Below are 112,720 nucleotides of genomic sequence, written 5' to 3'. Positions count from 1 at the left end.
GCTTCCCGAAAGCCAGGCCTCCTTGTCACCTGTTCTTACCTCTAGAGGCGACAGGGGCAAGGGAGGGATTCCCCAGCAGCAGCACCAGAGACAGCGGCAGAAGTGGCGAGGGCAGCTGGGAGCCCGCCATTCCAGGGCAGGGAGGGCGAAAGGCGGGCTCGGCACAGGTGTGTGGCACGCGCACGCGCACGCGCACGCGCACGCGCCCCCTGCCTGCGGCGCGTGGGGCTGGGCACAGGTGGGGCAGAGGTGGGGCCTCAGGACACAGGGCCTCTGGGGGCCCGCTACTGTTCCCCGGGGGTGCCATTCCTGCCACCCTCTCCACCTGGACCCCCCCCCCCCCCGCCTCTCCTACAAACCCCACCTGGACCATGACCCTGAAGCCGTCCAACTCTCCCTATCCCCTCAACTCTGTGGCCCCCTCCGTAGCTGCCCTAAATCCATGCTGTCCCCGCCCCGCCCCTCCTCTGTCCAGGCCGCCCCCCTCTGGGGCAGCCCCCTCACTCTCTCTCTCTGCCCGGTTCCTGCCCCAACAGGCTGGTTGGGTCTGTCTGGCTCGCTCTCTCACCAAGACTGGGGGTGAGAGAGAAAGGCAGGCTACACTTCCCCAATCGGGAAGTGGCTGGAAACTCCTAGCATTTCCTGAAGGGGGCACCCATGCATACGCCCGTAGGATTTTCTAGGGGCAGGGAACTCATGGTGGCCATTCTGGACCAGGTCCCCGGACACTGGCTTCTGGAATGTGCTGGGGACCGCTTCCATCTGGAACTGACTGGACTCCCCTCCATTAGCCACGGATAGACACGGTGACGTATGTGAGGCCACCCTGTCGGCCCTGACCTCTAGAGAAGATTGAGGGTCCCTCTCCCGGCTGCAGAACCCAGGTGCCGACTGCACGGTTGGAAGCTTTGGGGCCCCTCCCATCCAAGATGTTCCAGAGCCTCTCAATTCCCTCCCACACCCCCAACCACACCCAAGACACCCCCACGAGCACAGCTGGACCAAGACTCAGGCGGTGGAGGGCTTTATTCACTAGACCCTAAGAGCCACATTGCCCCTCTCCTGGTGTCCCCCCACCAGTCAGCCAATGTCCTAGACACCCGGCCACTGCATATACTGCGGATCGCCCCATGCTGCTGGTCCCAAGAGCGCATCCGTGGTGAGGGTGGCCCGAGTGTGATGGCCGCGCCAGGTGGCTTGAAGCGTCTTGGCTGCCACCTGCTTCTGCCTCAGCTGGCGGCGTGCGCTGAAGCCCCTCCACGCCGACTGGATGGTCGCGGCTGCCTCATTCTGGCGACGGGACTGCCGGGGGCTCCCGGGGGTTGTCTGGGTGCCAGAGCCCCATGGGACGCCTGCCTGGACTCTGGCGCCCCGGCCCGTGCCGTGCACCACCCGAGTAGGCAGGGTGTGGCCACACATGTGGCACGTGCGGGGGCTGGAACCCACGAGCATCACCACACTGGGCGGGCTCCCCGCCCCGGGACTCAGGGACTGGCAGAGGGGGCAGACGTGCGGCTGGCAGGACTGGAAGCAGCGGTGGTCAGAGGTCCACCCGGTCCTGCTGCCCATCTCGGCCCACATGCCCTGGAGCAACGCTGGCAGGGTTTGGTCCCGGCGGATACAGAAGCCCCGCCACACGGCTTGGATGACGGTGGCAGCTCTGGAGAGCCGGGCCAGGTCCCGCCGCACACGGTAGCTACGCCAGGCGGCCTGGATGATGACGGCCCACTGGTGCCACGCTTTGATGGCGCGGCGTGCCAGGTAGCCACGTGTGCGCGCCTGGATAACGACCACAGCGCGGATGATTATCTTCTCCACGGCCTGCATCGATGCCATCAGCTTCCCCGGCTGCCTGGGATTCACCGCCGCCTCTCTGCCCACAGCGTCCCCCGGCACAGAAGCCCTGGCCGGCTCCCACGGGCCACCAGGGGTCACTGCGCCGTCCACGGGCCCGACGGCTCCACCGGGGGCGGCCGAGTTCCGCGCTTGGCCACCAGCTCTGACGGCGTCCGCGGGGCCCTGGAGTACAGCGGGAGTCAGGAGTGCCCCAGGACTATCTGTAGGAGCCACAGCGCTCTGGAAATCCCGAGACCCCCATGTTGGCTCCTGGGTTAAAAGGGGCCTCCGGGAACCGCCAGGTGAAGACTCATAGCCCAGAGACACCCTCCGAAACTCTGGGTGCAGCCCAGGGATGCCCATGTCGTGTGTCGCCTCAGTACGCGTGATTGGTGTTATGGCTGGTGGCGTAGCCGGGAGGTGTCCGGGACTTTGCCGTGAGGACCTGTGGGCCTGCTCTCGCGCGTCACGTGAGGGCACGATCCTGGCTACCTTATCATCTAGCATTTCCGACACAAGACTACCAGGCATGGACCTATAGGATTTTCTAGAGCCAAGAAATTTGTGGCTGGTCTGAGCCGGATCCCCAGACGCTGGCTTCTCGGGTGTTCTGGGGACAGCTTCTGTCTGGAACCCACCAGATGCCACCCCACTCACCCTGGGCGGATAAAGCGGCACATGTGAGGCCACCCTGGCGGCCCCTGACCTCTGGGAAGTCCTGGGGGTCCCCATCCCAGCTACCGACCCTGGGTGCAAACTGAATGTTATAGTGCTGCCATGGGCCAGCTTGGGTGACCCTGCGACTATGGTAGAAGCCTCCGCCTCGTGGGCGTGGCTCTGGGGCACGTGATCCACCAAGGGGTTCTGAGGTACAATGAGAGCCACCGAGGGGCTCTGGGACCCATGAGCCGCTGTTGCCCGTTGATGAGCCAAAGGGGCCCCGGTAGCTCTGACAGACTCCATGTGCACACTGGGGACCCTACTAGTTGTCACAAAGTGGGAATTGGGGGCCCCCCAAGTGGTTGCTGACCCCTGCTGCAGAGCTGCAGTGACGCCACCTGCCCTCCAGTGCTTGGCAATACTCAGGGCCTGGGGAGGGACAGGGGCCATGCCACTGGTCAGCGACTTGGTTTCACTGGGAACCACCTCCTCCAACAATGGCTTTTGACCGTTGGGAAGGAACCGTAGGCTGTGGTTGATGTCAGTTGACGGGAGGCTATGGGGCATCCACGGGGTTTCCTCGAGGACTATGGACTCCCCACTGGATTCGGACGCCAGGGACAGAGCCTTCTCCAGGTCCTCTGGCTTCATCATGACCTGGTCATCTGTGGTCTCAAATGGCATCATCCCAGGAGTGTGGCTCAACTGTGAGGCTCTTTGTAGAACCGTGGGCCTTTGGTGCACCCTCCAGGTTGTGCCACTAGCTTCCCCAGCCCGGGGATGAAGTTGAGCCAGGCCAATGGCACGGGATGCTTGGAAGGGGGCTATAGACCCTTCCCCAGCCAGGGATCCGTAGTAAGGACGGGGAGTGATCCCGATCAGCATGGACCCCTGGGGAAGGCTCTGGGCCACATTTCCGACTGTGGGGGGCAGGCCAGCTGCGCTAGCCCTGGACCCCAGAACCAGGCCCCCATTCAGCCCCCCAGCCATAGATGCTGGAACCATAATAGAGGCCACAGACTCAGGGGAGACATTTGGGGCCACCTCACTCGCCACTGAACCTGGGACAAGGCTCGGAGCAGTGAAACTAACTGCGCATCTTACAGGGAGGCTTTGCCTCATCCCACCAGCCCCAGACGCTGCAATCAGACTGGGGGCCACAGAACCTGGACACAGGGTCCTGGTCATGCCACTGGCCACAGAACCCAGAGGAAAGCTCTGGGCCACAGCACTGGCCATGGGATCTGGAGGAAGACCCTGGCCCATGCCCCTGATCATGGATCCTGGGGGAAGGCTATGGCTGATACCATAGATCACAGATCCTGGGGGAAGGGTTTGAGCTACACCACTGACCACATAACCTGGTGGAAGGTGGGGAGGCACGTCACTGATCACGGGCCCCGGAGGCAGGCTTTGGCCCACACCTCTGATCACAGACCCAGGAGGAAGGCTGGGGGCCACACCACTGGCCACAGCACCTGGGGCCATAGCTGTGGCCATCCTATTGGCTACAGAACCTGGCACCAGGCCACTGTCTGTGCCCATCACAGGCTCCTGGCTGACAGCGTTTGCTTGTTGGTAACCTGGTGCCACAACTGTGGACACAGAAGGATGCTGGTGGTTCAAAGGTGTTGGGAGATCGACATTGACCGGAGACATATTGGGGGCCACGCTGGCCTGGGAAAACTTGAATGGACTCCTACCCCGTCTGTTGGGCACTGAAGCCTGGGAGAAACCAGGACCCGCCTCTGAGGCTTGTTCACGAACCAAAGGGACACCTGCCACAGAGCCCGGGGATGCAGTGGGGGTCGTCCCACTGGCCACCTGAAACTGGTCTGGGCCCACACCAGTTACCGCACTTCTCTGGCACACACTCCCTGCGATGCCTGGACACACAGGTCCCGGACACACACTTAGGAACATACCAGCAGCCAGGGTCCCCCGAGACATATTTGGGAACATGCCAGCAGCCATGGCACCTGGGGACATGCTCGTAGCCATGCCCCTGAACAGAGCCCCCGGAGATATACCAGTTCCCTGGTCTAGACAAGAGTCCTCTCCACTAGCCACAGGCACCTGGTAGAGGTTTGGGGCTGAAACAGCAACAGCAGAATGTGCAGTCCTACTTGGGCACCTCCCCCTGACACTGAATGGCTGATGACATTCAAGGGACACCTCACTGAACTCAGGGGCCTGGGGGTGTGAGGCCACCCCACTAACCATTACAGGATCTTGACATGGGCCCACCCCAGGGGTCACAGATGGCTGGCTCAGACCTTGACCCATGCTGCTGGTCCCAGATGGATATGATGCACTCGGGGGGACTTCAGTCACAACCGATGGATGACGCCGACTCGGGGCCACGGCATTCACCCTTGATGATGGTAGATTTGAACCCACTTTAGGGGGCCGACTTGACTGACCAACTGCACAGCTCGTACCACTCATTGCAGATGGTTGGAATAGGCTGAGGGGCTCCCTACTGGCCACAGGTGCCTGGGCTAGGCTGGGGGCCACCCCACTGGTCACAGATGGCCAGGCTAGGCTGGGGGCCATCCCACCAGTCACAGGTAGCTGTGTTAGGCTGGGGACCACCCTACTGGTCACAGATGCCTGCATTAGGTTGGGGGCCATCCCACTGGTCACAGATGGCTGGGCTAGGCTGGAGGTCACCACACTGGTCACAGGTGGCTGGGCTAGGTTGGGGGCCACTCCACTGGTCACAGATGGCTGGGCTAAGCTGGGGGTCATCACACTAGTCATAGATGGCTGGGCTAGGTTGGGGGCCACCCTACCAGTCACAGATGGCTGGGCTAGGCTGGAGGTCACCACACTGGTCACAGGTGGCTGGGCTAGGCTGGGGGCCACCCTACCAGTCACAGATGGCTGGGCTAGGCTGCAGGTCACCACACTGGTCACAGGTGGCTGGGCTAGGCTGGGGGCTACCCCACTGGTCATGGATGGCCGGGCTAGGCTGGGGGCCACCCCACTGGTCAAAGATGCCTGGGCTAGGTTGGGGACCACCATACTAGTCACAGATGACCAGGCTAGGTTGGGGGCCATGGCACTAATCATAGATGGCTGGGCTAGGTTGGGGGACACCCCACTGGTCACAGATGGCTTGGCTAGGCTGGTGGCCACCCCACTGATCACTGATGCCTGGGCTAGATTTGGGGCCACTCCACTGGTCACAGATGGCTGGGCTACTCTGGGCACCACCCTACCAGTCATAGATGGCTGGGCTAGGTTGGGGGCCATGGCACCAGTCACAGATGGTTGGGCTAGATTGGGAGCCACCCCACTAGTCATAGATGGCTGGGCTAGGTTGGGGGCCACCCCACTGGTCACAGGTGGCTGGGCTAGGCTGGGGACTACCCCACCAGTCACGGATGGCCGGGCTAGGCTGGGGGCCACCACACTAGTCACAGATGGCCGGGCTAGGTTGGGGGCCACCCCACTGGTCACAGATGGCTGGGCTGGGCTGGGGGCCACCCCACCGGTCATGGATGCCTGGGCTAGGTTGGGGGCCACCACACTAGTCAAAGATGGCCAGGCTAGGTTGGGGGCCACCACACTAGTCACAGATGACTGGGCCAGGCTGGGGGCCACGACACTGATCACTGATGCCTGGGCTAAGTTGGGAACTGTCCCACTAGTCACAGAGAGCTGGGCTCGTATGGGGGCCACCCTACCAGTCACAGATGGTTGGGCTAGGTTGAGGGCCACCCCACTAGTAATAGATGGCTGGGCTAGGCTGGGGGCCACGTTACCGGTCACAGATGCCTGGGCTAAGTTGGGAGCTGTCCCACCAGTCACAGATGGCTGGGCTAGGCTGGGGGCCACCCCAGCAGTCATAGATGGCTGGGCTAGGCTGGGGGCCACCCCACCGGTCATAGATGGCTGGGCTAGGCTGGGGGCCACCCTACCGGTTATAGATGGCTGGGCTAAGTTGGGGGCCACCCCACCGGTCACAGACGGCTGAGCTAGGCTGGGGGCCACGCTACTGGTCACAGACGCCTGGGCTAAATTGGGAGCCACCCCACTGGTCCCAGATGGCTGGGCTAGGCTGAGAGCCACCTTACCGGTCACAGATGCCTGGTCTATGTTGGGGGCCACCCCACCTGTCACAGATGGCTGGGCTAGGCTGGGGGTGACCTTAGTAGTCATAGACGATTCAGATAGGCTGGGGGTGACCCTACTGACTATAAATGGGTGTTGCGGGTTTGGAGCCATGTTATCTGCTACTGATGGCAGGGAGAGGCTTGAGGTTAATCTACTGGCCCCAGAGGGCTGCTGATACACGGTAGGGGCCACATTACCCAAAGACACACTTCTGGTCAGTCCTGTTCTATAGGATTTCTGGGACAAGCTCTTCTTCAGATCCATGGAGCTTTGGCCTGAAGACACATCCCTCTCATCCGGATCATCTGAGCCCCAGTGGACACTCAAGGTCACATGACCGGACACTGAGCTGTGGTGCAGAATGGGCATCGGCTCTGAACTCGCAGAGGGAGGGTGGTGGAGGTTTGGAGTCGTGTGTGGCCAGCTCACCTCCCTAGTTTCTTCCCTGTCTCCAGGCCCCTGAGGCCCCCCCTCGGCCTCTCCAGAGAGGAGGGCATCTACCCCGATGTCCCTATCCAAGCTGGCCTCCAAGGACTCCTCCTCCGCCAGGTCGATAGCAGTCAGACTGGTCACAGACATGGTGGAAAGGCTGAGTGAACTACAGCTGGGCAATGAGCTCTGGGAATTACTCACATTCGGGCCACAGTCTGTGGAGTCTGGGGACAGGCTTCCGGACAGGTCATTGTCCAGACCCTGTGGCAAACTGGCCACCAGTTCATTGAGTATACGGCCAGTCACTTGCTCCCGTGGGCAGTGCCCACTGGAAATGGTACCCTTGGTCCGCTTCCTCTCCTGCCGAGGGATGGCTGTACCGGGCAGGGGGTGTGCCAACCTACTGCCTGGGGACGCTTGGAACACACTGGGATCTACCTGAGTCTTGAGTGCCCAGCGATGACCGGGAGCCGCGGAGCCAGGCAAGAGACCTAGGCTTATGTCACAGGCCTTGGGAGTCTGTGGTTGGGCTAGGGGTGCTTTGCTCACAGCGGCAGCCCTCCGTGGACCTGAGGTCGCCTTGCCGATTCTCTCCCTGGGGTCCGGGGAGGCCCGTTTGTGATTTGAGGACTGAGTTTTCTGCACGGCGTCCTCACGGACCACAGATGGCTGTCGTGGAACTTTGGTAGCCGATGACCGGTATACGCCGGGGGGCACCTTGTTGACCCCGGAGGGCCGACACCAACAAACGGATCCCCCATAGGCAGCGACACACCGGTGGGAGTGGGAGGCCTTCCCGCCACCCACAGTGCGGGGAGGCATAGCCGGGGCCACCCTGCCCTCCCTCGACGAGGCCCACGGATGTGGGGCCACCCTGCTGACATGTGGCTTATGGGAGCTCTGGGCTGTGCCACCGGCCACTGACGGCTGGCTGGTGCTTGGGCCCACACCGTTGGCAATGAGCGGCTGCCACAGACTGGGGGGCAGCTGCAGGAGGGGTGGCCTGGGCAAATCGGGGCCCGTGTCGCTCTCCACGGGGTTGAGATCCGATGCCAATTCACCGGCCGCTGGGGGGAGGCACACAGTTTCCTCACTGACCTCAGGATTCAGATACAGGTTTGAGGAGGAGTCCCTGCTAGGCCCCATCTCCCGTGATGGAGTGGGGTCCAGGGCAGCAATTAGGGGGTATTGATGAACAGTGGTGATCACTCTACTAGTTAGGGAGGCACCCATGGAGACCACCGACGAGCAGGGTGACCCCCCGAGCATGGCCCCATCCCCCATCTCTGCTAAGAACCCGGCAGGCCTGCCTGTGAAGAAGCCCTCCCAGGCCCCATCCTGGGGAACCCTGACCTTGCTGGGCTGTGGTCTCACGGGGCCTAGGGTGGGCCCCCACGCAGCTGATGGGCTCCCCACCTCCACTGGGGTCGGCATCACAGTCATCCTGCTTCCTGCTGTTTGAGAGGTGGCCTTGGGGAGGACGACTCCGGTCCTCAGGGCTGCCTGAGACAAAGACTGGCTCAGGACCGCGCCTAGCTCCCCCTGACACAGGGCCTGGCTCAGGGCTGCCCACTCCTCCTCCGTCAGTGCCTTGCTGAGCACGCCCGCCAGTTTGCCCTGCTTGGCCTTAGCGAGTTTTGCCCGGAGCTCGGTGGGGGTCAGGGTGCGGGACAGGGCAATGCCCAGCTCACCCCAGGACAGCACTTTCATCAGCGCTGTGCCCAGCATGCCCTGGGGCAGGGCCTTGGTCATCGTGGCACCCAGGACTTTCTTTGTCAGGGCCTGGTTCAGGGCGGCCCTCACTTGCCCCTGGGAGAGGGCTTTCGCCAGCAGGGCGCGGAGGTCCTCCTGGGAGCCCAGCTCGGCGGCCAGCTCGGCACACAGGGAGGCGAGCTGGGAGGCTGCCAGCTCTTCCTGGCAGGGTGTGGCTGGGCCGGCCATCGACGGCTGGGCCCGGGTGGCTCCACTGTCACCCCAGGATTCAATGTTGCACGTGGGGTGTCCGGCAGATGCCGACAGGGGCATCAGCATGCTCTGGGTCTCAGAGGACCCCTGGCATGGGCCCTGGGTGGCTTTGCCCTGTGCATGGCTGTGGGGCTGGATCTGGGTCAGTCTGTCCTCTGGCTTGGCTCGGGGCAGAGTGCCAAGGGCACCAACGTGATGACAAGGCTGGGAGGAGGCCCTGAACCCAGCCAAGAGCGGCTGCGACTGGGTCTTGCTGCTGAGCTCAGCAGGTTGGTGGGTTCCATAGAGGCACTTGGCTGCTTCTGTGACCCACTGGGCCTGGGAGTGCACCTTGGTCAGCCCGGTAGGCAGATGTGCTTGAGATTGGACCTTTACTGCTCCTGTGGCCAGATGTGCCTGGGACTGTGCTTTGGTCAGACATGTGCCCAGATGTGCAAAGGATGGGGTCTTGGTCAGCTTGGCAGATGGACGTGCCTGGGACAGGGCCTTGGACGGACATGGGCCCACATGTGACTGAGCCTCAGCTGCGGTCAGCTCAGCAGGTGGATGTCCCTGGGACAGGGCCTTGGTCAGCTTGGTGGATGGATGTGCCTGGGGTAGGGTCTTGGACAGACATGTGCCCAGATGTGCCTGGGGCAGAGTCGCGGTCAATTCAGCAAGCAGCTGTCCCTGGGACGAGGCTGTGGTTGAACACGTGGCCAGCCGTTCCTGGGGCAGAGCTTTGGCCAGACATGTTCCCGCGGCCTTGGCCGGACATGTGGCCGGCTCGCCCCGGGGTAGGACCACAGCTGTTTCTACAGGCACATACACCTGGGATTGAACCTTCATGACATCGGTCCTCAGGTGTGTCTGTAATGAGGACTTGTTCCTGTCCTTGGTCACTTTTGCCCATGGCGAAGCCCTGGGCGTTTCAACGGCCACACTAGTGTTGGATACTGTTTCTGTTTTCACCTGTTTCTGGGAGAAGGTCTTGATTTTTTCAGCTTCTAAAGGAGGCCTGGCTGGAGCCTTGGGAGTCCCAGCCCCCAGATGTGGTGGGGGAAAGTATTTGACCTTTCCCTCAGGCAAGGATGAGCGGGATGAGATCTTGACCATCCCTGTTGTCTGCTTTGCATCCACCACAGCCTTGGCCTTTGGTCCGTTCAGATACGTGTGGGATGAGGTGTTGGGAACTCCGGCTGCCGCTGCTGCTGGAGGTGAAGACTTCAGATTTCCAGCTGTTGGAGGTGGCAGGCACAGGGTCCTGATGATGGCAGCCACCGAGCAGAATTGGGCTGGGGTTTTGGTGACCATGGCCGCCAGACGGCTCTGGGGAGGTGTCTTGGCCATCACCGGCACTGGGCATGTCTGGGGCGGAGTCTTGGTCATTGCGGCCACAGGGCGTGTCTGGGTTGGGGGCTTGATCATTGAGGCTAACAGGCATATCTGTGGTGAGATCTTGGCCATCATGGCTGCCGGTCGTGTCTGGGGTGAAGGGTTGGTTATCGAGGCTGTTGCTCGCATCTGGGTTGGGGTCTTGGATACCGGGGCTGCTGGGGATGGCTGGGGTGGGGTCTTGTTCACCATGGCTGCCAAGCAAGACTGTAATGGGGTCTTGGTCACTGTGGCTGGCTGGGATGTCTGGGGTGAAGTCTTAGCCACTGCAGCCACCGGGCATGTCTGGGGTGAGGCCTTGGCCACCGGGCCTACCTGGTACATCTGGGGTGGGGTCTTGGTTATTGTTGCCGTGGGCGTCGAGCATGGCTGGGGTGGGGTCTTGTTCATCATGGCTGCCAGGCAAGACTGGAGTGGGGTCTTGGTCATCGTGGCTGCTGGGTACATCGGGGTTGGGGTCTTGGTCATCCGGGCCGCTGGGTACATCTGGGGTGGGGCCTTGGCTACTGTTCCCGTGGGCACTACACACGGCTGGGGCGGGGTCTTGGTTATCACAGGTGCTGGGCCTGTCTGGGGTGGGGCTTTGAAGACCTCTGCTTCCATGTGGTCCTGGGTCTGGGTCTTGAGTGATCGGTGAACTGCCGGGGCATACCTGACGGGTGGTGGTGGCCCGGAAGCTCCTGACTTGCTGGCTCTGGCAGTTCCTTGCTTGGTCTTCACTGTGTCCCCTTCTACATGGACAAGGCAGGAATTTCTGATGGTTCTTGTCAGCAGGCATGGGCGGCACTTTGCATCTAAACTCACTGGACATGGAAGTCTGATGGCAACGGTCTGGTGTGGTAGGAAGGTGACGTTGGGGCCTCCAATGGTACAAGGGACCCGTATGCCCGGCTGTGGAGTACTCTGGGTCTGCAGGAGGACCAGCTGGTGGGTGCAGGCAGCCAGGCTGTCGGAGGAAGGGAACTGGGTCTCTTTGCTCACCATGATGGGCTGAGCCAGAGGGGACTTGCTCTCTCCCGGATGCTGGAACCGCACCTGCTGGGGGGGGTGGTAAGGGATGTCCCCCTCCTCCACGCTCACTTTTTTCTCCACCGACTTGCCAGACCGGAGGAGACGCCTGGTGTTGAAGTGTCGCCAGGCCTCCTGGATGGCCTTGGCTGCCATCATCTGGGAGATCAGCTTTTGCCGGAGCCGGTAGCCTTTCCAGTTGGCTTGGATGAGGGTGGCTGCACGGGACAGCATCATGTCCATCTCATCTACCAGGATGTTCTTGAAGGCCTGGCTCTCAACCACAGCCCGGAGGCGTGGGATGTGACGAGTTGCCTTCTTGTCCTTGTCCAGATCTTGCGGAAGGCTCTCCTTGGAACCAAGTGGCTCATGCTGAGGTTTTGGACGCAGTGTCCGTGCTTTGTCTTGGAGATTGGGGTCGGACTGGGGCTGGTACAAGCTCTGCCCATTGGGTGATAACTGGGGCTGCGCTGCTTGCTGCATTGTCTTTCTTCTTGAGCAGGTCAGCTCTGCCTGTGAAGGGTGGCAAGGAGGTAGGTGGTCAGGGAGTGGGGTCATGCAGGCAAGAGGTCTCCTTGCTGCAGCAAGCACTCCAGGACCTACCTCTTCCTGTTCTTGGCACCTCACAATCTTCCTCCTCTCCTTTGCAAGCCCTCTTTCTCCTGGCCACCTACCGCGGTGGCCTTTGGTACCTATGTCTCCCCCATCATCCTGTGGCCACTTCAATGCTGGCACAGGGCACCCGCTCGGTTAAATGTCCAACCACCTTCTTGCTTTTTGAACTTCCTTTATATCTGGAACATAGTGTGAATATAGCACTGATCACACTATTTTGGAAAATTTCTGGGGTGTGTGTGTGTGTGTTATTTTTTGCCTCTCCCCATTTACTATGAATTCCTAGAAGGCTAGAACCAAGTCTGAGTCATTTCTGAGTCCCCATCTCGGTCACGGGGCCTGGTTTCAGGCTGCGAGCAGGTGAGTGTTGGGTGGGTGGCTATATTAATAAATGAGTGGTTGAGTGGATTGGAAGTTGGGCAGATAGGTGGACGAATGACTAGATACGGAAGGGATAAATCTGGATAAATGAATGGTGAGTGGGTTGGAAAGATGGATAAAGGGTTGTGTGGAAGAATAAATCGGTAAATGAAATTGATGAATGAATTGATCAACAGATCAACAAATAAGGAAATGGACACATGGATGGATGGATGGATAAACAAATGGATGGATGGATGGATGGATGGATGGGGAGAGAGAAGGAGGGAGGAATAGACAGATGGGTAGACGAATGAGTAGTGGATGGAGGAAATCTGAGTAGATAAATGGGCGTATGAATGAAGAGAACTGAAGGAATTGAAGAGATCAATGAACAGGAGGTAGACTGATGGCTGGATGGATCAGAGAATAAATGGTGGATGACTCGTAGATGATGGGTAGATCAACGACAGATGGAAGGATGAGTAGAAGGACGAGGGGGTGACTGCGGTTTTCAGAAGTACCTTGGTGCAGAGGGAGTTGGGATATTGCCAAGCAGCCCTGATGCGTAACCTGGAGCATAATACACTTGTCTGGCAGAAGCCCCCCCACATCCCTGCCATCTGGTGGGAGCAGCCAGATTTCTTTTCCCAGCCATCTGCATACCTTGAAGGGCCACAGAGTTGGCGAAGGAGCAGGAGGAGAAGGTGCAATCTCAGAAGCCAACTTGTAAGAGGAAGCAGCCTTCATTCAGCCCTTCATCTCATGCAACGTGCAGCAACACTGCCCTGGGCTGGCTCTGACCTCAAGACCAACATGAGAAGAAATGTTAAAAAGCAGACAAACAAAATCCCCAAACCCTAGCATCTCAAAACAAAAATCAAAGACTTTTAATTCCACAAAGATGAATGTACAGAGAAGTTCATTCTAGTGTTATTCGGGGTTTTTTAATGTTTGTTTATTTTGAGAGACAGAGAGAGAAAGAGTGCGTGCGAGCAGGGGAGGGGCAGAGGGGGACAGAGAGAATCCCAAGCAGGCTCCATGCTATCAGCACAGAGAGTGACGCAGGGCTCAATCTAATGACTGTGAGATCGTGACCTGAGCTGAAATCAAGAGTTGGACACTTAACTGACTGAGCCACCCAGGAGCCCCTAATGTTATTTTGTACATATAAGCAAAACAGTTAGAGATAGCCAAAAAGGTGATTCCTAGGGGGTCAGTTACAAGTGCATAAAGAAGGATGTTCAAGGATGTTCATCACTGTATTGTTGAAGAAGAGTAAAAACTGAAAACCACCCAAATGCTTATCAACAGGAGGCGGCTTAAATTACACAGAACAAGAGGGCCTGGGTGGCTCAGGTGATTAAGCGTCCGACTTCAGCTCAGGTCATGATCTCGCGGTTTGTTAGTTCAGGCCCCGTGTTGGGCTCTGTGCTGACAGCTCGGAGCCTGGAGCCCGCTTCGGATGCTGTGTCTCCCTCTCTCTCTGCCCCTCTCCTGCTCGCTCGCTTTCTCTCAAAAATAAACATTAAAAAAATTGTTTTAATTTACTCAGCACATTCATACAGCGGTATGCAATCCAGCCATCAGAAAGGTGTCCAGATCCACAAAAAAGGGCTAAAATTTAAAAGATGGACACAGCATGACCACTTGGGGAAACTGTCGGTATCTTGAAGGCGATTCATCAATTCCACCCTGACATTTACACTCAAGAGGTCCACGTGTTCATTACACTCACCCCAAACCAGAAACCGTCCAAATGCCCATCAACAGAAGACTTAAATTCAACCATATCAGTAACTGATATAATAGACCAAACACCTTAAGACAGAGATGATTGAAATAGATTTGTTTTCAAAGACCCACGCGCTGCCTCCTTTCACAATGAATGTGGTAGCGTCACCTATGTAATGGCTTGAATGTCCTGCCCCAGCCCGGTGTTCACCCCAGCCCCAGGACAGGCTGGGCCCATTTCAGGACAAGCATCAGTGTGAACTGAATCATAACGGCAAATGGGCCCGAGGCTGGTTCTCCTGGAGGTGGGCACAGTCATTGTCCCCATTTCACAGAGGAGAAACCTGAGGCCCGGAGAAGCCAATATACCACATTTCTTATTTCTTTGTTATTTCTGATTTGCCTCCCCGCCAATTAACTATGAGCTGCCCATGGGTAGGGATGTCTGCCTATTTTCTTTGCTGTTGAACCCCCAGTGCCTAGAATAGTACATACAATAGGTGCTCAATAGATGTTTATGGATAGATGCATGGATGGATGGATGGACGGCTGGATGCAGCCCAAGCTTCAGAACTTGGAGAGAGCAGCTTCAGGATCTGAAACGGCCTATCCCAGAGTCTGGGGTTTCATCAGCCATATGGGTCAGCCCTTTCAATGGCTTGGAAATTTTGAGTAAACCCCTCTGAGCCTCACTTTCCCTGTCACGCAAGCTAAGACCACTTTCCCGGCCTCCCAAGAAACATGATAGGCTCTCCAGGCTGGGACCCCAGGCAGACAAACCCACCATCAGGTTTTTGGGGGCGCCGAGCGCCCCTGGTCTGAGGGACTGAAAAGCTGACCCACTTCTTGGAGTGGCCTGGAGAGTCCAAGGGGACTCTGAGGATGCTGGAGGCCAGGGGAGAACAGCCCAGTCTCCGTGTACCACCCCCCCCACCCCCGCAAACCCTCCACCAGCCCCACTCACCTGCCCCTGAAGCTGAACCGACCGGCCCGAATGGCCAGCCTTGGGGCCCTGGTGCCACAATGGCTTTGTGACTCACAGCCAAGTTCCAGCCAATCCCCACCAGCTCCTCCTGGGGAAAGGGGGTTCTAGAAGGCAGACCCAGTGTGGGGGCAGTACCTAGATCAGGGCTGAGGGTTACGGTGGTTGCTACATATTTCCTGCCTGTTCTGAACAGAAAATTAATGCCCTGAGCACAGAGGGGGGCCCGAATTCTTCCCCTACACGTGTCTCAAGGCAGACTCAGTCTCACATACCTTGGGCATTTGTTGAGCACCTAAGTTTGTAGTGGGACCTCATCTGGGTCTGGGGACACAAACAACTCAAATAACTTGGGGGTGTGAGACTGCTAGGAAGGAATCAAAGAGGGGGTGGATGGGCTGAGTCCCAGAGGAGAAGGGGTTAGTCACAGGAGAGCTGGGGGAAGGGCATCCCAGGTGGAGAACACAGCTTGGGCAAAGGCCCTGAGGCAGAAGAAGTTAGGCATGGTTAGGGAACATGGAGGCTGATGTGGTTGGAGGCGAGGGAGAAGAGGGCCGGAGGTGGAGGACAACTGAATAGGGAGGAGTCAGAGAGGAGTACGGAGTTTGGGTTTTATCAAGAAGGTTCTGGGGAGCCATAAGGGGTCCAGAGCAAAGAAGACACTGCTGTTGTAAAAGGCCAGGGATTGTCTGTGTCTGGCTCTGAGGACAGGGGCTCCTTAGAGTGAAGCTAGGCCCAAGGTCCCTTGGGGTCCCCATACGGGCCTGGCAAAACCGGGTATTGACTCTGAGCCACAGTCCTGAAGGGGAAAGTGAGGCCACCGTCCCCATTCACCTCCTGGGGCTGGGCTGATGCCCGGTGTGAATCACACTGCTGGCCGGGCCTGGGGCTGACACACACCTTGGCCTCGGCTCAGCAGGGTCCTGCCAAAGCCACACAGCCCGGCCCGCAGCCTCTGCCTCGCTTCCCTGGGGGTTGCTGGGGAACAGCTTCCAAGGCCAGCTGGGTAGCTGAGGGAAGAAGTGTTATCAGGCTCCCAGCTGTGCAAAGGCCCTGAGGCCAGAAAAGAAAGAAGTAGTTTGGGGGGGGGGGGTGCCTGGAGAGACACTGACCTCTCCAGGGCCAGATGCACTCAAGGACTTTTTTTCCAGAAAGGTTTCAAGTATGGGGTCAGATCTGTGGTTTCCAACAAAGCCCTCGTGTCACATGCTGGTGAAAACATAGGGCCTCCTCTTAGACCCAAGGCTCCTGGGAGCCAGGCAAGAGTCTAGGGTTCTAGCCCCTGCTCTGCCATCTAGCAGGGGTGGGATACAGTAAGATATACTTGGCCTTCGTCCCTGGTCCCTGGCACTCTTCTCCTGAAACTCTCGGAATCTCTGAGGGTGATAAGTGTCTTTTGTAAACTAAAAGATGAGTGATGGCTGGGGACTAACAGATAGCTTCAGGATGGGGGCTGGTCCCCAGAAAGACCAAGGCATTAGAGGGTTGGAACTTTCAGCCCCACCTGCCAGACCTCCTGGGAGGGAGGAGGGGCTGGAGATTGAACTAATCACCAAAGGTCAATGATCTAACCATCATGCCTATGGAAAAAGACCACTGGGGTTCAGAGAGCTTTTTAGTTGGTGACCACGCGGAGGTACCAGGAGGGCGGCACACACAGAGGGCGTGGAAACTCCACCCCCCCTCCCCTTGTATCTTGCCCTATATATCTCCACCTGGCTCTTCCCGAGTTGTATCCTCTAAAATAGTCCAGTAATAGTAAATAAAGCACTTTTCTAGGCTCTTTGAGCTGTTCTGGCAAGTTATAAAAACTGGGGTGGGGGTCATGGAAACCCTTGGTTTCTAGCTGGTTGCTCAGATGTCCCAGGTGACAACTTGGGGCTTGCACCTGGCATCTTTTTTTTTTTATGTTTATTCATTTTTGAGAGACAGGGCATGAGCAGGGGAGGGGCAAGGAGGGAGGGAGACACAGGATCCGAAGCAGGCTCCAGGCTCTGAGCTGTCAGCACAGAGCCCGATGCGGGGCTTGAACCCACAAACCATGAGATCCAGACCCGAGCCCGAGCGACTAAGCCACCCAGGTGCCCCGTAACTGGCATCTTAAACGGGGATGGTCTTGTGGGACTAGGACCTTCACCTGTGGAGTCTGTGCTAACTCCAGGTAATGTCAGAACCGAATTGCAGGGCACCTGGTGTCTAGAAAACCGAATTGGTTGGTGTGGGGAAAACCCCCCAACACATTTGACGTCAGGATTAGGAATAAAACAGTTCAGGGGGGTGTCGGGCACATCTCTCAACCTCCTGGGCCTCCCCTTCTCTGTAGATTGGGGGCTGCACGGGAAACACTTGAGTATCGTTATTATTCTTCCCCAAAAGTGATATGGGAGATGTTACCTGGGCATGAACATACCCATTTCACAGCACGGAAGGTAGAGGGGAGGAGGGGAGAGGACTTGGTTGAGGTCACGCAGTGGCAAATTGGCAAGTGAGGGTTCCGTCTCCTGAAGAGTGAAGCTCTGCCCCTAAAACATGGCTCTTGGCCCCCTCTGTGTCAAGACACCCCCAACTCAGCTTCAGCCTCTTTCTCGCTCCCGGGCCCCCTCCTGAAACCTCTGCCTGAAGGTAGGTGGTGCTCAAGAGGAGGTCACATGGTTAAAAACCAACCCCCAAAGCAGCTCCCGAAGCCTTGAAAAGTGGGCGGCCAGGGTGATCAGAAGGAAGAGTCCCACCCTTTCAATGGCAGAGGGACTGTGGGCATGTGCCGTTCCTTCTTTGCACCTGTTTCCCCATTTATAAAACAGGGACAATTCATCCGCCTTCCTTAGCAGGGCTGGGTATACAGCTGGCGCTCAACACACGACCACCAGCTTGACTTGCCCTGTGCCTAGGTCCCTCCAGGCCCCAAGTGAAGCAGAAGCCCCAAACCCAGGGTCTTTTGCCCACACAACAGCACGGGCCAGAGCAGGCAGGGGAAGAAGGCGGCCTGGCAGTCAAGGCTCTGGAGGTGAGGTCCGCATGTCCCTGCAGTCTCCCGAAAACTTCAGGCTGTGTGACCTCAAGTTACTCAATCTCTCTTAACATTAGTTTCCTCAAAATGGGAGAGTAGGATGTTGGGAAGGGAGAGGTCTTCAGGGAGTACTTGGAAAATCCTGACTCCAAGTCAATGCCCTTAAAGGACGATGGCACAGAATGTAGCTCTAACTCCAGTCCTGGAGGCAGACTGCCCGTCAGACCCCACCTGGGCCACTTTTCTTCTGGTCCTGAGATAGCATCTCCATCCACGGGACAACGATGAGGTTACACTGAGCACCACCTGTAGCCAAGCACCACTCTGTGAACAAACTGTTCATCCTCCAACTTTGTGGGACAATGTTACAACTGTTCTGCCCATTTTACAGACACGGTTAACAGAGGCCCAGAGGTCCAAGTTTCTGCCTTTTCCTGCCTGCCGGTACTGGGCTGTCCTCTTTCCATCTTGGTGTCTCTTCCCCCAAGGAGACAACCGTGGGCCCATTAGTTCCAAAAGCTTGTTGGAGATCCCAGTGTCCCCCACCTAACCTGGACATGAGTCGACCCCAAGCCTAGGCGCGCCTAGATGGCGCTCGCTGCGCGCCAGATGTGCAAGGCCCCTCCCGGACGCCGGCTCTCCTCCGAAGTAGGGGCGGAGGGAGGAGGGGAAGGAGGCAAGGAGGGGGAAGGGGAACGTGCGGGCCAGGCCCAGCCCAGCCCGACAGGCCCCGGCGGGGGAAGAAGGAGGCAGAGAGCCGAGCTGGCGTAACGAGACTTTACTGAAAACAGAAAACCGGGCGAACCAAGGATTACAAACCGGAATGTGGACTCGTAGCAAAACAAAACAACAGAACAAAAAGGGAGGGCGGGAGGAGGGGTGTCGGAAAGACGGAAGGGGGGGGAGCAAGAGCGAGGAAAGGGAAGGGAGTTTTTTTTTTTCTTCTTCCCATTTCTTTAAAAAACCAACACAAGAAAAAACACACACACACAACCAACGTTTGTTCCCGAGTAGAAACATAAATAGGGCAGAATCGAACACTCTGTTCTTCTCTCTTCCAAAGGCAAAAAAAAAAAAAAAAAAAAAGTAAAAGGAAAGGCAGGGCTTGAGGCTGCGCCCCCTCGGAGCCCCCTTCGGCAGCGGTGTGTACAACGGGGCGGCCGGGGCGCGCGGGTTTGTGCAACACTGGGTGGCCGCGCTCGGGGAACAGAGGCAGCGCGAGGGCGGGGGGGGGTCATGCGCTTGCCCCCCGGGAGTAGGGGGTCCAGCTTGTCGAGTCTGAGGCGCCCTCTCCGAGTCCTGGGCACCCTCGGGGGGTCCTCGGGGACCGCGCCCTCTCGGAATCCTGGCACCCTCGGGGTGGGGGGGGTGTCCCCGGGGCCGCGCCCTCTCGGAGTCCGGGGCGCCCACGCCCCCCCCCCCCGCAAGCCCGCCTCCCGGGGAGGGGGGCCGCGCATGCGCCCCGCGCGCGGGCTCAGTACGCGGACACCTGGTGCTGGGGCAGCAGCTGGCAGCCGCTGTTGACGTGGCTGAGGACCTTCTGCTTGAGCTGCGCCACCTGCTCGCGCAGCAGGCTCGCCGTGGACGCCAGCTCCGTGTTCTGGCTCTTGAGCGTCTTGACTTTCTCCTCGAGGCGCGAGATGCGCTCCAGCTTGCGCTTGCGGCACTTAGAGGCAGCGATGCGGTTGCGCAGCCGCTTGCGCTCCGCCTTAATGCGCTCCTGCGTGTCCATGTCGATGGGCGACAACGGCGGGCTCTCGCCGAAGCTTGGCACGTCGGGCACCGTCTGCGGCTCATCCTTGAGCGCCGTCAGGCGGGGCGGCCCCAGCGCGCCTGGGGGCGGCGGCGGAGGGAAGGGCACAGGCTCGGCGGCGAAGGCGACTGTCGCAGCACCCCCTGAACCTCCGGTGCCGCCCGCATAGCTGCTCAGGTTCGCGTAGACGGGCGCCTCGGGCGTGGCTGCCGCCGGGGCCAGTTCGCCAGGAGGCGCGGCGCCCGCAGCCGTGCCCGAGGGTCCTCCCGCGGCCGCGGCAGCGGAGGCCGCGCCCGCTCCCAGCTGGTTCTGCTTGTGCAAGTCCTCCAGGGCCTTGACGAAGCCCTCAGCAAACTCCTGCTCCTCGCTGGCCGCCACCTTGGGGTAGAGGAACTGAGTGCTCGTCGGTGTGGTGGTGACCAGCCCGTTGGACTGGATGATTAGGCGCTCGAGCTCCGGCGAGGCGAGCTTGAGCAGCCCCAGGTCGGGCGAGGCAAGCAGGCCGTCGGGGGGCGCCGCGCCTGGGGCGCCGTCGGTGCGCAGGGGGGCCGGGGGCGGCGCGGCGGCAGGCTTGAGCGCCGCCGCCACCTGCTCGCTCAGGCTCAGCGTCAGCGCGTCTTTCTTCATCATGCTGCCAGTCGCCGCCGTCGGGGGCGCCCCGGGGAACAGGCGACCCGGGGACGCGAAGCTACCACCGCCACCACTGCTACTGACGCCGCCGCCCAGGCCGCTCAGCGCCTCATCGCCGTAGAAGGGTGTTTCCATCCTCCGCCTCCCCCGCCGCGCCGGCCCGGGGGGGGGGAGTGGCCGCGGCCGCCCGGGGGGCCTGCGCCCCCCCGTCCGCTCGGCCCTACGCCCGCCCCGGCCGAGGCCGCTGCGCCCGGCCCTCCGCTGGCGGCGGCTCCTACGCCGCGCAGTTCGCGCGCCCTCTTATAGCCTCGGCCCAGCGCGATGAGCTCACTGCCCCCGCTCGCCATTGGGCGTGGGTGACGTCGCTCATTTGCATGGTGGGGTGGGGCCAAGTCATTGACGCCCCCCTAGCTGCCGTTGCCCCGGTGACGCGCGGTAAACCGCACAACAGCGCGCTGCCTTGTGGGTTGACGTCATGGGGGCGGACCCCGAGCCCGGACCCGGTTACCCCGCCCCGGGAGCGCAGTGTACAACCAATGCCCCCAGCGCTGCCTCCCGCCAAGGCACGTCCCGGGTGGCGTGATGAGCCCGGCCACCAGCCGCCTGCCCGCCCCGAGGCCCCGCCCCGCATCCGCGCGTGGGGCCCCGGCGGGGAGGGGGAGGGGGCGGGGGCAGGAGCGGGGGCGGTGCCGGCCTCCGGGGACCGGTGGGGGGATGGGGCCCGGATGGATAAATAACTCCCTGGCGCCCTCCGCTCCACTACGCCTACAAGTGCCTTCCTTACCGCTCCTCTATTCTGGCTCTGTACGGGCTGGGGGCAGAAGGCCTTAGGGAGCTGTACCCGGTGGCTTCCTGGGTGTGTTGGCCAGATCTGCCTGTTTCACCCCCACCCCAAATCTCCAGTGATGTGTTTGCCCCAGAAAGACGAGGGAAGGGAGAAGAGAACTGTTGGAAGCTGCTGAAAGCGCTTTCTTTGATCTTGATACTTTTCACTGAGGAGTCTAAAAGTACGGAGTCCAACTTCCTGACTTTACAGACTGAGAAACTGGGGCTTACCAAATTGTGACCAGGCCTGATCTCTTATTCACCTGGTAGAACCCGGGCCTCCTGGGCCTCCTGCTCCTGGGCAGCCGCCTACAATTTTACCCTGCATCTGCCAGGGCCTGCTGTGGGTCCCGAGGTGAGGGTGATGGACTATAGCCCCTCCCCCCTCGCCCCGTTTCCTCAGCGGCTCTCCCTTCCGGAATGTTAAGGCAGGAGCCCATCTGGTCATTGTTACCTGCTTATTATTATTTTGTTATTGTCAGTGCTCAACGGGCCTCTTAAAAGACTGGCTGGGGATGGGATATGAGGGTGTGGGGAGAGGGCAACCTCTCCAACACTCCCTAGGGATTGTTGGGACATCTAGGTCTGGCTGACAGCTCCTGCACACAACCCCTCAGGTAGACTGTGAAGGCTCCAAGGACCCTTCTTCCACGGACTCCCTCTGACCTTTCACTTTCACCTTCTCTGAGCCTTGGCCTCTCAGTTCGTAGCTGCCTCAGGGCCTTTGCATGTACTATGCCCTTTGCCCGTGCTCCCTTCCCCACTGCAAATCCTAATGTCCTCAGAGAGGCCACTCCCACTCACTGTGTTTCCATTATATCCTTGGAAACATTCAGAATGACAGGATGGACCATAAATTTCCAGAGGGCAAGGACCTTTATCTATCCCGAACCTGTTGGTCACCAACATCCAATACAGCACCTGGCTCAGTGTTGAAGGAGAATGCTGCCTGGCCTAGTTGCTGTGGCAGTGTCTGGCCTCAGTTTGTCTGACTCACCTGTGGGCATGAACATTTCCAGTCCCCAACCCTCGTCTCCTACCTCCCTACCTCATCTGACCCTGCCCCTGATTGGGCTCTGGAGCAAGAAGGCCATGAAGTAAACTGTCACCAGGAGCAGGAGGCCTGCCCTGGTGGGCAGTGGCCCAGGGGTGTGAGTGTGTCTATATCCACACAAATGTCAGTTTGTGCCTGTGTTGTGTTCATGTATGGGTCAGTGTACTCAGGTGTGTTCACACACAAGGGCAGGTGTCTATGTGCCAGTGTGGGTTCATGCACGTAGATCTGTGTGCCTGTATGTATACACATATATGTATACTTGCGTATACGTATGTGTCCATTTGTGTGTTTCTAGGCAAGTAGGTCTCTGTGCCCTCCAGACCTGTCCTCTCAGGTCCCAGCCTGGGCAAAGGGACCCTTGATGAGAGGGGATCCTGTCCCCAGCCTGTTGCTAGCCTTGCCCTGGGACCCTGCTCTGGGCCTGTGCAATGGGGCTAGATTGGAGGAGATGGGGCCATGCTTCTCTCCAAGGCAGGACATGAGTGGGTGGCCTAGATAGCCTCCACCCTGACCTTGGGCCTTGACCTTAATAAGTGGGTGAATGGTCTGGTGAAATATGGGCAGAACCTACCTGAGCTGAAAAACTGACCAGCAAACAGGCCTTGGGAAATGGAGGCACAGGGAACCCAAGGCAATTCACCTCTCTGAGTCTCAGTTTCCTCCTCATGAAAATGGAGTGAAAAATCTCACCTCCCTCGTGGAGTATGGTGATTTTTGTTTCTTTTCTTTTTTCTTTTCTTTTTTTCATTCAGTAAACTCTACCCCCTTCATGGGGCTAGAACTCACGACCCTGAGATCAAGAGTCCACATGCTCTACTGACTGAGCCAACCAGGTGCCTCAAAAAATACTGTGGTTTTTATTGGATTTAAAGGAATAGAGCTCATAAGTGCTTTCTATAATTGTTTTATGTTATTATTATAAGGCTAGCCTTAGCTGTGTATGGTTGTTTGGTCTGGAGCTCCTTCAGCCGGAAGTGCCCTTCTATCCAACAGGCAAATTGCTACTCTTGTTTCAAAACCCACTGTCTCCTCCTCCAAGAAGTCTTCCCTATCCACACCCTCAAGGAGTCCCCTAAGCCACCCCCCACCCCCCACCGTCTGGCTGAGCCCGTCCACCATCTGTATTGGGCTCTGTCTGCCCCAGATGGGGCAGGGGAGAGTCCTGTAAGCTGGGTAGGCAGGACCTGTCTTGGCCTCTAAGTATGGGGAGCTGCCCTGGGCAGACTCTGCCAGCCCCACTTTTCAAGGAGTTGAAAAACTGGCTCCTTCAGTCTCCTCTGCTGTGCACCTGCTGTTCCCTCTGACCCAACACCTTTCCTACCCTCTCCTTTCTCCTAGCCAGAAAGCCCTCTGGGACACCCTAATACTGCTCTTCCATTGGGACCAATCCTATCCCCACCTCATCAGGCAGTTCAATAGGAGGCCTGAATCCATCAACCAGCCGTATGCAGTGAACTAGGGGTAACTCCTATTCTTGCATTCATTCGACAGATACTGACTGAGCACCTACTGTGAGCCAAGCGATGGGACACACACGAATGACACAAACACCCTCACCCCGCACCCGGTCTGAAAGAGGAACCTGTCAAACGCGGCTTCAAGGAGGCTGAAGGGTGCCCCCTCCATGGACGGGGGTATGTTTTAGAGTTGGGTGATCTGGGAGGGGCACCCTGGGAGGTGATGCTGAACGAAGGAGAAGCTGGAGCAAATCTTGAGCTAATTTGAAGGCCCAACATCCCAGACTGTGGGAACAGCAAAAGCAAACGCCCTGGGGCAGAAACCAGCTGGCCACATTGATGGAGAGAGGCAGGTGGCGCTGGATTGGGTGAGCCAGGGGAAGCCAGAGGGAGAGAAGGAAAGCAAGGGTGCAGGACTTCTACAGAACCCGGTGGTGTTTGTCCCAAGAGTAGTGGAAGTGTCTGTAGAAGATGGGACTGAGGGAGAAGTCGGTAAGAGGGCTCAGCCTGGACTCTGCATTTTCGCCTTTCCTCTCCCAGCCCCTCCAGGAGTCTCAGGACATTATCTCACTTCCCAGATCAGCGTCCAGGGAGGGTGCGGGACCCACCCGGTCGAAAGAATCCCCAACCCCTACCCCCACCCACCCATCCCCGTTTGGAACGGAAGCTGAAACTAACCCCCACCCCTCTCCCAGCCACGGCTCTAATCTCTGCCGCTCTGGCGCCTCTTTCTCGAGAGCGAAGAGTTTACCCTTCTTGTTTAAAGCGACCTGCAACTCGGTTTAATGTTTAGTCTTTATTTGAAGACCCAGAGAACTAAAATCTACTCGATGAAACGGAAAGCCCCAAAGAAAGAGAAAGAAGGAGTTAATCAGGAAGCAGAAAGGGGTGAGGCGGAGGGGACCTCTCCATGGGGAGGTACGCGGGGAATGTCCCGCGGCGCTCGGGACACCGCGGGGCCGGGTAGAGTTTATGGGGAACGTCCTCCGACACTTAGGACCCACCGGCTGGTGGGGGCGGGGCTTGCGATCGCAGTCCCCGGGTGACGGGACCCCGCTAGGGGGCCGGGGGAGGGGCGCCGGCCTTGGGCCGGGGGCGCGTCGGCCCCGGCGCATTCCTGAGGATCATGTTACCGGCCAAGGCGGCGGCCCCTCCCCTCCCTTCCAGCCTGGCTTCCGCCCTCGCCAGGGGCAGGAACCACAGTCACCTCCCCCGTCCTGTGCAGGTGCTTGGCCAGCCGCAGGGAGGGGATCCACACCCTGTCCTCTGGGCCGGCACTGGCGCTCTCCAGTCTCACAAGACCATTTTACCGACGAGGAAACCGACGCGTCCTCAGCGCCTTTTCGGCACTGGTGGAACCAGACTGATAGAGCTTGCTTTACGACCCGTGGCCCAGTTGACTCCACCGAGGGTGCAGTGTCGACAGCCTCTCGTAGGCAGGCCGGGAAGAGCGGCTCAGTCTAAGTCCAGTGTTCATTGATTGTCCTGGGTGAGCCCAGAAGGGCGCCGGCTCAAGGAGAGAACCACGCCTCACAACACCTTCCCTACCAGATTCCTGCGCTCATCCAGGGAACTCTGCTGTATACCCAGGCCCAGGTTAGGCCCTTTCACAGGCAGACTTTAAGAAACCAGAAGGTTTGGGGGTCAGAGGGTGGTGAGTCGGACTTCACTAAAGCAACTTCAGAAGCTGATTTGTTTGATTTGGTTTTTCTTTTGGCCAGCCTCAAGCACCATCAGCTTCAATCACCCCTTCCGCCACCCACTCTTGAGCACCTACTGTGTGTCCGGGCTCTGTGTGCTGGGGGAGGGTTTTCCATCATCCCTCATCACCTCCTAAGCTGATCCGCGAATAGAAGACAGGACAGAACCACCATAATGAAGAAGTATGCTTTAGGCTGATGTCACTCTTTCTCCTTCAGGTCGACCCCTTTTTCTGTTTTTACTTGGGTAAATATATTTCAAAAGGGAAACTTCATGTCACCACCAAGAATGGAAAACCAGTTTCTCTTCCATAAATAGAAGGAAAGTGAAAAACGATGAAATGAGAGCAAAACCCAGGCATTCCCTCCTCAAGGACACTCTGGGCCAGGCCCAGAGTGGGAATGTCCAAATATCCAGAAAGCACTAAAGGCAGAGAATCCCCAAGCCAAGCCAAGAAGAGTACAGGAGGGGCCACAAGGGTAGTTTTGTCCCCTAGGGGCCCAGCACACAGTAGATAGGCAGTGATGTGCTAAGCCTTGGCAGTGAGCACCTACTACGTGTGGGGGTTGCCTGCATCCACCAGCAGCCTTCCAGTGCCTGTGAGTTACTGACCCGTTTCCAGGTACAAGTGAAGGTGATGGCAGGTAGCAGCCCTTTGGGGGTGGGACCCCACTGGGGCCTCTCTGGGGAGACTTCAGGTTGGTTCAGTTAAGTGGAAGCTTCCGCCTAAAGACTTTGGGGCTGTCCCCACCCACAGTCCTGTGGCCCCTGACGTCCTTCTGTGCTGAGTTATGGGCCCCTTCCCAGGCTGCCCAGGGACTGGGGAGGGAAGCAATGTGTGAATCAATGAATGAGTGCGAATAAGTAAATGAGTGAGCGAGTGGATGATGTAACGGATGGTTTGGTGAAGTAATGAATGGAGGAATGAATTAACGAATGACCGGATGCGCCCATGCTGCCAAGATGAGATACCCACTCCCCACGTTTTTCCGTGATACCTTCCCACCAGCACTGCAAGGAGGGCCACCTGTCCACATTTTTCAGATGGATAAACTGAGGCTCGGAGCAAACCATGGCTCCACATGTTGGAGGGCAGATTGGAATACAGGTGGCCTCGTTCACCGCGAGCTGCAGGCAGAGGGGCTGGAGCTCAGGGGGCCTGGCTGGGGCAGACGAAAGCTGGAACTGGACCTCAAGCCTGCGGGGCCTAGAGGGCCGGCACCTGATCGTCGCGCAGTAAAGGAGCGGGGCCCCAGCGGAGGAGTACATTGAATGGGGGCCAGGCCAGACGAAGGGAGAGAGCGGGGAAGCGGTGGGGGCGGGGCCGCCGGAGTGGGGAGGAGCAGGCAGTCTCAGTCGCTTAGGAAGGGGCCCCAAGGAAGGAGCAGGATTGGGGGGCGCCCCGACACGCGAGACACACAAACGCCAGCCCTGCGTCTCCCGAGGGTGGGGGGCACAACCCCCCCCCATCGGAACCTGAGGCCGCCACCGTAAACTCCCTCGCCTGCCCGCCTCCCCCTTTCCTTCGCCACCGCCTCTCCTCTGGAGGAAGTGGTGAGGGTGCGGGGGAGGGCCCCCCATTCTCACTTCCCCTGAGGCAGGGCGGGGACTGCAGGTCAGGGTCCCCTCCCCCGCTGCGAGGATGGATGGGGGGGGTGCCCACAGGGGTGGGGGCGGGGAGCCGCAAGAGCTGGGGCTCGGCCAGCGCGGGGCGGCCCCTCGCTGGGTGACCGGAGCTCTCTGGGTTTGAATGGTTCTCATCTGAAAAATGGGGGGAAGAAACTCAACCTTGGAACAATGGATTGCCGGGTGAGAGGCCCCGCCCCAGGCCCGGGGAGACCGAGCCGGACAAGGACACGCCCAGGCCCGGAGGGGTCAGGGCCGGGCCGGAGGGAGAGATGTCGCCGTAAACACGGACTTGGACCCGGGCGGGAGGCGCATTCCAGGCGGAGGGAAGGGCGCAAAGGCCTGGAGGCTGCTGGTGGGGACCTCCCGCCTCGCCGGGCGGCTGGGCCTGCCCAGGACCTGCCCCTCGTCGGTCCCCCCAGCCCGGCCCCTCCTCTGGCGGGGGCGGAGGAGGGATCTGGACGGCCTCCGCGCGGCCAGCCGACGCCGCACAGTTCACCCCGCGCCGCGGCCGGACCCAGGGGCGAGGGGGGCGGGTGGCGTCAGCGCCGACGTCAAGGCGAGGCGGAGCCGCGTAGACTCGGGCCCGGCGCCCGCGCCCCACGCAGAGCTGGAAGTCGTGGGTGTGGTGGTAGGCAGGGTTCGCCTTCCAGCTGTCCCGACGTTGGGGACCGGAGGGGGAAACTGAGGCCCGGCGAGGCGCGTGGCCTAGCTGAGACTGAAGCTGGGCCCCAGGGCTCCAGGGCCCCGTCTCGCAGCCCCAGCCCTTCCTGTGTCCCACACCGTCACCCTCTCCCAGTCGTTCGCTCGCGCTGGCCCGCACCGCGACAGCCCCCAGGGTCACTCGGCTGCGGCGACCAACTGGGGTTTTGTGTGTTGTTTGCTTTCCGGCAGGTAGACAGGTCCCTACGAAACCGCCCAATGAAGCGTCACCGCAGACACGTGGGCCTCAGTTTCCTCAACCGGACAAAGGAGGAAAGCTGACATTTAACCGCGGGCTCACAGCTCCTGCCTTCGGGAAGGGCGGGGGAGACAATCCAGAGGCGAGAGATACAAGTGGGGGGACACCAGCGAGGCCGAATTCGAATCCACGGCTGGCTCCCGGTCCCCCTTTTGTCCTCTACACCTCCGCCCACTCTCGTCCCACTCCCTCGGTTTCTAACCCTCTCCCCTCTCCTCCCATCTCCCTCCCCTCCCCCCACAGGCCCCGCTCCGCTCCGAGCCCCGCCGGGCCGCTAATTAAATGCAGAACTGGGGGGAGGGGGCGGCTCGCTGTTAACCCCTTCCCGCCGGGCCCAGGAGGGCTTCCCTTGGCTGAGGAGGGGAAGCGGGAACGCTGCTCAGCCCCCCTCCGCTCCTGGCTTAAGGCCCCAGGACAAGCCCATTTGACAGACGGGTAAATCGAGGCTAAGGGGCCAGGCCCGAAGCTCTAGGCAAGAGCCGATTATTAATCAGGGCCTCCAGATAGGAGGGCCAGGGCCTAGAAGTAGCCGAGAGAAAAGGGAGATAGGGGGAGAAAGGCAGAAGGAGATGGAAGGAGAGAGAGCCGGGAGGGAGGGAGGAAAAGTCTGTTGGAGCCAGACAGAAACAGCCAGAGACCCAGAGAGAGTGAGACAAATGAGTTAAGAAGAGACACCAGCTGGAGAAGGCTAGAGACAGCAGGAAGAGGAAGAGAGAAACACTCAAGTATTTTCTATGGGATTCTCCGTCCTTGGCTGGGGACTAGAACTAACTAGTGAGGAAGGAAAGGTGGCCCTCTAAATATCTACAAGGAAAACAGAGTAACTATCCCAGGCTGGCACAGTTGGGACTGGGGGGGACGCAGTGGCCCTGAGAACCATCAGTATGTGTGGTGATAGGGGACTCCTAGGCCACCTCAGGAGCTGGAGGCCCACAGGGCAAGCCCCGCCCTCACTGGCTCCTGGCCCTGGGCTGGCTTGCCCACTATTCGCTGACCTCTGACAGGGCCTTGTTGCCTGAACTGAGGGTCAACCCTGACCAGAGAGCTGTAGGTCACTTCACATTCCCACCCTGTCCTTAGAGCTCTGGGTCAGGTAGACAGGACCCAGACACAGCCATTCCACTGCCTGGGACCCCTGTCCCTCCTCACGATGACTACTGCCACTGTGGAGCTGGGTAAACGAGAGATTTGAGAGGGGCCCAACATTCTTGGGGTGCGAGCAACTGAAAAAATGGGTAATACGTCCAGCAGTGACAGGAGCTATGACGAGATCTCAGGGGGATGTGCAGAGGATCAGTGACATCTGTGGACCAAAGGGGCACAGGGGAAGGGGGGGACCAGGGAAGGCCGGACTCCTGAAAGCTGGAATAGCACAGGCAAAGGTCCTGAGGTAGGAATGCATGATGTGCTGGAGGAGAATCTAGAAGCAGGCCTAGAGTAGGGTGAGGAGAGGGGAGACAGGGTAGGAGGATCACAGGGACACCCAGGTCACCATTGGAGTTTTTGCCAGCCCAGGGGGAGCCTGTGACAACCCTCCCTGCCTCAGTCTCCCCACCAGTGCCCATGTTTCAGAGGATGCAGAGGAGTCTCGGGGGGAATAGGCGCTGCCCAGAGCCACAGGGACCTGTCTTCTGTCCTCCGCAGGTGCCACCCTGGCCTCCTCTCACCCTCTGTGGCTCCCTGCTCCGGCTTGTCTTCCTGTTACCACCTAGCTCTGCCCCTCCTGTGGTCCAGCCTCCCAACACATGCCCATAACGTTCCTTCACCTGCAGTACCCGCCTCAGGAGACATTCCCTGGCCCCCTCCCAGGCAGAGAGCTAAGAGACCCTTCCTCGGCTGGGGCTGGCTCTCCAACCGCACTCAGCCCTCTCACCCTTTGGCTACAAGCTCTGCAAGAAAGGAGGAGGCTCAGGAGACCGGGTTAAGGGAAACAGGGGAAGGTGAACAGTGTGGTCCTTGAGCCTGCGTGAAAATAGCTGCCCCCTCTGCGCCTGCCCCCTTCAAGGAGGCATGACAGTGGCTGCAGTGATGGGGGATGTGCCAGGAGGAGCATCCGGCAGGGCCCACGTTGCCATGGCGACGCTGACTCAGAGGCAGAGGCAGGTAGCGGCATCTAGTACCCACCAGCCTGCCCCTGTGCTCATGGCACCCTGCCCAACCCCCACCCTCCAGCCTCCACTCTGGGGGACCTCTTTTGAAGCTGAAGAAGGGTGGGTGAGACCCCAGCGTTCTCCACTCACCCCTACCCAATCACCTGCTGGAAGGTAGGAGACGCTATTTTATCACACTAACCTGGGTACCACATCTTCCTCCTTCAAGACACTCATCTCCCCATCCATCTGTTTATATGTCCGTCCAGCCAGCCAGCCAGCCAGCCAGCCATCTATTCATCCACCCACCCACCCACCCACCCACTCATCTGTCCATCCCTCTATTTACCCATCCACCCAATATTTATGGAGCCCCTACTGTGCGCCCACATTGTTCTCAGCACAGGGCAGTCATCCTCTGCTCCAGCATTCAAGGTATCAGAGAAGGATCTGGGCTGGGGCGATGCAGGTGACGATGATGAGGCCTCTGTGGCTTCTTGGGCCAAGGCCTTGGGAAGTTGAGGCCCCTTCTCTCCCTCCTGCTCCCAGTCTGTCTCCTCTACCACTATCTGTTTCAGACTCTATCTCCCCATCCCAGAGTACAGCCCAGACCCTTCCCCAATCCCACCGCCTCCAGGCCCCCACCCCCAGACCATGTATCCCCTTTCCTCTCTTCCCCTCATTTATTCACTCCAGCCACATGAGCCTCTGTGTTTTTCCTCCAACACACCAGCTTATTCCCACCTCAGGGCCTTTGCACATGTTTTTCTCCCTGCCTGGAAAACCCTTAAGGTCTTTACCTGGCATTTATCTTGTTTATTTCTTGGCTTCCTTATTATCTGTGTCTACGCCCATCTCCAGAGTATAAAGACTTAAGAGAGAGTCTGGTTCCTTTGGTGTCCTGTCTGCCTATCTCTGCCTTCATTTTGCCCGCTGTGAAATGGACAGATGGGAATGGTGTTCACAAGTAAGACTTTATAGAGGGGGTTGGGAGTAGGAATTAAGTCCTTAGAACTGCGCCTGGCACAGAGTAAGTGCTCAACTAACATTTCCTTAAAAATAGTCCGGGGAGGGGGGGGGTGCGCCCTGGGTGGCTCAGTTGGTTAAGTTCCCTACTTCAGCTCAGGTCATGATCTCACACTCCGTGAGTTTGAGCCCTGCATCGGGCTCTGTGCTGACAGCTCAGAGCCTGGAGCGTGCTTCGGATTCTGTGTCTCCCTCTCTGTCTGCCCCTCCCCCACTCACGCTCTGTCTCTCTCTCTCTCTCTCTCTCTCTCAAAAATAAACATTAAAAATTTTTTAAAACATAGTCCAAATGTCCATGAGCTGCTGAAGGATAAACAATATATGATCCGGCTATACAAAGGAATACGACTCAGCCATAAAAAGGAATGAAGCCCTGACACAGTTACATCGCGGATGAACTTTGAAAACGTCGTGCTCAGTGAAAGAAGTCAGACACAAAGGCCACCTGTTGTATGATTTCATTTATATGAAATGTCCAGAGCAGGCAAATCCATAGACCCAGACAGCAGATTAGTGGTTGTTCAGGGTCTAGGGGAGAGGGAGTGGGAGGTGACTGGTAACCGGACAGGGTTTCTTTTTCTGGGTAATGAAAATGTTCGGAACTAGAGAGAGGTGACGGTTTCACAACACCATTTTAAATGCCAGTGAATCGTTCGCTTTATTTTATTTTATTTTTTATTTTTCTTTACTTTTATTTTTAAGGGATTTTTACGCTCAGTGTGGGCCATGAAGTTCGTGGGCCATGAACTTACAACCCTGAGATCATGAGTCGCATGCTCCTCCAACCGAGCCAGCCAGGCGCCCCGAATCGTCCACTTTAAGATGGTTAATTTCAGGGTGCCTGGGTGGCTCCGTCGGTTGAGCGTCCAACTTTGGCTCAGGTCATGATCTCGCGGTCTGTGGGTTCAAGCCCCGCGTCGGGCTCTGTGCTGACAGCTCAGAGCCTGGAGCCTTGTTCAGTTTCCATGTCTCCCTCTCTTTGCCCCTCCCCCGCTTGGTCTCTGTCTCGCTCTCTCAAAAACAAATAAGCATTCAATATAAAATAAAATGGTTAATTTTGTGTGAGTGAATCTTACATCGGTAATAATTTTTAAAAGAACATTGGGCGATAACTAAGGAAATCTGAATAAAGTGTGTACTTCAGTTAATAATGATCAGCTTACTGCAACTTCAAGATGCCCAGCATGCACTTGCCCTTGAGCCTTCACACCTGCTGTTCCATCTAGCTGGAGGCTCCGGGGAACCTAGGAGCTGGATCAGACTCTGGGGTCTGAGCTGCAGTCTAACCATTTGCCGTCCCTCTGCCCCCTCCCCCCCCCCACTCCAATCACTGGAAAGGTCAGAGTGGTGGATAGGGATGATGTTGAGGACATTCCCCTGCCTTTGGAGGGTCAGTCTGCACTCTCCGGGGTGGGGGGGGAGGGAGAAGGACCTCCAAGCTAGTGGGGTCCCGCAGCAAGTGGGCAGGAGAGGCAATGGATTCCATCCAGCTGGGGAGCCCTCTCCTGTTTCCAGCTGTCTCATGAACACAAACAGCAAGAACCATTTTTTGAATTTTTAAGGAAAGTTGCTGAGTAATGAAGATCTCCCTGGACAGCACTGCTGTGCCCCCAGGCTCCCTCTCCAGGAACTGAGTCTTCTGGGGTTTGTGGAAAAGACAGCCTTTCCAGAAGCTTCTGAGGAAACCATGTCGAGGCTCTCCATGGCGACAGGGAGAGTGGGAGGGAGGGAGGGAGGCCACCTCACCATCATCCACACGCACTTGGGCATTTAGGGACATCCCCGAGCCCTGCTTGCCAGGGATACTCAACATGCCAGAGGGGCACAGTGTGGAGGGACAGGCCCTGGGCGGGGGGGGGGCCCTACAGGGAGGGTTTTCAAAGGAACAGAGAAGGGAATGAGGGAGGGGAAGACGCAGGAGGACGCACTGAGTATTTTTAGGCACTGAATGCAGCCCTGAAATATTTCCACGGCCACTCCCCGAGGGTGAGCAGGGTGACTATTTCGGTGCCTGGTTCCAGTGGAGGCGGGACGGACAAGGGTGAGTCACCGCTGGGTGGCTGGACCCAGACTGGGAGGGGGCTCTTAGGGCAGGACCGGGGGCCTTCCAGGTGACCACTCACCAGCCTGGGCCAGGCAATCAGTGCTGGCCTCCGGGGCGAGGAGGACGGTGGCCTAGCCAAGCCAAGCATGTGGCACCATCGCCAGGGTCCCCCCAGTGAGCTGCTCGGGCTGAGCCCAAGGCTTATAGAGACGGAGAGGGTCCCAGGAGGAGTTTCCGACACTCTACAGGTGATCGGTGAAGAGTGAAGCTCCCCTCTGAGCCGCATGCAAGTCTGTATGGAGCGCTTGCTGTATACCAAGCCTCCTTCCCCTTGTAATCGTCCCGACAACCCCTGTGAGGTAGAGGCCACTGTGATCCCTTGTGACCAGCAAGGAGGTGGAGGCGCAGTGGGGTAACCCTTGCCAAACATTTGGTATATCTCGAACCCAGTCCATCAGTGGAGGCTACAGTCAGGGGAATAAGTTTTAAAGCAGGTGCCAACCTCACCCGCCCCCACCCCAAACGACTCCTGTCTCCTGATTCCATACCTGACACAGCTAAACTAGGAGAAGGTAAACGGATCCTCCAAGTTCCAGGAGGCAACAGAAGGAGGAGCTTGGAGGAGCCTCTGGAGCTGTGTGACCTGGGGGCAGGTGGCTCACCCTCTCTGTGCCTGAGTGTGGGAGCTACCTGGCACACACTGGATTGTTTTTAGGATCACGGCTTGGGTCTGATGACTCCTTTTTTTTTTTTTTTAATGCTTTTTCAAAAAAAAATTTTTTCATTTAGAGAGAGAGAGAGAGAGCACACGCATAAGCACATGCGCTGGGGGTGGGGGTGGGGGCGGGTAGGGAGGGACAGAGAATCCCAAGCAGGCTCTACACTGTCAGCACAGAGCCTGACGAGGGGCTCGAACTCAAAAACCATGAGACATCATGACCTGAGCTGAAATCAAGAGTTGGGCATTTAACCAGCCGAGCCACCCAGGCGCCCGGGGTCTGATAACTCCTGACCTCATCTCTGCCCGGCCGTGACAAGCCACATAAGCTTGGGGGGCTTTTCACTTGCAGTTCCCTCCACCTGTTCCCTCCTCTCTTCCCGTGGACAGTGGCTTCTTGACCTTCGGGAGTGGATTTGAACATGCCTCCCTCGGTGAGGCCACCCCTTCCTCTCTGGAAATCTTCAATCCCAGCATCCTGGTGTTCCTAAGAAAAGACGAACCCTTCTGCCTGGGCCCTCATGGCATGCCTGCCCCCTCTTTTTTTTTTTTTTTTTAACATTTTATTTATTTTTGAGACAGGGAGACACAGAGCATGAACGGGGGAGGGTCAGAGAGAGAGGGAGACACAGACCAAAACAGGCTCCAGGCTCTGAGCGGTCAGCACAGAGCCCGACGCGGGGCTCGAACTCACGGACCATGAGATCATGACCTGAGCTGAAGTCGGACGCTTAACCGACTGAGCCACCCAGGCGCCCCCCCGCCCCCTCTTTTACCACGTCTGTGACCTCTACTGTGGGCCGAGCCCCCAGCACCAACCTCCTCTTAGTCTCCTGGCTTCCGCTCTTGTCTCGGTCTGTTCCAGAACCCTCTGTGCCTCCCATCTGGCTCAGGGCCTGCACCTGCCCCACTTCCTACCCACTCACTTTGTTCTTGTCACCACTCTGTGCAGGGTCTTTGCACTGGCACAGGCCTTTCCCCTTGTCTGAAATGCTCTTCCCCTCGATGGCTCGCTCCCTTGGCTTCCTCCTTTTCTTGAATGTCACCCTCTGGCCTGCCCTGACCACCTTTCTCCCACTCTTGCTTGCTTTTTCTCCACGCTGATGCATTCGGCTTGTTTGTTGCTCGCTCACTCTGTGGAAGGTAAGGGCCACCGGGCCAGGGCTCTTTGCCTCATTCATGCTGAGTGTCCAGCAACCGGGACGGGGTGGTGGCCCCAGTTCCTCCACCTCCAGGCCAGCCCCTGCTCCACTGAGGCGGGCAGCTTCTCCCAGAAGTCCTGTGAGCGGACATCAGCCCCACTCCTATACCCCTTACTGGCCGGGTGTCCTCAGAGGGACAGTGGAAGACACCAGGGCACTCACTGAGCCACTGGAGACACACTGCTGATACCAGGACAGGCTGGGGGCCCTAGGGTCCAGATGGATGGGTGGGGAGGACACTTGTCATCATGCTCCCGTGGACTCAGCGGGCACAGGGAAGGGCTTCCCCGCGGAGCTGCTCTTGAAGCAGCAGGTGAGGCCCTGCCGAGAAGGTGTTGGGGGGGGTGTGTGCAGACAGGGGTGGCGCAGGAAGCAAGAGAGATGCCCCCCCTTCCCCCCGCCCGCTGCCGCCTTGTGGGACGGATGCTTCGGGTTGCTGGCCGCATCCGTGTCCCCCAGATGGACTCTTGGCCCCAAGTCAGGCAAGCAGGGGCCAGGGCCGTCAAGGCTGGCCCTGCAGGGCTTGGGCTCCAGGCTGAGTCACACCTCCGCTCAGATGGGAACTGGAGCAAACGCCAGGGGTAGGAGGTCCTTGGTTCTTGGGAACCGGGAACAACCTACGTTGAAGGCGTCCTACTTGCCCCGAGTCACGCACCGGTCAGCTGATGAGGGCTCAGGTCCCAGCCGACAACCATCAGAGGGGTGGAAAAATCGAGGCCCACTGCTTAGGATCTAGACGGGCTCTTTTGGTTTCTCTTCTTGTTGAGGGGGCCGAGGCTGGTTTCTCGAAACCAACCGGGAAGCTTTGAAAAACGGGGCCGTCCCGACAGCCAGCTCAAAAAGACAGAACCTTCCGGAAACCCACTGCACCTAAGCGGACTGGGCTGATGAGGCGGCTCACGTCACGGGAGGGCGAGGAGGGGACTGGGCTGCAAGCCCGGGCTGCCTGGCTGGAAAGGTCAGGGCCGGCTGGCATGTCTGGCGACACACGCGGGAAGCCGCGATTACGCAGGCTGGCTCCGGTGCAGGCGCTGAGCCCCAGTGCAGAGCCGTGGTGGGGGTGGGGGGAAGGGAGAGCCTGGGCCCAAGACCCTGAACTGTGAAAGGCGTTCCCGTTCTCGTTGTTCTCGGGGGCAGGGCTAGGTTAGGGGAGGAAAAACCAAACTGCAAGAAGCAGGAAGGGGCGGGGACTCCAAAGGGCTTCCCATTCGCAGCCTTGCTGGACACCTGACCCCAGCTTTCATCAAAGCCTCTCCAGACGGGGCCCCACAGGCTTTTATGGGCCTGTGAGTCCGGGGCCATGGGGGAGGGGAGCTGAGAACCCGGCCATCTCCCTTCCCACCGGTCCTTCTGGCTCCTGCCCCCACCCCCCACCCCCAGCCCGCAGCCCACGTCTCTGAGGGATGTGATCTCTTTGGGCCTGGGGCTTTGCCAGGCGCCCCCGGGTTCCACTCTGCCTCCATGCCCTGTCCCCCGTCCGCGCCAGAGTGCTGCTTTGACACTCGACACATACTCGGGGCTGCAGCAGGTCCCACGAGGGGCGCCCGAGGGAAAAGCAACGGTGGTGGCCTGGGGCAGGGCAAGAGCACATCTTGAGAGGGGCTGAGGAGTCTCAGATGTGGCTACCTGCGAGACTGCCTGGCTAGCCCTCAGCAGCTCCAACCAGTGGAGTTCTGTCTCAGGCAGCACCTTGGATGCTGATCACCCCTGAGAACGGGTCTCGACACCGTGACGATGAGAACCCGCTCTGGTGGGAAGCGGCTGGTGCCCCGTCTTGCCTCCCAGCACCAGGCTGTCCCGCGGTTCCCCTCACTTGTAACAACAAGGAAAATCAGTCCGCTGACAATGGCACAGAAGCATTTTACAAAAGTGCTGGCTCAACATCCCAGGCAGATCACGTCTGTGCCCCAACTTGGGAGAGGAGATAAGAGCCTCATGACAAGGTTCCTCGCACGTTGCTGGAGGCAGCTGCTCGTCACAGCTTCTCTCAGTGAACCTGGTGTGAATGGTGCTTACAAAGCAGGGGCGGAGGGCAGGACACTGGTGGCAAGGATGGGCTGCGTGGGCATCACGCTGGCTCCTCCCTGGGACTTCCCTCCCCCCCCCTTCCCCGCATCACCTCTCTCTGCAAAGGGGCCCAGGGATGACAGGCAGACCTGGTACTGGAGGGCCACTCCCACCGCCCAGACAACAGCCACCTCTTTCTTAAAAGGACATCATGGGACACGGAACCAGTGTCCTGTTGAAATACTTCCCCTTGGCGAGACAGGCAGCAACCCTCGAAAGGAAACTTCTTTTATGGGGCTGTGATTTCCTGAGGATACCACACTCTAGATGTGCCCAATGGCTCAAAAGGAATTAGGAATTTGCAGTTGGTAGTTGTATTTGTTTTTTATTTTTGTAACACAAACAGGGAGAGAGGAGGCAAAGGGGCAGGGCGCAGCAACGTCGCAGGAACAGCTTCTGTGGCGGCATACGTTCCTACGTATTTGTTTTCAAAAGGCAGTTCTGAGGTCCGTGTTTCAGGAAACTCCCAAGGCTGTCAATCTCAGTGCAAACAGCTTAAAATAAAAACCTCCGGTCTGTTCACCACAGGAGGATCCAACTCAAAATGCAAAATAAGCCTGTTTGGAAAGCGCCCGCCCTCAAAACAAGAGCGAGGGCTTTAAAGACATATTAAACACAGAATCTTCCAGGAATCGAGTCAGCTGCGGCATCACAGAACCAAAAACACCAAATAACATATCCAACTGTAGAACTGCTGGCTTTAAAAAATAAAGGGGTGGGGGGGGGGGGACTTACGTAAAAAGGATCACAAAATGACAGACGGGGAGGGACGGGGGCTCTTCCCCAACACCTGCCTCTTCTTTTTGCTCTGAACACACTCCCGAATCGGAGAGCAGGACCGCAGCATCAGGGAGCGGCAAGAGATGCTCAGGGGCAGCTCAGTCTCGGGGGGACGAGGGGCGGCTCACTGTTTGCCCGCCTGTCTGCCCGGCTTCTTTTCCGGCTGACCTCTGCCTGTGCCTGGGATCCCACCTCGGCCCCGGCCACCAAACACACCTGTGAAAACAGAGGAGGGGGCTGCAGCAGACCCAGGTCTGGAAGTCCAGCTGAGATGTGGGGTGGTGCTCCAGAAAGTTCTCAGTGTTGACAAGGGACAAGACCAGCTCCCCAGGGGTACGAGGGATGGCAGGGAGGACAGAGGTCAGCTCCCAGTCACACTGGGGCTTGGGGCGGGCTTCCTGGGAGAGGGCCTGGGGCCAGGGTAGGGGGGAGTCATCAAAAGGACAGAGCCAGATGGCTTCCAGGAGGAGGGGAGCGAGAGCCCGAACAGGGACAGCACTCAGCCCAGGGGGAGGGGCACAGGCCCCCAGCTCTGAGGACCCAGGCTTCTCTTTCCCGGCACCGCCCACACCCATTGGCCCAGGAGAGAAACCGTTGGGAGATTCTGTGTGTCCAGCCTGGGGGCGGGGATAAGGGAGTTCTCTGCCCTCTAACCCCCGCTGGCCAGTGATGAGGCTGTGTTTCTAAGACATTTTATGTGGAGCCCGAGGTAGGAGCTGTGTAGGAGGCTGAGTAGTCAGGGATAGAACACAACCCCACCCAGGGAGGACCCGGAAGGACCAGGGCAGCATGGGGACACAGAAAGGTGCCCACAGTCCCCCTTCCGCCACAAACCCGCAGCGGGCCCTACAGGGACTGACGCCAATGCCCGCAGAAGCTGCCTCTCCTCACCTCTCACGGGCAAGACCAGCTCTGTCACACACCGTGAGATTTCCAGCTGCCGCCGAGGGTCCCATGGCCTCTCTCTTCAGAGTGGCCCAAGGAATTACTCCTCCCTCTGTCTCTGCTCCCCTGGGCAGCTCACTCACCAGTGGTGGCCCCCAGCACGAAGAGCCAGCCCCCAGGTATGGAAAAGGCCCAGTTCACCCCCAGGCCTTGGTAACCCTCCACCTGGAGTGCCCTCTCCGCCTCCTCCCTCTGGCTCACTCCTGATGATCACGGGAGCCTCGAGGCTCCGGGCTGACTCTGTCCGTCCTGGCCCTGCCTGTGAGCCCCCGGGGTGTGTGTGGGGGGACCTAGGCCTGGCACACAGAAGGCCCCTACAGATGGAAGAGACAAAGCCAGGGCCCTTCAACAAGAGGAGTGAGTGGGGGGCTGGGGGGTCTGCAGATGGCCTCTGGGCTCAGGCCCCAGCTGACTGCACAACAAATTGAATTTTAAGCCAGATTTATAATCCCGGGGTTGGGGGTAGGGTGAGGGGAGTCGATCAAAAAGGCATGAACTTTTCCTTGTATAAAGGAGAGACAGCAGGGAAGGGTCTCACGCCAGGCCCTGAGCTGGGATTCTCACCAGCAGCCTGGTGAGGCAGGGGCCCCCAGACTCTCTGCAGAGGGGAACCTGAAGCTGGGGAGGTGCCTCGCCATGCCCAGAGCACCTGCCAGGACCCGCAGGTGGGAATCAGACGAGGGCTCCTCAAGTCCCAGGTCAGCACAGGCACCGCATCAGTCGGCTGAGCTGGACCCAGAGTTAAGGGAGCACCGAGGACTGCTGCCGGGCAGAAGGGCCCAGGTCGGGGAGGAGGGGGGTCAGCACCACCCACCAGGACTACATGATGCTCCTTGGGTTGGGCCTGTGGGGCTGGGGCAGGCAGCAAACAGCAGCACCAGGAGAGCCCTGTGAGTCATGACCCCCAGCTCTACGTAGGGGGCTCAGAGCCAGGCCTGTGGCACCGTGACGGCACCACCCAAGAATGTCAACACTGGGACGGGATGGCTGACACGTGCTGCTGCAGCCACCCTTCAGCGGCAAGGCCCGGGCAGACCCCGTGGCCTAGCCAGATGGAGGGGTCGGGGGGAATGAGGGAAGAGAAAGGCCTACCTCGCCCAGCACCCCCCATGCCTCGACCCTTCTGCTGCTTCTGCTGCTGCAGGCCACCGCGGCCACGGCCCTTGGCCACCACCTCCTCCTTGACCATGTCGATGATCTCATCAGGTATGCGCAGGTACTTGATCGTGCTGCCACGGATGTAGCACTCGGGCATCCGCCAAAACTTGTCCCCATCCTGTGTGAGAGAAGGGGGAGTCTCAGATCTGGGGAGCATGGGGGGAGTCCCTGCAGAGGGGGTACAGATGGCCAGGGCACATCTGTCCCTCATGTCCCCATTCCTACCTGGGCCACAGTCCTAGCCTCCCTGCACCTGCAATCACCCCTGCGTAGTTCTCAGTCCTGGACTTGACGTGGGGGTGGGGGAGCTGCCTTCCAGTGGAATCTCTCCAGACCCTTGGTATCCCTTTATACAGGAAGAGTCAGGGGATCACATGAGATAGCTTCCTCATTCTCGACCTGTCCTCCAGTGTGGGACAGGGTTTGTTACCTGCGGCCCACAGCCCAGAGAAGGCTGTGGCCCTACGTACCAGGCACTGCCACAGCCTGGCCATGGCCCAGCCCCTCCACTCTCCTGCCCAGCCTTCTAGAACCCACCTTCTGGAACCCTCTCCTCCTGCCCTGATTCATTCATTCATCCACATGTCTCCTGACAGGCTCTGAGCTGGGTGTGGGACACAAGTAAGTGGGATAGAGACTCTGTGTGACCGGTGAAGAGGGCGGGAGGGGGTGGCAAGGCTGGCCAGAGGCGGCAACCAATGATGCCAGTTTTCAGAGGAGCTAATTAAGGCTGGAGAGATTAGGAGGCTTGCAAAGTCACAGACTCCGGAGCAATGCCAACGCTGCAGGTCCTAGGATGTCAACTGCCTCCCCCGCCCCCCCCCCCCCCCCCCCCCCCCGCCCTGTACCCTGTGACCAGCACAAGGCCTTGCTCCACCCCCTCCTGTTGCCCTTGGGCAGGAGCCCAGGGCCTCTTCCTTCAGATTAGTTCTCCAGCCCCACCCCTGGTACCCTGAGCCAGAAGTCTTGGCAGCCCTCTCCTCCCTGCACATCCCTAGAAATCAGACCAAGACACTTCCCTTCTCAGAACCCAATCAGGGCCCCCTTGGCCCAAGGACAAGGTCCAAACTCCTCAGTGTGGCTCCCAAGGGCCTGAGATCTAGCCCCACCCTGGCTGCCCTCTCTCAGCTCTCGATGACGTGCCTTCCAGATGGAAACTTCTGGAACACACAGTGGGCTTCTTGCCTCTAGCACTTTGCAAATGCTGTTCCCACTTTTCCATGTCTGGCTAACTCTGACCCCCGACAGGCCTTGCTTCCCAGCCTCCTTGAAACCCCCAGTCCTCATGCATAACACTTCCCAGCAGTGCCTGGGTCAGGCCGGTCTGGCCCAGTGGAAGTACTCAACATGACAAATGGAAAACTAAGGGCCAAAAGGAATGTCTGGGGGCCAACTCTTCCCAGGAGTGTGCACAAGCCCCCAACCCGCACAGGAATCCCATGAGGTCTCGGGGCACTCCTCTCCCAGGAAAGGTAGGCCAGGGGCCAAGTCCGCAGGGATGCAAAGTACAGCCTGACAGAAACAGAATGATTCCATGGAAGCTCAGGGCTGGGACTGGCTGCTCAGGGCTCAGCTTTCCCTTAGCCAAGGACGGGCTGGGCCCAGCACACTCCCTGCAGGAACCAGAGGTTACTCTGCATTCCCTGGCAAGAGCTGAGCAGCCTGAGCTGAAACCACCCTCCAAGCAACCTTAGCTTTCCAGTGCTTTCTTGGCCCCTGGGGTGTCTGTATCCTGCCCATGCTGCCTGCTGCCCAAGGGAGGTGCTGCTACCACATGTTTACAGATGAGGATGCTGGAGAGCCCAAGGGACACTGAACCTCACACCGGCCTCTCTTTCCAACCAGTAGATACAAAAGGAGGACGACCCAGGAGGACCCACAGGTCCAGTCTCTGCTGGCGGTGGAGGTCAAGGCTGACCTTGCCCTGAGAACTGGCGGTTGCTTCCAGGCCCCGGCCGTGGACACAGACCTACTGGCCACGTGCTAGGCTATGCACTGTGACAGCGTCTGCTATAGCCGCACTGGAACTGCCCAGACACCTGCTGCCAGAAGAGCGGCATGGAAACCCGGAGAAAGTTCCTAGCGGGACACCTCCCACAATGTACCATCACAAGAAGCAGGGCACAGAGCCACACCGGTGAGGGGAGATGGTCACACTTGCCACTCTGCCTGCTGGGGTGTGAACCATCCAGGAGGACGGCCCAGGGGCAAGACGGGCTGCCTAGTGCTCTGCTGTACTCTGGGATGGCAAGCCTCAGGGCACCTGCCCACGGGCTCAAGACAGCCCCATTCTGGATGGTCCCCCTGCACCTTCCTCCCCTGTAACATAGGGGGCTGTTGCCAAAAGGGGGATGGAGACTGGAATCGAGGCAGAAGGAAAGCCCTGGCAAACCCCAACACAGGTTAGCAGTAGAGAGCCCTGCCTTCACCACTATCATCATTCTCATTGCTCTGTGGGTCATCCTGAGGGCTGGGGAGGCCTGTGACCCTAGACCTCCAGTCCTGGCCCATCCAGGGGTCCTCCTGGCCCTGTACTTCCTGGTTTGAGGCCTTGGGAGGTAAACAAGTTTCCTAGTCCACGGGGCCACAGGGCTGCCCTCGCCCCCTGGTGGCCTGGATATCCCATGGCCACATCGCCCTGGCCTGCTTGGCGAGAGATATACACAACCAGGACCAAAGGCAGCAGAGGCTGACAAGGAAGGTCAGGTTTGCCTTGGAGGCCACCGCCCTACCTGGACACTAGGGATCTGTAACCAGAAGTGCCCCCTAGGCCTAAGTCCTTCTTGTTTAGGATGGGCACCAGAGGTGGGGGGATGGGGCAGCGTCCCCATAGGTGCAAAGTCCGGGGCACCAGGTGGAGTTGGAGGCCCGCACATCTGCCCCCACCACGCCTGGACCAGTCACTCGGGCCCCGCCCTTCCTAAGCCCGACTTCTTCCATAGCCTTACCCTGGCGGGATGACCTGGCAGATGTCATCCCACAAGGGCAGGGAGGGGCCTTCACTCCCCTGAGGGCGCCGAGGCTCTATAAGCCCCAGATTTTATACGAGCCTGGCCCTGCCTGACCAGCTGTGCCAGAAGGCCCCCAGGCAGTGGGCGCAGACTCAGGGCACTTGGGCACTCACCCTAGATGTGCAGATCACCTCTCGAAGGTTAATGTTCATCCAGTTATCACAGCTCACCAGGTGCCCATTGTATGTCTCTCCATTTTTGAGTTCCACCAGCTGAAAAGAAACGGCCCCAAGTCAGCCATGGGCCCCAAGGGAAGCGCAGCCCTACTTCTAAGAGCTACGGGACTATGGCCCGGGCCTCATTCTGACACATCCTAGCACCTCTTGGGACCCAGCAGCCACAGCACATGGTGCCTAACATGGTCCACACACACACATCCCCACCCCCTGACCCCCGGCCTCAGTGGCCCATCTTACAGGCGACATGTTTTACATCCTCTGTATGTTTTGCTGGGCATTGTAGACTTCTATGATGAAACCAAAAAAAATTTTTTTTTAAAGTTTATTTATTTTTGACAGAGACAGAGTGCAAGCATGAGCTGGGGAGGTGCAGAGAGAGAGAGAGAGGGAGACACAGAATCCGAAGCAGGCTCCAGGCTCCGAGCCGTCAGCACAGAGCCCGATGCGGGGCTCGAACCCGCGAACCGTGAGATCATGACCTGGGCCGAAGTCCGACGCTTAACTGGCTGAGCCACACAGGTGCCCCAAAACCAATTTTTTTGTGCAAAGCAAACAAACAAAAAAACAGAAAACAAAAACCAAACAAGCCCACAAAAAATCCTCTACAAATCTTTCTTTAAAGGAACCAGCGAGGTTTGGGTAACAGTGGCCACTGATTCATGACAGCTGGGAAGGCACACCTCAGCTGGTCCGGGCAGGTGTGCCAGGGGCAGGTGTTCTTTGATGGCACATGTGTGAGCTTTGGGGGTCTGGAAAGTCTTTTTCCATCCAACGCTTACTTACTCGCCTGTTTTTTTTATTTATTTATTTATTTATTTATTTATTTATTTATTTATTTATTTATAAAGCCTTCTTTTTTTAAATTTTATTTATTTTGTGTTTTTTATTTTATTTTTTTTAACATTTATTTATTATTGAGAGACAGAGAGAGACAGAGCATGAGCAGGGGAGGGGCAGAGAGAGAGAGAGAGAGAGGAAGACACAGAATCCGAAGCAGGCTCCAGGCTCCGAGCTGTCAGCACAGGGCCCGACGCGGGGCTCGAACTCACGAACCGTGAGATCACAACCTGAGCTGAAGTAGGACGCTTAACTGACTGAGCCACCCGGTCGCCCCCTTACTCGTCTATTTTAATGTGTTTTGGGAAAACACAAGTAGTAGCACATCATTCTGAAAATATGCTGACATTTAAAAAAGAATCAACTCAGGGGGAAAAAAAAAAAAGAATCAACTCAGGTACCTGCCCAGGAGAAATAAAAACAAACATCCAGGCAAGAACGAGTGTACAAATGTCACTGTGGCCAAAACAATCCCAAAAAGACAAAAAATAGAAACCACCCACATGTCCATCATTAGCAGACAAATGGATAAACAAACTGTGGTATGTCCACACAAAGGAGTATCACATGGCCATAAGGAGCGAAGCCCTGATACACATTAAAATGTGGAGGAACCTCGAAAAATATCATGCAGAGTAAAAGAAAACAAACACAAAAGGCCACACAGTGTATGATCCCATTTCTAGGAAACGTCCAGAAGAGGCAGATCCATAGAGACAGAAGGCAGGTTAGTGGTTGCCAGGGGCTGGGGGAAGGGGAGTCACTGTTAACAGGGATGGGGTTTCCTTCCAGGGTGATGAAATTGTTCTGAAACTACACAGAGGTGGTTGTTTATAACACTGTGAATGTACTAAATACCCCTGAGTTGTATGTGTTAAAAGGCTGAATGGTAGGGGCACCTGGCTGGCTCAGTCAGAAGAGCATGTGACTCTTAATCTCGGGGTTGTGAGTTTGAGCCCCTTGTTGGGTGTAGAGATTGCATAAATAAATGAATTAAGTAAAAACTTCAAAGAAAAAAGAAAAGGTTCCGGGGCGCCTGGGTGGCTCAGTCAGTTAAGCTGCCGGTTTCGGCTCGAGTCATGATCTCACAGTTCATGGGTTCCAGCCTCACATCAGGCTCTCTGCTGTCAGTGCAGAATCTGTTTTGGATCTTCTGTCTCCCTCTCTCTGACCCTTACTTGCTTGCTTGTGCATGCACACAGACACTCTCTCTCTCAAAAGTAAATAAACATAAAAAAAAAAAAAAGATTGAACTGTCTATGAATTATATTTCAGTAAAAAAGAGAACAGAATATATTGACGTATATCACACACTGTATGATTATAGGCAAAAGTCATTTAGGGAAAAAACACGTGTTATGTGATCCCATGTATATTTTTAAAAAGTACATTCATGTTTATACACGTATGTTAAAAGTCTGGATGTGCAGGGCACCTGGCTGGTTCAGTAGGTGTAGCATGTGACTCTTGACCTTGGGTTTGTGAGTTTGAGCCCCAGTTGGGCCAGGAGTCTACTTAAAAAAAAAAAAAAAAGTGTAGATGTGCATATATCAAAGATATAGTTAATTTGCTGGGAAGGTTAATGAAGAGAAGCTTCTAGGTTTTTTTTTAATGTTCACTTGGTTTTGAAGGAGAGAGAGACAGAGCATGAGCAGGGGAGGGGCCAAGAGAGAGAGAGACACAAGAATCTGAAGCAGGCTCCAGGCTCTGAGCTGTCAGCATGGAGCCCAATGTGGGCTCAAACTCAAGGGCCATGAGATCATGACCTGAGCTGAAGCCGAATGCTTAACTGATTGAGTTACCCAGGTGCCCCTGGAGCTTCTAGTTTCTATGTATCTCTAGTGTTTGACATTTTTAAAAAAAGTTTATTTATTTTGAGAGAGAGAGAGAGAGCATGTGTGTGTGTAAGTGTAGGGGGCAGAAGAGGGGCAGAAAGAGAGGGACAGAATCCAAGCAGGGTCCGTACTCAGCGCAGAACCTGACCTGGGGCCTGATTCCACAAAACTTGAGATCGTGACTTGAGCCGAAATCAAGAGTCGGACACTTAACCCACTGAACCACTCAGGTGCCCCATGGTGTTTGACATTTTTTCCCCCTAAGTTTTTAAACGTTTATTTATCTTTGAGAGCAAGAGAGAGAGAGAATCCCACGCAGGCTCTGCATCGTCAGCACAGAGCCCAACACAGGGCTCGATCCCATGAACTACGAGATCATGACCTGAGTCAAAATCAACAGTTGGATGCTGAACTGCCTGAGCCACACAAGTGGCCCAGTGTTCGACATTTTAATAAGCATGTATTACTTTTATAAGCAGCAGAACTAACCCAGGTCCTGACACAGGCAGAAGAGGGTTAGGAGGGCAGGTCTGCCTCACCCTTTGCCCAGTATCCCCACCCCCATTCTGAGGCTGGCCCCCGCTGAAACTCCTTGCCCCCGACCCACATGGACTCACCATGGGATGATTCTGAGCAGTCTTCAGCAGTGACAAGGGAAGCTGTAAGGCAAACAAAGGCACGTGACTTGTCTGTCTGATCAGCACCAAGGAGCCTTGGCCTCTGGGCACGGCTGGGACTCCAGTCCCACAAATCTGCCAGCTCATCACAGCACTGGGGGTGCGGGAGCATGCATCCCTCACCCCCCGATAGAAGACACGTGCTCCCAACTCTGCCCAACCCCAGGACACACGCTGCCTCCCGGTGTGGTAAAATCTCGAACACTTCCCTCCTGCCCAAGATCAGAGGCAGCAGTCACCTGGTCTTGGGGCTGACCAAGGGCATTTCTTTACAACTCACGTTGCATATATTTACACCCTCGACAGGAAAGGGCTTAGCCCTCCGTGCTTATCAGTAGCATCACAGCACACAGTTCCTACCGCTGGTTGCGTTTTTTACTCAACTACTGTCTCTGAGATGCATCCATGTGAATACATGCAGCTCCTTCAACTTCATCCTCAGTGAGGTTATTGTCACACCCACTCTACAGATGGGGATACTGAGGCTTAGAGACTGAGGACCTTGCTGGGCACTATAGAGCTAGTAAGAGATACAGCCTGGCTTGACCCCATTTGCTGGAAGGCAGTTCATGCCAAGCCCACGCCTCAAAGGGCAGCCAAGCAGCCTTGATCGAAGGTGGCTACGTCTGAGCTAGGTTTTCAGAGAGCACTCCATCAGGTAGGAGGAAGAAACATTCCAGAAAAAAAATCTGTCATTACTACAAGTGACGGCAAATAAAAGATGCACTCTTTGAAATATCACCCACACAAAGTTTTCAAGATATTAAAAAAAAAATCTGCTCTTCTCATTTTGGGTGCACAAATCACGACCCACATACTAAGGGCCTGCCTCTCGGTCTCCAGGAGGGTGACCTCAGGTGGCAGTGCTTGGGTCCAGGATTCAATGACAGGCCAGCTGGCAAGACCAGATGAAGGTTCCGGACCGAGGGTCCCACGGATGAGACACTGCCTCAGCGCGGGGGACGGGAGCTTCACTGTACCCTGCCCTGGCAGTTCTGGAATCCGAAGTCACCCTGCCCCCCAGAAGCTCTCTGCAGGGGAGTCTCAGCCTGCCCTCACCCTCCCAACGCAGGGCAGCTGCTTCTCCAGGTGGTGGCGACAGGAGGCCAGAAATGGCCCTCAACCCCCACAGGGGGGCCCCAGTGGAAAGACTTGAGCGGGGATTCCCACATCCCATAGACCTTCTCTATGAAGGGCTGCCCAGGGGAGGTCCAGCGCCAGCAGGAAGCCGGGCCCAAGCCCACTTCCTGTATTGGCTTCCTGGAAGGGCAAGAGAAGAAGGGGCCACGTGGAGAAGAGGTGGCTGCTGAGAGGAGGGGGGGCAAGCAGGCTGGGGCCCCAAAGAGACAACCTATACAGCTCCTGTGCCCTCATCTGTGCGATGGTGCCCAGGTGCAGAGAGCCATGGAAAAACAGGAGGCTCCGACTCCCACGTGGGGGCCGCGAGCCTCGGTCGCCTTTTACAGTGGAGAAGCCCCAGGCTTTCCTGGGCAAGCCTGTTATCTTGTGTCCAAAATGGGAACGTGGACCAGGGTGGCCCTGGAAGGCATAGAAGATGGCGTCAGCACTGAAAGGCAGACAGAAGTGCAGCCAAGGCCCCTCTAGATGAGGGACCAGCGGCCAGAGCAGGAGGGACCTTCCAGGGACACACAGCAAGATCCTGGTAAAGCCCATGAAAGCAAGCTGATGTCCGTCAGCAGGGGACCCACAGGGGTCCTCCTACGGCATACGCAGCTTCTTTTTAATTTGTTTTATTTTGGGGAAAGCACAAGCCAGGGAGGGTCAGAGGGAGGGGGACAGAGGGTCTGAAGCAGCCTCTGCACTGACAGGCTGACAGCAGCGAGCCAGATGTGGGGCTGGAACTCACGAACCGTGAGATCCTGACCTGAGCTGAGCTCAACTGACTGAGCCACCCAGGTGCCCCGCTTTTTTTTTTTTTTTTAAGTTTATTTATTTATTTTTGAGAGAGAGGGAGTGGGAGGGAGAGCGTGAGCGGGGGAGGGGCAGACAGAAAGGAGAGAGAATCCCAATCAGCACAGCGCTCAAACTCATGGAACTGTGAGATCAGGACCTGAGCCGAAATCAAGAGCCTGACACTTAACTGAGCTACCCAGGCATAGGCTTCTCTGCCGGCGCTGGCCTTTCCCCTGTCCCGGCTACTGGCACCACAGCCCTAGAGAAGCCACGGCTTCCTCGGCTGTCACTGGCAGTGCCCTATTCACAAAGCAGCTGAGAAGGCGTCTGAGACACAGAAGGCACCCAAACCTGCTCCCAACACTCCCCTGCACATCCAGGCCCCAGGCAGGTCACAAGGCCAAGCCAGCTCCAGCCAAACTGGACCATTCGGTTTCTCACAAGCCACACCCATTTGTGCTGAACGACTTTTGTTCCCCAGGTTCCCTCTGCCTGAGCTGTCCTTCCCCAGGCTGGTAGCTGCTCCCATATCACTTCTTAAGGCTCTTGGCCAAGCCCTCATAATAACCTCGTCTAGGGATTGAGATTTCCACCTGGGCCACCCACTGCTGCTTCCATTATAGGACAGAGCCAGTCTCTAATTATCTTGTTTATTATGTCTCCCCGGCTAGACGGGAAAACTCAGAGGGTGTGGACTTTGTCCAGTGCCGAGCTTGGAGCCAGGCACTTGAGAGGGACTCAGTAAATATTTGCTGAACAAATACACAAGAAAATGCACACATCATCCAGGGAGGCAAGCGGTGTGGGTGGAATAACTGCCCCACCCCACAGATAAGAAAAGGCGAGGCTCAGATGGGGAGGGGTGGCATCGGAACAGTCCCCCCAAGGCTGCAATGGCCGGGAGCAGGGTCCACATCTTGCCATCTTCCAGATCTTTATCCCTAAACTGAGCCGGAGACAGAGGCTAGAGGAAGGGGAAGATCCCTGAGAACTTAAAAGACTCGGTGGGGAAGAAGTTCTTGAAGGTGACCAGGCAGATGGCACAGGGCAGGACACCATTGGGGGAGACAAGGCCATCTGGAGTTGGGAAAGTCAAAAGTTCAGAAAAGAGCCTCCCTTCTTCTAGGCTTTTTCAGAATGTCTGGGATCTGGTTCTCAGGTCTAAACCAATCTAAAGCTAGACCTGACAGCTTCCTGAGGCTCCCAATTCAGGAAGCTGTCATGGATCCACCCTCCAGACCTCCTGCTTTCGGCCCCACCATGACCACAGGGAACTGGCAGTGTGTCATGCCTTGTCCCTTCGTGAACATTCTTCAGGCTGAAAAAATAAGTCTTTCCACAAGCACTGTTCTAGGCTCAGGCAACAACTTATCAGGGATAAAAGTCAAAGATCCTGCCTCCAGGGAGCTTAACGAGGAAGGAAACTTCCGGTTCCGCCCATGCCCTCAGGTCAATTCTGCTCTCCGGCAGAGAGGAACACACTCCCTTCTCTCAATTCCTGCAACAGCCAGCAGTATTTAGTGCAAGCCTCCCCTAACCCTCAGGGTGACTGGTGCTGATGGGCTAGGCACTCTCCTTAGGAGGCCTGGCTCTGAATTTCTGTGTGGTCCTGCTTCCCTGTCCGCACATTTTAATTTTTTATTTTTTTGAGAAGGAGAGAGAGAGCACGCAAAAAGAGGGGCAGAGGGAGCGAATCCAAAGCAGGCTCCATCCTCAGCTACGGGGCTCCATCCCATGACCCTGGGGTCATGACCTGAGCCAAAATCAAAAGCTGGACGCTCAACAGACTGAGCCACTCAAGTACCCCTACCATTTTTTTTTTTTTTTAAAGTAAGCTTTATGCCCAACGCGGGGCCTGAACTCACACCCAGTATCAAGAGTCGCATGCTCTACCAACTGAGCCAGCCAGGCGCACCTCCCTGTCTATACACTGAAGGCACAGGCACTCTCTGGCCTAAGTCCAGAACTTCCAGACGCGAGAGCAGCATGGTTCTGGAGAGGTTTCCGGTCAGGGCCTCAGTTTCTCCTTCAGTGAACTGGGAGGGTGCAGTGATTCCACTCGTGGTTCAAAATGCCCTTTCTCCAGAAACGACACCCTGTGTGATCCAGGGAGAAGGCAAATCTCCTCTATGGGCGTTTTTTTCAGCCTGAAAACGAGTGGCACAGAAGACTTGTGCTAACATTCTAAGAACCTTGCAGGTCTTGAAAGTCTCAGAACTGGCTTAATTTGAGAACTCAGATCGGCCCCCTGTCGCTCCACCTTTCCAATGTATGAAGTTAGATTAGGTCGGATGCACTTGGAGCCACTCCCTGCCCGAACTCACTCTAAGGCGTTCACCGGACCCTTTGCCGGGTCCCCTCTCTCAGGCCTCGGTTTCCCCATCTGCAAGGTGGGAAGACTGCAGCTAGGCAGACGTATTATGAGTACACGTTCGTCCAATTCTAAATTCCCTGAGAGCGACGCGCTGGGTGCCCTGGGAGACCTCCCTGCCCTCGTCTGCGGCCGGGGGGCAGAATCGAGGCCCTGGCTGCACGCTAGCTCCGCGTCGCCCCTGCCTCAGCGCCCGCCCCGAAGGCGCTCGGCGGCCGCGTCCCCCGCCTCCCGGGGAGACCTCGCAGCCGCGCAGCCCTCACCATGGTGTCGGCGGGGAGCCGGCGAGCCGACCACTTCCGCCGCCGCCGCTCACGCTCCTGCCGGTAGCCGCCCTGCCGCGCGCCACTAAGCTGAAATGAAGTGGCAGCGACGTGAGCCAGTCAGCGCGGGGCTCGAGGGAAGAGCAACCAATCAACGTGGAGTAGGGAGGGGTCGGCTAGACAAGAGGGACAAGGTTGGCTGTGTTCTCGCTGGAGGAATACGAGAAAGGGCCGTAAAGTGTCGACGTGAGTGCTGAAAAAGGGGCGGAGCCACGCGCGCCAGCGCCAGTGGCCTTGTGGGTAAAGGCGCATGCGCAGGTGAAACTCTCGTTGCTCTCCTGGGCTCCGCGCTGTGGGCAAAGCCGGATATTGCCACAATTTGCAAAGGAAGAAATTGAGGCTTCGTGGTTATTGGGTTGTGTCTAATGCCTCCCTTAGGGCTCCTACACTTCAGATTTTAGTTATTTTAGTTGAGCCTCGCCCCAGGCACGTCTTTTGGTAGGTTGGAATCCCGACTGTGCCTCTCTGAGCCTCAGTTGGGTGACCATCAAGGGTTCCTTCCTCTGCTTTGACCTTCAAGCTTCTAAGTGAGCAGTAGGTGCCTTCCTCCAGTGACTACTCTTTTCCAGGTGTCCTGAGTGTCAGCATTGGCATGAGAGCCTTTTTTATCAAGACCAGGGCCAAGTTCTTCCAGCTCAGAAGGCCCTATATTTCCTGGAGCCTGCTTGAGGAGGCCTTGATGATCACGTTCTCAATAAAAATTCCCCTGCATCAGGCCTCAGAGACCTGAGCAGAAAAAGATGGGAACACATAGGCCTAGCCACCTCCCACTAAAATCTCCCCTCTAGGACCTGGTGAGGGAGGGAGATCTGGGTGCCCAGCACTGCTATAAATGAGCTGAGTCAGGCATGTTATTCCCTTTCCCCTCCTCCTTAAAAACCGAAATAATCCTCTCTACCAACCAGGGTTACTGTGTGGCTTGAAAAAATATGGAAGCCACATAAAGTGCCAGGCACCTGGGAGCGCTGAATCAACAGTTGTCCTTCAAGCCTTAGCTTGGGGTCCTTCCACCCCCGGAAACCAACCTTGAAGACTCCAGGGCACATAGCCTATCAACAGGGTGACCCCAGGAAACCCCTATTGGAGGTGGAGGCTGAGAAAGGGAGGGTAGGATCCTTGCAGGGGGCACCAATGAGTAGTCAATGCAGTAGTCTAGCAACTGGGGGTCAGTCCAGCTGGAGACCTCACGGAGACAGCATAAAAGCTGGTGTCTTAATAGTGATTCCACCTAGGGTCAGGGCAGCTGGGGTATATATTCAAGCCTTATCTAGCATTGGCTTAGGCCTGGGTGCTGGTGGGGTCTGGGTTGTGTGCAGGACACTGGTAGGTGACTAATAGTGATACGCCACTGGGTTAGAGGGATTAGAATGACAAGCCAAGCCTTGTTTGCCAATGTTAAAAAGGCCGATTAAGGTAAACAACAGAAACTGCGGTACCATGAACTGTCTCGGCATCAGCATGGTGGTGGAAATAGGAAGAAAATCACAGGCTGGTACACTCCTTTCTGATTTTCCTCGACTTCTGTACTTGGCAGTTTCTTCTTTGGCCCAACTGGCAAACGCCTGTTCATCCTTGAAAACTCTGCTTGGGTGACCCCGTGTGGCAGACTGCAGTCACTGCAGTTGTTGTCGGCCCTTTTAACATAGGGATGGCCAGTCAGAATAGAAGGCTCCATCCCCCTGGCCCATCATGATTGGTTAAAGGAGGAGCATGTGACCAGCCAAGGTTCATTAGGATCTCCCTTGGGAGGGACGCTGAGGCTGGCCAAGAGAGCTTTCCATGGAGGTTGTTGAAAGTGACATAGTTTAAGACTAGGATTGGTTTTCTGGACGATGCTTTCTCTGCATGGTGAATCCAACCTCCACAAGAGCTACTATGTGGGGAAGGAGGCATGGTGTGAGCCCCTGGATCCAGCTGTACCTGAAGCCATGAAGTGTGACTTTCCACTGAGCCCAGAATGTTGTCCTTTATTGCTTAATTCTCTTGGAGTTTGGACTCGGTCCCCTGCAGTTGACATAAGGTACACTAATGTATAGGTGCTCTGCGAACATTTCCGTGATAGCCCCCCAAATCTAATCGTCCCTTCTCTTACACTTTGAACTTCAGTAGCTGGCACTGAATCACTACCTGGTCTGTGTCACATTGTCATTGCTTGCTTGCCCACTTAAGCCTTCTCAACTCTGACTTGTAGGCCCCTGTTTACCGCTGTCAGCCAAATTCCTGCTGTTCATCAAGGACACGTGACCCAGGCTCAACGAATCAGAAGGCACCCCTGGGATGGTTCTGAACCGGCAGAACTGGAGCGGGAGTCAAGTACAGACCTCCCCATCTCGACTTCAGAATCTTGGCCGTATTTAATCCTGGATCCAGCTGTACCTGATGCTTCATAAATCCTCCTCTTTCCTTATCCCTTGAACCAATAATGCTATTTTTTTTTCCAGTCTACTTTAAATTGTGTTTCTGGGGGCGCCTGGGTGTCTTTGTTGAGTGGTGGACTCTTGATTTCAGCTCAGGTCATGATCCCAGGGTGGGGATCTAGCCCCAAGTTGGGCTCTGTGCTGAGTGTGGAGCCTGCTTGGGATCGTCTCTCTCTCTCTCTCTCTCTCTCTCTCTCTCTCTCTCTCCCCCTCTGCACCCCACCCCGCAAATAAAAATAAAATAAATATAAGTTGTGTTTCTGACAGCAGAAACCTAAAGAGTAAAGGTCAAGGTACCTGTCAAATTAACAAAAACACTCTACCCTACACTAAAAAAGGGGATGCTGTCAAAGTGGTGGTGAAACTTGTACACATATATTTCCTTTCGAGTGGGGAAAACATTGGCATTGTTGGCCAATTAGGTCTCAAAATCCACAGACGTGTCGCGTCCTTCAGTAAGCCATTTCCGAAATTTTATACCAAGGAGATCTTGCAAAGGAAGGGAACCACTCTATGCCAAGGCCTTGCAGCAACGTTGCCAATTGTAAAATAACACAAAGAACATCAAGGTCTAACAGCAGTGGACTGGTTGCATAAACTACGGTTCACCCACTAGACGGAATATTTTCCATTCATTACAAATTATATGTAACCTCACCATCATCACCAAGGGTGGGCTGAGCTCCGTGACTCACTTTCAAAGAACAGAGCAGAGAAAGGGGAAAATAGTGACTTGACGGTGGAGACATGTGACAGTTGCCACACACAGTGGGGTGAATGGCAGGCCCCTAAAGACACGTCCAAGTCCTGACTCCAGAACCTGGGAATGTGACCTTATTTGGAAAAAGACGCTTCCCACATTTAATCAAGTTAAGGGTATTGAGATGAGATTGTCAGGGGTTTAGGGTGGAGCCAACACCCAATGACTGATGTCCTTCTAAGAGAAAGGCAGAGGGAGATTTGAGACACAGAGAAAACAGAGGCAGAGTTTGGGGTGATGCAACCATAAGTCGAGGAATCCCCAGGAGCTGGAAGATCCAATGAAGGATCTTCCCTTAGAGTCTCCAGAGGGAAGATGGCCCTAGGGACACCTTGATTTTGTGCTTCTGGCCTCCTGAACCTTGAGGGAAGAGATTTGCGTTGTTTTAAGCCACCAAATTTGTGGTCATTTGTTATGACAGCCACAGGAGACCCAGATGACACCACTATGAGAAATTGTGTGGATGTTAGGGATCCCTGCTACGATGAGACGAAAGGGGTGTCTCCCCTCTCCGGTCTCCCCCAAACACCCACAGCCCCGTTCTAATCACAACAAGAACATCAAACAGACCCAGATGGAGGGTACCCCACAGGACACGGGCCAGTCTTCCTCAAGACTGCTCAGGTCATGAACAACAAGGAAAGACACATATCCCGTTCTATTAAGGAAAAAAAAAAAAAAAAGGATTCCCCCTTATTCTGTGTGACCACATTGTCATCCACGCTAATGCATGGAAACAATTCTTTACAAATGAAAGTTGGTTTTTCAACAACTCTGAGAAATTAGGCGCGGTACTGAGTCCATTACATCGTATCGATGTCAATTTCTGGTTTGGCAATAGTTTAGTAAGATGGACCATTTTACTGGGTCAAGCTGAGTGAAGGGTCCATGGAAATGCTATTTTTGCAACTTTATATTAGTCTTCAGCTGCTTCAAAAAGAGAAGTTATAGAAGCTGAGTGACCAAAAGCCTCGAAAGCAGTCTGTCGAAGAGATACGTGTATACCCGTGTTCATAGCTGCTGTCTTCGTGACGGCCAAAAGGTGGGAGCAGCCCAAGTGTTCACGAAGGGATGAATGGAGAAACAAAATGTAGCGTATTCATACAATGGGGTATTATCAGCCTTAAACAGGAAGGAAGTCTGACACACGCCACGGTCACGGAGGAACTTTGAGGACACTGTGCTAACTGAAATAAGCCAGTCACAAAAAGACAAAGGCTGTATGATTGTATTTATATGAGGTCCCTAAAGCAGTCATATTCATAGAGACAGAAAGTAGAATGGTGAGTGCCAGGGGCTGGGGGAGGAGGATGGGGAGTTAGTGTTTCATAGGGACAGAATTTCAGTTTTACAAGATAAAAAGTGTTCTAAGGACCACTCGCAAGAAAGTGTGAATGTACTTTTTAATTTTTTCTTTTTTTTAATGATTATTTATTTTTTGGGGGGCGGGGAGAGTCAGAGAAAGAGGGAGAGAGAGAGAATCCCAAGCAGGCTCTGCTCTGTCAGCGCAGAGCCCAAGGAGGGTCTCGAATCCACAAACTGCGCGTGAGATCATGACCTGAGCCGAACTCAAGAGTCAAACTTTTAACCGACTGAGCCACCCTGGCGCCCCTGAACGTACTTTTAACACTACTGAACTGTACGCTTAAAAATGGCAAAATTTAGGGGCGCCAGGGTGGCTCAGTCAGTTAAGCATCCAACTTCGACTCAGGTCGTGATCTCACGGTTCGTGAGCTCGAGCCCCACATCGGGCTCTGTGCTAACAGCTCAGGGCCTGGAACCTTCCTGGGATTCTGTGTCTCCCTCTCTCTCTGTCCCTCCCCTGCTCACGCTCTGCCTCTCAAAAAGTGAATAAATGTTAAAAATTTTTTTAAATGGTAAAAGTTATGTTAGGTGTAATTAAAACACACACACACACACACACACACACACACACACACACACACAACCCCAAAACTCTAGTGGCATTTTTTAAAAAGGAAATGTGTCCGTGTTGGATTTATTTTGGAGTACAGGTATCCCCAACTTTTCAAAAGTTCACGTTATGCCACTTGCTTTTATGAAATACCTACTCCTTAGTACCCATTTGCCGTAACCGAAAGAAATGGGAAGGTTTAGCGACTGTTCGCAGCGAGTCCTTGTAGAGGCGGCGTGCATCCCGGGCAGCAGCAGTGGAAGCCCCAAGCTCCTTCTCCGACAACGACACTCAGCGTCACAACGTCAAGCCACCAGAGCACCCGCCTGTGGCTGTGAGCGTCTGTGTCTTATTTTGATTGGTTGGTTGGCCGATCGATCGACTGAGTCATTCATTCCCTTAACAAGATGCGTCCTGGGGCACCTGTGAGGCTCAGACAGTTAAGCCTCCGACTTCGGCTCAGGTCATGATCTCACAGTTTGTGGGTTCGAGCCCTGCGTCGGGCTCCGTGCGGACAGCGTGGAGCCTGCTTGGGATTCTCTCTCCAGTGTCCCTCCCCTCCTTGTGCACAGGATCTCTATTTCTCTCTCTCAAAATTTAAATACACATTGAAACAAACACACAAACAAGATGTGTCCTAAGGTATCAGAAAAGCCTAAGAGGTTATTTGGGGGGTCTGGGAATGCTAAAAAAATTTTTCCATATTAATTTACATGCTTCTTTGCCATTTCTGCTTACTAAAGGTTTCACAGAAACACTCTACTTTCAGATAACAGCAGAAACCTGTAGGTGATGTGTGTTGGGGGTGCAAGAGCTGTTGGCGATGTTCCCCCTCTACTCCCACTTTCACACACCACCCCCATCCCGGTTCTCTCCCCAAGAGGCCCTAGCATCAATTTCTTGTTTTTCCCTCCTGAGATATTTTCTGCATTTGCAAACACATTTGTGTTTCTCTTTCTTTCTTGAACATTTGCTTTTTATTCCATAGATTCTTCTACGCTGGATTTCTTTCCTCTTCTTTTTAAATATTTTATTAATTTGTTTTTATTTCAAAAATCTTTAATGTTTACTTATTTTTATTTATTTATTTATTTATATTTATTTATTTATTTATTTATTTTTTTGAGAGAGAGAGAGAGAGACAGAGTGAGAGCAGGAGAGGGGCAGAGGGAGAGGGAAACACAGAGTCCGAAGCAGGTTCCAGGCTCTGAGCTGTCAGCACAGAGCCCCATGAGGGGCTTGAACTCACGAACCGAGAGATCATGACCTGAGCCAAAGTCAGATGCCTAACTGACTGAGCCACCCAGGTGACCCTGTTTATTTTTAAAGTAGAGGCTACACTGGACTTGAGGCTCAAACTTACCACCCAGAGATCAAGAGTTTCATGCTTTACTGACTGAGCCAGCCAGGTGCCCCTCATCTTTTCTTTCTCTTTGTGATAAAATGCACATAACATAAAACCCCTTAAACCATTTTAAAGTGTACAATTCATTGGCACTAAATACATTCACCATGTTGTACAACCAACACCTCTATCTACTTCCAGAACATTTCATCACCCCAAAATGAAACACCATCCCTGTTAGCAATCACTCCCTCTCCCCCCTCCCCCAGCCCCTGGCAACCATTCATTTGCTTTCTGTTGTCTATGGACTTGCCTGTTCTGGACATTTCTTATTCATTCATTCATTCATTCGTTCGTTTGTTCATTTACTTTTGAACATTCGTTCATTCATTTACTTTTATTTTTATTTATTTGTTTTTTTAACGTTTATTTATTTTTGAGACAGAGAGAGACAGAGCATGAATGGGGGAGGGTCAGAGAGAGAGAGGGAGACACAGAATCTGAAACAGGCTCCAGGCTCTGAGCTGTCAGCACAGAGACTGACGTGGGGCTTGAACTCACGAACCGCAAGATCATGACCTGAGCCGAAGTCAGACGCTTAACTGACTGAGCCACCCAGGCACCCCTCATTCATTTACTTTTAAAGTTTTCACTTATTTTCAGAGAGAGCATGAGCAGGGGAGGGACAGAGAGCGAGCGAGCGAGCGAGCAAGAGAGAGAGAATTCTGACAGCAGGCTCCACACCATCAGCACAGAGCTGTTCTGGGTATTCCTTATAAGTGGAATCATACCCTCTGTGGCCTTTTGTAACTGGCTTCCTTCACCAGGCATGATGTTTTCAAGATTCATCCATGCCTGGATCAGAACTTCATTCCTTTTTTATGGCTGAGTAATATTCCATTGCATGGATGGGCCAATTTTGTTTCCCTGTTCAGCCATTGATGAACATTTGTTTCTACAGACCTTTGGGCAATTGAATAACATTGTCATGAACAATCACGCACAAGTATTTGTTTGAACACCTATTTTCAATTATTTTGAGTTTATACCTAGGAATTGCTGGTCCTATGATCACCAGGCTTAACTTTTTGAGGAACTGCCAAGCTTTTCCACAGCAGTGCTTTAGGGCTTGGCTTTCCAATGTAATTATCTTGCCTCCCCACCCCCCGCTTTTTTTTTTTTTTTTTAAGGAGCCCTCCATTTCTCCCTGCCTCTTCATCTATCCCCTGGTGTTGCTGGGCCTTTCTTCCACTCGCTCTCAGCAGTACTGTGTGACTCAGTTTCTCCCCATCAGCGCTGACTCTGGATGTTATACAGGTGTCCTTCCTTTTGTACATTGGGATGAGGACAAGTGATGTGGCTTCCCTCACTTCACAACCCTAGCTTCTAGCAACATGTGCAGACACTTCCGACAATGTTTGAGTTATGAAACGTGATCGTGGGGAGATTTTTGTTCTGTTCTCTTCTCCCACTTGGCTTGGCTCTTGTTCGCACAGCTGGTGCGAGCCGGCTCTCAGATTTTCTGAATTCTACCTGAAGCTGCCAGAGACCAAAATAGCCACTGAGTATGTGACCTCTGGTCTGAGCTTGCAAATCAGGGCTCCAGGCCAGTCCGAGGAGCTCTGCCCTGGGTATTCTGAGGCCGGGGCCAGAGGCAGATGGCCTTTGAGTCAGCACCCAAGCTAATCCGGTGCCAAGGCTGCTTGGAATGAGATGTCAGCGACCCGAGTCCAAGGTCTAGCCCTGTTTTCTGATGATGGGGCCAGAAACTCAGCTTTCTCTCTCTGGCAGTTTTTGGAGAAATCCTGGTCTCTGATGATCATTAGTGGGCCACCTACAGTATGCCAGGCACATACTGGGTGCAGGGACATGGCTGTAATGGAGGCAAGCTTCTGACCTGGAAGTTCTAATCCCTGTGTCAGAAGAAATGGGAAATAAATCAGAAAAGTAGAGTCTATCATGGACTGTGGACGAAGAGCAAGCAAGGAAAGGAGATAGACCTACTCACAGAGGGTGAGGGGCCAGGTAGGGGATTCTCAGCCAGGGAGGGCAAAGAGAACACCCAGGAGGAGGTGAAGTGGAGCTGACTCCTGAAGGAAGAGAAGCAACTAGGTTCGCAGATACCGCAGGGCATGTTCCAGGCAGCAGGAACAGGAAGTGCAAAGGCCCTGGGGTGGGACTCTGCTAGGCCCTTGGAGGGCTGTTGGGGCTAGAAGTGGGGTAAGTGTTGGGGAGATGGAGAGAGGGGAAGCCTAGGTCTGCGGAGCCACATCACCTTCTTTCTTTGCAACATAGGAGCCTGCAGAGGACCTCTGGGCGCCGCCGCACTGTGGTGCTGGGCTTTCGCTTTATTTCGTCTCCCCCCCCCCCCCCCCAACCTCCTGGCCCGCAGGCTGCTTCTGGGACTCCAGGAGGCTCTAGTCGAGTGGCCTTAGGATCCATGCTTCAGTTTCCTCCTCTGTAAAACGCAGCGACTAACGGAGCCTTACGGGCAGGTGGCGGGGAGGGGGGCCAGATAATTCACAGCAGTGAGCAGACAGCGGCGCTCAGTGAGTTCAAGCGGCCACGCCGCACAGGACGAACTGTCCCCATCACTCAGGTGGAGACACTGAGGCCGGGGAAGGCGGGGAGTTGGGCGCTCGGGGGGGGGGGAGGGGGGGGTGACTGTTCGGTTCTGGGCGCGCACGCAGCGTCTGGCACCCGGGGGCGCGCACGCCGAGCGGCCCGGCCGGGGGCGGGGCCGGGGCCGGGGGCGGGGCCGGGGGCGGGGCGGCGCGGGATCCGGGCCGCGGGGGCAGCGGCGGCTGCGGGACTCGCCAGTCCCGACGGGAGCGGGTCCGAGGCGCAGCCTGAGCCCGTCATGGAGCAGCCCAGGAAGGCGGTGGTGGTGACGGGTACGCTGATGGCGGCCGCGGTGACAGCGGCCGCGGGCAGGGGCGGGTCGGGCGGCTCCAGAGCCGGCGGGGTCGGGAGGGGCGCGGTGGCCGGGCGGGGCAGGTGCTAGAAGTCGTCTTAGGTTTGGAAGATGTCATCGCCCAGCTCAGTCCGCGCAACACGTAGAAAGTGAAGAAGGAGAGCCCCTGTGTTCCCACTGTCAGGGGTCGGGGCAGGCAAGGGCGTGGGGGTCCGGTCAAGTGCCCAGCGCGGAGCAGGCCCCTCGGACGTCCTTCCTTCCCCAGGTGAGGACAGTGGCTCTCTGGGCACCTGTCTTCTGTCTGCCCGGCTGGTGGGCAGGACTGGACTTATCCCTGCCCCTCCCGAGGTCGGGCCTGTCCCCACCCACGGCCCCAGGGGACAAAGGCCAATTTGCGGGCAGGAAGTGCCCCAGTGACAAATGAACCTCCTGGCAGCCAGTGCTCCCCCAGCCCTGCGCTAAGAGGGGGCTGCTCTCCTGAGGCAAGAGCAGGTGGAGGTCGGGGGACCTCGTGCGGGTAGCCGCTCTCCCTGTTGTCGCCAGGACCGGCTCAGTCAAAAATCTTTCCGCCCCGGGCTGTTTATGGGTGAGTCCCTCCCCGCTGTCACCAACTCCCTGAAACTAACTGTTCCTCCTCGAGGAGACTCCGCCTCAGGGCCACGTGGGCGTCAACTTCCGCCGGGCCTCTGGCTGGGGGGTCATTTTGACCCTCTGTCTGGAGGGGTCAGAGTAGGAGATCCCGCTAAGGTTCACGCAAGTGGTTTGCGGACCCGGGAGGGTGAGGCTGGGCCTGGAATTCTCAGGAAGATAGAAGAAGGCACTCACTCAACAGATGTGTGTAATTGGGGCGACGGTCACTGCCCCCCCCCCCCCCACCCGCGCAGCCCTCCTGTATCTGGTTATTTGTTCCTCTAGTGTCCACTATGCAGGGAGCCACCGGAGTGGACTTTTTCCTTGCATGAGTTCACGATATGTTCACCATCTCCATTTGGCAAAGGGGAAACAGGCTCACAGAGGTCACCCTGTTTGTAGGTGGCTGAGCTGAGACTCATACTTAGTCTATGAAGAGGAGAGAGGGGCTAGAGAAATCCTGCCCCCACTGGGGAGGGGGGGAGCCTGCTGTTCCAGGACACAGCATCCCTTCCGGGGGGGGGGGGAGCCTTGACACCACCTGGGACCCTCAGTCTTCTTGGGGGTGTTCATTTTTAGACAGGGTGATCAGAGTAGAAGAGCTGTGGACTCTCATGAATCTGGTTTAAAATCCCAGCTCTTCTGCCTTCTGGCTGTGTGACCTTAGGCAGCTGTTTTCACCTCTCTGTGCCTTAGTCTCCCTCCTGTAAAAGGGGCCCAGGAAGCAGCCTTGGCTGAAAGGGGGATGCGGTGAGGCCGAGCGCCACAGTGCGTGCAGAGCACTTAGCACATCCTCAGGTGGACTCTCTTGGTTTGTAAGTGGGGCTGGAGTTTGAGCAAGTGGACAGGAGGGTGACAAGGTGGTGTCCCGTCAGCCTGTCCTGGGAGACACCCACATGCATCCCTTAAGGGCTGTTCCTTACTTTGTGGTGGTTCACGGAGCCCAGAGGCTCTGCACAAAGACGGCGAGAAAATAATTGTAGATGGGGGTCAGGGATAGTGGAGGAAATCGCGAGAGGAACAGGCCAGCCCTTTCTGGGGCAAAAGGAGGCCACTGGCCCCTTGCTGGGCACAAAAGTCAGGTGACGGTGAAGACAAGAAAGGACAGTTAAAAGCGGTTAAGAGCAGAGAAAGGAGGGGGTGCTCCGAAGGCCCCTGGGTGCACCCAAGAACACAGGACCAGGCCCCCTGACATTGTCCCACGTGGCAGGTGCTCTCGAAGATCCCTGTTCCCCCAGGTGGGGCAGCAGCCTGACCTTGGGCAGGCTAGGAAAGATCACTGGGTGGTGATACGCTGACTTTCCTGTTTTTGTTTTGTTTTTTTTTGCAGGGTTTGGCCCTTTTGGGGAACACACTGTGAATGCCAGCTGGATTGCAGTCCAGGTAACTCAGATCCGGAGGGTAGGAATCGGGCTTGGGGCTGGGGTCCCCCTGGAGATATATGGCACCAAAGAAGGGAAGGAATCTATGAAGAGAACGTCTCCCTTGAAGCTTCCTGCAAAACACTCTTCTTTCCACATGGGAACCACTGTCACTTGCACCTGTCGGCTTGCTCTGCACCGAGCCCTCTGAATTTCCCCCACAACCCCTTGCACGGTTGGGGGCACTTATTCATGTGCCCACTTTACTGATGAGGCAACTGAGGCCCAGAGAGAGTTATCTGAGGTCACACAGTGAGGAAACTAGAATGGCATTGCCTCAAAGGTGCCCCATGCCCCAACCAGGTTTGGGGGTGACCAGGCAGGGATGTTGGGGAGGATGTATTAACCTTGTTGAGAGGATATAATGACCTTCACTGTTGCCTCCCAGCAGCTGGGGGAGGAGAAGGCTGCATATTGGGGGGGGGGGGTGCCTTTCCCACTATCCTGAACAGGTTGTTAGCCTGCAAGCCTTCCAGTTTCTTTGTCAGATGGGGCATTTGGAGAGACAGACGGGAACAATGGGGAGAGAGAAAGAGAGAAACGTTTTCTCCTTATATAAATCAGATCTGCAGAGACCGGAGCCAAACTCATGTTAATCCTAGCCCATTAGCTGCTTGATTTAAAGCATCCCCTGCTTTTCACTCCAGAGCCCTGACTTTGGAGAAAAATCCAAGTTAAAACCTCAACGCATCAACCCCTAGTTGGGGGATCCCCCACCTCTTATGCCACCCCTCATATAGACCTCAAAATCGTGGCGACTTTCCTTTTTAAAAAAATGTGCACCCCACCTTCTGAGCGGGACGGAGGGACGGGGTCCCCGGGACCCTGCAGATGGAAGCGTGTCCGGGGCTCTGTCCATTGCACCCGCTCCCTGGAGCCCCAGACAAAAAGGAAACAGCGTGTTTCTGAGGACGTTGTGTGTCTGGCTTTGTGCGAGTTTCAGACAGGAGCCTTCACGGGGCTGAGTGGACACAAAGCCGTGTGTCTGAATTCCTGGGCCCCAGACACTATGATCTGCATCTAAATAGGAGAAAAATCAATTAAACAATCTTTGGAAATCCCTCCGGGCTTTGGGATGTGGATGGTGGGGGACGGCCGCTTTTCATCACGCTGCCCGAGGGGAAATACCCCCTGATATTTTGGTTGCCCAACTTGCCAGACGTGGCCTCTGGAAGACTTTGAGTTTTCTTCCTCAAGCTTAGGAAACAAGAAGAGAGGCTTCTCCACCATTCCCTGGATAAAAAGATGCCAACCTTCCCAGATCTGAGCGTTTCCCTTAAAACAAAACCCAAACACAAAACTGTAGTTGCTTGTACATACTTTGAGTGAACGCGTCGGCGTAGCTCCACGAAATTTTCCGCACGTGCACCTTCGCGTCACCCGCGTCCAGATCAAGATCTAGAACATTCCTAGCCCCCTTCTCTTCGCAGAAGAGCCTTGTGCCCCTTCCTAGCTATTTCCCCCCAGGCGTAAACCTCGCTGCTGACTCCCCCCCCCCAACTCCCCCGCCCCCGCTGCCGCCGTGGGTGACACCTGTTCTAGAACTCGGCACCAATGCAAGTTGCACTCGGGTCGGGTACCTTCTGCACAGCACAGTGTCTGCGGGTTCCTTCTGTGGGGTGGCTGGGAGCTCCCCTTGGTGTGTTTTAATTGACCTGGGTAAAACGGATTTGCCCGTGCAGAGGGTGTCCCGTTGGGTGGGTGGAGTCCATCCCTCAAGAAAATGTGCCTCGGCATGTTCTTGCTGTGATCCAGACCTGAGTTCTGAGTCAGTCCCCTCAAGCTGAAGATGGGAATTTTGTTCCCCGGGCTGAGCAGCAGTTAACTTCCGGTCCCTACTGACTTTTCAGAAGCCCAAGCTGTCATCTGTAGAAAGAACCCCTCCTCTCCCAGGGACCAGCTAACTTCTCTTGTCTCTCTCTCTCTCTCTCTCTGTCTCTCTCACCTTCTCTTTATCTGTCTCTGTGTCTCTCAGACTCCCTCTGGTCTCTCCCTCTTTCCCCTTATGGCTCCATCTGTCTCTCTGTACATCTGTCTCTGTCTCTGTCTTTCACTCTCTTCTCGCCCCTGTTCCCCCCACCTCCTCTGTCCGTCTGTCTCATCTGACCTTCCTTCTTCATGCCTTGGGTGAATGTGTGCTCTAGTGGAGAGTGAACTGTTTCCCACAAGCCACAATGGGGAGGTGGGAGTGCTGGGGACGGAGGGCACCCTCTTTTCATCTCTCCCCAGGGTGGCGCTGCCCCTCAGCACCCCTCACAGAAGGGGCTTAATCTTTGGAGTGTCCTGTCTCCCCCTGGGTCTAGGGTGGCGGGTGTGGGGCACTGGCTGCAGATCTCTCTTCCTAGGAGGCTCAGGTGGGTGTCAAGGGCCAGGACCCCCTTGGCTTGGGGCCGTCTGGAGTGTTCCCTGCCCAAGCGCCACGAGGAGGAGCTGGGTCACAGGTCCTGGTGACATCACGGGACAATTACTGCCACAGTGAGTCTAGACAGACCTGCTAAGGATATTAACCAGGGAACAAAGGGGGTCTTTGTCGTGGGGTCAAGGGAATCGGTCAGATGCGGCCTCGCGGCGGGGTCTTGTCAGGTAGACTGGGGTCTAGACAATGCGCCGTCTGGGGCGCGGGAGCCCTGTCCCTTTCACGGGTGTGTGCTCAGCAGCCACGCTCACCGCGGTGTCGTGGGACTTGGGGTATGCTTGCCGCTCCCCTCCTCCCCCAGGAGGACTGTCCAGCCCTGCTGGGACAGAAAGCCTCCCGAGGCAAAGAATTCAGCTAGATTACAGGCCACCCGCTTCTGATCACTTCGGATGAGCCTTATATAGCCGCTCCTTCCCCCGCCACTGCCTTGTTTAAAATTGGGGAATAACTTGCATAAAGCGACACTACAGATCTTTAGCGCCCCTAACACTTCAGTGAAGAGTATTTATACCCTTGTCAGGGATATTTCGGTCAACATAGTGACCCATTTCCAGCAGCCTGGAATGTTCCCTCCTGCCCCGCATCGCTTCCCCAGCACCCTCCGCCCTGCCCCCGAGGCAGCTGCCATCCTGACCTCAGTCACCTTGCATGAGTTTTTGGCTAGCCTCAAACTGTGACTGAACAAGATGGCACAGCCTCTGTGTCCCCCGCGGGCCGGCTGCTTTTGCTTAGCCTGAGTTGGTGGCAGGAGGGCGGCCGGCTCTTTTCCCGACTCACCCCCTCCTCCCACTGACCTTGGCATTGAGGGGCTTCAGGGTTTGCTCCCAAAGAATGAAACGGCAGGGGCACTGTGGAGGGGTGGGTGGAGGTGGTGGTATATTTTCGGTGGCAGCTTTCTTAGTTTAGATTTTTTTTGCCCCCCAGATGAGGGGGCGGGGGCTAGGTGATGACCCAGAGCACAGGAGGAGCAAAGATCAGGGCAAGAAGGCTACTCCCAGGGCACCTGGCTGGCTTGGTCAGTAGGGCATGTGACTCTTGATCTCAGGGTTGTGAGTTCGAGCCCCACGTTGGGCATGGAGCCTCCTTAAAAAAGCAAAAATTGAAAAAAGAAGGCAGTGAGTCATTCCATGGCTCCTTGGTGAGGCCAACTCATTTCCTACCACCGAGAACCGATGTGGGCATGTGGCCATCCCACTAATGCTCAAGAAACATCACCCAGTGGAGACAGCCCTTGAGTTGATCTAGGCAAGTGACGCTGCTCAGAACAGAGTGCCCGTCCTGCTGGGCAGAGAGGATCTGTAAGGAGGGCCTGCTGTTCCGAGCCAGGCATCCAGCCTTGGCACATTACATGTCATGGTGGCCACCAGGAGGGTTATGGTGCCCCAGAGAAGGTTTCTCGGGTTGGTCACCAATAGAGTTAGCATCCTTTGTCCCCCTGCCCACAGAGGTGGTCTCCCCAAGTACACGTGTCTGGGCTTGTGGGTGCCCTGGCCTGTGGACAGCTCCCCAACTGGAACCAAACAAGTAAAGGTGATTTTTTGGGGGGAGGGGGCAAGTGAGCGAGGGCAGAGAGAGAATCCCAGGAGGGGCAGACAGAGAGAGAGAGAGAGAGAGAGAGAGAGAACAAGTAGGGGAGGGGCAGAGAGAGGGAGAGGGGATCACAGACAGACTCACACCGTCAGCGCAGAGCCCGACGTGGGGCTCGAACTCAGAAACCATGAGATCACGACCTGAGCCCAAGTTGGACGCTTAATGGATTGAGCCACCCAGGCGCGCCCCTGCCCTGAGTCATTAAGAGGTCAATTGCAGACATGACACCCCCTTGACCCCTAAATAATTCACCGTGCATTTCCTAGAACACAACGTCAGCACAATGATTAAAGTCAGACTCCTTTAACATAGATGCAATGCTACAACTTACAGCCCTTATTCAGAGTTTGCCAGACTCCTCATTCATGTCCTTCACAGCAGAAGAAAATTCCACATCACACATTGTGTTCAGTTGTTCTACCTCTAATCCCCTGTAATCTGGAAGGTTCCTCGGTCTTTCTTTGTGTCTCACGTCAGGACACTTGCTGAGAACTGCTCAGTTCTTTGGAGAGCGTCCTTCGGTGTGGTTCGTTTGACGTTTCCTCTTGATTACACGGAGGCTGCGGGTTCTGGCAGGAGGTCCTCAGAAGCGATGTTGTGTCCTTCTTGGTGCATTGTATTGGGAGTCACCAGAGTTTGAAGTGTCTTGTGACTGGTGTTGTTGACCTTGATCGTTTGCTAAAGATGAGACCTGGTGGACTTCTCTCCTATGATATGGTCTTGCCCTTTGTCATTAAAAAGTACCCTGTCGTGAGATACTTTGTAGTGTATAAACACTTGTTTGGACTTACTTTTAGCATCCCCTGGTGAGTGTTGCCTGAATCAGTTTTTATTTTAGTTGATGGTTACCAAATGGCAGTTTTCTAGTTCCAGCTTTCCTTTGACACTTTTTTTAATGTTTATTTATTTAGAGAGAGGCGGGGGGGAGGGGCAGAGAGAGAGGGAGACACAGAATCCGAAGCAGGCTCCAGGCTCTGAGCTGACGCGGGGCTCGAACCCACAGACCACGAGATCATGACCTGAGCCAAAGTCAGACGCTTAACTGACTGAGCCACCCAGGCGCCCCTCCTTTGACACTTTTTTTGGCCTCCTGCTTTTAGGAGCTTATTTGTATCCACGTGGACTTACTGCCCTCAAGACATGACCATTGCTCACTCTCAGTCTTTATTTTGATGTTCAAATTGTTGGTGTTCAGATTGTCTCAGATTTGGCTCGTGGCATTCCCTTCAGGCTGGCTCCGGTGCCCTTTTTGTGTGTCCCCATCATTCTCTGAGCACGTCGCTTTTTGTTGTTTTTTTGTTTGGTTGGTTTTTTGGTTCCAGAGTCGATTTTTGCAAATGAGTTATTTCAGAATAATTTTAGAACCTAACTTACGAACTCAGAAAGATTGCACAGATAATACAAAGGGTTCCTGCACATGCCTCGCTTGATTTCCCCTAGTGTGAACATCTTAAATAACTACTACATTTCTCGAAATGAAGAAACCAACCCTGGTCCACCACTATTAGTAAACTCGGGACTTTATTCCGGTTTCATGAGTTTTCCCACTCATGTCCTTTTCTGTACCAGGATCCCAACCAGGATCCTTCATTGCATTTCACCGGGCGTCTCTATTTTCTTTTCTGATTTCTACCTGAGTGTTGGATGTCAAGTGCTTCGTGTCCTTTTTTTAAAAAAAAATCAAGATTGGGCGCCTGGGTGGCGCAGTCGGTTAAGCGTCTGACTTCGTCCCAGGTCATGATCTCACGGTTCTGGAGTTCGAGCCCCGCATCGGGCTCTGTGCGGACAGCTTGGAGCCTGCTTCGGATTCTGTGTCTCCCTCTCTCTCTCTCTCTGCACCCCCCCAGCTCATGCTCACACTCTGTCTCTGTCAAAAATAAATAAACTTAAAAAAAATTAAAAAATCATAAAAAAACCAAGATATAATCTTACTGAAATACAATCACGTGCCATAAAGTTCCTCCTGGTACAACCATCACCACTATCTAATTCCAGAACTTTTTCATCACCCCAGAAAGAAACCCCATGCCATTAACCGTCACTCTCCCATTCTTCCTTTTTCCTAGTGCCTGATAACTACTAATTTACTCTCCATCTCTATGGATGTGTGTGTTCTGGACATTTTATGTGGAGTCATACATCATGTGGCCTTTTATGTCTGGCTTCTTTCACTCAGCATCCTGTTTAATTTATTTTGTATTTTTTAAAGCATTTTAAAAAATTTTTATTGATTGGGGCGCCTGGGTGGCGCAGTCGGTTAAGCGTCCGACTTCAGCCAGGTCACGATCTCGCGGTCCGTGAGTTCGAGCCCCGCGTCAGGCTCTGGGCTGATGGCTCGGAGCCTGGAGCCTGTTTCCGATTCTGTGTCTCCCTCTCTCTCTGCCCCTCCCCCGTTCATGCTCTGTCTCTCTCTGTCCCAAAAATAAATAAAAAAAAAACGTTGAAAAAAAAATAAAAAAAAAATTTTATTTATTTATTTACTTTGAAAGAGAGAGAGTGGGGGAGGAGCAGAGAGAGAGGGAGAGAGAGAGAATCCCAAGCAGGCTCCACACTGTCAGCAAGGAGCCTGACACGGGGCTTGAACCCACACACCGTGAGATCATGACCTGAGCTGAAATCAAGAGCCAAACGCCCAACTGACTGAGCCACCCAGGTGCCCCTCAGTGTCGCGTCTTCACAGTCCTTCCCTATTGTAGTGTGTCCGCACTTCATTCCTTTTTATGGCTGAATAATATTCCATTGTGTGGGCATACTGTGTTTGACTAGCCATTCAATCGTGGATAGCTATTTGGGTTTTTTCCACCTTCTAGTTGTCGTGAATCATGCTGCTATGGACATTCACATACAAGTTTTTGTGAGGATGTAGGTTTTCGTTTCTCCTAGGTATACATAGACCTGGGAGGGGGACTGATGGGTCATGTGGGAACTCCAGGTTCGCCCATGTACTTTCCCTGCTCCGGCCTTGGAATCAGCAAGTTCAACAAAAAGCCTTCATTTCTGTCCTCAATAATAACATTTAAAAACCAGGAGCTGGGGGCTGGGTGTGCTCAGTACTGCTGGGGTGTCGTTACTTGTGAGCTGTCAGTGGGCAGGGGGGGAAGCAACGATGCATCGGCTCGCACACCCACCCTTACGTGCACCCATTTCTTTTTATTAAAAAAAATTTTTTTTTAATGTTTATATATTTTTAAGAGAGAGAAAGAGAGCGAGTACGCACGGGTGGCGGAAGGGCAGAGACAGAGGGAGACCCAGAATCCGAAGCGGGCTCCAGGCTCTGAGCTGTCAGCACAGAGCCTGAGGCAGGGCTCGAACTCACGGACCGTGAGATCATGAGCTGAGCTGAAGTCAGACACTTAACCAACCGAGTCACCCAGGCACGTGTAGATTTAAAAAAAAAATTTTTTTTAACGTTTATTTATTTTTGAGAGAGACAGAGACAGAATGCAAGTGGGTTAGGGACAGAGAGAGAGGGAGACACAGAATCTGAAGCAGGCTCCAAGCCGTCAGCACAGAGCCCAATGCGGGGCTCGAACCCACAGAGCGGTGAGATCATGACCTGAGCCGAGGTCAGACACTCAACCGACTGAGCCACCCAGGCGCCCCAGGCACCTGTAGATTTTAGATTCCCCATCGGGATGGGGAGAAAAGGCAGAGAGAGGAATTCCAGAAAGTTCTGCAGGGTTTAAAATTGGAATCGGGATAGTTCCCAGCTTTCAACAAGTGAAGAAGTACGGTTGGCAAGGAGCCAAAGGCTGAATCTCCAAGGGGGAGAGTCCGGGGCATGGGGAACAGAGTGCTCAGATTCCTGACTCAGGGACAGGAGCCGAAGAGCAGCTATTGTCCCTCCTGTTACCAGCGCCACCCCCACCCCCACCCCCCCAGCCTGATGTGGACGTGATCGCAGATGCCTTGAGTGCCTGTGCCCTGGGGGCGGGGTGGGGGGGGGAAGCTAGCCAAAGGGAAGGCAGTTAATACAGACCATGGCCTCCTGCCTTGCTCTTTCTTTGTCCTTTTAAAACGGTGAGAAAATCAAGGAAGAAATCCAGGAGAAAATCAAGGGAGAAAATCAAAGGAAGAGACAGAGCCTGATGCGGGGCACGAACTCCCGAACTGTGAGATCATGACCTGAGACAGAGGCAGATGCTTAACCGACTGAGCCACCCAGGCACCCCTCCTTCCTTTTTAAGGCTGAATATTATTTTATATTGTATGGCTAGCCCAAATTTTGTTAATCCATTCATTAGTTGATGGACATATCGGTTATTTCCGCCTTTGGCTATGGTGTATAATGCTATTATGAACATAGGTGTATAAATGTGTATTCAGGGCCCCGCTTTCAATATTTTGTATAGAGACCTAGAAGGGGAGTCGCCGGATCGTATGGTAATTCTGTGTTTAACTTTTTGAGGAACCACACACTGTTTCCCACAGCAGCTGCACCATTTCACTTTCGTTTTTTGTTTTTTGGTTTTTTTCAAAGACTTTATTTTTAAGTAATCTCTCCACTCAAGGTGGGGCTTGAACTCACAACCTCGAGGTCAAGAGTCACGTGCTCCACTGACTGAGCCAGCCAGGCAACCCTGCACCATTTTACATTCTTACCAGCAGTGCACAAAGGCTCCAACTTCTCCACGTCCTCCTCAACCCTTGTTATTTCTTGTCTTTTTGATATTAGCCATTCTGACAGGTATGAGGGGATCCCTTGTTGGGATTTTGATCTGCATTTCCCTGACGACTGATAATGTTGCGCATCTTTTCATGTACTCATTGGCAATTCGTATAGCTTCTTTGGAGAAATGTCTATACATATCCTTTGCCTATTTTAAATTAAAAAAAAAAAAACATTTTAGAGAGGGTGCGCAAGCTGGGGAGAGGGGCAGAGGGAGAGAGAGAATCTTAAGCAGTCTCCGCGCTCAGCGTAGAGCCCGACTTGGGGCTTGAGCCCACGCCCCTGGGATCATATGACCTGAGCCCAAATCAAGAGTCGGATGCTCAACCGACTGAGGCAGGTGCCCCCGGCCTTTGCCTGTTTTAAAACTGGGTTGTTAATTTTGTTGTTCTTCTTGTTATTGAGTTGTAGGCATTCTTTATATCTTCAAGATTTTGATTCCTTGTCAGATACGTGATTGCAGATGTTTCCCCTCATTCCATGGGCTGTCGTTTCACTCTGTTGATTGTGTTCTTTGGTGCACAAAAGTTTTCCATTTTTATCAAATCGAATTTCTCTGTTTTTCTTTTATTGTCTGTGATTTTGGTGTTGTTGAAATTGTTTTTCAGAGGAAAAAAAGAGCTCAGTGGGTCTCTTCGTAGGGACTAGGGGAAGATTCATTTATAAATTCTCAAATTTTTCCCCTGCCTCTAGGATGTGCTGGGTCAGAGATCAGAAAAGCAGGTTTTGATTTCGGTCTTCAAACTTGATCTGTATGGATTTTTAAAAAATTGTTCTTTGGGGCGCCTGGGTGGCTCAGCCGGTTGAGCCTCCGACTTTGGCTCAGGTCATGATCTCTCGGTCTGTGAGTTCGAGCCCCGCTTCGGGCTCTGTGCTGACAGCTCGGAGCCTGGAGTCTGCTTTGGATTCTGTGTCTGCCCCTTCCCTGCTCATGCTCTGTCTGTGTCTCAAAAATAAATAAATAAATAAAAAACCTTATTTTTTATTTTTATTTTTTAACGTTTATTTATTTTTGAGGCAGAGACACAGCCTGAGAGGGGGAGGGGCAGAGAGAGGGAGACACAGAATCTGAAACAGGCTCCAGGCTCTGAGCGGTCAGCACAGAGCGCGACTCGGGGTTCGAACCCACGAACCGTGAGATCATGACCTGAGCCGAAGTCGGACGCCTAACCGACTGAGCCACCCAGGCGCCCCAATAAAAAAAAAAAAAAAAAACTTAAAAAAAAATTAAAAAAACCCTGCTCTTTAATGTCCTTATCTACTAATTAATTCTATCATCTCTGTTGTTCCTGGACTGTTTCTGTTGATTGATTTTTCTCTTCATTAAGGGTTGTAGTTTACTGCCTTTTTTTTTTTTTTTTTTTTTTTTGCTTGTCTGGTAAGTTTCACTTTCCTGCCAGACCTGAATTTTACCTTGTGGCCCGCTGGATGCCTTTTTATTTCCTCGAAATATTCTTGAGCTTTGCTCTGGGATACAGTTAAGTTGCTGGAAACAGTTTGATCCTTTCCAGCCTTGCTGTTAAGTTGTGGTTTTTGTTTTTTTGTTTGTTTGTTTGTTTGTTTGTTTGTTTTAGGCAGGACCAGAATAGTCTTTATGCTGGGGCTAATTTTTCTCTACTTCCTTATGAAGTTTTTCCACTCTGGCTGATTCACACCCTTTGCTCCTTTCAAGGCTCAGTCCCTGGTCTTGGCACACCTATATGCCCATTAAGTTCTCAAACTCTCAAAAGATGTCTGCATTGATCAGGCTCTCCCTTTCCCCTCCCCCCTCCTCCCCCCAGCTATCTTCTTTCTAGGACTCTTCTCTGCAAACTGTAGCCTTCTTACCTTTTCTAGAACCCCAGCTTTGATGCCTCAATGTCTGAAAAGTGTTATTTTACACATTTTGTCTATTTGTTTCCAGTTGTTCCAGATTGGGGGGAGCGGCAGGGAATCTAATTCTGGAGGCTCCGTTTTAGCCAGGAAGAAATGGTGCTTTTTTTTTTTTTTTTAAAGGAAGCACATACATGTTTTAAAATGCAATTTAAGTTAACATCTTTTGAGCAGGTTTTAGACTCTGCCTTATGTGTGTGTTGTATTTTTCCTCCCTATGACATGGGTACTCTTGTTAATCCCATTTACAGATGAGAAAACTGAGGCACAGAGAGGGTGAATGACTTACCGAAGGTCTCTCAGCCAGTAAGTGGTAGGAAGAAGGAGCAAACGTGGCCAGAGCCTCCGGCTCTGGAGGCTGTGCCCCTGACTCCTACCCTCCACCATCCATGCCTTCAAGAGCCACTTTTTTTCTCTTTTTGTTTATGTAGATGAAACTTACATAACATAAAATTAACCATTTTAAAATGAACAGTTCAGGGACATTTACTATGTTCACAATGTTGTACACCCCCCACCTGTCTCTGGTTCCAGAACATTCCCATCCCCCTAAAGGAAATCCTGTCCCATCAGCAGCCACTCCCCATCCGCCCTTCTCCAGCCCGTGACTACCACTAATTTACTTTCTGTGCCTGTGGATTTGGCTCTTCTGGACATTTCATAGACAGAAATCATATGCCGTGTGACCTTTTGTGTCTGGCTTCTTTCAGTCCGCATTGTGCTTTCATGGTCATCCACACTGAAGCACGGGTCAGGGCTCTGTTCCTTTTCGTGGCTGAATAATATTCCACTGTGTGGCTAGACCACATTTTGTTTCTTCATCCTTTTATCCACTGATGGATGCTCCGGCCGTCTCTACCTCTTCTATTGAGGAGGTACTTTTAGTTACTTATTTTCCAAGTTTTACTTATGTAAGTAATCTCTGCACCCAACATGGGACTTGAACTCATGACCCCAAGAGCGAGGGTTGCATGCTCTTCCAACTGAGCCCGTCAGGTGTCCCAGGAGCTACTTTTTTTTTTTTTTTTTTTTTTTAGTGTATTTATTTATTTATTTTGAGAGAGAGAGCTCGCAAGCAGGGGAGGGGCAGAGAGAGAGGGAGAGAGAATCCCAAGCAGGCTCTGCATGGTCAGCGCAGAGCCCGACGCGGGGCCTGATCCCACGAACTGTGAGGTCATGACCTGAGCCGAAATCAAGGGTCGGATGCTTAACCAACTGAGCCCCCCAGGCGCCCCCCCAGGACCTGCTTTTCAATGTAGGAAAGGATGGAAAGAAAAGAGAGGGTCCCAGCTAGCAGCTAGTCCAAACCTCTATTTTGTAGTTGAGGAAAGTGAGGCACTTAGGTCTATATTTATTTCGGTCTATGCTTGAGCTGCTCAGTTGCTCAGCCAGTATTCGCAAGCACCTACCTTGTGCGTGCCCTGTGCTATAGAAAGGACACCATTCTGCGGGGCTGAGGGAGTGTGCAAAGGGGTGCTTGTAAAAGTGTCAAGTGCTTGTCAGGAGGCTGAGACATGAAGGCTAAGGAGAGAGTTGACTGACGGGAAAGTAAGGGGAAGAATGTTCCATGTAGTGAGAACAGCCAGTGCAAAGGCCCTGAGGCAGGAGTGAGTCTGGTATGTGGGAGGCCACATGGCCGGAGTGAAGTTAGCCAAATGGGGGTGGTGGGTGGGGGGTGGGGAGGGTTGGGAGGGAGAAGGGAGAGAAGGGCAAGGAAATTGGCAGCGTCTGGTTTATGGGCCTCATGGATGACGGCGGGAGTTAGGATTTTTATTCTGGGTGTGGCAGGAAACAGCAGAGTGAGCAGGGGAAGGGTGTGATGTGATTTTAGATTTCGCCTTGGGAGGCAAGCCGTTGGGGCGGCGTAGGGTGGGAGACCATGGGGTTTGAGTCTCCAAACTGCCAAACAAAACCTGGCGTATCCCATAAATCCCACCCATGGGACTCTCTGACATCCACCGGGGTAGCCTTTTCAACCCCCGAGTGAGATCTGGGAATAATATGAGAGAGCCCTACCGATAGTAATCGTTGGGAGCGTTCATTTTACTATGAAAAATGCTCAAGCGAAGGATCGTCTGTCCGTGTTTGTGTGGCCATTCAAAACAATCCCCCTGGGTGTGTGGCACGTAGCAGGCGGGTGAGTGTTTATGAAATTGTGGGAATGGAAACAGGGCTCAGGACGTAAAGCCTTCTGGGGGGGCGGGGGGCGCGTGACGGCGTGACAGTTCGCTGGCGAGCTCCGTGCCTGCTTCGTCTCCAAATCCCCACACCCTTTAGAGAATGTCTCCCTGATCCCATTTCACAGTCCGGGAAGTTGAGGCTTAGATGAAAAAGGAACGTGAGAGTAAATATACTAATGACCGAGAGAAAAAAATTATAATAAGAGAAATGAAATATGCTGCCAAGTTTCTCTTAAGGATATGTGAAATGTTTTGAAATGGATTTCACCCAAAATGTCACCCCCTCACCTCGCAACCACCTGCCCCAGCAGCGGCCTGCGCTCCACCTGTGCACCAGTGTTGAGCGAGCAGATCTGCCCTCTGTCTGGCCCTGGGACTTCTTCGGGGGTGGGGGTGGGGAGGTTCTTTCTGATCACTGGGCTTGGTGACAGGGATGGGGTCTCAGTCCCCTGTGCTGGAGTTTAAGACTCCCCCCACATGGGGGGGAGCCTGGGTGGCTCAGTCAGTTGAGTGTCCAACTTTGGTTCAGGTCATGATCTCACCATTTGGGAGTTTGAGTCCCGCGTGGGGCAGTGAGTGATCAGCTGCCCAGATCCTCTCTGCCCCTCCCCCACTTGCGCGCGCGCATGCGCTCTCTATCTCTCTCTCTCAAAATTAAAAAAAAAAAAAGAAATAAAAAAAAGAAGACCCAATGATTTGGGGCACCCAAGTGGCTCAGTCAGTTAAGCGTCCGACTCTTGATTTCAGCTCAGGTCGTGATCTCACGGTTTGTGAGTTTGAGCCCCATGTCGGGCTCCGTGCTATTAGTGCAGAGCCTGCTTTGGATTCTCTGTCTCTCTCTCTCTCTCTCAAAATGAATAAAATAAACTTAAATGAGATTTCCCATACAAGTACACCATGCCCGCCACCCCCTTGGTGTCTTGTCTCCAGGTGACCTTGACGCACCCTCTTGGGGGGGGGGGGGCAGTTGGGAATTCTCTGTCGGTGAGAAGGGACCTGCCTTTCCAGGTGTTGGATGCTCTCCAGCAACTGCGGTCAAATGAGCGTGGAGTTGGGACAGCGTGGATAGCAAGGTCAAGGCAACCAGATAAAGTAGCCCTGAAGCCACGTTAGGGGATGCAAGAACTCGCCCGCAATGAATGAATTCGGCGAAGCCAAGGGCATGCAAAAAAGGCTTTGTCTGGGACCCCACATCCACCAGTGGTAGCGTTTTCCAACCACTGCGCGCGATCTGAGAATGATAGGAAACGATCCTGCAGTGGTCATTATTCATCATTCAGAGTATCAGTTAAAAAAAAATTTTTTTTTAATGTTTCTTTGTTCTTTGAGAGAGAAAGAGAGAGAGCACGAGCAGCGGAGGGGCGGAGAGGGGGAGACAGAATCGGAAGCAGGCTCCAGGCTCGCCGCTGTCAGCCCAGAGCCCGATGCGGGGCTCGAACCCACGAACGTGAGATCATGACCTGAGTCGAAATCAAGAGTTGGACGCTTCACCGACTAGGCCCCCCCCCGGGCGCCCCTCATGATGTTTTTAAGCCACCTCATGCTCAAGATTGTTAGAGGGTCCCTAAGGGGTTGGGTCCACCTGTGGACGTGAACCGAGATCCTGCTATGTGTGGCATGCGTCAAGTCTATAAATAATTCTCATCAGGTATAATGAAGGGGAAAGTATAGTAACAAATAACAAAGATAATAGTCGTAATGGGAGCCGACATTATCTGAGCGCATACGATGTGCCGAGCATTTCTTGGAACTATTAGCGTGTATGCGTTCGTTTAATTCTTACAGCTACCTTGTGAAAAAACGACTCTTTTACCCCCATTTTATGGATGAGGAAACAGGCTCAGAGAGGTTAAGTAAGTTGCCCAAGATCACACAGGGTTCACACCGGGGCGCCCAGCTTCAAAGGCCGCAGCGTTATGCTGCTGCCCATGGAGATACAGAGAGAGTTTGAGAAGAGGGAGCGGGGAGGGGAGCGAGGGAGGAGCTTTGGGGCTGGGCCAGCACGCGCACCTTTCCTTCCACTCTGCACACTGAGTCTGGAGCCCCACCTGCTTTCTGAGGACGGGTCAGTTTACCCCCTGGGAATGCATTAACCCTGCAGCCCTCACCCAATGCCACAACACTCCCTCTCGTCTCCCTTCCAGGAGCTGGAGAAGCTAGGGCTTGGCGACAGCGTGGACCTACACGTGTATGAGATTCCAGTCGAGTACAAGACGGTCCAGAGGCTCATCCCTGCCCTGTGGGAGAAGCACAGCCCACAGGTGAGTGGGGCGAAGGCAGGTGCTTCCTCATCAGGACCTGCAGGTGGGCACCCCGCACGTGGATGATTTGTGTGGCTTTGTTCCTGCTTCAATCACATGGCCGATGCCATGGCCTTGTCCCCCAAAGGGCCACACTTTCCCGGGTTACCCGTGGATGCGAGGGAGGAGTGCAAACATCTGCGACCCCACCGAGCCTGGCTCCGTCCCTCTGGAGTTCTGTGTCACTCACGACCCATTTAGTTATAGGTGACAGTCAAAGCACACCTTAACTCAGCTTAAGCACAAACGCTGGTAAGCTTCAGGTATAGCTTGATCCAGGCACTCGCCCAGTGTTATCAGCCATCCCTCTTGGCCCTTCGGCTTTGCTTTGTGCCTCGGTGGCTGCTGGCCGATACCCTACCGACTCAGCCCCTCAGCGGAAAGAAAACATCTTTCCTTTTGATAATTGCCCAGAGTCCATGGCTGATTCTCACTGGCCACCGGGGTCCCCTGCCAGTCCCTGAGCCAATCACTATGGCTGGGGGTTGGAGGGAGGAGTGCTCTGATTCGTGAAGCCTGGTCACATGCCTCCTCTGGTGGCCAGTGGGTGGTCTCACCTCTCTCCGAACCTCTTGAAAGGGGGTTCCACAAGGGGACAATGAGTATGGGAGGGAGCTGTGATGTGGTGTAATGGAGGCCAGACAAGAAGGAGCCACACTCTCCCACCACAGACACACGTGACTCCAAGGGGTCAGGAGTGGAAGTTGCCTGGGAAGTTACCTGGGTGGTGTCTCTGATAAGTGAGGTAACTGGTCACCCGTGGGCGCCCCACCCAGCTTCCCACACTAGCCTGCCTTGCAGATTTTCCAGGGCCGTCCAGTGGAAACTTCCTTCCTAATGAGCCCTCCTGTCGAGTCTCAAGTGGACTTTGTCCCTTGTGAGAGGGGGACCTGGAGGCTTAGTGAGACGTGACCAAAGGTTCTGTCAATGGACATTTTCTTCTGCTTTTTCTTTAAAAAAATTTTTAAATGTTTATTTATTTCCGAGAGACAGAGAGTGAGAGACAGAGCATGAGCGGGGGGAGGGGCAGAGAGAGAGGGAGACACAGAATCTGAAACAGGCTCCAGGCTCTGAGAGGTCAGCACAGAGCCCGACGCGGGGCTCGAACTCGCGGACCGCGAGATCGTGACCTGAGCCGAAGTCGGCCGCTTAACCGACTGAGCCACCCGGGCATCCCTCTTCTGCTTTTTCTGTGCAGTCCTGCCTTTTCCTAGTTAAACAAATAAAAATACCCTAAAGCATGAACATGTTTTGAAAAATTTTTCCGACCGTAGAGAATCACCCCTGCCTGGTTAAGTGGCACCATGATTATTGCCATTTTATCACTCACACACGTATCTGCACACACGCGTGTGCATGTATGTTAGTATGCACACGCATGTGCTGTTTCAACAACCTGCGTGGACTGGGTTCCTGCGGCTGCTATAAGAATTGGCCGTAAACTTCGGACCACAGAAATGTAGTCTCACGTTTCTGGAGGCACAGAAATCCAAAGTCAAGGCCTCAGCAGCTATACTCTCTCTCAGGGGAGGGTCATTTGGGGTCTCTTCCAGCTTCTCCCTCTGTGGTCACGTGGGCTTCTCCTCCTCTCTGTCTCTGGCTTTTCTTCACGTGTCTCTTTTACGGACATTTGTCATTGGATTTGCGGCTCACCCAGATAATCCAGGAAGATCTCGTCAAGAGATCCTTTACTCACTTACATCGATGAAGACCCTTTTTCCAAATGAGGTCACAGTCGCGATTTCCAGGCAATTAGGACAGGGCTCTTTTTTTTTTTTTTTTTTGTGGGGGTATCACCTTGCAGCTCATTATACAACAGCTGCTGCTTTGTTTTCACATTCACCAATATTCAATTTATGGAACTCCAGATAGGACAGTGCCAGATGTGGGGCATCCGGTAGTGAATCAACTAACCTTGTGACTCCAAAGAGTTAGATTCTCCAGCATTATGGCCCATTAGACATCATCACTCCCTTCTGCTGGACACTTTACATCTTCTACTAGCCACACTTAAAAGATATAAGAACAGGGGCGCCTGGGTGGCTCAGTCAGTTGAGCGTCCGACTTCAGCTCAGGTCGTGATCTCACGGTCCATGAGTTCGAGCCCCGCGTCGGGCTCTGTGCTGACGGCTCAGAGCCTGGAGCCTGCTTCAGATTCTGTGTCTCCCTCTCTCTCTGCCCCTCCCCTGCTCATGCCCTTTCTCTCTCTCTTTCAGGAATAAACATTTTAAAAGTTAAAAAAAAAAAAAATGTTTATATATTTTCTTACAGTGCCCTCTCTGGGTGTAAGCATATACACAAATAATAAGTAATAGTTGAAATTCGACTGTACTTAATCTGGTGTCCTGCTTGTTATAAATATTTTGTTGTGAGCATTTTATTATGTAGGTCATTAAAAATCCTCCCTTATATCACATTAACGGCTGGGTAGATTTTAGTAATTGACATGACTGCCCTCCTATTATTATTCTAGTGCCTTGATACTTTTTTCTCATTTTTATGCAAAACCCTGACGTGATCACTGACAGGTTATTACCTCTTTCGCTTCGATCCCTGAAAGTTACACCATGTCTTTTGCATTTGGCAATAAGTCTTGAAGGTCATCCTGTATAGAACTGCTCTTGGCATGTTAACTCCGTAACGTATCCAGCCAACCCCCTCCTAACGGCTAAGGAGGTTGTTTCTGGTATTTGATTGTATTAACACAGTTGCAGTGAACACCGTTGCATGTTTTACAGCCTTGCGTGTTTCGCTTGGCCTATACCTTTGTGTGGGGCCGACTGTGTGGTCTATTCCAGCAGCAAGAGGCCAGAAAGGACGTGGCTCCAGGCAGAGCCCCGAGAGGATGCTGTCCTCTCCTGCACCTGGGGTGGGGGGGACCCCCAGTCTCATGGCCCTGCCCATCTGTCTGCAGCTCGTGGTGCATGTGGGGGTGTCGGGCATGGCGACCACGGTCACACTGGAGAAGTGCGGGCATAACAAGGGCTACAAGGGGCTGGACAACTGCCGCTTCTGCCCCGGCTCCCAGTGCTGCGTGGAGGACGGGCCCGAAAGCATTGACTCCATCATCGACATGGATGCTGTGTGTAAGAGGGTCACCACGCTGGGCCTGGATGTGTCAGTGACCATCTCCCAAGATGCCGGCAGGTAGGGCACCTTGGGGTGACTGCGAGCAGTGGTTTCCCTCCTCCACCGGCCCAGGCTGGCGTTGAACAAGCCAAGTGCGTTGACTTTGGCCTCTGTGGGCTGAGCACTCACCGTTCACGAGGCTCAGGGCTAAGTACGTGCACGTAACAGGTGCCACGGATTCTGCTTCTGGGACTCGTTATGTGTGCATCTGCCCACCTCTCCCCTGCTCTGGGTGTTAGCATCTGCCACCTGGACGCTGCTGCCCCGGCCGCCTCCCTGGTGTCCCTCTCTCCACCTCTGCCCCGGCCCTGAGGGTCCTCTTCCTCCAAGCGGTTGGTTTCTGTTTGTGTTTTCTGTGGCTGTTGTAACAAAAACCATCACCTTGGTAGCTTAGGACAGCAAAAACGTGTTGTCTCCCAGTTCTGGAGGCTACAAGTCCAAAATCAAGGTGTTGGCAACGTTTGCTCCTTCTGGAGGCCCTGAAGGGGAATCTGTTCCCTGCCTCTCTCCCGGTTTTTGGTCTGCAGGTAACCCTTGGGGTTCCTTGGCTTGTGGCCACATCACCCCGATCTTTGCCTCCGTCTCCACACGGCCTTCTTCCCTGTGTGTGTATTTACATGACCTTTTCATGAGGACATCAGTCATGGCATATAGGACCTACCTGAGGCCAGTATGATTTCATATTAGCTAACTATATCTGCAAAACCCCTATATCCAAATGAGGTTCTGGGTGAACATACATTCCGGGAAGAAACTCTTCAGCCTCTTACAAGCTCTTTTATAAACTTAAGTCTGATGGTGTTCCCTTCCTTGCTTAATCCCTCCTGCAGCTCTCACGGCACCTAGAATACAATCCAAGCTGTCTCCACCACCATCCATAGGTTCTGTGTGGTCTGGCCCCTGCCCACCTCTCCACTCTCATCTGCCTTCGCTCTTCTGTCCCCCACTGCATGCCAGCCACACAAGCCAGCCTCCTCCAGTTCCTCAAACACAGCACGCTCACTCTAGCCTCAGGGCCTTTGCACATGATATGGCCTCTGCCCTCATGTGCAGATCTCACCTCCCTCTGATAAGGTGTCTTTCAGGTTTTAGCTCCAGCACGTTGCTTCCTTGGAGGCGGGGGGGGGGGGGGGGGCTCTGCAATCTCCTGGACCAAGTTATGTCCCCTCTGTTCAATGCCCTCTCAGCACCAGGTGTCTCCATTTCTCAACACTCTGTACACTTCTCCAGCCCAAAGGCTGGCAGATTCAGTAGACTGAATGGAGTAACCGAATTCACCATCATTCTGTTTTTATTTTTTTTAATGTTTATCGATTTATTTATTTTGAGAGAGAGATAGAGAGCGAGTGGGGGAGGGGCAGAAAGAGAGGGAGACAGAGAATCCAGAGCAGGCTCCACGCTGTCAGCGCAGAGCCCGATGCGGGGCTCGAACTCACAAACCTTGCTTGAGATCACGATCCGAGCCAAAACCAAGAGTCAGACGCTTAACTGCCTGAGCCACCCAGACGCCCCCATCATTCTGTTTTTTAAAACTAATTCCAAATGGCACAGATAATTCCAGACTATATTCTCATGTGTTCCCACTGGGAAAAATTCTCTTGCCCTCTCTCCTTCTCCCTAGCGATCCCTCTGTTAAAGCTGAGACTTAAATTGTAAAACTTCCTATGCACCGACACCTTTCCGTAGACGGGTAACCCTTGAACAACATGGGGGCAGGGCTGCTGGTCACCCCCCTGCATACAAAATTTGCATAATATTTGACTCCCCCCACCCCTGCCAAACTTTACTACTGTTAGACCACTGTTGACCAGAAGCCTTACTGATAACATAAACAGTTGATTAACACACATTTTGTATGTTGTGTGTGTGTGTGTGTGTGTGTGTGTGTGTGTGCGCTGTATTCTTACAATAAAGTAAGTTAGAGAAAAGAAAATGTTATTAAGAAATTCATAAGGAGGGGCTCCAGGCTGGCTCAGTCAGTAGGCTGTGTGACTCTTGATCTCGGGGTAGTGGGATTAGGCCCCCACGTTGGGTATAGAGCTTACATTAAAAAAAAAAAATCAGGGGCGCCTGGGTGGCTCAGTCGGTTGAGCGTCCAACTTCAACTCAGGTCACGGTCTTGCAGTTCGTGAGTTCGAGCCCCGCGTCGGGCTCTGTGCTAACAAACAGCTCAGAGCCTGGAGCCTGCTTCTGATTCTGTATCTCTCTCTCTCTCCCCCTCCCCCGGTCATGTTATGCCTCTTTCTGTCTCTCAAAAATAAGTAAATGTTAAATTTTTTTTTTTTTTAAATCATAAGGAAATGGGAGCTAGCCCAAGTGTCCACTGATTGATGAGTGGAGAAAGAAGATACACACACACACACACACACACACACACACACACACACACACACTGGGATATTATTCAGCCATAAAAAGAATGAAATGTTGCCCTTTGCAACTCCACGGATGGAGCTAGAGAGTATGATGCTCAGCAAGATAAACCAGTCAGAGAAAGACAAATCCCATGTGATTGCACTCATATGTGGAATTTAAGAAACAAATGAGCAAAGGGGAAAAAGAGAGAGAGAGAGGCAAACCGAGAAACAGACTCTTAACTACAGAGAACACCCCAGTGGTGCCCAGAGGGGAGGGGTGGGGGTGGGTGAAGTCGGTGATGGGGAGCAGCGAGGGCACTTGTCATGACGAGCACCAGGGGTTGTCTGCAACTGTTGAATCACTATATCGTACACCTAAAACTAGTATCACACTGTATGTTAACTAACCGGAATTAAAGTGAAAACAAACAACAACCACAAAAGAAAACCATAAGGAAAAGAAAATGCATTTACGGCACTGGGCTTACTGGAAAAAAACCCTTGTGTAAGGGGACCCTTGCAGTTCAAAGCCATGTTGTTCAGGGATCGAGGGTACGTGAACACTTGGTCCTCCAGTTTAGGCTTTTGTCCTATTTTGTTTTGCTTTTATGCGGCTGGGGTTATGTGATGTGTATGTTCTTGAGATGTCTCTTCGTCGGTTTCACTCGTGGGCACGCGGCACGGGTCTTGGTGGATTCTCCGTTTCCCTCTGGATCCACCATGTGCCTTGTAGATGGCTGCATAGTATTCCCTTGTGTGGATGAGCCGATTTATTAAGCCACTCTTCAGTCAGCGGACGTTTAGATTGCGCCCTGGCTTGTTTGGGCTGCTACAACCAAATACCACATACTGGGCGGCTTATAAACAACAGAAAGTAATTGCTTACACTTTTGGAGGCTGGGAAGTTGAAGATCAAGGCACTGGTCCGGTCCTGTTCTAATGAAGACCTCCCGCTGGGCTGCAGCCCCCTTAGTGCTGCGGCAGGAGGAGGGAGATAGCTCTCTGGGGTCTCTTTTATAAGGGCCCTAACCCCATTCACGAGGGGCTTTCACGTCCCAAAGGCCCCACCTCTTAAGACTATCACATCGGGAGTTAGGGGCTTCAATAGTGAATTTGAGGCTGGACATTCAGACCGGGGCAGGTTACTTCCCATTTTTCGACTTTTCTACTTAACAATGCAGCAAATGCCTTGTTGGTCTTTCCTGTGCCCTCATGCCAATGGCTTCTGAAGATAGATTCCAAAAACCAGAAATAATATGTCACGAAGTCTGGGCATTTGTGATATACTAGCCTGCCCAATTTTCCCCCTGGGGCAATTTGCATCGCCACTGGTAGCATCTCATACTGCCTCCTTCCTCACATACACACCAGCACACGAGGTTATCGGGGTTTTTCGTTTTTGCCAGCCTGGGGAGGGTGAAGCAGTCGGTGTTCCATCCTGTGGCTTTCTGGCGAGGTTGGGGGTCTTACGGTAGATCTGGATGGAGGCTGTCCTGTTAGTCTGTGTACTGACTCTCTGACCCTGTTTTGGTCTCCCTTCTGCCACCCCCCCACCGCCATGCCCTGCAACGTAGGTACCTCTGCGATTTCACCTACTACACCTCTCTGTACCAGAGTCATGGCCGCTCAGCCTTCGTTCACGTGCCCCCGCTGGGCAAGCCGTACAACGCAGACCAGCTGGGCAGGGCGCTGCGGGCCATCATCGAGGAGATGCTGGACGTCCTGGAGCAGTCAGAAGGCAAAATCAACTGTCGCCACAAACACTGAGAGCCTCTTAGGCCTCCCAAGACCTCGTCCCACTAGGGACCCTGGGAGGGACAGCTGCCTTCTGGGGCCTGGCCAAGGAGGATACGCCTGACAGCTGGGGATCTGATTTGGATCAATATCCCGACTTACACACCTCTTCCTTTTTCTCCGCAAAAGGGCTGGTCGGTTTGCAAGGGGTGGCTGAGGATTTTTCCTCTATTGCCCTTTGCTTTAGGGGACACCGCCACGGTGGCCGGGAAGCCCGTGGGTCCCGATCTCCACGGGGAATCCTGGCCGAGTGGATCTGGGCTCTTTGATCCCGCAGCTGGGGCCCCCTGTTCACCTGCCTAAGTCTCCGGTGAAGGGATTCCGGTGTTCCCCCCGTCCATGACTGGTTTTTCCCAAACTTAAAAACTCCTTGAAATGTCTTTGTCCTGATTCATGTCCCAACAGCCTGGACAGCCCTGGAAAGGGCTGCCTTGGGATATGGCAGGGGCTTTTTTTTTTTTCTTTCTTTCTTTCTCCTCTCTCTCTCTCTCTCTCTCTCTCTCTGTCTCTCTTACTCTGGAGCGGGGCTGCCAGTGGAAAGCAGACCTTGTCATTTTGACGTGCACATGACTGTTTTTTTTTTTTTTTTTTTAATGTGTAAAAATTTATAGCAGCTGCAAACCCACCGCACATCTGGCCTGGATTTTTGCGGACTTGGTGCTGGGGACCAGCTTACTGCTCTCCTCGTGGCGGTGGGGGCAGAATGGGGCCTGGGGGCCGGAGTTGGCCGAACTCCTTGTGTGCTGGCGTGTCTGAGCACGAGGGTGGCGAAGCAGCCAGGGGGCTTTTGTGTGGATGGTTTTGGAGCCGCGCCCAGGACTCAGGAGTAAATTTTGATCTCACTCCCTGGCAGCTTTGAACTTGCCAGCCGGGGATGAGAATAACGCCACCCAGCTGGACCTTGATTACCGGTCAGAGGGAGAGAACGACCACAGCAGTCAGGAAGCCAACTGAGGAAAACACCCATTCGGGAAGGGATCTACTACTTTGGGGGACTGTGTGGTTTTATCATGCCCCTAAGTGTGAGGTGTGCTGGAATCTGATGCCGTGTTGGAGCGTGTCGGTGTTTCCCAGCATGCAGTTCTTTTGAAAACAGATGAGGGTTTTGCTTTGTTTTGTGTTGTTTTGTTTTCTTCAACCTTCACCTTCTTCCCCTCTTGTTCCGATGGCCAGGGGAGGTCCTGCCTCTGCTGAGCTGCTGTGTCGCTGGGAAGCCGGGTTGATGGGTTTCCGAGTTAAATGCATGTTCGGAGTCCTGGGTTTCCTCTGGATGGGGGAGTGGAGAGAAGTGGGTGACTTGGGGCCGGCACTTGGCAATGGGTGTGGACCATGGCTGGCAGGTTGAAATGATTGGGACTGTTTCTCCATGCCCGCCTGCCTTCTACCAGAAATGTCCCTTTCGCATCCCCAGTCTGAGTTTGTAGTCTCCCGAGAAATCTGCAGCGTGGGATTCTGTGAGCAGAAATTGCGGCTCTTCTGAATATGGGGAGCTCGAGGCTCATGGGTTAGCTCGGTTCCCCAAAGGTCCGATCTGCAGGTGTCGGAGGAGGAAATGAATCCAGGCAAGATGGGGAGGGAAGGGGTGGGGCGTTCCTGGAGATGAGCCACGTCTGTGCTTAGCTGGATACCCACTGGAACCCAGACGCACCATCCCCAAACTCCGCATTTCCATCCTTCTTTTGTCTTCATTTTGCCTCTCTGTGTGAAGCACCACGTGATTCAGAAAGTTAGAGGTATAACTTATTGTCCGATCATTGTTGAGTGTACGTATGTCATTTTTGTGTTCCGGCAATGGTTTTAGATTTTCTCATCCAGTCCAGCTGGAATCCTCTCCTTGTCCACGATGCAGAGCATTTCGCTCATTCTTATTTAATCAGACAACCATTGGACATTTCACCCACTTCCTGCCAGCTCTTTGATCGTCCAGTTTGGGGCAGACTCACCTGTTCCCTCCGTGGCGTGTCTGTCCGCATTTATCGGGCCTTGGACTAAAATGTCCTTGTGTGAGAAGGGAGGACCAAGCCCCGTTCTTCCTCCCTCATCATTTGCGGAGGCTCAGGGGGAGGGGGGCACGCGGAATGGGGCAGGGGGATGGCTCTGTGAAGTGGCTTAGCCGCGTGTGGAGGGGAGATGCTGAGAGGTGGGTGCAGCGGGTGTTAGTGGCAGAAAGATGGGCAGAGGGATGTGGTGGGAAGGCTGTTGGGGGAATCTTGTAGGGTCAGTGGGGAGGCGCCTCTCCCTGGGCCCCCATGGCGGGGTGCCGAGGTGGGGGATGGGGACGGCAACAGTCATCTGGGTGTCTGGTGATGGCATGTCCTTTAAGGTGCCAGAGCCTCTGCACCTCATACCTTTCTTCTTCTCTCAGCCCCTTTGGCTCCCCCCTCCTCACCAAAAAGAAGGTCAGTGGTATGTACTTGAGGGTGTAGCTTGAAAAAGAAACAAGAAGGCGTGGTTGGAGAGAAGGAAAGGTGGCAAGAAGCAGGAATTTGAGTCGGTGGCCTGGGTTTGTACCACCTGGCCCGCCTGGTCTGGTCAAGGAACAGCCAAAGGTCCCTTGGCCACTGGGAGAGACAGGGCCAGGTGGGGGACAGAGGTCAGGGCCAGGTGGGGGGGACGGAGGTCATGGCTTCCCAGGTGGTGCCAGGTCTTTGGGGGAAATGTCAGATTGCAATAGTTTCAGCAAGGCAAAGAGTTTTCAGCTGCCTTGCTCTTTGCTGGCACAGTGACTTCTGGAACAGAAAGGGCCTGCTCAGGGGGATGGCAGGAAAAGTAGGTTCAGGATGCCTTTTTGTTGTCTTAGAAGTTTCTGCCAGGAAGCCAGGCCCGCTGGGGTGTGTGTGTGTGTGTGTGTGTGTGTGTGTGTGTGTGCGCACCCGCATGCCTGTGTCCCCCGAGGGCGACTGGGCCAGGGAGGGGAGCTGCTCCTGGAAATCCGCCCACCCCACCAGCCTCTGTTCTGCTGCCACTGTCTAGACTGTTGACCTTTGACCTCCCCACCCCTTGGAGTGTTTAAACCCAAAAGTCCCCTCTGGGGAGAGTGGGACAAAGCCCCATTCTTCTCCATGGCCCCAGCCTCCACCCCGAGACCCTCGAAAGCGCACGCGTGAGCCTGCAGCGGATGTGGGGACGTTGGTGGTCATACAGGCGGAGGCAGGCCACCGCGTTGCCAGGTGGCTCCTCGTGGCCACGAATCCCCCACTGTATCCATTGACTCCGGGAAGCCGAAAAGGGCTTTTGTTTTTATATCCCAGAGTGCACGTCCCTTCCCCAGGCACAAGTGCCTCAAAAGGGCCTGGACCTGCTGACTGGGAGGGAGAACATCTCTATTTTTGTGGTGAGGAAGCACATTAAAGGCCACGGACCCCCTCACACCCATGGCAGCATGGCTCTTTGGGGTGGGAGGCCATTTGCTGACATCCACGTCTCGGGTGGATGCTGAACATTTCTGCTAAGAGACTCTGTCCTCCAGTTCATGGGCAGTTGTCACAAGCTGAGTGTCACGGGCTCCCAGGTCTCTGGGGGACCTGTTCCAGCCCTGAGGTGCTCCTCCTGCCAAACCCATTTCTCCCCTTCTCTCTCCTCACCAAGCCTTCCTTTCAGCTGCCTGGAGACCCACAGAAGTGCCTGCCTCTCTAATAAGCACGGGGCACAGAGAAAGGGGACGAGATGAGAAAGAGAGAAGTAACCCCAGGCTCTGGACCCCAGGCTCTGGACCCCAGGGCCCAGGCCAGGGTCACCGGAGCCACTTGCAGAGGTGGGGTCTGGAGCGAGTGACTTTTGTGACTGACACACTTTGTCTCCAGGAAATCACAGAGAAAGCCAGTTTGGAATTGGGCTCTGTGCTTCCCGGGCGTGTGGCATCCCCAGATGCCAAGGAAGCTACATCGGGATCTTGGGAAGCAGACTTGGCTTTTGCCTGCCCTAGGGGTACCTGGCATGTTTCTGGGGCTCCGTTAACATCTCAGGTTTCTATCTCATCCTGTATCTCTCTTTAGGAAAAACCTTTCCCACCGAAGGTAACTGCATTTTCTGTCCCCCAAGGTGGGCCTGGCCCCTGCACCCTCAGGGTGGCTTCTCCCTGACCCCCAGAGTTCCTGTGAGTGCCTTGTCCGAAACCCTCCTGGCTGGGACCCCTGGCTGGGGAGGGGTCTGTCGGACTTTGCTGGGGGCTGGGCTCTGGGACATCCCAATCTTGACACCCCAGAAAGCAAATAAAACAGTTGAAATATGTGATTTCTTGTGTGTCTTTGTGAGACATTAGCAGCCACCGGGGTCATCCCCAGCCTGAGGGTATCAGTGGGCACAGGGGGCTCTGACTCACTGGGATTTCTGTCCTTGGTGCCCACTTTGTGGTGGCTGTTGTGAGTGTGCTGAGTGGATAATGATGAGGGGGTTTCTGTACAGAATGGTCTCCCTCCTCACAACCCAATGCCTCTGTTCTGATGCACAGAGAGATCAAGTAACTTGCCTACTGTCCCACAGCAAGGGGGTGTGGTGGTGCTGGGGTTTGAGTCATGATCGTTTAGACTCCCGGCGTGTGCAATATTCCCACTCACAACTCTGTGGTGGGGGTGCCATTACGACCTTTCACAGATGGGGAAACTGAGGCTCTGACAGGTGAAGCCTCTTGTCATGGCCAGGGAGAGGAGAGGCAGGAAAGTGAACCCAGGCCAGCTTCTCTGGCACTGAGTAGTTTGAACCAGAGACAGGGCTTGGTCATTCCCCTATGTCTGTCCTCGGAAGGAATGAAGCCACTGCAGGGTCAGGGGCTTTCAAAGAATAGATTTAAACAATTTTTTTTCCTAATGTGTGTTTTATTTATTTTTGAGAGACAGAGACAGAGCACCAGCTGGGGAGGGGCAGAGAGCGAGGGAGACACGGAATCCGAGGCAGGCTCCAGGCTCTGAGCTGTCAGCACAGAGCCCCGCGCGGGGCTCGAACTCACAAATGGTGAGATCATGACCTGAGCCAAAGTTGGATGCTTAACCGACCAACTGAGCCACCCAGGCTCCCCCAAAGAATAGATTTTTGAAACCAAAAGGACATGTCTTGGGGGATGTTGGCCCCGGGGGAGGGGGCACCTCCTTGTAGTCCCTGAGGACACAGGACTTTGCACCCTCAGAGGAAGTGTCCTCTGCACCCAGCACAGCTCCAGGCGTTTAATACGTGTGCAGTAAACTACAGGGGGAGGTGGGAAAGGGGTGAGGGCTCAGTGTTCTATCTCGAGGCCAGCAGGGGGCGCAAGGAGGCGCCGGAGTCTCCAGGGAGCGGAAGACAAGCCCCGGAAGGCCAGCTTCCTTCTCTAGCCCAGGCCCTCACACCACCTGCTCCTTACCGCTGGAGCCCTGTCTCCCTGTGGCTACATCGGTCACTTATGAAGTGCCTACTGTGTATTGGTGCCTGGGCTGGGGACACACCAGGGATCCAGCAGTTTCCAGGCCAGGAGTACGGTGCAGGGGATCCGGCAGTGATGGGGGACATACAGGGAGCTGAATGGTCAAGGCATATGAGGGGAGGCTCATTAGAGGGTAAGGCTTGGAGAAGTCTCTGTTGGCCCCATTCAATAGTTTCCGTCAGCTCTCGCCTGGACATTCTCAGTCTTACTTGGAGATCAGGGGCTTGGACGATGGGGTTTTGGGGTGATGGGGAGTTCAGAGCTGACAGCCAAGAAAGAATTCTTGAAGATATCTTTGGTGCAAAAAAGGGGATTTTATTAAACCGCGGGGACAGGACCTGTGGGCAGAAAGAGCTGTACTGGGATTGTGATGGGTAACTCATTATAGACCTTTGGGTTGGGAGGGGGTTAGGGATAGAGCAAATCTCTAAGGTATTTTGGAAGCAAGGTTTCCAGGGCCTGGAGGGCCTCGGTGTTGTTTGGAAAACGTCATTTGTTACCGATTAGTAAAACCTCAGTCATGAAACCCTTCAGATGTATATCAGAGGGCCGTATGCTTGGAGTATGATTGCCAGCATATATCTTGGGGGAGTTGAGATAAAGGAAGTTTCCAAAGGAATTTTTATATGTTAAAGCAGACTCACAGGATCCTGGGGGGTCAGGATAATGTTAAGCCAAGATTGTCTTTTGCCCCCAGCAAAGTGTCATCGTCGAGGCAGCTGAGCTCCTAGAGGAAGGTCGCTCTGCCTGTTTCAAGGACTCGTCAATGGGCTGTAGGCAGTAAGGGAATTTCATTTTTCCTTAGTTTGCCTTAGTTTCCCACATCACCACGGCAAGCACATAAACCCCTTTCCTTTGTTCTTGGGTAGCCGGGAGTGTCCAAGGAATATCACACATGTCCCACCAGAGCAAGGGGGGTTGCTAGCCTGTACTTTGCCCTTGGCTTGCATTATGCTCCCTCACCATTGGACACCAGTCTCATCCTTCTCGTCCACCTGATTCTGGGGATCTGCTGGGGGCCCCTCCCCATCTCTCATGCCCTCCATGGCTCTCTTGTGCTTCCAGGAGAAAGCCTGACTCCTCTGCTGGGCATTTGAACCTCTGTTCTCTGGTTACTACCAATCCCAAGCTATCCCCTCTGCCTGGAAGCCCTCCTGCCCCCCATTTATACCTGGAGAACTCCTATGCATCCCTCAAAACCCAAGGTCATCTTGGGACACGTTGTATGTGAAAGTCCTGGGTAGGGGTAAGGGGGGAGGGTGAAGTGCTGAGCCGGATATCCCAAAGTCCTTCCCCCACACCCTCTTTAACTTTCCTACCCCTTCCTTTCTGCACTGGCAGCTTGCCATCACGCGTTCAGCAGTTTCTACAAGGAGTGTCTCAGACCTGCCCTGACATGTCCAGGTCCCTGGAAAGGGGGAGGGGCAGGCTCAGGCTGCCCCACCACAACCACCCCCACCCCCACCCCCACCCACACACACTGTGGTCCTGATGGGGAAGGTGGGGAGGCCAAGATAGACAGAGACTCTGAGAGACTGAAAAGCAGAAATGCAGAGAGAGCAAGGGAGAGATTCAGAAACAGGCAGAGAAAATACGGGAAGTCCCTAGACATTTTCTCTTCCAAACTCCTGTGAGGACACTCAAGGGGCAGAGGGGGGTCCCGAGCCAGCCAAGGAAAAGGATTTGAGGTGTTGGGTGACCTGGCTGGATGCTGTGTGTCCCAGCCAGGCACAGGGTGCCCTGCTCTGGGCTTCGGTTTCCCCCGTGCTAACATTCACCCACCTTCATGTGGCAGGACTGTGTGTCTGTGCTCAGCCAGGGCCTGGCACCGAGTGGGTGCCCCATTAATGCCCATCGTAGCTCCCAGAACCATGACAGGAGCCAGCGCACGTGCCAACCTGGGCGCTGGAGCGCGGGGAAGGGAGGGCAGGCTCGGGGTTCCCCGGGCCAAACGTTCCGGGCAGTGAGCACGTGGGGTCCCGAAGCCTGCTGCCTCAGCTGACCCACTTCCTGCCCAGCTCAGGCTGTCCATAGCCCCCCCCTCGGCCAGGAACCCGCACAGCCGGTCCCAGGGGCTGAGCTAACCACTTCCGCCCCAGGCAGCTTGGCCGGGCTGACTCACGCTCAGCTGTCCTCACCACTCCTAACCCACGGAGGGAGAGTTAATGGGGGGCAAGGGGGAGGGGCTGGCAGAGGCCCAAACCCAGAATAAGAGAGGTCAGGCTGGAAGCATCACAGAGGAGAATCATTCACCAGTCAACTTCCTGACAAATGAAAACCTGACCTTGACAAGGGAAAAAATAAATAAATAAATAAATAAATAAATAAATAATGGAGGGTTTGGGGTACATTAGAGTCAATCACAATTTCGTGCTTTTGGATATGAAAAAAATCCATAAAGAAATGGAAAAGACAAGCCAGGGACTGAGAGAAGATACCTGCCATGCATTTCTGGCCAAGAATACCTTCCAGAACATATGAAGACACGCTGATGGAAGGGAAAAAAAAAGACATATTTTTTAAATGTTTATTTAATTTGAAAGAGAGAGAGAGAGATATCAAGCAGGGAAAAGGCAGAGAGAAAGGGAGCGAGAATCCCAAGCGGGCTCCAGCACAGAGCCTGACGTGGGGCTCGAACTCACAAACTGTGAGATCATGACTCGAGCCAAAACCAAGAGTCAGATGCTTAACCGACTGAGCCACCCAGGTGCTCCCCAAACCACCAGATATTAAGATGGGCGGATGACATTCATTGTTTCATGGGGCGGCCATAACAGTTACCACAAACTGGGTGGTTTAAAGCAGCAAAAATTTATTATTTTATTGTCTGGAGGCCAGAAGACCCAACTCAAAATGTCAGCAGGAGGCCATGAGGGAGAATTGGTCCCAGACCCCCTCTTCTGGCTTCTGCCAGCTTCCAGCACTCCCTGGTGGCCCTTGGCTGGTGGCCACATCACTCGGATCTCTGCCTCTGTCTTTACGTGGCCTTCTTATAAGGCCATCAGTCATTGGATTTAGGGACCATCCTACTCCAACGTGACCTCATTTTAATGTAAATAATTACATCTGCAAAGACCCTAAAAGTCACAATCTGAGGTTCAGGTGGATGTGCATTTGGGGACACAACACTCAGTGACGTACAGACATGAACGGGCAGTTCAGGGAAAGTGAACCAGGACAACCAAAGATAGAAGCCCAACCTTAGTTGGGAGCAAAAATCACTCGGAGACCTCTCCTCACCCCTAGGGAGACTCGCAGGCAGGCTCTAGAGACAATGGGCAGAGGTTGCTGAGAGTGCACTGGTGATGGGCGTGGGAATCCGTCTGGCCATGTTAAAGAGTAATTTGGCTAGTGCAGTTGGGGATGGCTGGACCCTCTGACCTGGCCATTCTGCTGCTGGTGTGCATCCCAGAAAAACCGGAAGTGCATGTCATCCCAGCGGCCTGGCTTTATCATAACGAGGAGTGGGAGCCCAGAAAAACGCTGGGGCATAATACCGTGGAGTACTATAAGCACCAAAAAAGGATGAGCCAGACTTCCAAATCTCCTGAACATGGAGTGAAAATGAGCAGGTTGCAAAGGGGGATAAACAGTGTGATACCAATGTTAATAAAGGGTTTTTTTTTTTATTTGCATTTTTGTATTGTGGTCAAATATAGAGAGCGTAAAATGTGCTATTTTAACCATTCCTAAGTGTACTGGTCAGTGGTCCATTTACAAGGTTGCATACGCACAACACACGACCTCTACTTAATTCCAAAACTTTTCCATCAGCCCCAGACAAAAACTCTGTAACAATAATTCCTCCTGCCCGTCCCTCTTCCTTTAGCCCCTGGTAATAACCTCTAATCTACTTTCGGTCTCTACGAACGCACATATTACAGATATTGCATGTGAGTGTAATCATATAATGCTTGTCTGTCTCTGTCTAACTTATTTCACTCAGCATGTTTTCAAAGTTCATCCAAGTTGTATCATGGATCAGAACTTCATTCCTTTTTATGGCTGAGTAATATTCCATTGTGTAGCTATACCACATTTTATTGATCCTTTCAGCCAGTGAAGGATACTTGAGTTGCTTCCGCCTTTTGGCTATTGTGAATAGCGCTGCAGTGAACATCGGTGTGCAGGATTGGTTCCAATCCCTGCTTTAAATTCTTCTTAAAAAATTAATTCATCTTTGAGAGATGGAGAGAGCATGAGTAAGCGAGGGGCAGAGAGAGAGAGAGAGAGAGGGAGAGTGCAGAGCCCGGAGCAGGGCTCAAGCTCACCCAGTGTGGGGCTCGAACTCATGAACCGTGAGATTATGACCTGAGCCAAAGTTGGATGCTTAATGGACTGAGCCACCCAGGTGCACCCCCCGCTTTCAATTCTTTTGGATATACACCCAGAAGTGGAATTGCTGGATCATATGGTAATTCTCTGTTTAGCCTTTTATTTATTGATTGTTTAAGTAGTCTCCATGCCCAAGATGGAGGGCAACTCACAACCCTGAGTTCAAGACCTGAGCTGAGATCAAGAGTCAGACACTTGGGGGCACCTGGGTGGTTCAGTCAGTTGATCAGCCAACTTTGGCTCAGGTCATGATCTCACAGTTTGTGAGTTTGAGCCCTGCATCAGGCTCGCTGCTGTCTGAGGAATCCATTTTGAATTGTCTATCTCCCTCTGCCCCCCGCCCCCACCTCTCAAAAAAAAAAAAATAACATTAAAAAAAATAAGAGTCAGACACTGAATCAACTGAGCCACCCAGGTGCCCCTATGTTTAGCTTTTCAAAGAACCACCAAATTGTTTTCCACAGAAGTTGCACCATTTCTCATTCCCACCAGTGGCACAAGAGGGTTCCAATTTCTCCACACCCACCCATTATTCTGATATTAGCCACGCTACTGAGTGGGAAATTGTATCTCACTGTAGTTTTCATTTGCATTTTCCTAATGACCGTTGATGTTGAGCATCTTTTTAGGCATTTATTGTCCATTTGTATATCTTTCTTGGAGGAATATCTATTCATGTCCTTTGCCCACTTTTAAATTAGATTGTCTTTTTGTTAGTGAGTTGTAGGAGTTCTTGGTATGTTTTGGATATTAAACCCTCATGAGATATAATTTGCAAATATTTTCTACCTCTCTCATGGATTCCTTGGGATTTTCTATATATAAGGGTCACATCATTGGTGAATAGAAGTAGTTTTATCTCTTCCTTTAAAATTTAGATGCCTTTTATTTATTTTTCTTGTCTAATTGCTCTGGTTAGAACTTTCAGCATGACATTGAGTAGCAATGGTGAAGATAGACTTTCTTGTCTTGTTCCTTGTCTTAGGGGGAAAGTTTTCGCCTCTCACCATTGAGAAGGAAGTTAGCTGTGGGTTTTTCATAAATGTCCTTTATGATGTGCATGAAGTTCTATCCCTAGTTTTCTGAGAGTTTTTATCACAAGAAGGTACTAGATTTTGCCAAATGCCTTTTGGCATTAATTAAGATGATTGTGTGGGGGCGCCTGGGTGGCTTTGTCGTTTAAGCATCTGACTTTGGCTCAGGTCATGATCTCACAGGTTGTGAGTCTGAGCCCCGCATCAAGCTCTGTGCTGACAGCTCAGAGGCTGGAACCTGCTTCAGATTCTGTGTCTCCCTCTCTCTCTCTCTCTCTCTGCCCCTCTGCCACTCAATCTCTGTCTCTCTCTCTCTCCTTCAAAAATAAACAAACATTATGTCCACCAACTGATGAATGGATAAAGAAGATGTGGTTTATATATACAATGGAATACTACTTGGCAATGAGAAAGAATAAAATCTTTCCTTTTGCAGCAACATGGATGGAACTGGAAGCTATTACGCTAAGTGAAATAAGTCAGTCAGAGAAAGATAGAGATCATATGTTTTCACTCATATGTGGAACTTGAGAAACTTAACAGAAGACCATGGGGGAAGGGGATGGGGAAAAAATAGTTACAAACAAAGAGGGAAGGAGGCAAACCATAAGAGACTCTTAAATACAGAGAACAAACTGAGGGTTGATGGGGGGGAGGTGTGGGGGGAGGGTAAAACGAGTGATGAGCATTGAGGAGGGCACTTGTTGGGATGAGCACTGGGTGTTATATGTAAGCGATGAACCACGGGAATCTACCCCCAAAACCAAGAGCACATTGTACACACTGTATGTGAGCCAATTTGACAATAAATTATACTTAAAAAAAGCAAAAGTAAACACTAAAAAATTTTTTAAAAGATGATTGTGTGATTTTTTCTGTTGTTCCATTAATATGATGTATTATGTTGATTGATTTTGTTATGTTGAACCATCCTTGCATTCTTGAGATCAATCCTACTTGGTTATGGTGTGTAATCCTTTTAATATGCTTGTTTGTTTGTTTTTGTTGTTTTTTTTTTTTTTTGAGAAAGAGAGAGAGAGCACCCACATGTAAGTTGGGGAGGAGCAGAGCGGATGGAGAGGGAGAGAATCTCAAGGAGGCTCTGTGCCCAGCCTGGAGCTCAACGCAGGGCTCAATCTCATGACCGTGAAATCGTGACCAGAGCTGAAATCAAGAGGCAGATGCTTAACCGACTAAGCCACCCAGGCATTCCTTAATATCCTTTTGGATTTAGTTTGCTAGCTTTTGGTTTAGGAATTTTACAACTATATTCTTAAGGGATATTGATCTGTGTTTAAGGAAATACTTCAGTCCTCCTTTGTTTCTCTTTCACTCTCACACAACTACCACCATACTCACACAATTTCTGCAACGCCACAATAAGTAATTTTCAGCCAGGTATCTGACAGTTTAACTCAGTTCTGACACTATCTACCTGCAGATAGTGTCAGATCCTTCTGGTTAAGGGTTTGGCCCTATAAGACTGCCCAATACTTCAGATGCCCATAGCAAGTCCAAGTTCATAGACGGGCTACAAATCAGAGGTTCCCATGACCCACACAACTCAGGACAACAGTTTACTTACTGTTTACCTGTTTATTATAAAAGGATATGATAAGGATACAGGTGAACATTCAGATGGACGAGATCTGTAGGGTAAGTATGTGGGAAGAGGCAAGGAGTTTCCATGCCTTCTCTGGGTACACCACTTTCCCAGCATTTCCACATGTTCACCAACCCGGAAGCTCTCTGAACCCCGTACTTTTGGGATTTTTATGGAGGCTTCATCACGTAGGCATGATAAATCATTAACTCCATTTACAGCCCCTCTCCCCTTTCTGAAGAATAGGGGGTGTGGCTGAAAATTCCAAACTTCTAATCATGGCTTGGCCTTTCTGGTGACCAGTCCCCATCCAAGAGCCCACCCAGAGTTGCCTCATTACAACAAAAGACACTCCTATCGCCCAGGAAATTCCAAGGGTTTTAGGAGCCCTGTGCCAGGAATTAGGGTCAAAGACCAAATATTATAACAAAAGATGCTCCTTGTGTTTTTATCACTTAGGAAATTACAAAGGCTTCAGGGGCTCTATGCCAGGAACCAGGGCAGAGACCAGTACGTATTTTTTCTATTCCCTTGCAGTCTGTAATTTTCTTTTCTTATAACGTATTTATCAGTCTTTATTATCAGGGTAATGCTGGTTTCATTGTAAGTGTTGCTTCCTCTTCCATTTTTTGGAAGAGTTAGATAAGAATTGGTGTTATGGTTGAACCTTGAACAACATGGATTTGAACTGCACAGGTGTATACATGGATTTTTTTTTGATAAATACAGTGTGGGACTGTAAATGTATTTTCTCCTCCTTATGATTTTCTTAATGCGTTTTTCTCTAGTTTACTTAATTGTAAGAATACAGTATTTAATACATATACAAAATATAAAATAATACATATAACGAACAAAATAGTTTTAGTCGACTGCTTATGTTATAGGTAAGGCTTCTGGCCCACAGTAGGCTACTAGTGGTTGCATTTGTGGGGACTCAAAAGTTATACCTGGGGGCGCCTGGGTAGCTCAGTCGGTTAAACAGCTGACTCTTAGTTTCGGCTCAGGTCCTGATCTTGCCTTCTGGGAGTTCCAGCCCCTCATCGGGCTCTGTGCTGACAGTGCAGAGCCTGCTTGGGAGTCTCTCTCTCTCTCCCTTTCTCTGTCCCTCCCCCACTCACTCTCTCTGTCTTTCTCGAAATGAATAAACTTAAAAGAATTTTTTAAATTTAAAAAATTTCAAAACAAGTTATATGCTGAATTTTGACTCCATGGGGGGGGGGGTCAATGCCCCTAACCCCCATGTGGATCAAGGGTAACTATTTAATGAATGATTGGTAGAATTCACCAGGGAAGCCCTCTAGTCCTGCACCTTTCTTCGTTGGAAATTTTTTGACTACTGATTCTATCTCTTTATTTATATGTCTGTTGAGATTTTCCATTTCTTCTTAAGTCAGTTTAGGTAATTTGTGTGTTTCGAGGAATTTGTCTGTTTCATCTAGGTTATCTAATTTGTTGGCATATTTTTTATAGCGTTCTCTTATCTTTTTTATTTCTTTTTTTAAAGCTCATTTATTTTGAGAGACAGAGAGAGTACAAGTAGGGGAGGGGCACAGAGTGAGGGAGAGAGAGACTATCCCAAGCAGGCTCCCCATTGTCAGTGCAGAGCCTGGTGCAAGGCTTGAACTCATGAACCATGGGATCATGACCTGAGCTGAAGTCTGACACTTAACCAACTGAGCCACCCAGGTGCCCCTCTTTTTTATTTCTATGAGTCAGTGGTAACGTCCCCACTTTTGTTTCTGATTTTAATGATTTGCATCTTCTCTCTTTTTCCTTTGTCAATCTAGCTAAAAATGTGTTGATTTTGTTGATATTTTCAAAGATGCAACTTTCGGTTTCATTGATTCCCAGTGATGCTATTTTCTCTATTCACTCTTTATCTTTGCTGTAATCTTCCTTCTTCCTCACACTAGCTTTGATTTAAATTTACTCTTCTTTTTCTACGTCCTCAAAATGTAAAGTTAGGTTATTCATTTCAGATCTTTTTTTCTTTTTCAATGTAGGCATTTATAGCTGTCAGTTTCACATGTGCCCTGCCTTTGCTGCATCCCATGACTTTTAGTATGCTTTGTTTTCATTTGTTTCCAGATATTTTCCAACTTCCTTTGTGATTTCTTCTGTGACCCACAGTTTCTTTAAAATTGTGTTGTTTAATATCTATATATTTGCAAACATTCCAGTGTTCCTATTATTAATTTCTAGCTCCATTCCATTGTAGTTGGAGAAGACACTTTGTATGACTTCGATTTTTAAAATCTTTTAAGACTTTTCCCCCTAGCATCTGGCCTATATGGGAAGATATTGCATGTACATTTGATAGGAATGTATAACTCTGCTGTTCTTTCATGGAATTTTCTATGGATGTCTCTTCAGTCTAGCTGGTTTACAGTGTTGTTTAACCCTCTATGTCCTTAATCTTCTGTCTAGATGTTCTATATGTTATTAAAAGTGGGGTATTGAAGTCTCCCATCACTTTTGTAGAACGACTTGTTTTTCCTTTGGATTCTGTCGATGTTTGCTTCTTATAATTTGGAGCTCTGTTGTTTGCTGTATATATGTTTAGATATGGCTTTGAATTACCGTCTAGTGTCCTTTTATTTCAACTTTAGCATTTTTTAAAATGCTTGTTTATTTTTGAGAGAGACAGAGAGAGCGTGCACGTGTGCGAGTGGGCGAGGGCAGAGGGGGGTGGCAGAGGATCCAAAGCAGGCTCTGTGCTGACAGCAGAGAGCCCGACGCAGGGCTCTAACTCACGAACCACAGGATCATACCCCGAGCCGAAGACAGATGCTTAATCACCCAGGTGCCCTGTTGGCTACAGAATTCTTGGTCAGGCTGTCAATCTTACTGAGGATGTACTGAGCATGTACATGATGAGTAGCTTTTTCTTGGTTCTTTCAGATTTTCCTCTTTCTCTTTGGCTTGCAACAGTTTCATTACAATGTGTCAATGTGGGCTTCTTAGATGTGTAGATTGGTATCTGCCATCAAATCTGGGAAGTTTTTGGCCATCATTTCTTCAGGCATTCTTTCTGCCCTTTACTCTCTCTCTACACACACACTCTCCCCCTTCTGGGCCTCCTATAATGCTTATGTTGATTCTCTTGATGGTGTCCCACAGAGCCTTTAAACCGTTCACTCTTTGTTCTCTTTTCTTTCTGCTCTGCAGATATAATAAATTCAATCATCCTATCTTCAGGTCTGTTGATTCTTTCTTCTGCTTGTTCAAATCTTCTGTTAAGACCTCTAGTGAATTTTGCATTTCGGTTATTGTCCTTTTCAGATCCAGAGCTTCTGTTGGGTTTCTTTTCATAATGTCTATCTCTTTATTGATGATCTTAGTTTGTTCATACTCTATTTCCCTGACTTCCTTTACTTCTCTTTCCATGTTTCCCTTAGGTCTTTGAGCATGTTTAAGATAGTTGTTTTATAGTTATTGTCTAGTAAGTCAGATGTCTGGGCTTCCTTAGAGGTGACTTCATTCCTGTCAATTTATTCTGTCTCTGTGAGGGCCACCTTGCTGGCTCAGACAGTGGAGCATGTGACTCTTGGCCTTGGGGTTGTGAGTTCGATCCCCACAGTGGGTGTAGAGATTACTTAAAAATAAAATTTAAAGGGGCACCTGGGCAGCTCAATCGCTTAAGCGTCTGAGTCTTGGTTTTGGCTCAAGTCATGATCTCATGGTTCGTGAGTTTGGTTTGAGCCCCGCGTCAGGCTCTGTGCTGACAGCTCAGAGCCTGGAGCCTGCTTTGGTTTCTGTGTCTCCGTCTTTCTCTTCCCCTCCCCTGCTCATGCTCTGTCTCTTTCTCTGTCTCTCAAAAAATAAAATAAAATGTTAAAAAAATTTTAAACATGAAATAAGATAAAATTTTGAAAATTAATTTATTTTTCTCCTTTGAGTAGGCCATAGTTTTATGTTTCCTTTTATGCCTTGTGATCTTTTTGTTGAAAACTAGGCATTTGAACATTATAATGTGGTAACTGTAGAAACCAGATTCTCCTCTTCCTGAGGGCTTGCTGTTTTTGTTTTTGTCTTTAAATTGTTGAAGGTTGTCTTGTTTCATTTGTTTAGGCACTTTTCCAAACTATATTAAGCAAGGACTGTATTCTTTGTCGTGTGTAGTCCTGAGTTCTCTGTTCGTTTAGCTCAAGCTCAGTTAATATTTTTTTTCTTTTTCTTTTAACTTGTTTTATTTTTTATTTTTTTAAATTTACATCCAAATTAGTTAGCATCTAGTGCAACAATGATTTCAGGAGTAGATTCCTTAATGTCCCTTACCCATTTAGCCCATCCCCCCTCCCACAACCCCTCCAGTAACTCTCAGTTTGTTCTCCCTATTTAAGAGTCTCTTCTGTTTTGTCCCCCTCCTTGTTTTTATGTTATTTTTGTGTCCCTTCCCTTATGTTCATCTGTTTTGTCTCTTAAAGTCCTCGTATGAGTGAAGTCATATGATTTTTGTCTTTCTCTGACTAATTTCACTCAGCATAATACCCTCCAGTTCCATCCACGTTGTTGCAAATGGCAAGATTTCATTCTTCTTGATTGCCGAGTAATACTCCATTGTATATACATACCACATCTTCTTTATCCATTCATCCATCAGTGGACAGTTGGGCTCCTTCCATACTTTGGCTATTGTTGCTAGTGCTGCTATAAACATGGGGGTGCACGTGTCCCTTCGAAACGGCATACCTGTATCCCTTGGATAAATGCCTGGTAGTGCCATTGCTGGGTCATAGGGTAGTTCCATTTTTAGTTTTTTGAGGAACCTCCATTCTGTTTTCCAGAGTGGCTACACCAGCTTATATTCCCAAGGCTCAGTTAATATCTTGACAGAGATTTCTTCTAATGCCAGGAGATAAAAACAACAACAACAACAAAAACAAACCCAAAACCAACCAAACAACCAACCAAACAACAAAAGAATCCACCTCTCCTAGTATTTTCAGATTGGTTCTGTGCTAGGGCATTGCTTCAACATTAAGCTGGGTTTGTACTGAGTCTGGGGATCAGCCTGAGATGAAAGCTTAGGGTCTCCTCACGTCTTTTCTGAGCATAAGACTAGCCCTGGACCATACACATAGTTTTCCAAATTCCCTCCATATAAAAGGAGGCTCTGAATGTCCTAATTCCCCAAAGAATCTCCCCCAACTTTTCCTCCTGGGGTTTAGATGATTGATAAATACGTTTTGACCACAATCTTTTACCCTAGGTGCTTGCAGTTTGTTAGTTCATCTTGCAGTGTTTTTGAGCAACGCCTGCCACTTTTCTGGCCTGAGCTCTGAGTTAGGCAATTCAGAGATGAGCATTTTGTGTGAGTCCTTCAAGAAGCCCTGAGTAGGTTAGAACAGACCTACAAAGTAATTTTTGAACAAGATCTGCTCTGCCTCCTCCAGAATTAGAGACCAGGGTCCAGCACTGGTAACACAAGTTGTCTCTGTTAAACCATCACTGCTGAGCTGAGGAGGGGATGGGGCAAGGGCAAGTAAAAATACCATCAAGCTTTCCTACCATTTTCGAATTGCCCTTTAATTCTTTTCTTCAACATTTGCTTAGTTGCTGCAAACCTTTGATGGTTTTCCAGAGTTCTGACAAAATCAACTCTGATAGTTTCTGTTTGTTTGATGTTCTTGTGGGGTTTGGGAGAGGTTGGAGCTGTCCATCCCACCATTTTGCCGGTAGTTTTTTTTTTTAAGATTTTATTTTATTGGGGCACCTGGGTGGCTCAGTCAGTTGAGTGCTGGACTTGGCCTCAGATCATGATCTCACGTTCGTGGGTTTGAGCCCCACATTGGGCTCTGTGCTGACAGCTCAGAGCCTGGAACCTGCTTTGAATTCTGTGTCTCCCTCTCTCTCTGTCCCTCCCCTGCTCGCGCCCTATCTCTCTCTGTCCCTCAAAAAGAAAAAAAGTAAAAAAAAAAAAAAAAAAAAGAAAAAAGATTTTATTTTATTTATTGTTTTATTTTAGAGAGAGAGCGAGAGCATGAGTGAGGGAAAGGGAGAGAGAGAGACAGAGAGAGAGAGAGAGAGAGAGAGAGAGAGAATCCCAAGCAATCTCCACGTCCAGTGTGAGCCTGACATGGGACTTGATTCCATGACCCAGGGATCATGACCTGAGTCAAAATCAAGAACCCAACACTCAATTGACTGAGCCACCCAGGTGCCCCTAAAGATTGTATGTATGTGTGTATGTATTTATTTGTTTATTTTAAATGGTTTTTTTTTTGAGATAGAGAGAGAGCAAGTGGGGGAGGGGCAGAGAGAGGGAGACAGAGAATCCCAAACAGGCTCTGAGCCACCAATGTGGAGCCCAATGCGGGGCTCCAACTCACAAGCCAAAATTCTAGAGTTGGATGCTCAGCAGACTGAGCCACCCAGGCATCCCCTAAAGATTTTTTTTTTTTAAGTAATCTCTATACCCAATGTGGGGCTTGAACCTACAGCCTCAAGATCAAGAGTCACTCGCTCCATTGACTGATCCAGACAGGTGCCCCATGCTGAAAAAGTTTTAAATATGCCTACCCCTTCAAAATATATATAATATTATAAAAATAGGCATTGGGATGACCAAATCCCAGTTTTAGATAGAGACTTCCCTGGGATTGGAAAGGACAGCATAATGGATGGATGATGGAGGGTATAAAAGGTGTTCAACTCTTTTGGGAATGTTTCTTTCTTTAGCTGGGTAGTGGGTAGGTGGGTGTTTGTTACTTTATTATTGATACTTTTGTGTAGACCTGAAATGTTTTGTAACAAAAAGTAAAACTGAGAGGAGAAGGCTTGGCAGTTTCTCAACAAGTTCAACGTAAAATTACCACATGACCCAGCAACTGCTCTCCTTAGTATAGACCCAAGGGAACTAAACAGGTGTTCAAACAAAATGCGTACATGCGTGTTTATAGCAGCACTATTCACAGTTGCTAAAATATAAATATTATGATTCCACTCATATGAAATGTTCAGAACAGGCAAAATTATAGGGACAGAAAGTAGATTGGTGGTTGTCAGGGGCAGGGGCGAGGGGAGTGAGGAGTGACTGCTAATGGGGACGGGGTTTCTTTTCGGGGTGATGAAAAAGTTCCGGAACTAGATAGCGATGATGGTTACACAACACTGTGAATGAATGAAACCCACTGAATCGCACATTTTTAAATGGTTATGTTTATGTAACGTGTCTTTTACACAATTAAAAAAATTTTTTTAACAATAAAACTGACTTTGCTCAAGAAATGGCCCTTGCCATCGATCGGGTACTTTTTGGGGGTGAATCTACATGCTTACAGATTTGTAATCGGATCTTGATCCCGAAAAGCTGCAAATAAACCTCTCCGGGTGAAGAGAACTGCCCTTGACAAGAAAGAAAAGGAATCCAGGATGTGAAGAGCTCACTTGCCCAGGTGACAGAGATGAGGAGAAGCCAAACCAGGATTTCAAACAGGCTCATCCGCTGAGAACAACCTCCAGGGCCCGGCTGTCACCTCCAGGTTGTCTGTGTGAGAGTCTCTAACCTCAGGGCCTTTGACTAGGCTGTGTCCCCTGCTAGCGGTTTTTTCTCTACTCCCATCACACCTAGAGTCTTCTTTTTCCACTTGAAAGGAGGCCCTGGCACATGACAGATGCTGAAGCAGCATTTGTGGGATGAATGAGCGAATGAATGAGTAGATGGGTTTCTCTAAAGCCCATCTCGGGGTGCCTGGTGGCTCAGTCGGTTTGGCTCAGGTCATAATCTCACAGTTCATGGGTTCGAGTCCTGCATCCAGCTCTGTGCTGACAGCTCGGAGCCTGGAACCTGCTTTGGATTCTGTGTCTCCCTCTCTCTCTGCCCCTCCCCCACTCATGCTCGGTCTCTCTCTCTCAAAAATAAATAAACAGTAACGCACCTCTCATGTGAGCACTGTCAAATGGCAAAAGCAATACAATTTAGCAATGAGTTTGATGTCCCTTCCTCAAGGGAAAACAATCCACGAATCCATGGGAGACTACATGTCTCATGGGCAGAGTAGCATACCCCCTGAGGAATGTAGGATTTTACAGAGCTTTAGAAGTGACTCAGAAGCAGGACATGGCTGACTAGGAGGTCAGGGATTTCCTTACAAGGTTAGCAGGTCTTATTTTCTAGGGTAAGGTAAGCTAGCTAACGCTGAACGGGAAGATTGTGATTGGTGTATGTTAGGTTTCCTATAAGGACAGGCTGATTTAGGTTTATTTATTTATTCTTTAATGTTTAATTATTTACTTTGAGAGAGAGAGAGAGAGAGAGAGAGAGAGCATGAGTGGGGGAGGAGCAGAGAGAGAGGAGAGAGAGAATCCCAGGCAGGCTCCGTGCTGTCAGCACAGAGCCCGAGGTAGGGCTTGGACTCACCAAACTGTGAGATCATGACCTGAGCCGAGATCAAGCGTCGGACGCTTAATCGACTGAGCCCCCTCAGACGCCCCAAGGTGATTTAGGTTTAGATTTATGATGCGGGCAGGGCCCACACTGGGGTGGCTTCTATTTTGTGGGTCCAGGTATGCAAATTACCCTTATCAGAAGCAAGGAGAAAGACCTGTGGATCCTCATAGCTGTGGCCTGTCCAGGGCTGAGGACATTAGAGGAGGAGCCTGGCACAGAGAGGCCAAGACACCTGCCTAAGACCACACAGCCAGGAAGTGGCAAAATCTGGATTTGAACTTGAGTCTCCCTTCCCTGAGCATGGGTTTGTCCTACAATGGCCCGAGTACCGCAAGCCCATTATATACTCCCAGAATGTGTGTGCATCTTTCCCATCTGAAGGTGCGAGAAGATGCCAACGCCTCGCCACCCCCATTCACTGCTGTGGGTGGCCCTCAGGGACTTTCCCCAGACCACGCCTGATCTGATAGCTATCCCTCAGTCCCTGTGAATGTGCCTTGATTTGGAAAAAGGGTCTTTGCAGATGTGATTAAGTTAAAGATCTGGAATGAGCCCATTCTGGATTTATAGTGGGACTTAACTCTACAGGTGTCCTTAGAGGGGGAGGAGGAGAGAAGAGAAGGCCATGTAAAGACAGAAGCAGAGATTGGAGCGATGCGGCCACAAGCCAAGTATTGGGGAGGAGGAATTCTCTCTGCCCTTCAAGGTCCCCGTAGCTGGACTAAGAATCAAATTGACATGAGACATTAACAGGAGAAAATGAAATGTAATAGCCTGCATATGTCTGGGGAATCCACACAGATATGGGAATTCCAAAGACAGTGAGGCAACGCGATGCTTGCATGAGCTCAGGAGAGGGGTAGGGGTCTGAGGAGAAAAGGGAAGAGAGACCCGTTAGCAGGAGGGTAAGAGGAGGTGTTTATAAAACAAACACCACCCTGTTATGTAGATACGTTTCTTAGGTAAAGAGGAATTTTGGGGAATAGCTCTCTTCCTAGCACAAGCAGGTAGTTGAGTGGGAGGTACAGAGCTTTTCCCGAACCTGCTGGGTTCTGATTGCTTTTAACTCAAAATAGGGTTCATGCTAAAGCGGCTCATCTTGGGGCTGCCTGCCCTTGGCCCCTCCATGAGGAACATCTGGGGCCACAAACACTGGGAGAGGCCAGGATTTCAAACTTCTGGCCTGCAGAACTGCGAGAGAATAATTTTCTGTTGTTTTAAGCCTCTCCGTTTGTGATCCTTGATTACAGCAGCCTAGGAAACCAGCATAGTAATAGTGGGGCCTGGTCCTTGAAAAGGTGCTGGTCTGCGGGGGGCACAGGGCCAGAACCAGATACCCTAGTCTTCGGTGGGCAGGATGGCACCCTGAGAGGGAGGCCCCTCAGCCTCAGGGAAACTGGGGAGAGCATAGGGAGTGCTTAATGGGAGGCAGGACATCAAAGCTGGGGTTGAACAGATAGATAGGAGTTTGTCAGAAGGAGACACTGTTTCCGAGCAAACTTGCCCGGGCGTGTTTCAACCCCACTCTGGCTGAAGTGGAGAGATTGCTGCCCAACCACCTCTACTAACAGAGGTCATTAAATCTAAAACATTGGGATTATAGCTCAGATTAAGGCCCATCTACTCAGTGCTACCCTTTAAGGGGGTAGTGCTGAGAAAGCAGTGTTTGGAAGAGATCAGCAATGCTTCAGAATCTGCTGGGCATCTCAAGGGCTGAGCCAGCAGTTAAACCCAGGCTGGCTGGAGGACCCTCTAGATGACACAGGCACCCACTGGCCTGGAAGGAGCTCACGTAATAGGATGGCAATTCTCCGTGTCCTGCAAACTCACAGGAAATTTTAAAATAACTTTTTTTTTTGGGGGGGGCCTCTTCCGGGCCTCCTGCCGTGCCTGTGTTTGTTTCGTGTCATGAGAAACAAATAATAAAAGTGGGTGTGTGTTTTCTTGTGTGTTGCGTGTGTTTGATGAGGGCGGCCGTGGCCAAAAGTAGGTGGTGGCGAGGGAAAATTCTGGGAGGTTTGGGGCCAAGCCAGGTGGCGGAACGGCCTGACCCCTGGCCTTCACGCTGTTTACTTCTACCTTGGATTGGCCCCTGGGGACCCATGGAAGCTGCCAGAGAGGAATGCAGGGCCCTGGCCCACTGAGCTCATTGATGGCTGCCTGCCCACCTCCCACCCCACCGCCCCTCCCAGCTTGGCCACGGGGCTGGCCATGAAGTCATCAGCTAACGATTTTCTGAAGGGGAGCCGGAATGGCCTGGATGCCTTCATTCCAGAGTTTGGTGAACTGGAAACACCATGGAGCTAATGTTCCCCTTCGCTGCCCCTGGGCATCCCCCAGGCCCTCGGTGGTGCTATGTCCCCTTGGGAAGTTCCAGGAATAGATGAACTAATTAGTGGTTCTGCTTGTAAAGTGATAAGATGCCCACTCACGAGCCGGCAGCTCCTCTCCTTTCTGGAGTGGGCTACTAAGCAGCCAGAAAAAGGGGTGAACCAGATAAAGAACAAGTCTTTATCTTCTGACAGATGAAGAACAAGTGATGTTGGGTGAAAATGCCAGACAGAAGAGAGAATTCTGGCTCTGTTATATCAGGTTGGGAAACAGGCAAACTCAGCCGTCATAACAGAAGTGGGCATCGTGGTCATCCAGGCTGTTCCTGGGGCTGGGAATGTTCTGGAACCTCATCTGGGAAGTCGCCCCGCAGGCCTACTGTATGGGAAGTGTCACTGAGCTGAACACTAAGATGACTTCTTTTCTGCTTCATGTTAGTCGTATCTCAATAAAAGTTTAAAAAGAAAACGGCCGAGGCTGTGGAAAATATCCTGGGCACTCCTCAAAAAGTTAACACACAGAATAACGATGTGACCCAGCATTTCCACTTCTGGGCATAGCCCCACGAGATCTGAAAACAGGTCCTCAAGGGGCGCCTGGGTGGCTCAGTCAGTTAAGCATCCGACTCTTGGTTTCAGCTCAGGTCATGATCTCACGGTTTGTGGGTTCGAGCCCCACGTTGGGTTCTGCACGGTCAGTGAGGAGCCTGTTTGGGATCCTCTCTCTCTCCTTCTCTTTCTGCCCCTCCCCGGCTTGTGTGCTCTCTCCCAAAATAAATAAATAAACTTAAGAAAGAAAGAAAGAAAGAAAGAAAGAAAGAAAGAAAGAAAGAAAGAAAAGAAAGAAAGAAGGAAAGAAAACAGGTCCTTGAATCCTTGTATATCCTTGTAGGGCTGTTCACAGCAGCCCTATTCAAAGCTGCCGAAAGGTGAAAACAATCCCAATGACCATGAATGGGTGAGTAGATGAACAAAACGTGGTCCATCCATACAATAGAATATCACTCAGCTATAAGAGGGAATGAAGGACACACGCCACGCCATGGATAAGCCTGGAAAACAGCATGCTGAGGAAAGAAGCCAAACACCAAAGACCATCTGTTGTATGATTTCACCTATATATGTGACATTGTCACTTATAATAAGAAATATGTGTTTGGTCTTTGACCCTTGGAATTCCTGTGATGAGGGCTATAAACGTGTCTTTTTTTTTTTTTTAAACACTCCATGCCCAATGTAGGGCTTGAACTCATGACCCTGAGATTCAGAGTCACATGCTCTACTGACTGAGCCAGCCAGGTGCCTCAAGAGCTATACGCGTGCCTTTTAGAAGGCACCTGACCGTGTGATTAGAGAGTTCAACTTTCAGTCCCATCCACACTGACCTCAGGGGAGGGGAGAGGGGCTGGAAGTTGTTGAGTCAGCCCCCAACTGCCGACGATTTGATCAACCATGCCTACGTCATGAAGTCTCCATAACAACCCAAAGGGCAGGGTTCCCTGGAGGGCTTCCGGGTTGATCAACATAGAGATTTAGGGAGAGGGCACCCCTTCCCACCTAATTCGCCTGTGCATCTCTCCATTTGGCTGTTGATTCGTATTCTTCTATATCCTCCGTAGTAAATCAGTAATCTAGTGAGTAAATGGGTTTCCTGAGTTCTGTGAGCTGCTCTAGCGAAGGAGCTGAACCCAAGGAGGGGGTCTTGGGAGCCTGTGATTTATAGCCAGTCTAGAAGGACCACGATTAACAACCTTGCTAGGGGCATCTGAAGTGGAGGACGGAACCCTTAATCTGTGGGATCTCCCACAGGTAGGTAGTGTCAGAATTAAGTTGACCTCTGGACATCCACCTGTGTTGGAGAATTGTTGGCGTGTGGAACCCTACCCGCCCCGCCCCATCACATTGGACATTGGGTGCAGTATATACTTAATATGAACCGTCCAGAACAGGCAGATCCATGGAGACAGAAAGCTGATTGGTGGTTGCCAGGGGCTGGGGGAGGGGCATGGGGAGCGACCGACTGCTCATGGGGACGAGGTCTCTTTTTGTGGTGATGGAAATGTTCTGGAACCAACCGAGGTGATGGTGGCATAAATGCTACGTCATTCAATTGTTCGCTTGGAAATGTTGAGCTGTTAATTTTCTGTGGAGCCTCATACAGCCTCCCAGGAGAGCTAGGTGGTGAGTGGAGATGTCTTCAAAGAAATCTTCCCAGGCCTCCAACCTCTGTGCCCCTGGGGACCCAGGCATTGTAACAAGACACAGGGAAGTCTTACCTGGCCGGTGGGACATGTGCAAAAATCCCATGGTAGGATGGCTCCCTATTACTCTATCTACCTTACTTGTCCCCGGGGCCCTGGATTTCTTTTTCTTTTCTTTTTTTTAATGTTTATTTATTTTTGACAGAGAGAGAGAGAGAGAGACAGAGCATGAGCGGGGGGGGGGGGGGGAGCAGAGAGAGAGGGAGACACAGAATCCGAAGCAGGCTCCAGGCTCTGAGCTGTCAGCACAGAGCCCGACGCGGGGCTTGAACTCACGGAACACGAGATCATGACCTGAGCTGAAGTCAGACGCTCAACCGACTGAGCCCCTCTTTTTTTTTTTTTTAAGTTTACTTATCTATTTTGAAGGGGAGGGGAGAGACAGAGAGAGAGAGAGAGAGAGAGAGAGAGAGAGAGAGAGAGAGAGGAAGAGAGAGAATCCCAAGCAGGCTCCCTGCCATCAGCACCAAGCCTGATGTGGGGCTTGAACTCACAAACTGTGAGACCATGACCTGAGCTGAAATCAAGAGTCAGACACTTAACCAACTGAGCCACCCAGGCACCCCGACCCTGGTTTCCTTAATCTTAGAAAGCAAATGGGTCTGAATGGAAAGAGGCTGGGTCCAACCTCCTGCCCAGCTGCAATCAGGCTGGAAGTGACGGTGGCAGGAGCAAGTTTAAGCACCTCCTGCTGGCTGGGGACATCACCCAGGACACTTTGGGCCCCTTCCAAAGCCGGGCAGTAATCCCAAGGCACAGAAGCTGAGACAGACTCAGGGGAAACCCAGTCTCCCCAGTGGGTGCATGCTGGGCGTTGGGGGAAGCCTGGCCCTGCTCCCCCAGCAGGGACTTGCTTTGTGATCCCCAGCAAGCCCTTGTACCTTTGCTGCACACACTGTCACACTTCACACATCTCCGCGGTCGGCCTCACACAGCTGCCCATCTTCTCTGTGGCCAAGGAACAGGCACAGGGGCCAGTGCCTGGGGCCAGGGGTCCTCAGCAGTGGAGAAAGGTCTGAGGGGAAGGCCTGGGTCCTCCTGGGTCACCCCTTGCCCTCTACCATCTGGTGGCTGGACCTGATACCAGCCCTAAACCCCAGCACTCCAATTCCCTGCCCCCTCCACTCTGGGCCCAGCCAAGGGCCTGGGGCCCCAGAGTAGCTTCATCTCTGTCTAAGTCTTCAAAGGGCCTCCAGTCTGGGGCAGACAGAGCCAAGCACAGATACTCCCAGTGCTGTGAGGTCAGGTCTGCGCTGGAGGAAAGGATGGGGGTTGGGAGCATGCAGCTGAGCCTGGAAAGGTAATGGTAGGCAAGGCTTCCTGGAGGAGGAGCTTTTTGGGTAGGGTTTTGAAGCACAAGCAGGAGTTCCCCCTAAGGATCAGGGACTGCAAAAACACTCAGTCAATCACACAACCTCCTGTGGGTCTGGCCCTGTCGTTTATGCCCCATTTGAACTTCTCTCCAGTGAAAGTCTCAGTTCTTGTTTTCCGGATGAAGAAACAGAAATGGGATGAAGGGGAATGACTTGCCTAAGGCTGTACCTTCTGGTTCCTCCTGGGTCTTTCTCCTCTGCTTCCTTTGGTTTTCAACATCTGGAGCCTTTGACTGGGCCCTCTGAGATGCGATCCAGTCTGGATGTCCCCAGACTCCAGAAGTTGCAGAAACCTTTCAAAGACACCCTGACCATGCTGCCGTTGAACAAGAACTTGAAAGACTCAAATGCCAACCAGATCCTAAAGTGTGAGTGAAATCTCAGAGACCCTTTGGGGCACTCCCCACATCTAACCAGTGGTTCCGTGTCCTAGAGACCCACTGCTGAACCTCAGTTACTCCCCATCTGTGAACTGGGCAGGAATAGCCCATCTCCCCTCATGACTGAAGAAGGAGCCAGCAGCCTCATCTGCCCAGCCACACAGGGTGGGGCTCCGTCAGCATGGGATTATTATAACCCCGCCCTGATCACAGATGGAGAAACTGAGGCCCAGAGGGGTCAGCAACTCTCCTGAAAGTGCACAGGGCCTGCAGAACCCAGAGGCAGGTGCCAGGAGGGCATCGTTCTTACCGTTGGTGGGGGGGTCAGGGGGGAGATATGTGCAGGGGTGAGGGGAAGGTAGCCAGAACCTGCTTAGGTTGGTTCCAGATTTGAGGCAATCGAGGGCCAAACACTGCTAAAGTTGCCAGCAGAAGGTGCCCTCAAGAACTGGGCTACCTATGATCCTCTGGAAGGAGTTTGGTGGGGGAAGGTGTCAGGCTCCAGAGAGTGCTCTGAACCCTCCCTGGTCTTGCCTGTGCTATATATCTTCCAAGTAAACTTGGGTCCTCTATGAACCTAGTAACTAGGTTGAGGGCCCTAGAATCTCAGGCCCACTCCACAG

General features: G+C 53.1%; 4 protein-coding genes across 9 annotated transcripts; 1 reads left to right on the top strand and 3 right to left on the bottom strand.

The window, feature by feature from the left end:
- Positions 1–1,008: 1,008 nt before the first annotated feature.
- Positions 1,009–17,001, bottom strand: IQCN (IQ motif containing N). The gene is made up of 3 exons (XM_053219624.1): positions 15,071–17,001; positions 13,039–13,176; positions 1,009–11,910 (listed from the first exon to the last, which is right to left on the bottom strand). The coding sequence occupies exons 2-3, from the start codon at positions 13,120–13,122 to the stop codon at positions 1,093–1,095; spliced, it is 10,902 nt and encodes a 3,633-aa protein (XP_053075599.1). The 5' UTR covers positions 13,123–13,176; positions 15,071–17,001; the 3' UTR covers positions 1,009–1,092.
- A 1,857-nt stretch (positions 17,002–18,858) lies between these two features.
- On the bottom strand, positions 18,859–20,761 carry JUND (JunD proto-oncogene, AP-1 transcription factor subunit). The gene has a single exon (XM_027038385.2). It carries the CDS (start codon positions 20,611–20,613, stop codon positions 19,570–19,572), a length of 1,044 nt encoding a protein of 347 aa, XP_026894186.1. The 5' UTR covers positions 20,614–20,761; the 3' UTR covers positions 18,859–19,569.
- A 16,796-nt stretch (positions 20,762–37,557) lies between these two features.
- LSM4 (LSM4 homolog, U6 small nuclear RNA and mRNA degradation associated) lies at positions 37,558–51,338 on the bottom strand. 4 transcript variants are annotated; one of them, XM_027038390.2, is made up of 5 exons: positions 51,223–51,338; positions 46,615–46,656; positions 43,260–43,358; positions 40,070–40,253; positions 37,558–38,248 (listed from the first exon to the last, which is right to left on the bottom strand). In XM_027038390.2, exons 1-5 carry the CDS (start codon positions 51,223–51,225, stop codon positions 38,157–38,159), a joined length of 420 nt encoding a protein of 139 aa, XP_026894191.1. In that variant the 5' UTR covers positions 51,226–51,338; the 3' UTR covers positions 37,558–38,156. The 4 variants fall into 4 exon arrangements, with proteins under 4 accessions (XP_026894191.1, XP_026894192.1, XP_053075596.1 ...); XM_027038391.2 differs by lacking the exon at positions 51,223–51,338 and adding an exon at positions 50,913–51,090; XM_053219621.1 differs by lacking the exon at positions 51,223–51,338 and adding an exon at positions 48,777–48,961.
- Positions 51,339–60,468: 9,130 nt separating this feature from the next.
- PGPEP1 (pyroglutamyl-peptidase I) lies at positions 60,469–89,224 on the top strand. Of its 3 annotated transcripts, none has more exons than XM_027038394.2 (5): positions 60,469–60,613; positions 62,594–62,646; positions 77,556–77,672; positions 80,626–80,858; positions 84,772–89,224. In XM_027038394.2, exons 1-5 carry the CDS (start codon positions 60,580–60,582, stop codon positions 84,962–84,964), a joined length of 630 nt encoding a protein of 209 aa, XP_026894195.1. In that variant the 5' UTR covers positions 60,469–60,579; the 3' UTR covers positions 84,965–89,224. The 3 variants fall into 3 exon arrangements, with proteins under 3 accessions (XP_026894195.1, XP_014921071.2, XP_026894196.1); XM_015065585.3 differs by lacking the exon at positions 60,469–60,613 and adding an exon at positions 60,767–61,219; XM_027038395.2 differs by lacking the exons at positions 60,469–60,613; positions 62,594–62,646 and having other exon boundaries at positions 77,558–77,715.
- The last annotated feature ends 23,496 nt before the right edge of the window (positions 89,225–112,720 follow it).

The sequence above is a fragment of the Acinonyx jubatus genome, chromosome A2, assembly GCF_027475565.1.
Source record: "Acinonyx jubatus isolate Ajub_Pintada_27869175 chromosome A2, VMU_Ajub_asm_v1.0, whole genome shotgun sequence".
Classification (NCBI taxonomy): domain Eukaryota; kingdom Metazoa; phylum Chordata; class Mammalia; order Carnivora; family Felidae; genus Acinonyx; species Acinonyx jubatus.
This window is presented reverse-complemented; position numbering and strand designations above follow the sequence as displayed.

Excerpts from the sequence above, each read along its gene's own strand:
- IQCN (XM_053219624.1), bottom strand. The coding sequence starts at position 13,122 with ATGAAGGCTGCTTCCTCTTACAAGTTGGCTTCTGAGATTGCACCTTCT. Across the intron at positions 11,911-13,038 it reads CAACTCTGTGGCCCTTCAAG|GCAGAGCTGACCTGCTCAAG; the intron begins GTATGCAGATGG and ends CACCCTTCACAG.
- JUND (XM_027038385.2), bottom strand. The coding sequence starts at position 20,613 with ATGGAAACACCCTTCTACGGCGATGAGGCGCTGAGCGGCCTGGGCGGC.
- LSM4 (XM_027038390.2), bottom strand. Across the intron at positions 43,359-46,614 it reads CTGCTCAGAATCATCCCATG|CTGGTGGAACTCAAAAATGG; the intron begins GTGAGTCCATGT and ends GTTTCTTTTCAG. Across the intron at positions 40,254-43,259 it reads AGGTGATCTGCACATCTAGG|GATGGGGACAAGTTTTGGCG; the intron begins GTGAGTGCCCAA and ends TCTCTCACACAG.
- PGPEP1 (XM_027038394.2), top strand. The coding sequence starts at position 60,580 with ATGGAGCAGCCCAGGAAGGCGGTGGTGGTGACGG. Across the intron at positions 62,647-77,555 it reads CCAGCTGGATTGCAGTCCAG|GAGCTGGAGAAGCTAGGGCT; the intron begins GTAACTCAGATC and ends TCTCCCTTCCAG. Across the intron at positions 80,859-84,771 it reads ATCTCCCAAGATGCCGGCAG|GTACCTCTGCGATTTCACCT; the intron begins GTAGGGCACCTT and ends CCTGCAACGTAG.